Source organism: Dendronephthya gigantea, unplaced genomic scaffold (genome assembly GCF_004324835.1).
Source record: "Dendronephthya gigantea isolate DGI-Jeju-01 unplaced genomic scaffold, DenGig_1.0 000047F, whole genome shotgun sequence".
Taxonomy (NCBI): domain Eukaryota; kingdom Metazoa; phylum Cnidaria; class Anthozoa; order Malacalcyonacea; family Nephtheidae; genus Dendronephthya; species Dendronephthya gigantea.
In genome coordinates, this window is record NW_021163057.1 from 990973 (window position 1) to 1135151 (window position 144179).

Genomic DNA, 144179 nt, shown 5'->3' on the forward strand with positions numbered 1-144179 from the left:
CATAATACCTTATCACGTACGTATCAATTCAAATAAATTATCTTTGCGCTATGCTCTAAAAATTTTTAAAAAACCCTTTTGACATCCGGAATTATTTTCATTTAACAATGATGGTAATCAATGGAAGTTAGAGTATCGGAAGGGAAAAGATTTATTTAACATCCATTTGATCGATTTTTTGGTCTGTTAGTTGTATGCATATTTGGATGGTATAGGGGACATGGTTGTAAATTTACCGTGGAGTGTTTGTATATTTAATATATGAATAATTACTCGGGGCTACCGTCGGTAGACCGAGTTGTAAAATGGGCTCAGTTTTTTCTTTTGCGTCGCGAGTTTACAAAAATCACGCGTGGGCGTGATTACAAGCTCAAACGAGATAACTGTACCCCGTGTGAACGCCTGAGCAGGCGTCTTGTTCCCTATATAATAGGATTCATTTGATAATTTTAACCTATTAGGCATTTGAATGTCAATTGCAACACAGGATGTACGCGATTTGATCTCATATTCCTTTATCGTGTCACAAAGTTCAGTTGCTGAGCTTTGTCCTCGCAGAAAATGAGACGTTCTTGTCTCCTTTTGGCGTATGTTAAACAACGATTTCACATGCACATTTTCATACTGCATTGTGCAGGCACGGGCTGCACATTCCTCTTTGAACATTTTTGTTAGAACATATAAATCTTTATACGTCTCACCCAGTAAGAAACAATAGCATGCATTCCTGTTCTCCAGGGTCAATTAGAGCTCTTGAATTTGATGACCTAAGCGAGGGAGGCTCGAAGCATTGAATTATGCAAGTACCAGCGACCGCGAGCATCAATTTGGGTTAAGATGTCCTGTTGAAAATCGTAGTATCCCAAAGAATTTGGTTGAATTACCGAAAAGAAATTGTTGAAAGCCGGAAAGAAGCGAGCTCTTTATGATCAGCTAAGAGAACACTGTTTTGCTTTTGAAAGCTACGATCTTAACTGGTAATTAAAAGCAGTAAAACTAAAATGTATTTCGCCTCAAATTGCTGATGCATTTGTACCATAATTCTTATAGACCAATGTTCCTCGCTTTTTACTGCTAAACTTCTTATTACTGGTTCAGCTTTGTTAACATAGGTTTTGTATGACTCAAATTTTAAATTCTGTATTATTCTAGAACAAATTTCTGGACGAAAAGCGCAAAACTTCAGCAGAAGTACCGTCAAAACCACGCATGTAAGGTTTGTTCAAGCGAAAAAAATTATAGCGCTCTCTGTGGCCGTGTATACAACTATCAATACTAAGCACATATAGACGTTTCTTTTGTCGTTTAACCGTTTGCAAAATTTTGGCAAACTGGTAATAAGTTTCCGACTTTGTATTACAATAGGTGTAAATTGGGACGAAAGCCCTGTTCATTTCTCTGGTCACGGTATTGTGTACTTGTATATTATGTAGTTGTTTGTTCTGTTTAAAATGTTACGAATTATTAGAAGAAAAATAGTTGAAGTTTGGGCCGCTTATATACACTTGTGACTTGCCGCTTGGCCACACGCTGCGTGCACTTTGGGTCAAGGATTTTTTTTATTAAAATCTTTGCCGGAGTAAGTGGAGTAACTGGAGTTCGCACGGTCTGAATTATGGACGTACTGATGAGCGACGAGACAATTAAAATAATGCAGATATTCGCAATTGGCTCATGCGTCGATTTGCTTCAAAGCCTCGCAAAATAAACGCGTCGGTAAATTGAAAGAAAACGCGCTGACACATGCCACTTGAACACTTAAACAAATCGTAATTCTGCGGTGACAAAAGATTGTATTAACGTCAGAATTAAAATTCGTTGGGAGTATGCCACACGTTGACATAAATACTCCAGAACAACATTTTGTGTCTAAAATGTCCTATAAGGTTGGATGGGAATCATAGGTACATAGTAGTCTCGTTTGTGGAGGATCATCAGGGTGCCATATACCATAGGATAGGTTCGGTCGGGGCATGACTATAAGAATCCCACATCAGTTCTGGGTTTATCTGACATCACAGGACGTACATCGCGCTTGCGATGTACTGTCCCGTCTCAACGTCGCAACTTCAAAATGGCGATTAAGATTGTTGCTGTATTTCGGGGGCCCTTAATAGGATTTCGGAACTCCGGCAACTAGGATTTCGGGACTCGAGCTATTTCGACTTTGGCATTTTCGGCTTTTTCGACTTCGGCTGGAGGGTTTTTCCTCCGGTTGCTCCGGTTTCCTTCCTTAAAAAAACAGTGTCAAGGTTTAGGGCCAAGTTCAGATACCAAGTAAGTCGTTTTTTTGAAGTCGTTAATGTTTTGCGTGCCTCTAGATCAGAGGCGATGTATTCAACTCATGTCCTTAAAGTCGAATGTTGCATTTTTAATTTTAATTAGATATGTAAAAGGTTGCAGGAGGAACGGGGTATTTACTTGAAAAACGCTGCGTCATATGCATGGATGCTGGAATTTAGGTCAAGATAAATCAGTCGCAAACTATAGCTGATAAATATTTTGCAAATAATTCTGAAATCCACAGGCCTCTGGGTTCAACTGCCCTGAACACTGAGTGATTAATCACTCGGGCAAAACCAAGAGTTATACGGACGAAATAACTTACATTTGAGCGAAACAACTTAGTTTAGCATCTAGATCACCGCGGAGACAGCTTTTTTTACCGTCTTCTCCGCGATCGTGTCTAATAATTAGTTTCATTCGATTCAGTTAAAATCTGACAATCGAGCTTGGAATAAACGTGAATGATTGTAAAGGAACGCAACAATTGCCTACCCGGATTGTTCATTGTACAGTACACTTATGGCACGAATTCAACTTCGGTGCAGGAAATTTAATTTCTATATACCAACACAGAACGTACAATAATTGGAGAGTTGATCCTATATGACTATAGCAACGAGGCGGAAAAGGTAAATTCAATTTCTGCCTTTCATCATTTACGCATGCATATCTTCGTCGTGATATAGAATGCAACTTATCAAATTCATGCTAGAAATGTTAGATGCTTCCTTAAATGTCTCTAGTTATTTGAAATAGCGAATCTTATTGCTTCTTTGGTTTTCATCAATGTAAATAATTGTTAACAATATGGGAAATAATAAAAGGACTTTCAGGACTTTTAAAATACTAAAGAGACGAATCCAGGGAAGACACCAACCAAAGGGGGTTGTCACATGGTAAAGACTAAAGTTCACGAAAGAGGCGCGCCAGGCGCTACCAACAGAAACAACAATTTGTTCCTAAAGACGGGGGACTGCTGTATATGCTATACGTTTTAGTCCTAAGTAAGTGTACGTCCACCCTGAAGCTCGCCTGATGTTTTGCTATGGTCTTCTACAAAGCTCCAAAGCAAGAGACTTTTTAATGCTCAAAATGATAGCATGCTTCGAATCTTGGTGACAGGGGTCATGCATGTAAACAGCCTTTTTTAGCGAATAATAAATTAGTGAAGATGTGAAGTTTTCAACAATTTATTTCGTTCTTAAAGAACATATATACATACAGATGATCACAAATTTTTCGATATCAAAATTTCGCTAGCATGATTGACAAAGAAACGTATAATATTAGATTTCCATTCAAATGAAATAACTGCATGGTGCATAATGACTGAACGATCTATTTGCAAAGTTAACTGCATATACATATAGAGCTTATATTCCTGTTGGGTTGGGTAAAATAACCAGTAAAAAGGGCAATGAATTTGAACGGGTCATAATAATATATATATAGTCTGCTGTCTCTATACTGGCATACCATGCACTCACGGTTGGATTGCATAGCTTTCCCTACCGTACAATTTGTAAACCTATTATAAAGTCAAAAATGGGTTAAAATTTATCAGTGGCTGTATATTTCCTACTAACCGTATTAGTACTGAAGTAGGCCTTACATGTATGCATGGCTAAGTGTACTCTAGCTAACTCGTTATGATTGGTTTTTCTCCCTATACAAAATCCCTACGAATCTAAACTTTTTTTTCATATTATCGATAATACCTGGATTTTTTTATTACTGGTATCCTTGTATTAATTAATATCGTCATGTCCAAAAGAGTATGTAAATATAAATGAGTAAAAAAAATCTTCACTAAATCATGCTTCCTCTATAGTTCAAGGAAATTCTCGGTGAAAGGCATTCGAATACTGATGAAACCTTGATTTCCAAAAGTCTACTGAGATTCAAACGGGTGTTCACTTGCTACCATTTCCGTTCTTCGTCGAATTATTATTCTTGTCATTTCTATTTTTCGCGTCGTTTGTCTTCGATGCCCTCGGCTTAATGTTCATGAACTGTCTTCTTGGTGCCTTCTGCCTGGAATGATCGGTGCGAGTCCAGCGTTCGTATCGAGCGACGACCGTCGTATTATGTCTAAGTTTATGGCTCGAGACTCCCTTCGGAATCAGTTTATTCCACGGGCTGTAGAAGAACCAATAGATGCCGTTAATGGGATCTTCTTCGATCCCATCGATTGTCGTGATTTCCGCGCCGATATCTGGATAGGTTCTGTACTTGAACGAGTGCCGTTCGCTATTCTCCTGAGCGATCTGAACGAGGTTGAATACGGTGCACGACTCCGGGATGTTCAATGATAATGCAGATGGTGGAGTACGACCCAAGTCGACACCGTACTCAACGCGAAATGTAACTCCTATGTTCGCCATCAATCTCGTGATATTTTTCAGCAATCCTCTGCAGTTGTTTGTTACTCGACTGGTTGTTCACAAATTCTAAAAACAAGCACAAGATACACAGGTATATAAATGTCGTGCGCTTTTAGTGACGCGTTCTTGGGTTTGAAGTGTTCCAAGCATCGCATATACGTTAATAAAAGATTTAGAAACACAATCTTCCACTTATGTGTCTTTAGACTAAGACTCGATTACTAATAGACTTTATGCATGATGACGTCATGTGTGCTTCCAGAATCTATGAATTGCGAAAAGATTGTATACAATTTGCAAATAATTATACCAGAACCACTCCCACTGAGTATTTTAAAACAAAAAAGTAAATCCAAACAATATTTTCTACGTAATTACGTTACGTATTTAGTCTACGTTTCGACGTGGTTTCGATTAACTTGAAGTCAACATCAGAATAGATTGAATCTATATATCGCTTTCGTGAATTCGAGAATTATAATTCGAGAATTGTATATATGATAGAAGTTACGTTTAAATTATTATATTAGTAATATGATTGTATCATGCAGGACCCCACTGAAAAACACTATAAGGTGATGTGGGTATCCTGGTTAAATATAATAATAATAATAGTCACGGAAATTGTTTGCGTGACGTCTTATTATAATGCGTAAGGAGTTATTTGCTGATAAGCTCACAGGTTTGCATAGATTGCTTTAAAGAAATCGCTAAGCCGTAAACTTAAAATTATGTGATAAGGTAAATAGCAAAATCTAAAATAATCAACATAAAGGACGTTCGATCGAAAGTTGCCGCAATTGAAGGGTGGTAAACGTCTACTATTTTTAGGACAAGTGTAGTAAAAAGTTTGTGCCTTAAAGCGTTTTCTACAGAGCGGTGATTTTTTACACAGTTTTTTTACACAGACAAACGGTGTACCATCATAGTGATATTCACATATGGAAAAAAGCAGTATGAGCGGTATAACTGAAGTCAGCCGAATTATACACACCGTATTTTTCGGCAGAGTTTATAAAAATCGTCATTGAATTATGCGACTCAAACATGCATGTAAAATCCCAGTCCAACGTCAGGTAAATTATGATCAACTTCATTAAAAGACAATGCCGTTGATGTAGAATATGATCTTGAGGCATTCTCAGGGGCGTAACGGCGGTTTTCAGGGTGTCGAGTGACGGGAGGCCCCTGGATTCACTGGGGATTAAATTACGAAAAACAGAAAGATACGCAGCTGCGTTGGCTACTCTTTGCCTAGTGACTTATCAATGTTGTTTTGTAATTATTAACACGTAAAGTTTTCAGCATGTAATTCCTTCGTATTTGTAACGAATTTGATATATCATCAATAAAATACAAACCTTTGTTTCGAGGATCAAAATCTTAACATTGAAACAGAGCTCATTCGGTAACAAAATATGCCTGAAAGATTGCGGGTTGCTGATATTTAATCTACCCTATCATTTTAGGAGCAAATCCCGCAAGCGCATGCATATGTAGCGCAGGATTGCAAAATATAGGCTACCTAGGCTGAAGCCTAGGTAGACAGGCCGTGATTTCTGAAGTTATAATATGTTTTTCGGGCTTGCTATTTTGATGCTAAACAGTTTACGCAAAGAGAAAATGAGAGCTGGTATCTAATCCAAGCCATTGATTCACTTTCATGCTAGTTTCTTTACTCCTTGATATTACATTTCAAATTATTTTAATGACGAGAATTTACATATAGTAGACCTAGACCAAGCCGGAAATTATTTCCAAAACTTTAGAAATAGAAATATATTTAGAACGCTGCATACATAGCGAAAATTTTTAAGAATAATTGCGTTTTTCTTTTGCTTCTATGTGTCTAAAGGCGACAAGTGTTAATTGCAATTAATAAACCCTCAAAATTCTTGACAATGAATCTCGACTTATCTCATTGAGGTATTTCATGAACGAGCTAAAATATCCGGCGTTTTTGCCTATCGAAAGGGAGTGAGAAGATGGGGGTATGCTTATAGCTACATGCATGCATGCAATCGGGCGCTTAAATTATAAAGTTTATAGATGAGATTTTACAATAAGATAGCTTTGTTGATTTAGCTTTATATGTAGTACACCGGGTCGTGAAATATATAAGAACAGCGGTAGAAATTGTCTCACTCTGGTAGACTAAGGTTATGAAAGAACCAATTCACCTAAAGACATTTATTCATATTGGTATTCCGATGGGAATTAATTTTCACCAGCTTGAGATGCAAGTAATATATTCTTATATAAATCTTGATTATTCCCTCCTCTTCAACAACTTCAAACCACATATATATATCCGATCCTGCACATGAAAGACAATATAATTTTTCGCTTACCACTTTAATTGCACCTCTCGATTTGGCTCAATTTCATTCAGAGAATTTGTATACAGTTTAAGGCTGTGCTCACTTGTAGCGAGGATATATAGAAGTCATGCAAACGAGTTAGCACAGATATGTCATTGTCCAGTCCAAATATACGACGTCAAGTAATAGAATTTATGCGGGAAGGAGGTGACATTGAGTACTCGTCATAGTTCAAAATGCCCTACAGCAAAAATTTTTCACTTGAAGTAAATTCCATCCACTTATACATGCTAATTGTTTAGATCCTCAACAGAGAGCTCTTTGTGCCAAGGTTAAAGTGATGTTATATAAATAAATATAAATATATATATATATATATATATATATAATATAATATATATTATATATATATATATATATATTGAAAGATGAATTTGTATGCACTCGTAAAGAAATATCCTTAATCGAAATATTGCGCTGGTTTGTCCTTTATGTGTGGACTTATACTGAATAATTTGAATTCTTGTGGCCGCGCTTTTTATCACTCGGGATGTATTATATAAGACCTTAACATGCAATGTGAGACAAAATATCAGTTTACTGCAAAGATATATATTACATCTTTATATTGTACAAAGGCCCGTTCGCCATATGTTGTACAGTTGTACTTTTGCAGTAGGTGACTTAATACGACGCTACTAATAGTCTGGTATGTTGTTACCTGTCACCCTACACTAAATATAGGTGACTTGTACTATGACGAGATTTAAAAGCCTTCAGTTGGTATACTCGGTATACGTTATTCAGCTTAAGTCGTATCAAATTGTGATTTATATTTTAAAATAAAGCAACCAGTTTCAGAAAACGCTAGTTTATGACAGTCTCGTCTGGTATTCGAAGATGTCTTGAATACAATTATACTCTTATATACATGAGCATGGAACACGGTGCTTTGTTGTTTACAATTGATGCAAAATTGCACGTAAAATATAATTCAATAATACTAATGTAGTTATAATCCAATAATAATCTTCTCGAATGATGTTTTTGTCTTTTTAGCACAGCATTAATACTAATCGGTTCTGTGATATATTAACGCTTCTCGAATGAGAATAAATATACGTGTTTGCATATATATATAACAACAATGACCCAAACAGCGTAACCCAAGATTTCGTGACCGTTCAATGGTGTTCTTGTTAGTGATCCACCATATATCATGCATGATATTACAAAAGGAATAACAAAGATTACATGCACTGAGTGAGTTGTAAGCATAATTTTAAAACGCATGATTCAGATATTTTCTCGGATTTGGCGCACCCGAAATGAGAGAGCTCTCTTGTACATTTCTAAGCCGTCTGCATGCCAGAGATTTCACGGTGGACTTAAGGGAAAGCTTTCTACCGAAATGTACACTTTTGTATCCACGATACACGAAAAAATTTACCCCGGATACTCTTCGAATTCACCCTTAATTCGTATCTCTTACATGTATAACTTATCGGGTCAAGTTAGTTTGCGCATCGTTGATATTTTTATGTTGATGTCTGGTTTTCTTAGTATATATGCTTGTTACTATATACTATACTATTTAAACCCTATTTGAAAGGATCCAAAGAAATTTCTTCATTTGTCTTCATGAAACTCAAAAAGAACCACATAGCTACTTAGCTACTTTCCTATAATGTACGAGAGATGATCTCTTGGTGGAGAATTTGGATTTAGAGACATACCACTGTTCACATGTCTTTACATGTTCCAGCTTCACGCTATCGGGTGCTATGTCGAGGTTTACGTCTACTCTTACGTTTATTTCTAATATATAATAGGTAATGTTTTTATTATGCTTATAGCGCTGTTTTGTGGCTATGTACCATAGTTCGCGGCCAGTAGTTACTGATTTGGATACAGAAAATAAAAAAATAAATTTACATCCGAACTGTTTCACAACGGTGAAAATGACTTGTTTGACAATCATGACCAAATAAAAACAGATTAAATCCTAAAGTGGTTCTCCGTGATCATTCATCAAAGTAAAAAATTCAGCGTGACAAGTTGTGGAGATACAATCATTATACAAGTCACTTGAACGCAGTTCAAGTTATGAAAACTATGCAAAATATCGCTGTGTTGTTTACTTTACTAATGTCCTTGTCATGTGAAAAGAGAGTAAAACACTGGACGACATTCGACTCATTAAGATGCCAACAGCGTCGCTAATTAAACTTTTAGACAATAATGGAATTCAATTGTAAGAATAAACGGGTTGTGCTTTGAAAAGTAAACGAGGGTAAATAAAACACTGCTGGCAAAGTTCACTAAATAGTGAAGGCACGGCACAATCGACCCGACATTTCCTGTAGTGGAACGCAGTAGGAATTTATCGAAACAAACGTCAACATCGCATACTGACGTACTTCACGAACTATACTTGAAGGAACTAGAAAAGCCATGTCATGACTGAACGACTTGCTGTGCGCAATAAGCTTTCAGGTTTAAAAATATAGAAAAATGAAAACACCTGTTAATCGACTTATCGAATTTTCTACATCTGTGTGAATCGTGGCATGAAAACAAAACAAAGCCGGCGTTGTAGCAATGACGAGGGCACATCTGCATGCTAAACTACGCAATGTATACGTTGATTTTCCCTTCTATTAACAACTTCTAGTCGACAATAACGAAGAATCGACAATAAGGTGCATACATGTATAGTAAGTATACATATATAGCTACGACGGGCTCGAAGCCACATATACAAATTGTTGTTTTCGCACTGTGGTTCTTGAGCTTGCTTGTTTTGTTTTCGTTTGTGGGGCATAGACATGTTGAAAGAAGCGATTAATCGTTCTTCATTTGATTATAAAGGGATCCTTCAGGCTACTTCCGATACATAATGATGTGATTTTGACGGTTTATAAACAACGACTATTTTACGGAGAGACAAATCACGGCTGATGCAAGCAAAAACGTATATAGTCTATATATGCAGAAATGTTAAATATTCGAGGGGACGCGTCTGGTTTCGAATTTAACCACACCGCAAATTAAACAGCCGGACAAAAGTGTACAATTTCAGTTAATATAACATGCACATAGATATTGTTTTTGTTCCTATTATACATATGAGGCAATTCGACACTCCGAAAGCTTAACACAAATGTTACAAAAACATGATCGATCGATCGGTCTAGCAGATGTTGGACTAGTCTGATGTCAAATTATTAATTATCTACTGTCTGCCTAACTGAATTGAGGATCAGATATATTTTCTTACTATTTGCCGTCATATTCCTAACATCCTTTTATGTCCTTTTATGTTTTCAGTGGGTTTAACCCTTTAAATCGATCTTTTTTAGACTATATATGCATTATAAATTTATAACATTACCGAATCATCAATCAAGCTATGAAGCATGGGCAATATAATAAAATCAATCTTATTCATGATGATATCATCTGGGCTAAAGCATTTTGAACCTTGTAGGGACGTTTATTTGGGCAATATACGTTATCAATATGTATGTTACACGCCTCCAATGGTAATCAACTTTGGTAATAATTTTAGCAAAAATGATGTTGTTTCACATAGAAAGCTAGTCGTATTTTTGCAGTTGGTTTAATAGTTAAATTCAGGATAGTATAATTCCGAAGCAAGTCGAGAGTCTTTTGTACTTATACAAGCTTTATAATATTGCTTTCCATAATGTAGTCATTTTAACTCGATGGGATGTCATAATACTTCCCTTTCTAAACACGCTGCACGGGCAAAACCCGATTATAAAACTCTACTCTTTGGTCAAATTTACAGCCACAGCAACGTTAAATAAACGGAAATTATTGCTAGCTTCAAAAAAATAACACGAAACGCATCGGTCCAACCGTGTGTCAGCATAACCCTACCCATGTGCAAGGGTGCATACAGCCTGTGAAAGTCTCGTTTCATTCAATCCAGACACTAACCTAAATCCTGAGAATCAAAACACACCGAGAAAATTCGTGATTTTCCTACCTCCAAGACGTTTATGTCATCTATCTTTACTCCACTATATAACCGCAGCCTGTTTAGGTGTTGAGGGATCCGATGTTGCCTGAAAGGTCTGTTTACGAAAAATCCCGAACAGTCCTTGATCGTCGTTAAAATTTCAGCTGTGCGTGTGATTTTCAATTAGTGTTAAATTACTAAGACATACTGGTTTAAATGAAACACACTCACAGCCGCATGACATTGTTGATAGGTACTCAGGTCACAATCCACCCCACAAAGTCGTTTCAATCAAACCGGTTTGTATATCCGGTTACGTTGTTTGCATAAATCAAAGTCCACCTGTTGTGGTTCAACTGAGATAATTGCGCGCATAACTTAGTCTTAGATAACAAATACAAAATATACGTCCTAATATTTTCCCGATTATTCAAACAGTAAATGATAAACCCTAAAGCTTGCTATCGCATCAAAGTTCAAAGTTCATAACTTTTCCACAGTTTCGCGTCACACACGAAGCAGCGTGAAAGACAGCGTCAATGCATGTAGAGAGATTTAGATATAGGTAATCTCTTATTAAATTTCTAGATAAGTTTCATATTCTGTACGTTTTAAAGTACAAATATATCATTTGATGTCATCAAGAATACAACATAGATACGATTGATTTGCGATTGCATGTGCGTATTAACGATTTGAAGAATGTTCTCTATTTTGCTAACGATATTTTGCTAATCAAACCGTCTGAAATAAAAAAAAAACTGAAATAAAAAAAAACCGCGTCTCAACGTTTGGAATTCAAAAGCGAAACGTCGAGCTCATAGTTTAAAAAGTTGAAAAGATTTTTAGATTTTGTTTATTTATCTTGCACTTGCTAAACCCATATATTTCATGAAAAGTAGTTTGAAAAAACTACTGCGATTTTTATCCGGTAATATCTCGGAATACAGGCAGTGACTGCATGAATATAAATAAATGAATAATGAATGCATATGATTTAATAATGGACATGATTTTTGTGAACACGATGAGAAAACGTTTTGAAAAGTTGTATTGTTGCTCTTTACATTTTCATTTATAGGCATCATTTGCGTTCCTGGGGCCAGTGTTTTCAAAGCTCATGCAGTTCTAACAATAGGTCATATATGTAGATTTATACTATACCACAAGGACACTGCCATGTCTACCTGTATTTTCCATAGCGATTTTGTTGAATGTTTTGACAATGAAACCCCCACCAAACCGCGAAATAATTTTTGGTATGATAAATATGTTTTTAATTAAATAAAATCAAGTAGATATTTCAGAGGCTTAGGGCTTTATGCCGCATGTACTGAAAGATGTCAGTAAACGGGGCGGGTCGTGTATATCGTATTTGATTATTTTCAGACATCAGTTTAAGTGTTATCGCGGTCAGTCCGCCCGGCATTGCAGTCGTTGTCAAAACAAAACACTCAGACAGAAAAACCGCCCATACTAGGTTATCCAAGTTAACTCTGTGGCAACTGGCAAAAATGATAATGTCTTGTGTTACAAATATATTTGTAATGGGAATATATCCTATATAGAAATATATTTTAAAAACGTTGTTGGAAATAGTTTGGTATATACTTTTAACACAGCCGAAGTGTAACATGCATCATGCATGCACGCAGCAATTAATGTTGTTTTTGCATAATGACAATACGTCGGTATAAGCACAATTGGTGGACTTCAATATAGGTATTGATGGACGTTTCAGGGCCTCGAATGACTGATATATTTTCATAGGCGTGAGAGGTGTTCAGGTGTACACAATATTAGCGGCCTTAAGCATGTAGGACGGCAACACGACAACGACGTGGTTGGAATACTCCTTTATAGATTAATGTTATGGTAAAGCGTTGTTCTATATCATCAACTGTACCAATTTAATGAGATATAAGACTCTAGTGTCTCTAATGGTCTCTAATGTTAATAAATTGAAACTAATACATACATAGGCAAATATACATAAGCTACACTTTTCTTAATGTTAGTCACTGTTATTACTATTTCATTTAGCTCGCCTCGACTAACTGGAATTCAACCAGAAATCATATCATCATGGTAATGACAATAATTCTCATGTTAATTAATAGCTATGTTGTATACTGTGCCCGCAAATTTTCTTCTAGATATTCCATAGTGAAGAACTATAGCTGCATTGTGCATGTTTTTTCACCGTGACTTGATGCTCGGAAACGTAATAGACCTTTCTTATAATGACGTCAAACGCGAAAAGTCAGATGTTACACGAAATTTAATTGGCTCCACAAAACCATCGAGCCAATCAAACTTCGTGTAACATCATTATGAAAAAGGTCTATTGCATGCATGTTATCACGAGATCCGTGACCTCGGTCTATATTCAAGGGCTTTATAGATTTAGAATATCAGCTTTGTCAAACGTCAGGTGTTTATCAACTGAAATAATTCTATAAATGCAGATTTATAGCTGAATCATTACATTCATTGATTATGCAGATTCCTTTACAAATATAGATTGCCTATAAACTACATTTTATGTGGGGTATATATGCTGTGAATGCCCCCCTCCACCCTATATGTATAGCTGTTAGATCTTTGGTTCAGAACATCAATTAAAAATCACTGCCAGTTACAGTGGATATATCTGTGTATTACTCATTAAAAGAAAGTTTAAGCTGGAAAGGTTATTTAGCGTATATTCATTCCCATAATTTAACCGACATGAGCAATTATTAATCGCAGTATCTTTAAGCTTCCTTCGGAAATCCTATTCTGCTTCCCTAAGTTCCTAAGCTGTTTCCGTCTCGTATGCCAAGTACTAAAATCTGAGTTCTGGAGCCGCCACAGGACATTAACAATGACAAAACTCGAAAGAACGCAAAAATTTTGCCTGCATGAAGCGAAGTATGACTAAAATATAGTTTACTTGTCACGCAACAGACATCATTAGATGGAGCGACGCTTTCGTCAGATTTGATTAATCTGCCAACTTGGTACGTTAGGGTATATATACTACAGTTTTGTGTCTGAGAACTTGGGTTAGTCTTGTTTTGTACAACGTATATAAATGATCGAGTCAAACCTAATGCAATGTTCAAGAAAGAACTTATCAATTATGCGCACGTTCGGTTCATGATAACCACAACGTCTAAGTCAGCCCCTAATTGTGTATGGAAGACATTAATTATAATAGTTTTTTGCTTGAAGGAAATCGCAGGAGGGGACCAAGTTGACTAAAGCTCCGCCCAATAATTGGGTACTGATTAGAGATAAAGAAGTCAATAGAGACCCTACTCTTATAATGTATGTAAAGATAAGGCTAATAGTTTTAATTGATTTTTTTTGTCTCTCAAACTTGCGCAATAGTAATTCAAGTCTTCACACGCAAAAATGCATATGAGCACCTACAAAATACATGTCTCAGCAGGTCCGGGCAGTTAAACATATACATTTATATAGTATATACGCATGTGAGCCTCCATATCAATGCGCTTCAACATCGCATGCAATACAATATAGTATATATTGTTTCTAAGCGAACAATAGACAGGTTAGATAAACTATATATTTTTTGCACACGCTTTTCTTACGGAATTAGCGTGTTCATAAATAAAGTCTTCTTTTATCAACGCGTTAGATTCTCCGTTACATTAACTTAAAATTATAATGTTGGTGGTCTACATTGCCATTCATTGTCACCTGTTTAGGTGCTGAGTGAATATCTTTTATATATCAGTCCTATCAAATAGATACACGAGTGTCATATAGGCGTCAGGATTGATCGATTTGTTCAACGCTGGCTAAATAGAAATTGCTGACCTACACCATTTAAAAGTAATGAAATAAATATTACCTAAAGCTAAATTGTACGATCACAATATTTCGTTCGGGCTGTTACGCATAACGTTCAAATTCACCAATAGTCATTCATAAATAATTAAATCGTCGGCTAAATAAGATCGGCTTCCAACAGGTATTATATATAGTCAAATAATCTTTCGGTTTATATAACAAAGAAATTTGCGTCCAGTAAAGTTGACGTTGAAACGAGACAGTTTAACACGCCATATATATAATTCATTTATACTTAGAGTTTAAAATATAAATAATTTTGCCCTTAGAATTGTAATTCACTGATCCTTATCTTTTTGAGATGAGGAAGCATATATATGAAGAAGTGATGATAAAAAGAAGAGACATGCGGTTATTTGTCGTTATCCGAAAATATGAATATATAAGGTATATATATACCTTAAAACTTAAGATTTGCAAATTATGAAAAATTCTAAACAATCAGTATAGGCCTACATTCGCCCTGAAGGATCAGTACCTAAACGACACGTTTAAATGGTAGAGTTAATTATATATAGAATCACTGAATTGTCTGAATAACCTCAAAAGCTCAATTCAATTAGCAACGATTACGAAGAAAGCTAATTTAAAGCGCACAGACAGCGAGGCTCCCAGCCTTTCCTGCATGCCCGTGTATATAGTTGTATAGAAGACTGCGCGTGCCTAGAGATGGATGGATTAGGGTACTGCGAAGGAATGAATGGTATATATATATAACTAGTAACAAAAAACATATAGCCAGGTATAAAACTCGTTTATTTATGGAAACTCGCTGTGATTTTTTTTAAATGATAACATCTCGAATATATGGGTTGTCGGTGCATGTGAGTAGGGCATATATGCATGTCTTGAAATAGCTGCTTTTAAGATATTAAGGATCTTGCTCGAAACATCAAACAATGAGTTTTCTTTGTAATTCTATGTGAAAGCTTGGAGGCATTCAAAGAATCATTTCGAGTCAGGCAAATTGATCATTGTCTGAGTCAGCATTCCACTTACAATATACTTGGACAAAGGAAACAATAATTGCAGTTGAAGATTTGAACTCGATTAATTAAGTCGTCTGTACTGATGTAGTTTAAAATCAATTGTCAATTACAAGTAAATTGTAGCATTTTCACAAACATGGGCATTTCCAATTCAAACCTCTTATCGAACGAATATATATTATATACGATCTGGAGACCTAGGTTTTCCGTGTTTACTTCTTCGACACTAAAGACAATCGTATAGCTATACATACGTTCTTTATATACATATAACTTGAGTAACCGCAAGTTTGATTTTACTCCAAAATTGCACGACACGAAGTGCAAGTCATTTTGAAATCACACAAAAAAACTAAAAATATTCAAAACGATTTATTGGCTAAAAGAACCGTGAATGGTGTAAAATGTGAGTGAATTTCATGTATTTTTGTTCAGTAATAAAATTTTGCGAGGCATTCAGTGAAAATTTAAAATAATAAAATTTTGTGATATTTTCCCCTGTAATTTGATTGGATGGTTACACTGAAATACTAAATCTAATTTTTAGTGTGGTACAGAGCTTCAATCTTATTTGCTTATAAATGATTTGATTAATGCTCAAAAATAGTGCGATTTCGGAATAAGCTATTTCCCAATCGAGCAGGGTGCTGGGTCTAGTCGCAGACCGCAATGCATCTATGGAATGTTTGGTGGGACAAAATATTTCAGGCTTCTATTTCCTGTCCCTCCAAACAGTCCATATATGCTTTGCGGTTCGCGACTAGAGCCAGTACCCTGCTCGATTGAAATGGCTAATTAATCACACTATTTTTAACCAATCAGATTTCAAGAAACACCATTTATTTCAAAAATGAATATAATAAAACCATAAATCATATCATCATGAATATGACAATAATTTTCAGGTTAATTAATAGCTATGTTGTATACTGTGCCCACAAATTGTATCAAATTTTCTTCTAGATAGCGACGTACGAATTATAGCTGAATCGTGCTTGTTCTTTCACCGTGACTCGATGCTCGGAAACGTAATTGCACGTTACCACGAGATCCTTGACCTCGGTCTACTGCTAAGGGTAGATTTAGAATATCTGCTTCGTCAAACGTCGGGTGTTTATGAGTTTATCAACTGAAACTAACCGGCATGAGCAAATGTTAATCCCCGTATCTTTAAGCTTCCTTCCGAAACCTTATTTTTCTTCCCTAAATTCCTGAGCCTTTTTCCCTCTCGTATGCTAAGTACTAAAATCTGAGTTCTGGAGCCGCCACTGGACATTGACAATGACAAAACTCAGAGAACGCCAAAATTTTGCCTGCATGAAGCGAAGTATGAACTAAACTGTAGTTTACTTGCTGCGCAACCGGCAACATTAGATGGAACGACGCTTTCGTCAGATTTGATTAATCTGCCAACTTGGTATACGATAGGGTATATACAACAGTTTAGTGTCTGAAAACTTGGGTTAGTCTTGATTTGTACACCGTATATAAATGATAGAGTCAAACCTAATGCAATGCTCAACAAAGAAATTATCCTAGGTGTAATTATAGCCGTTCGCTTCATGATAACCACGACGTCTAAGTCGGCCCCTAATTGTGCATGGAAGACAAAAATTATTACAACAGTTTTTTCCTTGAGGGGAATCGCAGGAGGGGGCTAAGCTGGCCGAAGCTCCGCCCAATGATTGAGTACTGATTAGAGATAAAGAAATCAATAGAGACCCTACTCTTATAATGTATGTAAAGATAAGGCTAATAGTTTTAATTGATTTTTTTGTCTCTCAAACTTGCGCAATAGTAATTCAAGTCTTCACATGGAAAAATGCATATGCGCACCTACAAAATACATGTCGCAGCAGGTTCGTGCATTATATATATTATAGTATACGCATGTGAGCCTCTATATCAATACACTTCAACTGTTCAACACTCGCATGCAATGCAATGTAATATATATTGTTTCAAATCAAACAATAGACAGGTTAGAGAGACTATATATTTTTTGCACACGCTTTTCATATGGAATTTGCGTGTTCATAAATAAAGTCTTCCTTCACCAACGCGTTGGATTGTCCGTTACATTAGTTTAATATTATACATTTCACTTATACATGGTGGTCCACATTGGCATTGCCATTATATAGTCGAATAATCCATTGTTTTATATAACAAAGAAATTCGCGTCCAATAAAGTTGACGCCATATATGATTCATTTATACTTAGGGTTTTAAAATATCTTGCCCTTTGAATTTGTGATTTACTGATCATTATCTTTTTGAGATGAGGTCATGAGAAGGCATATATATAAAGGAGTTATGATAAAGAGAAGAGACACGCGGTAAGATTATTTGTCGTTACCTGAAAATGTGAATATACCTTAAAACTTAAGATTTGCAAATTATGAAAATTCTATAAACAATCAGTATACATTCGCCCTATAGGATCAGTACCTAAAAGACACTAATAGATGGTAGATTTAATTATAAATTATATAGAGTCACTGAATTGTCTGAATAACCTCTCAGAAGTTCAATTCAAACAGCATCGATTGTGAAGAAAGACGATTTAATGTGCACAGACAGCGAGGCTCCCATGCATGCCCATGTATATAGTTGTAGCTATTGAAGACTGCGCGTGTAGAGATGGATGGATTAGGGTACTGCGAAGGAATTAATGGTATATACAACTAGTAACAAAAATCATATAGCAAGGTATAAAACTCGTTTATTTATGGAAACTCGCCGATTTTTTTTAAATGATAACATCTCGAATATGTGGGTTGTCGGTGTGAGTAGTGCATACATGTTTTGAATTAGCTGCTTTTAAAATATTAAGGATCTTGCTCGAAACATCAAACAATGAGTTTTCTTTGTAATTCTATGTGAAAGCCTGGAGGCATTCAAAGAATCATTTCGAGTCAGGCAAATTGATCATTGTCTGAGTCAGCATTCCACTTACAATATACTTGGACACAGGAAACAATAATTGCAGTTGAAGATTTGAACTCGATTAAGTCGTCTGTACTGATGTAGTTTAAAATCAATTGTCAATTACAAGTATATTGTAGCATTTTCACAAACATGGGCATTTCCAATTCAAACCTCTTATCGAACCAATATATATTATAGTTATACGATCTGGAGACGTAGGTTTTGCGTGTTTACTTCTTCGGTGCTAATGACACTCGTATAGCTACATACGTTCTTTACACATAAGTGACCCTACCGCCGAATTGAGTTTTCAGTGGAACTTGCATGCATTTTTTGCGAATATTCCCATGATGGTAAAAAAGGTTACCTACAACTATCGAATAACTTAATTGGCGTTGAAAAAATCTTCCTATGAAGGAATAGAGTGCTGAATGTCTTCAATAGGTTCATGAACGATTTTGTTCAGTTATATTAATTTATACTTTTCTATATATGGCTTTCCAAACAATGGAAGTGCATGAAAAAAGCTCAGCAAAAGCTCTGGTACATAATGATACATTGCTGATTTGTATGATCGAGAGTTTAAAACTATTTCAAGCGAATTTTGTTACGATTTGGTTCTTTTAAAATACTGTCATCTGTAAGCCTTTTATGTAAACCCAAATGTAAAAAGCTCAAATAATGTACATCTTTGCGATTGCGCAACAGCTCCAATTCCAATATATATGAATAATCAAACCAAACCCAAGTAGCTTTCCTGCCTATAGCACGAAATTATCTTTCCGCCTTAAGATAATGAGCATTTCTCAAATACTGTCCTTAACCTTAACGGCGGAATATAAAATTCGTTGAGCGGTTGCCGGAACTGAAGATATATAACTATTGAATGTCAGTGTCTGCCGGCATTCTTATGCCAGGTTTGAGATAACGAACAATGAATTAATTCAAAAGCGTGCAATGTTTTAATCAGTTTGTCACACTCATTTGCCGAACTCGTACCTTTCTGGCTTCGTTGCCACAAAATCTCCACTGATTTCAATTAAGTGCGACCGCGGTCAATGATGTTTGGAATGGATGGACCGGTATTCCTGCATGTATTAACCAAAATAATATTATGGTCCAGTTTCTAATTCATCTACAATCACGTTATGTTTTCGCGCAGACGTCGCGCGTAAAATACATATGAATAAGGAAAAACACTCACCCTTTCTCCCCAATGAAAAACCGAAGCCCGAGCGATGTGAAGATGTATATGAAACTGGCTTACTTGCACGATTTTCATATTGAATACCGGCTAATCTGATTGAAATTTACATAATCAATATTATGGAAATCGCTCGTCACATTGTGTTCCCAAGCACTGGTCGTGCATCGCAATACAAAGATTTGTTCAAAACGTGGCAACCGTGACCTAAACTCAACGCCCCCTTGGCGTCTACGGAGCAATTTAAATATAAAAATTGTGTAAGATTTAACAGGTCGGAGTGTATATGGGAAAATATAACAATATTGTGCGTTTAAATATAAGAAACGTGGTGAACTTTAAATGCGGGGTAAACGCTTTGTTACAGACCCCGCAAACTTGCTATAGTGATAAAACAATAAATATGGCAATTAACAAGTTCTAAGCCAGATTGTATCAATTATTTCGGTATGTAAATTCCATCACGCTATTTGGCCTATTACTATATGTACTCTCTTCTAGTATTAATTTATCATCTTAATTGTACTTTGAAAATTGAAAATATATTCGTCTGGTCTTGTTATTACTTGGTCGCCATGGACAGCGATTTTCATTCAATTTTTTGATGTCTCAACTTATGTAGCGCCGAGAACACATGCTCTTCCTATCCAGAAGAAGGCGGTCATCTGGGGCCGGTTGTTCGTACGGCGTTTATCTTAAACGGTAGATAAGCCAAAATTTTCTTGTGAATGAATGAACCTGCATCTTAAGTATTTACATCGAAATATTTCGGCTCAGTTGTTCAATAAATAAATAATTTTGTTTTCCATTTTGAACGTATCCACCGTTTAAGCTAAACGCCTTTCGAGCAAGCCGTTATAGTCGGCTTAAAACTGCTTTGAATTTATGTTAATTAATTAAAGCCAGTTCCTGACGAAAAGGCAATTACGAAGAAAAACTGAGTCAGGAAATGGCAACCACTACTGGTATGTGGTTATAGAGTTCTGAGTAGCGTTGCCAGCCCTATTTAATTAATCAACTGGGGCCAGTTGTCATCAAGCCCGTTTAGCTTAAACGGTGGTTAAGTTCAAAATGGAAAGCAAGTCTATCGTTTTATTCAAGCAGCGAAAAAAGTTTTTAACCTTAATACAGCGATACTGTTTACAACTACAAATTCAGTGCATAATATTCAAGTGGACTCATTCAAGAGAGATGTAAGGGTGCATGTTTTTTAAATTTGACTTATCCACCGTTTAAGCTAAATTAAACATACAACCGGCCCCTGATCTGTTAAAATTTGTCTGCAAACTGATATGTAAAGAAATAATTGCGATTTGCAGGCCGTGATGCAAAATGTCACGCGTCTTGTTGCGGCTGCATGTGGATACTTCATTTATAATATTGAAGAAATATTACTTGGACGCCAACAAAAAAGCGTACTGTAGTCGGTATAGGTGCATGTTTCCTGATTTTTACCTTGCATTTTGTAAATTTTATTGGGGTGAATTGTGATATTCAAAGGCGCAGTTTGCACTCCCTTCCATTGGCCTCAAATTTTTATTAATCACCCCAAATCTTTCGTTTTTTTAAATGAACACGTGTATAGTGGCAATATTGTAAACAAGTCGCGTTAGGCCAAAATACCGTTGGCCTGGCAATTCATCCAAATTTTGGTTATTTATATTTGTTGCCAGCGTGGCAGCTGAGGTCTGGACGATCGCCATGCAGTTAAGATAAAAATTGTTGCCGCTGCATGCACAGTGCATGCACAGATGGAAATTAATGTCTGCATGGTTCCCATTTACTCGCGTGTTTGCATGAACACGTCAAGGTAGCTGATGTGATAGCATATTTCTAGTATACTTGTACAGTCAAGAGTGAACGATTTGAATTACATGATGGCTATTTCTCATCGGTCAAAATGACTTGTTCACGAGAATTACGACTAAATTGAAACCAGACTTTAAACTGAGAGTTTTCATTCATTTGGGAAGGCTGTTTTAGGGAAAGGTCGCTGTGGCGGTCAAAACTGGCAAATACGCATATAACGTGAAAAATAATTTTTGCACCTACCCATCTAGCTATTTCTACTTTTAACTGTAGTTTATGTTTTGCATTTTAATATTCTTTATTTACTATTGTAACTTAATAGGATTTATGTATCTTTACAAGTATGTTGTGACTGACTCCTATTTTTAATGGGAAAATGGAATATATTACTCAGAAAGAAATGCAGTGGAGACAAAATTGACTTTTTTTCCGTCACTTGCAAGTGTTATAACTCTTTTATCCACCAATGACAACAGCTCAAGTGAAAAATTGGAGCAGACCGTTTTGTCGTAAAGATTTTATTTTCGAAAGTGTAGAATGTAAAAATGTCTTGAAATTTAAGAATTATCAGTGTTTCAATCTCACTCATAAATTTCAACGCCATCTTAAAAAAATGTAAACAGCTTGGCGCCATAATGCCACAGGACAATTTTTCACATGTTTAGAAAATCGTACGTCCAATAAAGAGCTGTGTAGATGGCATCTTTTCACACACAAAAAATCATTCAATCAAATTGCATAACGTTAATTATTCAGTATAAAGAACAATTTTTATATATTTCGTCATTTTATTGTGCATATATACATCTTTAAATACATGAACATGCATATAGGTAATAAATATAATTATATCGGCTTTTATGAACTGAATTTTTGCATTCGAAAAACCGGCAGCCAAATACGAATTAGAATGAAGCAAGCAATATATTGTGAAACTGTGGTTAGCGGTTGTTATGCCTTTATGCTACAAAAAATATGAACAGTTAGAGGTAGTCGTCATTTCGACCGTGTTTTTCCCTTGGATTGCCGGAATGTGCTTTGAAGTCACGGTGCCGTTGAGTGCTACGACGGTTCAAGTCAACGGCACTTTCGCATGCTCCTGGAAAACGCAGAAATACTCTTTGAAAACAATCGTCATCGCACTATTCATGCACGTTTTGTAGGAACGCATGGTTGTGATACCCGCGGTCGTTATGGTGGCCGCATACTGTCCGATTATAGTTCACATGAAGAGAGTAAGAAGGAACGATAGAGAGAATATTAGACAAATCACCGAATTGAAATATATTAAACGAGTCACGATGACAGCTTTTTTTGCCTCCAGCGTCATAATTGTGTGCTGGCTACCCGATCAACTATATTACGCATTGTCGCAGGTACAGTTGACGAAGCTCGAAACCACAACGCATTTTGTCGTCAAGGTCTTGGCCTTTCCAGAATTTTCAATGGCTGAGCAGCGTACATCATAAAACTGGTATGATTAAATCAAGATCCGCGAACTATTTACAAAGTGAAGAGGGACACCGATGGGCACTTCTCCGCATGTATATAGTAAACATATTTATCCCCATACTCAATTTACCCCCCCAATAAATGGGGAGGTACCGTGCCCCAATAAGCCCCTCAGGTTCCGCGGCCCTTGGATTAAACAACTCATACAGTAGACTGATGCTACACACAACCACAACACTATAGATAAAAAATTTTAAAGCTTCATATAATAAAACAATTGCTGAATTAAAATGGTGATTATCCATGCAAGATAATCGCGCAAAGTATATTTGTACATGCACTATTGACAGTCTTCCTCCTATGGAAGCTATTCTCATACAATTTCCATACAATGAAATCTCTGAATTTTTCAGTGTGTCAACTAAAGAACTGTTTAGACCATAATAGACTGTACTTAAATTACGGCAAGTAGCAATTTTAATAAGTTTGAAAAAAATTGATATTAAAATCAGTTTAAATTTTTTCAAAAAAGAAGTTTTTCATGAGCCATAAATATGCGCGGGACGGACTTCGCAGTACCAAGAGATGGGCTGGGTTAGACTATTTACATCTTCCAATAAAAACTCGCGGCAAATGGAAGCGCAATTTCAGATCAAGCCGTCTATGTGAGCTGTGTTTATGCCATTGTAGATTTCTTCCTAAAAAATTTGATAGCATTTACTTAACATAATAACACATTGTTTTTGTCGGCTCAATCACTTTCGTACGTAGGTCTTTTTGTCGTAGCTCTATTTCCGTGAAATCGTCATCGCACACTAAGGAGAATTTGAAAGGCTTGGCTGGGTAGCGCGATCGTCAACCAAGAATACTTTCATAGACATGCGTTGGCAATCAGGCAATGGTCATTCTATTTGGCTTCAAATTGTTAATTGTCATAAGCATATTATTAGTAATCATGTATTTATAACATAGCCTAGAATTTAAGATTAAACTGTGAAGTGTATAATATTGCTAAATTGAAGGACGTGGCTCATGGTTTTGGCGCCAGTTGAGTCTTTAGGAGATAGTCAAAAGATCCTATTTGTTCAGACATCCAATATGTTGCTACTTCCCAATTCACCTTAAATTGCAATTTATTGAAGTCTATTCAATTCATTCTGTTTATTGCACTCAAGGGTATAGTAAATCCCGGGTAATAGACACTGGCCACTGGGGGCTGGGGGCACATGCGCCTTGATCTTTTTTGGAAGGATACAAAAATTTCCTCTTGTGTAATGAAAGGTAACGTTTGTGTTATGGAAGCTATAGGATGCTATAAATCATTTGACTTTTCAGTGTTTAAAAACGTATTTAGAAAACCAAAAAGGTAACGTTTATGTATGCAAATATTTTTTGTTATTCGTCTGTCTCAGGCAACATTGTTCCCAAATTGTGCAAAACTTTACATTTCCGGCCGGCCGGTGGTTGAGTGGTAGCTTCCAAGTTCTTTTCATTTCAATTTTTCAATGTCTACACCACACTTAAAGTGGAAGAACCCCATGTTTTAGCCTGCGAACAGGCCTAATTTCCGCTAAACTGCGCTGAAGACTGAAGTTCTCTGAAGGTACAAATTTACTTGTACTCCCCTATATTTGGAGTTTGGACTCACTGTTTCCTTATTTAATATTTTGTGGAATAATGACTATGAAGGTGAGTGAGTGTCTATTAAGACTTAAGAGTTTTTATGACACATGCCTCATAGTACTCAAAGGTAACTAATTGAGTTGAGTGTCAGGCAGGGCCTTTTAGAACATATAGAACTTTGTATCATTAGAACATAGTTGATAGTTGCTAATATGATGGGATTTGCCACTCTTCATATAATTCATATACATTTGCGGACCTCATACCTTTGCGGGGAGCAAATTCTGGCAAATATGTGGCCATTAAGAGGAATATTATGTCATTAGTTGTAACAATTTTGATACACTTTGTTCAATTATTTTTTTCCTGCAGCAAACTTTAGCCAACGTCAATTTATGCTTTAATCAATTTAGATTGGTATCATTGGTGGTACTGGTTTGAACAATCCAAATATTTTTACAGATAAAATAGAAACTGTATATAACACCCCATATGGAAAGGTGATTGAAAGTTGTTTTTCTCAATTTTCCTCAATGTATTGTGTTAAATAATAATCTCCCTACTGCATGTACACAGAATATCTAAAAATATATTTGGAGGATTCTTGAGTAATTGGCAATATTGCAAAAGATAGTTGCATGTACATTAATTTCACAACATTATGCTTAACACTCGATGTTATCATTTATTAATTGCAATTACAGGAACTTGAAATTTTCAACAAATTATAAGTCAAATTATACTTTTGTTACTTTACTTGAATTAGCCATCTGATGTTCTATCATTTGGGAAAATCCATGGTGTAGACTGTGTGTTATTGCCAAGGTAATGTTTTGAGTAGTATATTGGAACGTAATGAGGTTCGAAGGAACATGAACTAATTTAATGCAATAAGTCTATCACATTACATCACAAACATTATAGATCAACCTGAGGTAACAAGGGGGAATTTCATTTTAAACTGATTGCCATATTTGCTCACATTTTTTAGGCAAATCCAATCAGCATGCCTTAATTTTTAAAACTTCATGTAAAATGGTAAATAATGTACCTTTTTACTGGAAGTAGTAAAAATTTATGCATTCTTGTTTGGTCAATGAAAATGTAAACAAACTTGCTGATTGGTCTGAAATGAAATTCCCCCTTGTTGCTCTGTTATTGCCTGTCAACTGACAAAGGGAGCTTGACCGACAGTGATTTATGATAATTTCTATCACCATTCATGCACCATGAAAATTTTGTTAGGCTATATGCATACTCATTGTTTGGCAATTGTCCTTACATTCTTAATTAACATGAATAAATTAACATGAATAAATTGGTGTTGGCCCTCAATTTTCAATATGCCACGTCTGCAATTTTCACTATAGGCATTTATAGGCATGCATATGCATACGTATGTTCTTTAAAGAATTTGCTTTATAGATTTCAAGCAAAATTATTTTCACTCAATTTCTGGATGAAAAAAATACCAAGGTGCACAAAATTTGAGCTTAAAAAAGGGAGACTGGGAATTCCAGGACTGAGAATTTCCTCATTCCTTTTAAATCCATTTAAAAAAACCTCAGTCTGACATTTCAAAGTACAGACCTCACGCTCCGTCAATAATCAGTTAATATATACGCACTTACCCGACCATAGGCATAGAGACGCCATTAATCTCTACGTTTTTAATGATACAGACACGACAGAAAGCACACCATCATGCCAACCAATATCAACTACAGGGCAAATATTTATGCGTTAAAACAGGCCGGATGCACCCATGTTGTATCCACCAGTGCCTGTGGGTCGTTACAAGAAAATTGCCACCCAGGAGATTTTGTATTTATTGATCAATTCATCGACAGAACAACAAAGCGGCCATCAACTTTGTACGATGGCGAAAAAGGACATTTAGAAGGAGTTTGCCATGTACCAATGGATAAACCATTTTGCGAACCCTTAAGACAGGTATTTCAACCTTCGATATCATGTTGTACATTCGTGCACCCATTGTACCAGGCTCGGTATTCAATCGAAAAAAAAGGTTTTTAAACTCTATGATCGATTATTATTATGTATTAATATTATGATCGATTATTAGTACGGAGTACAGTCGGTAATGTATAAAACAAACGCTTTGTTTACATTTTGAATCCATATATTTCCTAAAATATAAAGACCTTTTGACAGGCTTTTAGTTCGCCATACTTTTAAATGAATATGAGGAGAGAGAGTTTTTGTCCAGAGATATGCGAAACATGCTAAGTTTGAGCAATTTTGAAACAAATAGACTGACTACTCATTGTTATGAGCAGAACCGATGCGCAGAAACGACTGTATAACTTACCCGATTTATTTTAAGAAGTGACTCCAGAATTAGGAAAATGATCCAAACCAAATTTGCCAATGTATATCTTTGCATTTTTTTTTCTTGCATACAATGCATCCTGTAATATTGAATCTAAGCAACAAAATGCATGCATAATAACGGTATATCATCCGAAACCTTGATTAGCTTGAATATTGCTCACAGACACCGGCAGTGTCAGTGACATCAACGCAATAGTTTTTTGCCGTTAGATTTTAATCGACACCGCGAAATCTTTGGGATTTTCACATCATACAAAAGGAACGGTAGTAACAGTCGAGGGACCGCGTTTCTCCTCGAAAGCGGAGAGTAAATTATTTCAGAGTTGGGGGTGCGATGTTGTGAACATGACAACGGTCCCAGAGGCTTGCTTAGCTAAAGAGGCTGGCCTTCTATACTCAACAATGTGTCTAGTTACGGATTATGACTGTTGGAAAGATGATGAAGGCAATGTTGTAAGTTAATTATTTTTGTAAAATGTAGTTGATTTATGATCAAAAAAGAAGAATGTAAAATATCTAAAAAGTTACATATTTTAGTTCTAAATTATGCATGCCGGGGATTATGCAATTAAAATACAATATTTTAGAATATTTATCATTGTATTAATGCTATTAATGTGTACTTCACAATATGTTGGTGTAGTGATAATAACACATTTCGACTCACATTAAATAACACTTTTTTTTTCAATTCAGGTCAGTGTGGATTCAGTGTTACAAGCCTTCAAAGAGAATATCGAAAAAGCTATTCAGTTAATTATTGCGGCGGTTCCGAAAATTGCAGAGAAAAAATGGGATGAAGAGATTAAAAAGTTAAATGTATGGTTATATAATTTTTTACATAAGTTTGTATCTCATGCCTATTCATGTGGTGTTCGGAAAGTTAAGCATTAGATTCGGCAGGTGGGTTCGAGTTTGAACGCACCTGCTCTTAGCCAATAGGAACACAGCTTTTACACTAGGTATGGGATAACATTTTAAATTGTTTCTTCGTCATGTGTCACCTGACCTGTGTATACAAAATTACTCTGTTTACAATTGAGAGACAGGTGAGATCATGCCACTAAGTGGGTAGATGCTTTGGGGGAGCTGCGTAAGCCCTTCGTTAAAGACAGTTGAGTGACTGCTTTTATTATTATTATAAGTACAGTACTAGGGTTCCAATAGGGAATATACTTCGTCTTGATTTTACACAGTGTTCCTATTTGCTGATTTTGTTGCGGGTTTTTTTCAGGAGAGTGTAAACAACGCTCAAATGTGAACAACGGGAAATAGCAAAAACATTTTCACGGTTATCCAAGAACATTCGTTGCCAGTGGTAGTGGTTGCTGGTTAGTATTGCAAGGTAGTAACACTTTTATTTAGTTACAGTATTATACATAAAGATATCATTAAACAAAGGTAAAGTTTACGCCAGACGAATTCATGTAATGTGATGTGTTGGCTACGGTGGATGAAATGCTATTTTTATTTTCATGAACACGCTTTTGAAGTTCACTGGGACTATTCAGTTTGCGAACTTTGGTGATCACGTACTTCCTCAGTTTTCCCCTGTGCAAATTTTGGTCTGCTTCCATAGGTTGAAGAGAGGGGGTGCCGATCTAAATTTTTTTGAATGGAGGTTTAAAATACTTTTTTTCACATTTTTCCCGAAAAAAACTTCATTGGGGTCCGCTTCTCGTTCAGACTTATTTATCCCAATAAAGTAGTGAAAGAACGTCTGTCTACTCAGGCTTAGTAGACCTTGGATTGTTGGATTGTGTACATTTTTGACGAAAATTAAAATGGCAATGCCGGTCATGTTCTGTTTGTGCATCAAAGTTATTTATTTTCATTCAACTTTATAGGTCACGTGTAGTCCGTCCGTTTTACGCATTCGTTCTGCTCAAACAACGAGCCCGGCTGACTGAGAATTCCCAATATTTTCGCAAACAGGCTTTTTCAGCTCCCTTAACCAACGTGGAGCCCTGGAAGAATGAATTACAGTTTTGAAAATAGGGGTTTAGATTTCATCCTAAATTGTCAAAACCGTCCTCGAGAAATATTTTTTATCTAGCAGGTTACGGAAACACTCAGAAGATGCGAATTAATTTTTGACATCCCTACATAAAGTAGTTGCATGAGTTACATCCGTTCATTTTTACGGAGGTTTTTATTGGTTGACCGACAAATCCGTTCAACCAATGAATAAGTGTGTTTTATTCAGAAGCCGACCTTCTATTTCGTCAAGGCAGCGTGCTCCCCAGAACATCTGACACAACATCTGACAACTGAGCGATTTTGCTCGAGATTTTTCCTTTATTTTTGTTTTCTTTTGCTTTTCTGTTTTGTCATTTTAACGAAGAATGGATTCGTCGTATAGCGATCGAAAGATGGACTCATCGTATAGCGAGGACAACTCGCAAAACAACAACTTGATCGTAAACTACCTGCCTCCAAGTATGACCGAAGAAGAGATCGCCAAACTGTTTAGTTCTGTGGGAGAGGTATGTGAGTGTAAGTTGATTCGAGACAAATTGAGCAAGCACAGTATGGGCTACGCATTTGTGAATTTCAAGTCGCCTGAAGATGCGAAGAAAGCGATCGGAACTTTGGATAAGTTGAGATTACAAGATAAAACCATTAAGGTGAGCTACGCGAGACCCTCGTCCTCTGATATCAAGAATGCCAACTTGTATGTGAGCGGTTTACCCGAGGCGATGTCCGTGGATGAACTGGAAGAAATGTTCAGCAGCTTTGGTGTTATTATAACCTCGAAAATCCTAACTCATCCGGACGGTAAAAGTCGCGGAGCTGGTTTTATCCGTTTCGATAAACATGCACAAGCTGAAGTTGCCATACGAAACCTGAACGGCACGATCCCCGAGGGCGCTATAAAGCAAATAACAGTTAAATTTGCCAACCCGCCACATGGCAACAAACAGAAGCGAATACCTGAGGCACAAATGATGAGTCCTAATGGAGGCAATACCATGATCAATGGCAGAGGTCGAGGCTATGGTAGTGGCAATGTTGGTCCAGTGTTTCCACAAGGAACAAGCTATAGATATTCTCCTATGAGTCCTGTTGCCAGTTCACCAATGTCAATGAGCATAACATCATCAAATCAGAGTAGCTCCTTCAATGGTACAACATGGTGTATATTTGTATATAACTTGCCGCCCGATTCAGATGAGAAAATTCTATATGAGCTGTTTGCACCATATGGTGCGATTCTCAATACCAAGATTATCCGGGATCCAGAGGGAAAACCAAAGGGATTTGGGTTTGTAAACATGCCTGATTATCAAGCAGCTTTCACAGCTATTGTTGGTTTAAATGGTAAACCAATGGTACATGGAAGGACACTTCAAGTGTCTTTCAAAACACCAAAGAATAAGTAAGTTTTTAACTGTGTGACTGCATTATTATGCAGCTTATGCAAACTGTGTGATATTTTATCTATAGAGATACATATATTGATACATAGATATATATATAAATTAGAACGTTTTTGGCAATTTGGAGGAGGCTAGGAGTATGGAGTTAATTCTTTGTGTTCCAGACCAACATTTATCAACTATAGTTTCAGTGAAATATGGCTGTCTGTTACATAATTGTTAATTCCTATTTCAGAGAAAGCATTCATAGAAAACTACTGACATTTAAATTAATTAATTTGCCTACAAAAATACTGCATGATGGTCAAGTGTGTATCACAATTTGTTTGAGACAATTTCTGTCTAAGATGGAAATTTGTCCTGTTCAATTTAGTGCTCGTTTATGTTATATTGACAAATGAAGGAATGAATGAATATGGTTTCAACTCTAAGGGGTACAAAATGCCACAAAAGGAAGGACTTAGAATAGTTGAATGCTTTTTTATGTTCCTTAGTACAATATTTCACTAGCCAAAAATTAATTTTGCTCTCTGCCACTGTTTGAATCTACTATAATTTTTTATTGGCTGATTATATATAATGTGCCACTAACAAAGCAGCAGAAAATATTAACTTTGGTCTAAAATAGAACTTTTTTCCATTTGGTAATTTTTTCACAATCACTAGGAAGTCCCTCTCCAACTTGGCCTTAATATTTTATAAACATTACAGAAATGTTGTGTGCACAAAAGTGTATGCAAAAGCTGTATTTAAGAAGTATTGAATATTTCAGACAAATTTAATGCTCATATGGCTTGATGTTCAAGAGAGGCACATATGCCCTTTAGGCCTATAAAATTCATTGTGAGTAAATAGTTGTTTCACCAAGGAAACTAGTGTATAGTATCACATGAATTAACACACTGTAAAATTATTGTTACCTCTCAGTTATACTTGTATTATTTGGAGTTTTTTTTGCTTTTGCTTATGTTAACATTTTGAGTTTTGGTTTTAGATTATTCCTTTAATTTCTTTGAGACTATATGTCAGTTGTAAATTTATGATTTGTTATTGTTTACATATTCATGTAGGCATTGATCCTGTTATTACGTTTTTGTTTTGTTTCTTTTGCTCATTTAATTAAATTTACTTCAAACCATTTTGAGTTTTATTTTATTTTATTTTATTTGTAAATGTTTTCTTTTTGGAAATGGCTTTCTTTTATTGTATTTGTTTTTGATTGTTGAAACTATGAAAGGGATAAATATTTATGATAATTTGTTTATGAGAAACTATTGAACTTGTAACGTTTTTCCTGGTGGAAGAGAGATAATATTATGGCAGCCATAAACGTTGATGGATACCATGTATCGTGAATATTTATCGTAAAAATTGAAAAATATATTTATTTTTATGACATCCCATGTGTATTGATTCCAATGAAATATTGTTCAAATATATGATCTCACACGTTATATTACTGACTTAACCCCCCTGTCCCTCTCGATGGCACACCCTATATGTTAGGATAGGCCCCCTGTCGAGCAATCACCTTTGTAATTATTATACAAAAAAGGTTTTATCATTCGTTTCTTTTATTCAGCGATATTTGGCTCGCATTCGGCGAATTGTTAAATGTCAACATATTTTACAGCTAGACATTTAATCATGACAAGTAGGACTCCTTGCATTGTAATAATCTCCGGTTGTCCTGAGTGCACGTTCATTTATTAACGCATTACCCTTCTTTCCGCATTACGCTGTTTTTAAGCGTTTTCACGTATATCCAGTTGAAATCATTATAGTTCTACTCCATTGCAAATAACTGATATGAATGGAGATAGAAACACAAAATCAGTTTTCTGTATCGACGAGTATTAATTGCGGTGTATTCGAACAACGCGCGCGTCTGCACATGCGTCAATCCTGTAATTGACATCGGAAAGAATCCTCGTTCCCATGTTTTTCGCGTACTGGGAAACATTAGGTTTCCATAATTAGGGTTTCCATAATCTACAGAAATTTGCTTAGAAAACAGCTCACGTATGGGTGAGGGGCATTAGTAATGGCATGGATTTGCATTTTTCAAAAAGTGCTTTTTTCACCCATATGAGGAGTGAGGACTACCGAGAAGAAAACGCCAGAAAAACTGATTTACCGTTACGCGCCTTGAAACTGTTATCATCGACGTCGTTTTCGATGTTCAATCACTAGCTAGGCTCAAATGAATTCAATGCTGAGCGGCCGAATTGCCGCTTCAATACCTTTATGGCACATAATTACTATTTCATTACCTAAATGGCCGTAGTAATGAAATCATTTAATATATATGCAAGACTTCACAACTACGCTATTCAAAATGAACAAATCAAATCTTTCGCTTGCGAGTGTCATATAAACAACAAGCTCACCGTATTCATAAATCTTAACCTAGTTCTCCCTAGAATTCTCCACGGATCTGAACACATTTCGTATACCTGAGGCTCAGCGTTGGGACACCGTGTCTGGCGGACAAATATCGTAAACATAGAGTCAAGATAACTATGAATTTTAAAGAAATAAGACGCCCAAGTAACTTCAGAAGTGTGCGAATAAAAGAAGTAACAAACGATGGCTATCAACCGTCTACCGCTTTCGGCGACGGTGTTAGTACGTACGGTGGTTCGGAATTTTTTCAAAATAGCTACAAACTGGAACCTGACCGAAGATTTCCTGTTCAGGAAGTGCAAAAAATCGTGAAGCAGGTGCTCGAAGAGAATCTCAAGAACGAAAAATACGAACGCGAGAAATGCTCGCAGCTGTGTCCCACATTAAGCCAACTTATCCAGGACAAAGTGAAAAGCATCGGTCTACAGCGGTACAAGCTGATAACTGTAGTTTCAATCGGAGAAAATAAGTCGCAGAGTGCACGCGTGGCCAGCCGATGTTTGTGGAATGAGAATTTTGATAATTATTCGTCAGCTAGTTTTTATGGCGAGACAGTGTTTGCTCAAGCCACTGTGTATGGAATATACTTAGAGTAGATGTAGTCATGGTGACTACTTTCGTTGCCATGCGTTGTCAATGTCAACTGATTGCTCTAAGTAGGAATAAATGGCACTCAATAAAGTTCATGTAGTCCTAGAATGCTTTAAATCATATACAGTCCACGTTTCTATTATATCTTTAAAATTTACGTGCCCTTCAAACAAGAAAAGTCAATTTGTCCGCATGGTACGTGGTCAAATTTTATTCAATAAATATTTTCATGATTATGTATCCTTCGCTCTGGTTACTTGTCTTATGTCGTGTTTATAAATGTTTACATATAACTTTTTAGGGTCATTAATTTACCACAGTGGTGCGGTGGAAAAGCGTCAAGCAAAGCCCAGCCTGGCGATTCATACATAAATGTAGTACCCTGATCATGACGGGCCTGAGTGAAATCTGTTCGGAATGCATGAAGACTGATCAATCAGTTGTTTTAATTATGTTTCGATCATATTTTCAATGATGCGTATTGTCCGATCGTTTCAATTTTATGCTTGATAACAAAAGTAATTTCCCAAGAGCCTATATATGACAAGTTGATACTGATTATAGTTAGATACTTGTAATCTTCCGTATATTTTACATCTGCTATATATTTTTGTCCTCGGAGCAATCCTAGATGAACTCTGATCTCTGGCTAACTGTATACTGTAGTACATTCATTTGCCAACTGGCAAAATTGATATTTTTACATTGAAATCGGAAATCGAGTTAAATACCTGGGGCCGGTTGTTCGAAAGGCGTTTAGGTTAAAAGGTGGATAACCCAAAATTTAAAAATAGTCTCATAGATTTTGGGTATGGCTGAACATGCATCTTATGCGTTTAATGTGTACATCGAAATATTTAGCTCGGTTGTTCAATAAATCGATAATTTTGTTTTCTATTTTGAACTTATCCACCGTTTAAGCTAAACGCCTTTCGAACAACCGGCCCCTGAATGAAAGTGGAAGGTAAAAAGATTAATTGAATTCTTTCTCAATTAATTACGAAATGAATTCTATAGGTTTCTGACATTTTACTGTAGTTATACAAGCGCTTGACAAGCTTCTATTGAAATGTAAATGCTGCCTGCTGATTAAATAAAGCTTTCATAAACGCACAGCAAATACAGCGGCACTGGCAAAGAGCGATTTATTGCTGTAGTATGCCAAAGCAATACAGTCGTTTCGTTCGGAATAGAAGGACTGACTCGCAATCGCCGGACCCTTGTCGCGCAGGGCGCCAACATGAACGGACGATATCACCTTGCAATCCAAACACTTCTTTCGTACATTTATTTCGATAATTTCGCTGAGTTTTAGGCACTTCTGGCTGCATTGTTTGTGGTCGTAGCGATGGGTTCCGAGTTCGGACCGTAGCAAATCCACAATCATCTCCTTTATTTTCTGCTTGTTAATATGCAGAGCATCATTTGTTCCCGATGTGTGAGCAAACGCTGTTTGGACGAACACTTCGTTTCCGCAAGAAAAAGCTCTTCCGTGCTTCTTCCCATTACCCATTTCTTCATTGTACTGACTGCAGTTGACTAAGCCATTTTCCCTGGTCGAGTTCGCGGACGTTTTAACATTGGCTATCAATGCTGTTCCTTTCAGAAATCGGTGAAGTGGAATTGTGATGATTTCAGAGACTTTGCTTTCGCTCTTCTGCATACTCTGTGAATTTGTGAATGTAGTATATAAGACTGGAGATTTACGATAAATCCTCAATCGCCTTGCTGTTTGAAAGAATTGACATCCTCACATGATCTGAATAGATGATTAACTAACATAAGATCAATTAAAATAAATGACATCGCAAAACAACACGACATACGTAAGCAAACACAATTAAATTTCAAACTTTAGTAAATTGAAACCCTGACTCGTCCCCAGTCGCTTTGGTGTTACGCAAACAAATAATTATAATTATATAATGGCGCATCAACGCGCGGAGGAACGCGCGGAGGGTAATGGGAAGGCGAAGGGAAAATTATTTTTATTTTACGCGCCTTCCCAAGATGCAACATTAGAGACTTTTCCTAGTCACTGATCTATAGATATCACTACTGCTGATCTATAAATGTCCAACCACTGATCTATAAATATCCAACTAAGCGACTGCGGAGGAGTCAGAATTGAAACCTACAATTATATAAATGTTACCGTTCACAAAGCAAAATTTACTTCCGTGAATTGTAATAGCGAAACATTTGGCAAATCGGATTGATTGCCATATCGATGAGTTCTCATCAAAAACAGATCGGATTAACCTAAAGAACTTAACAGTCAATTTTATAAAGCGTTTGATTATCACAATAAGGTTTGGGCGTTTTACTGCGCCAAGATTTTAGGTTTCGTGTACAGATGAAATTTGGACCATCTATTAGTAAAGGTTAATATAGGTAACTTCGCATCGGAAATTATGCAAGTTGTTGAAGACGCTGCCACGCTGCTCCTTGGTTATATTGGAACGTATCTATACATCTCATTGGCCGGTCTAAATTTCTCCAATCTTTATTTTATCATGCAGTACCAAACCTAACATTGAACATAGTGTAAACGCGGAAAAAATTGGTATGGACGAAATTTGATTATCATTGGCAGCAAATGTATATATATTATATCAATTGAACACATAATCGGGAGGGAGTTGCATGCATATTTATACATATTCGTTATATATACGCATGTATATGTGCACATAAATTAATAAGTATATACACCCCCGCTCATATATCCCAAAAGATCTAAGAACTATATAGGTATATAAACTGTAATGGTCTATTTTTGAAAGAGTGCTTGTACATGCAACAGTTGTTCCAAATCGAAATTTCGTCGGCACAATGTCAACTCAGTGAAGTGTAGTGATGGAAAAATGATAACGTTTTGTGATTTAATGAAATTTTACATGTTTATAAAATTTATTGATTATTCTATTTACTGGCGTATATTAGTCAATTATGGGGTTGTTTACTTTATAGAGACATTTCAGCCTGGTACATACATCTGCGATATGTAATTCTGCATGTCATATTATACATTATTCATAAATCATTATCCAACGGCAGACAGGTTCCAGCTGGTGAAAATGGGCCGGAATTTTCAAGGACACCATCAGGAGCACATATCCATGGATCGTAGGTGACATTTTGCCAATGATGCAATTCGTTTCGCAAACTCTCGAACACATCTTCAAATCCCGCCTTTCCAGCAAGGTTCACGAGTTCCTTAGGATCGTTCTCTAGGTCAAAAAGTTGCCAGCGCGGTCGATAGTAATAATCATGCAACGTCATGAACCAATGTGTGTCAATGTGCCTACGTGTTCGGTTAAGGATATCTTGAAACGTTTGTGAAATAAAAAAATCTTGATCGACTGGAAACGGCATTAAAAAGTTCAAATTGTGAATCAGTTTAAATCTTTGTTTCCGTATGACTCTCATTGGGTAGTAACCTGTGATCTCATGAAGGCTGTGACTTGCATACACAGTATCCCAATCGTCGAAAGGTACCTTATGTTCTTCTAGTAAAGGCAGAAGAGATTTTCCAGTTAGCTTGACCGAATCGGGACCAAATATTTTGTATGTGGGATAGGTAATATTGAACCAGTCTAAAACGGTTGGTGTAATGTCAACTGAGCTAACAAGAGCATCGCTCCGGGTGTTCCAGCCTTCCGGGTGCAGCGGCGTCGAGACAAGCAGTGGCTCACTCATTCCAGGTTCTTGCAAGTTTGTGCGACCTTTGTAAGAAAAAAAATTAAATGCCATGTGTATACGAATATTTTTATTCATATCATTAATTATTATTCCCATAATGGTGGTGGAAGGATGTAACTTCATTCATATATTATAGAAATATTCGGATTCATTATTTTGGACGAAATTTAAAATGGAGTCTAATAATTAGGCGAGCACAAAAGCCAGATACCACTTACCAACTTGAAATGGTATTCCATTATCTGAACTGTACAACACCAGCGTTGAGTCTTCAAAACCAGCGTCTTTCAGTTCATTCAGTATCAAACCAACGCCTTGATCAAGCCTACTAATGGTGGTGTATTGTGCTGCCAGGTCCCGTCTTGCAGCAATGGTATCTTGAATGAAATACGGAACTACAACATCGCCTGGATCATAATGAATTGGTTTCCAATCTTCTATTATTCCCATGCCAGGCTCACCGTTTCCAAATTTTTCGCAGAATTGCCCTTATATAAAAGATACAATATAGCATGATCGCTTCTCGCCTGAGTTCCATTAACGGTTATTGGTCATGTCTTCAATTTTCTAACAAATGGTAGGTTGATTCATATGTTTTTATTTTATTACCACCCACCATCTCGCTCAATTTATTATAGCCTGGTTTCTGTCTGTTTTTTCCTCTGGCTCTACTTTACATACTATCTGTTGGGCATACATTCTACCGCTGACCGTATTCTGGATTGGTGTGTCCACAGCGATGAGGATCGTGAAAGCCAATGTACAGAAAGAATGGTCGGGTATCTTGCTGGGATTCTTTTAAAAACTCCCTAACCAATAATTTCATGTAGGTTATATTTCGACCAACTTGAAGTATGGAATGATGCTGCTCTGTATACTCGAAATCAAACGGGTATACCTTGGATGTTTGAAAAATAAAAAGACTGAAAATGTAATCACTGAGGATGTATATACCTTTGCAAGACTCATCCTATGGTCGTGCTGTTACAAGCAAACATTTTAATTTTTTTTTTATTAATTTTAACGCATCAGGGGCCAGTTGTATAAAACACTAGTTAACTTTTAACTGTAATTAAGGACAGAATTGACAAATCAGAGTTAATTGTGTATTTCCGTGTTAACTAGGATTTAACTATATATGAAAAATGTAGTTGAAGCGTTTTATACAACTGGTCCCAATTCATTATTGATGCAAAGCATTAGATAGATATTGATATTAGGCTCATTCTCTAGCCAATCAGCACTTAGAAGGATGGGCAAGCAAATTTATTTATAGTCGCGGCAATGAAGGCTTTCCGAAAAATATTGCGCAATTAGCCTTTCTCACGATGACGAATTTTGTTCTTACTAACATGAACAAATATTACAAAGAACCAAGTATTTTCCTGCCCTTTGGTCTTTCTGATTATTCAATAAAATGCGCAATAAGAATAGACCTTTCCCCTTTTAGCTTTCAAGCGCACAATGCGTGTCGGTAGTTGATTATCAAGCAACTTTGAGTTGCAATATCGCTCTGCTTAGAAGCGATTTTGTTTGTAAAAAAAACCTTGCTGATTCTTTTTGCTTCTTTGTTAAACTAAATCGCCAGCCTCGTACCCACGCGCTTTAATAGTAAAATATATAACGTTGCATACAGTGATTGTATAACCCCGAATTCAGTGATTGTATAACCCCAAGCACCCCCGCGCGCTCGCCTTTTTTTAGCTGACCTGTATACAATAACTGAACCTTAAAATATTTTACTATATTAAAGCGCGTACGAGGGGTACGAGGCTGCAAAATCGCTCCTGAACATGGCGAAATCACAAAGTTGAAAGCTAAAAGGGAGAGGTCTATTGTTCAAGCAAAAGTAATTAGTGAAAATAGGGTGACATGAAGTAAGGAGTTTTTAAAGTTTTCTAAAATATTCGATGAACTTATGTAAGCCAACTGATAAATGGCAAAGGTTATAACCAGTGGCGTAACTAGAACGATAATTGGGGGGTGAGGGGGGGGGGTGAATATTCATATATTCAGTTCTGCCCTACGGATTTCTATTGTAAGCTATTGCAATTACAAAAGAAATCCGTAGGGCAGAACTGGATATATGAATATTCACCCCCCCCCCAATTATCGTTCTGGTTACGCCACTGGTTATAACGAAACGTTTTTGTATAGAGTGCATGCATTATATTTTAGGAATATGCGCCTTCCTCGCTCCTTCGGTAGCAATAATCGTTACATGTCAAACCCCCCCCCCCACTAACACTCAGACGCCTCTTTTCATCCGATTTTCAAAACAAAAACATCAAAACGCTCATGACCCATTTGCCAACCCACAAACGGTCATAAAAGGTTTATCCATATTTTTTATGAAACTAGTCGAAACTTTCGGATTATCTAACTATAGCTGTTTATAAGAACTATAGCTCTACGGAAAGTATATATTTTATAAAGAACTAGTCACAGTCCTTTCGCGCCATTTCAGTCACCGCCTCATAGTGAAGTGGTGCATATTTCTACGCGTAAACAGCGTAATTTGATACTTTCTAAATATTTTCAATATATTCACATAAAGAGTGGTTAAATAAACTAAATATCTTCGAAGATGCTTTTTTAAAGAAGGCAAAACGTTCGAATTTATAAAGAATAGCGTTCGAGATATTCCAGTTTTCTATGGGCCTCGTGCTGGGCTGAGATTTCAATTTTTCAAATCAAATCAATTAATCAAGAATTTATATAAGTGTTTTATTGGTGCTTGCCAGAACGTGGTCATGATTGTCTTCGTTTGTAAAAGCTGTCACAACATGCAGGGGTAACACAGGAGGGCTTACAAGTTAAGTAAGTATTTAACTGTTGTTTTGGAGAGCTTACTTTTTCAGGTCCAACATGTTTTTTGCCAATAATCCCTGTTCTCACCCCAGAATCTTGCAAAAGTTTGGGCAAACTTTTCACAGCATCAAAGGAATTGAAATGATGAACTTTATGATGCAAGCCATACATTCCATTTTGGTGTTGTGGCAAACCTAAAGCAATAGTAACTTCTTCACATAGTATAACTTCACTACTTGTGGGCTGTGATGTGTCTATGAATAGGTCTGGTGCCTTCTTATAGCAGGGAACAGGAAGTGTACAAAACTTGGCACATATTTGAACCAGCCATGTATTTGATCACGATCGATGATGCACATGAGGTTGATTTTTTTACTCAAAACAACAATATCAATGTAGTCATCAATGGTACAGTAACAACAAATATTAATTTAAAGCTTAATCTGTTAATTGGTGAGTACTATTTATTGAATAACACAATAAATAAGTGGCATTTCTGGCAATCTGATTGGAAAGCATAGCATGATATTCATAATTGCCAAATCTGCTTCTGAAAACCTCCTGAATATTCCAGGAATCACATCTGCACTCCTTAATTTCCAATCTATTTCCATTGAACATTTGGAACTTAATTAAAGAGGACAGACTGGTCAGCACAGGCCCATACCTCACATTATTATTAAAACTTTAACCCCTGGCCCCTTGTTGACCTCATTTGCCTTGGGACCATGTCCCAACATCCTGTAATGCTCTAGCTTCCTCTCCCTACAAACAGCTGGCTGTGCTAATGAATGTTGCAATTTCAAAATTCAACAATGTAGCGTTGTAGGGCATTATCATGAAGTCTAAGAAATGGCTAGATTTTATTTAGCTGCTCATGTTTAAAGTGGATGCTTTTAATAATTCAATTTGGCTACCTACTCTGGCTACCTAATCACAAAACGAAAATTTCGCTGCGCGACTCTGACGACTGACCTGTTAAAATAGCTGAACGGCTTGGGGAACAGCTACTCACGGATGTAAATGCATGATCAAAAACCACACTTCGTTCAGCTAGTGCGTTCAAATTCGGTGTACGACATACGGAGTTATTGTAAGCTTGCATTTCAAATCCGCCATCATCTGCGATAAATATAAGCACATTTCTTCGACCTTTGAAGCTGGGCGGCAAACTATGTACCGTACCAAACATATATAAATGTGTGAAACATCCAAGTAGCAATGTAAGACAAAGAGTACTATCCATGACTGGTATCGTCACAATATTTGCAGCATTACCCATAGGTATTAGTGTACGGCCAGTCTGGCCTATTGTGCGCATTTTAAGAATGCCAGTTGCCAGGCCTGGCCACTCAGTCCTGGCCACAGTTTCAAATTTGTCTGAAAAAATAGGTGCGCTGACGTACAATCATAACAATACTCACCATAGCATAACCCTCTGGTCATAAGTCATAACCAATGACAAGGCCACAATCTGGAAACCCAAAAAACTTTAGAGCGTTTATAATGAGCTAAAATTTTACATTAATAAAGACGGTTTCACCACACAAAAAGAGTTGATCATTCATTGTCGACATTGGCATATGATGTCACAAGCTTACATGGACAAAAGATTAAAGATAGAACAGAACTAAAACCGGAACATGTCGCAGCTCTTGGAAGCTTTTATCCAATTAGATGATGCTTTTCTATGCTTTCTAAAGAATGAAGCTATGCTATTGGTTGAAACAGAAATGTATTGTAAAATTTAGCCAATAAAAATCATTCTTGCGAGAAGTTGCGACACTACCCCGGCTAAAACCGAGTTTTAGGCAAGGACAGATTTTCAGATTTCGCTTAGGACGCTTAGGAATTCATGTTCGACAATGTCAACTTTGTACGACATTTTTCTTTGGTAAAAAAGTTCTAGTATTGCAAGAATTCTGGTATAGCGACTTTTTCTATTTTCGGCAACTTTGAAGCAATTTTTTTTTTGAGAGCAACTATCGAGGGTTTTTCATGTTTTACGATTTTTGGTTTTACGAGAATGCCAAAGTCTGTGTGTACGTGCGTAAACAAACTCATCAGCGTTTAATTAAGCTTGAATACATGCTGGGCAATCGGTTGTTTTCTTTGTTATCTAGATGTAAAACCCTATCAATGTATAAATCGCAAATTCCTAGTCAGCCACAAACACCACAGACGCAGAGAACCTCGGCAGCGTGCCATTATATAATCTAAAAAGCATAACTTTTCAACACCTTTCTTTTCTATTCAGCCCCATATATTCATTAAATATCGGATAAACGGTCATAAACCAAGGGAAATAGCGAGAGTCGAGACTTCTGCTTTCCGGTATATGCTTTGTGACTTGTCTTGGCCTGTCGCACAAACTTCATTCGCGGCTTATAAAATATTAAAGCAGACTAATTAGTAATATGCAGTGCGGTTATAAAGATTAATAAATGCCCGCCACGTCAAATGCAGGCGAACTAAAACATTTTCAATAATGAAATCGCATTCTCTATCGCTTGGTTCAACTAACGGGCTATTTGGAAAGCCAGGGAAGGGGAATTTGGTGCCATTTCGAGATGATAACGGAGAAAAATTTAATTTCAAAAACGCTGCCTTATTCAAACGGAAATAATGAACCAATCAACTATGGCGTTCTATGTTATCTTTTGAATAATCAGCCAATAACGTCAATCCACATAAATAAATCATTTTCACACTTTATGCTAATACATGATTCTTGGTATTAATTATCAACATGGACTCCGTATCGTGTTTGATGGCGCTGTTTGATTTGGTCGCTTTATTCGCTGTGATAGGACTTCTATTTATGTATTTCGTTCATGTCGTAGCTATTGTCTACGGGTAAGATTTCTTGTGCACTTTTATGTATTTTATACTGTGTAATTCACTGTAGTGAAATTTGTCCTTTGTTGCTTTATTCGATGCACGAGACTTTGTTTATAACGTGAGGTCATTCACTCGTAGAAACATCCGTCTATTTTTTGTAGCAAAGTTAAGCTCCACAGATTCAATTTGACATCAAGTCATGTTTCTCAGGGTCCTAATAATTTCTGTCCTGGTGTCAGTATGTTAAAGGTTTGTGTATAGAGAGATCCGTAACATAATTGTGTAATTTTGATCATATAAATATAAGGTATAAATTTTGTGTAAATCGATAAAATTAAGCAGTCTCGTATTTCAAGAGTGGAAATTGTTTTTCATAAAGTATGAAATCCACCTGATCTGGGTGATACTTGACGATGTATATCTTACATAGCTGATCTTTATACTTAGATACGAATTACACATAATTATACACATAAAAAATTCTGTTGAACCTTGGAAAGTTATTTATATATGCTGGAAAGTGGCCCATCCAGTATGCAATTTGGTTCAGTGTACAAACTCAATAGTATGCATGTGCTATATTCAGAATGGCTTTCAGTGATGTAATTTTTAGAAAGAAATTTTGAAGATACTTGAACTATTGTTTCATTTATCTTAAAATATTTCTCTCAGCAGCTAAGTTGGGCCGGGTGTGAATAACGTACATTATCTTTTCAGTCTATAGTCCTTTCAGTGTATAAAGAGTCTATTTGAAGGTAGAATTTTATATTCTATATGAGGCACTGCCTCATGGTGACCTAATGAATACAAATTGCATATAGCTGTTTTGAATGCAAACATTCTCACCACTAATTTATATAGCAAATGATGCCCTCTCTCTAACATTAATTTAATTTTCCTGGGGCCAGTTGCATAAAAGGGTAATTAACTTTTAACTGTAGTTAGTGACAGAATTTTCCAATCAGAGTTACGTGTTTCAGAGTTAACTAGGACTTAACTATGTAAAATGTAGTTCAGAATTTTATTTAAACAACTGGCCCCTGGACAGTATATATGTATTTAATTTCCCTTTGAAAACATTCATTTTCTTCCCACCTTTTAACTATTGTTAGGTAAATCTGCTCTTCTATTATTTTATTGTCATCATTGTATCATGAATTGTCATCATTGTATGATTATCAAACAACACAACATATACCTCATATAATAACAAGGGGCATGCATGAGGCAAAACGTTTTCAAGGGTCAAAGTGGACCTCCTGCTCTTTTTTTTCCTGAAAATGCCTGCATTTTTGCAATAATTGTGAGGGCTATGTTTTTGTTTGCAACATAAAAATAATTCTATTTTTCCTGCATATGCCAGAGCTAATTTGGTGGCGGTGCCCCCTTTTTGGTGGCGGTGCAACCTTGCACTCCCCACTACCTCACATGTTATGGAAATAACCCTGTTCTTGGTTTCTATCCAAATGAAAACCTGGTCTTCTCTAAGAACCTCTGAAATGCGAATTAGTATATAAGCCATAATCATAAAGTATCCCTTTCTTGGCATGTGGAAGCTAAGCAACTTCAAATGTAAAATGGACAATAGGGTGTAACTAATAAAGTTTGTAAAAGTGTACATAATTGTAATTTTTTTTGGAATTGTAATCATATTATTGTATATAATAATTACATACGTACATATTGTAATGGTACTAGTACCACATAACTTATTTTGTAAATAATAAAGTAAAGTATTTGCTTTTAAAGGTCAGTTACAGTCGGTAATGTAGACGAACGCTTTGTTTACATTTTGAATCGCTATATCTTAAAATATCCTGTCAGTGTCATATCGGTATATTTATCACTATTTCGGTTCACTATATTTCTAAATGAATACGAGATAGAGTTTATGTAATTATGTTCAAAGAAAACATGCGAAATTTGGGAAATTTCTAAATCATGGGTCCCCCAATGTTATGACCACAGAGACAGAGCTCAACCGCTGCGCGAAAGCCGTTGTTAACGTATTATAAACTGCTTAAGTAACGGTATTATGACCGTCATCACTGTCCGAAAGTAGCTATATCCCTGTAAAAGCTAGTAAAATCTAAAACCTCTTTCAAAGTCATCAAAGAGTCGCAATATTAGAAGTGATATTGATCTCCGGTTTAAAACGGTAAATGGACGGTATAAACATATTTCCTTTGTGGTTTTTCAATCAAAATTTTGCATCAATTACCGGCGTCTGTGAGGGGGGGGGGGGGGTTACAAATGAAGATGATTTAATATTGTTATATAGCCAAAACATAGGTGCTGTGTATTTTAAATGTGTATACTGTAATTAATTCGTAGTCACATGACTTTAAATAATGCAAGTAAAAAATTGTTGCTCGCATATTGTCGTAACAAAGTAGTGTGTTTAATTTGTAACGTGTATGTTTTTGTTCTTATGTAACAAAGCACTTAATGTACACCACCTCGGGAATTAGTGAGTTTTGTTTTCCCTCGAGTCTCAATGTTTGTCAGACTCTTGGGGAAACAAAACTCATTATTTCCCTTAATATTATACATTAAGTGTACAATATATGCTGAAATCATAGCTTGTCATCCAAATCAGGCTTGTCATCCAAATAATATATTGAGCTCGTGCTAGTTGTGGCTAATGAAACGTGGCTAGAAATCTCAATTTAGCAATAATGTTGTTATATTTTGATCAGAATTTGTTTTTATTGCATTATTGTTATATTCATTAAACACCACCTCGACAATGGTGATTAAACATAAAGCTAGATTTGCTAGTAATTGTCGTGAATAAGTCATTTTCAATGATGAGAAATAGTCCGGATCAGTGTAAATTTGTCTTTAAATAAATACTTTATCTCTGTATTCTTATCAGTCATTGTTCACTGCACACACTCTATCGCATCAGCCACCTTGACATGTTCACACCACTCAAGAATAACAGAAACTAGACATTAACAGTTATATTGTAATTCGAGTCAAGTGGAATATTTACTTTCGCACTTTACGTTCTGTTAGCCTCTCGTCGGCGAAGATGAAAACCTGTACATGAACTTGAAAAGTTGTTTTGACCTTAACTATGAAAAGGTATGGTATTGTATCATGCATATTTGAGTCTAATCCTACTTCATCGTCAGAATTGAATCTACAATTCAGGTCTATATAATATATATAGACGATAGTTCATATATCAAGTTCGCTTCCCAAATAAGTAAATCATAAATTGTAAATACCTAATTAATTTTGTTATAAGCCTATAAAATGGCAAATTTGAGATCTAAAAAATAATAGTCAGAAATAGTAAGAAATAATAGTCTGTATTTTTTCGTAACGAACAATGATATATACATAATTATTATTTCGCTATATATATCGTATATACCTAACTAGCAAAGCCAGTGATTTTTTTTTGAATTGAGATAAATTTTAACCAGCGAGTTACAATATGCATGTAAGTTATTATTTTAGAGTTATCTTTCATCAATCTCAATTTCGATGTTTCCATTTGACCAAAATTTGTTCATTATATATACATTCTAGCTGCAAATTCTGTTTTGTGTTCAAGACGAAAACGATCCCGCCACTCGAACAGTTAAGAAACTCATGGATGACTATCCCAATGCAGATGTTCAACTGCTAACATGTATGTTAATTTAATATCACTCTAATTTCTATTTTTTTTTATTCTCATGTGTGATTCCATATGTATCTCACACCTTTATTATAAAAATCTTTTGAAATAATTCCACTTTGCACGATCACTTGCTGTCATGAATATATTTATATATAGTGCATCCGGTTAGATTTTCAGATTTTGTGGCTTGTACTGTAGGTGCAACGACTGGAGGAGTAAATCCAAAAATAAACAATATGTTGCAAGGCTACAAAGTTGCAAAGTACGATTTGATATGGATAAATGATAGTGCATTATTTGGTAAGTTAGCACTCACGTGGAACTCTCATTCTTGGGTAGCAATCGAATAAGGTTGAAATTTGAACATAGAACTTCACATACATGCTCAACACCTTCACTCCATATTCCAAACTAAAGTATCTGTTCATGACAATAACTCAGTTTTTAAAATAATATATAATTTATTCTAACTAAAATAATTTGCAGATATGCATATTAATTACAATATATAGATTAAATTTTAACGATTGCCATTTCCATTACGGAAAAGTAGATTCGAAAATCTTCTCAGCCAATCACAGGGCTCCATTTTACCGGAAGTGGCTCTTGTCATATAGTAAATTTGCAACATACAGCAAATACTTATATGATTAACGAAATAGAAAGGTCAAGCCATTCATAACCATACTTCTTATGGTTGGATGTGATAATTGTTGACGGTTCATAAATTTTAACAATAATTTAAAGATATTTCCTCGTTGATTCCAGTTCATCCTAATACACTGTCGCAAATGGTTTCTGATATGGCCGATGATGTTGGAATAACTCATCAGGTATATTAATATTTGAATATGGTTTGGTTTTCACAAGCAGTGAACATTCATTTAATATTATTACAATTATACATACAGTCTTTTATTTTCTAAGATACCTTTGACATAATATGGTATTTATTCATATTTCCGCCATTTCAATTTTTTCTCTTTATGTTATGTTTAACGAAATGGTAACACATATTATACAAAAGTATAGTAAACCGCCATAAAATATATTTTCATTTCACTGATCGGTATACAGGTACCGTTTCTGATGAATAAGTCGTCTTTTGCTGGAGTACTTCAAAAGGTCAGTTATCCCAATGAGACTAATTGAAAAAATGAAACCTAATTGGAAATGCATGTACTATAAAAATTTTACAGTAATAGCAAAAAGACAAATTTTATAGTAAAGCAAAGAGATGAATGAAACATTATCGGGATGGAGAGAGGGTGTTGACTAGCTGGAATTTTTCTACGAATGTTTTGAAAAATTATTATAGGTTCTGCATGTGCTCCTTTAGTACCTATTGACTATTATTTTATTCTCCAATTTATGCCCTGCCAATGAATATATTTTGATGCAAATGAAAAACAGTGCAATATATAGAACAAACCATGCAGATGTGTAGGACTATTACAGTATGGGTTAACAATAATAATACTTTATAATAGGTTTATTTTGGCACCCAACATGCCCGTGTGTATCTCTTTGCAAATGCTCTTGGTTTTACATGTACAAATGGAATGTCCATGTTGTTGAGGAAGCATGTGCTAGATAAAGTAGGTACGCAGCGATGTAGTTTATTGTTTCGGTATATATATATGTATATATATAATAGAGATTTGCGAGTTTGGCAATCTATAGGACAAGAATTAGCTACAATATTTATATTGCCTTTTTCGTGGTGTTCCACTTAGAACTAAAACACTCGTAAAAAGCATGCGCTATACACTACTACATCTGGGATACGGTGTGCAGATATTGTGTTTTGGGTGTCATGACAAAAAATGGCGTGAAATTGATGTCTATATATACCAATAAATAACATGCACAGTATAGTTTTAAAATAATTTTTTCGTCGTTGCTGTATTTTAATACCCGCCTAATAATACGACAGAGATTATAACAGTTCCAAAATAAACAAGGAAACGACAGTTACAAAATAAACAAGGAAAAAGTAAATCAACGCAGTTTGTTCTCTTGAAAAGCAGAAGAAACTTTGTAGAGTCAACCAAGATGGCGTCGAATGACCGATTATGGCGTCATTTGCAAACCAAGAATTGTGCGTAAATTACTCATTTATAAACAAGTGCATGCATGTATTTTTTTGATATTATGATAGATCAGACTTTTCTCTGCTGATCTACATATATTTTTATACCAATTAAATGGAGAAAAAATAAGCAAATACGAGCTCGATTGAAAGTTGGGATGAAAATCGGATATTTCCACCTCTGCGGAATTTTAAAAAAAATGTTGAAATTCAACATTATTATTTGTGCGTTTGCGTAGTTAATTGTTCTAAGCATCGTTTAACAAAAGGCGGCCTCAAAATGCTCATGATTAATTGATTTTTCTTTTGTTAAGCGTAGAGGTGAAAAAAAGTGATATTCACTACGATTTTCAACGAAACCGTATATAACCAGCTCATTTTTCTTCATATGGTTCGCGTAACATATATCATTCAACAGCAAAAAGCCTGATCTAACTTAATATTACAAAATTACTCTCACTATATCAAGTAATTTATGCACAATAGCGCGCTGAAGTTAGGTTACCGTTTTTTTATACACCCTGTGTATAGAGAGAGACACACAAAGGCAGTATTAATTTCCTTCGATCAAATGCTTAAAAATTTTAATTACTACGCAAAACAAAATATAGCTAATATTATAGGCGAGATCGTAAATCATATTCGCATTTTTTTGTTGGGAGAAAATTGTTTCTTAGACTTTTTTACTAAATGAAATTACAACTACGCCATGTATATTCTTTTAATTGTTATGATCTGTTTCTGCGCATGTTCCAATATTGTCGAGTTAAGTTGCTACTCTTCGGACGAATAATCGTAATTGTTTATATTGTAGTTTCATGTACGCATTAGTTTCCTGGCCCGGTGCATGCACGAGAACGGTGCATGCATGAAAATGTTTTAACTACATTTTAACTACATTATACATTTAACTACATTATACATTTAACTACATTATACATTTAACTACATTATACATAACTATATTATACATTTATTTTTCAGGCGGAATTCAGGCATTTTCTTCCTACATTGCCGAGGATTTCTTTATAAGTAAATCTTTTGCCGATAGGTAAATTTACTTGAAATGTTTCTCTTTTTGGTTTTACCTAAAATTTATTAATACTGCTAATGCCAGTGATTAATTTTATCAATTTCATATATTTATCGCATTTCGCGCTTTGGATCTGATTCCTCTGAAGTTGAATAACCCCTCTGAAAGTACTAATAAAATACAGGGTGTCCCAAAGAAACGGAACCCGCGTTATTAATTATGTATTCGTTGGAACTATTATTTACTGCAATCAGATTGTTATTTTCACTAGTTTAATAAACTTGACATTTCTGCATGTGCCTCTGCATGGGATGTCATATAAAATTATTTTGTACTGAAACAGTGTAAGTGAAAGCAATACAAACCAAAGGTATATAAGACGTTTTTCTAATTACTATATATGTTGTGACACCCTGCATGTATATGTTCAGTGCAACAATATAACTGCACATTTGAATATAAACATTCTTAAGGTAACATTCTTAAACATTCTTAAATACACCACCTAATCAATCTGCATTATATTGTATAGTTTGTAAAATTTCTCGATATTGTGGAATTTTGAAATGAAATTGATTTAATATAGTGAAAACGCCACTGAAAATCTTATAGGTTATAATACTATAGCACCATTGTTATAGTTTAAATGAGTGAATGAATGAATTTAATTTTATTTTGCTTCCCAGAGGTTGGAAAATCGTGTTGAGTAGTTTGCCGGCGATGCAAAATCCATCAAAAATCGATTTGTCGTCTTTTTTTACAAGAATGGTAAGGTATGTACGGGTGTTAAATTTTTTTTCATTATTATATTAATTATTAACATGTATTTGCACTTGAAACAAACAAGAAATGCATGAATTCATATTAGTAGCCTGGTACGCATTTGATAAAAACAAAAACAAAATATGGAATTATTTAGTTTACCTAAACGATCTGGAGACTTAATTATATCAATTAAATTTTCTCTTGAGCATTTATTTGTGCCTTTTTCATTCAGAATTCCTCTGTTTTTCATCTCTTAATGGATCGCCGGTAACGCCGGTCCATTACGGGAAAGTCCCGGTCCATTACGGGAAAGTAATGGACCGCTAAAAGTTCTTCTCAGCCAATCATTGAGCTCCATTTCACCGGAAGTGACGCTTGCCATATAATAAATAACGTTAAATTTTGGACGGTTGAACAAATTAAGAAATGCAGTGTTTTGGAGTTGTTTAGAAACTATAAAAAAATTTCAAGTCACAATTAAAACTTTTGAGATTTCTTGTTATTAATGTTGTTGTTATTGTCCCTGCAAGCATTTTAGTGTATTTTGTCATTGGAAATTTGCCTGTGGATACGCGGTCTGATAATATATATAACACCTGCGTAGCGTATGCGATACATGTGTATATGCTTGTGCCTGTAAATTTGCGCACTCGCGACGCTTTTTTAACTATGGTATTAATATTTTTATATGTACAGTTATAGCATTTTACAAAGCCAGTATAGTTAAGCACTTTAAGGCAGTTTTCACAAGGGGGGTTTAAAAGGCGGTTCAGTAAACGAATGAACTATTCCTATTAAAGGTGGACGAGGCTACGTATCACAATGATGCCGGTAATTGGAGTCCTTGAACCATTGACCGAGTGTATTACAATTGGATTATTGGGATGTTTTGGGGCATATTATTTATGGGGACTTAGTATATGGAAGCTTTTACTTTCCCATTGTTTATTGTGGTTTGTTGCCGATCAACTGTTGTTACATATTATGCAAGGGGTGAGTAAGTTTGTTATACACCTTTTTATATTACGATTATATGATATGTTAATGTTTGGACTGATCTTAAACTGGATAGAACAACGTTCAAATTTGCATATTTTCAATTGCTTCCCACAAATAGTATATTTAGATGTTAAATTACTTTCACTTATGCATGCATGCATGCATATTGGCAAAGCAATCATCGAGTTTTTTTCTGTGGAAAAAAGAGAGAATATACAGAATTGATTGATAATAGATTTGTTTCTCGGTATGGAAAACATTTACCCCAATCATCTATACAGGGTGTATCAAAAAAAATGTCCCAAATGTAAAATTTCCGTTTTTCAGGATATTTTGCAGAATTTGGCAAATTTTTGTGTTCCTAGAGATAGATAAGACTTATCTGGTATACCTAGGCCAAGTTTGGTTTTTCATTAACAAAATTATGTTACCGGGGGGGGGTGTTCCTTTCCACTGATATTGAGAGGACTTGCGCGCGAAAATGTGAAGCTGAAATTGAGATATTATTTAGCTGTCTAAAAGTAGGAAAGCTTTTTAATAAACTGTCAAAGTTTCAGGAAAAATAATGCAAACTGGGAGCAACGCGCGACCCCTAAATGTGACAAATATTTCATTGCGCGCAGTGGATTAAATGCATGGTTGATTTTAGCGTGACCGATCTCATGTAAGGCTGGGCAAATGAATAAATTAAAGCGAGAAACTGAACACAAAAACAAAGCGATTTATTCGTGATGTTAATCCTCAGCATTTCCACCATTTCATTCTAAGCAAACTGCTGCTTGTCTGAGCATACTAAACACTGAACACCGAACCATTTGTCTGTCCCTTCGCCTAGATTTGCCGGTGGTAGCGTAGGCGATTTGCAAGAAAGAATTTCGAACGAAATGGATAGTTTGAGGCAGGACAGACAAATGTGGTTCGCCGTTCAGTGTTTACCATGCTCAGACGAGCCGCAGTTTGCTTAGAAAGAAATGGTGGAAATGTTGAGGATTAACATCAAGAATAAGAATCTTATTATTAAATCGCTTCGTCTTCTTGTTCAGTTTCTCGCTTTAATTTATTCATTTGCCCAGCTTTGCATGAGATCGGTCACGCTAAAATCAACCATGCATTTAATCCACTGCGCGCAATGAAATATTTGTCACTTTTAGGGGTCGCGCGTTGCTCCCAGTTTGCATTATTTTTCCTGAAACTTTGACAGTTTATTAAAAAGCTTTCCTACTTTTAGACAGCTAAATAATGTCTCAATTTTAGCTTCACATTTTCGCGCGCAAGCCCTCTCAATATCAGTGGAAAGGAACCACCCCCCCGGTAACATAATTTTGTTAATGAAAAACCAAACTTGGCCTAGGTATACCAGATAAGTCTTAATTATCTCTAGGAACACAAAAATTTGCCAAATTCTACAAAATATCCTGCAAAACGGAAATTTTACATTTAGGACATTTTTTTTTATACACCCTGTATATATAGTAATATAATATCATGCGATTTACTCTTCTAGCTCGTGTCCTATAGTTTTCCTATAGTGATTCTAGCTATACGTGCATGTGAGTAATCCATTTCACTTGAACTTTTTACCAGCCTGTTCCAATGGCACCATTCTACGAGTTAACGCTAGCGTGGCTACTACGGGAGACGTGGACGTACTTCATATTCCTTCGGGGGCTGTGCGGAAGGGAGATCACATGGAAAAATGGCGCGTTCAGAATACAGACTGGCGGGAAAGCATATCGTATACAGGGCATGAAAGTTGAAGATGATGAGCATTGCTTGTGAAATAGATATATAGTGACACATAGTATATATTTATAATTTATACCATACCTGCAAAGCTCCATATGTACAAATCTCGCGTTTCTTCGCGTTTTTAACTACTTTAAAATGTTATGAATGTTGCCATTGTTATGATTAAAAATGTTGCCATTTTATCATCACTTCGAAATATTGTAAAACCTTTTAAATGAGATCGTTTTGCAAAATTGATACTGGCATATATTCGCCTTGTGTCGACTTCTTTTGAGAGTGATTATTTTAACGGTATGCATGCATGAGCATTCAAACAAACACCGCAGAAATTGGTGTTTATGAAGTTTAGACTCGAAAAATCTTCTAATCATTGGGTGCATATAGAGTGATATAGTGTAATTTAAAGTCGGCTACTTAACAACCTACAGTAGTCCCCCGCTAACGCGAGCTTGCTTAACTCGAACTCCTCACTCGAACTAAATCCAATTCCCCTTTTCTTTGGTGATGTTATTTATAGTAATTTACTTCGCTTAGCTCGAACCCCTCGCTAATTCGAATAAATTTTGTTCTCTCTTGGTCGAATATATCCGGTTAACTCGAACTTTGGTTGCGAATTATAGACAAGCAGACTTTAAAATGTGAGAAAATAGCATTTTGACAACTGGAAACTATCCGTCTAAATAACAACAATTAAGTTAATCGGAAATGATTATAAATTTTCAAAGATTATCTGTATAGTGCCACGATCGTTATTGTCTAGCCTTTTTAGTTCTTTTTTTAGCTGACATCTCTTCATATTAACTTCAGTTAACTTTAATATCCAGTTAATTTTTATGGTGTCGCTGATTAATAAACTTCGTTTATATTAATTAAGTTTTGAATTTGGCAAGTTCGTAACGAATCTGTGGACTTCAAAATTAACTTTGAAGTATTTTGGCAAAAGTTATGTGAAATCGACTGCAAAAATATTTAAAGCCTGATAGAAATTGTACCCCCAATTATAGGATACAGGGTTACTAAGGCCTGGTTTACCCTGTAAAATTAAGTTACGGTGTTCACAGTTAAAAATTTGCATTGATAAATGCCAAGTTTTGAATATAGTTCCCTTGAATATTGCAACCAAATACTTTGAAAATTCCATCTGTGATCAAAGGGAATTTCACAGTGTAAACCGGTCTATGGGCGGTTTTCTTTAGGCGACCAAAATGGTGAAACAGTCGAGAATATAACATTTTCAGGGGCGCCGTGGGTGTGCTAATGTAGGGGTGGCCAAAGGCAACATTATTCCGACAAGCACGTTTTTTTTCCGACATCTTTATAATAAAAAAGTAACGAATATTGACAAAACTGACAGGGGGTTTTGGGTAAGGACGCGCAGGCATTTGCTATGACAAAGATCACGAGCTACGTCTACTAATTTAAATTGACGCTTCATGCACAATGAATATGACCGATAAATATTCACGTTTTACATACGCTTTTCAATTGAGTAGTTGAATAATTTTTGATACAGTTAACTGTTTGTGGGAAAACTGTATTACAGAGATTCTAATCCACATGCATTAACAAATAACGCAATACGTTATTTCACGATACTCTATTATAGCTTTGTAATCTTAGTGGATGAGCATACAGCGTATTCTATACGCAACATTTGTTTATAACCAAAATATAAACATATTCGCAAATGCTTCCATCCTCTCATCAGTTTACTTCTTCCGCTGTACTATCGTGGTACCTTATCTTTTATAAACTTCAGGAACCGTTTGACTAAAAGTACTATAAACTTGAAAAGGATTTGCTGTAGCTCCAGCATTCTGATACGGGACATGCTGGTGTTTCTTTGGACGGTCACCATATCAAGGGGGGGTCACCATGGCCCCCCCTGGCCCCCCCGGCCACGGCGCCCCTGAACATTTTCCATGCTGGGGAGATGTAAAATTAACGCGTATAGTGCTAATTTAATGCGCTTTTATTTAATGCGATTTTACTCATTTTAAAATGCTTTCCAGCTCTATATTTTAGTACTTTGAATTTTCCACTTGTTTCTCTGGAAGTTCATTTTTTGACATCGTTTTTCATGAGTATCTATATCCAGTTAGATTATCAGTTCAGTGAGCTTATGTCTCATTTGAATATTTGAATTCCGGCTTAAACCGGCTCACTTGCATACATACATGCATATACATATATAGCAGGGTTAAATCATCAGACATGCTACGTGGGTGATACTCCGACCCCATGCAAAATAATCTTCGAGCAAACAAGTGTCTGAAAAATATTCATACAATAATTTTGTACAAATATTTGCAAATCTTGGCTTTTGCATGCATGGACGTGTATACATAATGATCGCTTAAGCTGACTGTCTAGAATATCGTGGACTTATATAATCACTTTGAGCTCGAACGTACATATTGAAGCTTCGTTTACACGCTACCGGATCCGCTTGTCACGACATCTTCGTTAGCCGTTATGAAGCAACGATTATTAGCAAATGCGTATTATTTTGATAGATTTGGTATATTTATTCAGGTCTCTGAAATTTAAAATGCCCCCTTACTTATTAACCCCAATAATTGACCTGTTCTTGACCGTGTAAACAAGATCCGAGATTCTGAATTGATTGGTTTAAGCCCGTAGCAGTCATTGGCGCACTCCAGCATGCATCATCAACCTTTCGAGGTCGTAATAAAAGAAATATCGCAGAAATATTACTTTTGGCACGCGCACGGCCAATTTCAACCCTCGCGTATAGCATTTTGAGCCCGCGTTTTAACAGCATTGAACAATGTCGTGCTGCATATATACATAGGTTGTGCCCGTATACATTGCTGCCAAATTTGTCATCATCACTTTTTGTGAACGCTATGGGATTGCAGCATGAAATTATTATTCATAAAAAAATTATACTGATTGGTGTTTACCATGCATGCTTAGACTTGTCTAACCATAGGACATTTTGGCTTAAAAATTTCAAGAACCACTGAATATATGTTGTACTAAAATACACAAAAATAGTATCTCCGAGCATAAACATTTCTATGTAGTGGCATTTTATTTTGTTTTGCATCACACTCTATATAATCGCATAGCATTTGATAACATTTCAAAAGCTGGAAATAAACCTCATTAAAATTGTTTATATATTCGGAGTAACTCGGTATTGTGGTGTATTTTACATTTAGGCTTCCTGCTGGCTTCTTTTCTTTCACAACTATTACCACATCATCTGAGGGCGATGATGTACATGATGTGATGACGATTTTAAAACAGATGAATTAAGGAAATTTTTCTCGGACGCTAGTTTTAAAATCACCTGTACACCTGTAGATGTGTCCACATCTGAACAAGCTTGAACAGGGTATAGAAAACTGAATTACATCTACAAATATGCCTTTGTTAATTTGACTAAGTTTGCGGTTGCGATGCAACAACAATGTTATTGCGGAATAGTATTGCGAAAATATTTTTATTGAAATTTTTATTAGAAAGCATGTTTAGGCTTGTCTTACCATGAGATTATGTATGGCTTCCTGCTGATTTTCCTTCTCAAATAATTATTACCACAAGCAAGAGAAAGCGATGCCGTGATGATTTTAAAATCGAGGATTTTCAAGAAATTTACCTTCAACTCTATGTTTTATAGTTTCGTTAATTCATCGTTTGCGTCCCCTCTGATCAATGTACAGGGTTTAGGAGCAGCTGTTTGGCTATTAATTATTCACAGACATGCAGATATTCAAATTCGCATTATCCTTCGTGACCTATGTTTAACCGGACCCCTGCTATTTTCATAATTTATATAACTATAAACATGCAAGCAAAAGATCACGAAATTGCTGAGTCTAAAGGCTGATCAACAGAATATGGTTTTGCAAGTTATATAACACAAGAATTTCGGCACAATTTTATTGTTTCGTTAATTCGATGTGGCGACGTCCAGTTTAAACAGACAACTCAGCCTAAGAAGCATATAAATAATGGTCCATATTTATTGCTCACTATTGTTTTTCTATAGGTTTGGCAGGTATGTATAAAGAAGTCGTGTTCTGACATGTCTTCAACTTTAGTAAACTTTCTGATACATGATCATCCGAGAACCAGATGACACAAGTTAAACAGACGGCAACATCGTTTGGTAGCAAGCATTATTAGCGTGAAGCCAGACAATTCTAATGCTAAAAATTCGGCACAAAAAATGACTGGCGCTCTCACAGAGAACGATGCTATGGCATTTTCGTCGCGTGTCAAAATTGAAGTACAACAAAAGAGGTTAGTTTCAGGAAATAAATTTTTGTCGTAATTTTTTCGCGATACTGAAACATAGGGATTTTCTTTCCAATTATGCTAGTAATAAATATGGGGTTGTAGAACGCGACAAAATGATACAGGTGGACAATAATTTATAATCCACATAACAATGCACACACTTCGGGAGGTTTCTTGTCAATTCATATAAATAATAGTAAGAACATGCGTTTCTACCATTCAATTATAAAGTGGGAATATATATAAATATATAGTTTATGAAACGTGTCATAAATTGAAAGGCGAGAGTAACTTCCTTTTTCATCAACCTAGGCTCGCATGTAATTTACGCGCCGTGGTATGACAAAAGAGAAAATTTTAAACGGCATGATAGAAATTTTAAGCGGCTGACTGCGCTTTGCTTAACTTGTAATCGTACAAAATCAAGTCGCTAAATTGAAAAATCGTATAAAATCGTATATACAGACAAATCACTTAAAAATGCCTCCTGTACGTCTAACGATTTTCTTCGTTGTTCTAGAGAATATATATGTAGATAACCTCAATATTTGGTGCGTGCCAACCATAAATGATTTAAATATCTTGGACCCAGACCTATACTCTTTAGATCAATCGTATTGCGTAAATCTGAACTGGGACATGCGCAGTATATCATTATACCAAATATCTCTTCTGAGCTATATTGCAGCTATATTTTACTTAAAATGGCGTCAATGGTTTGCGAATATTGTCGAATTCTCCAAATTGTGTCAGCAATGAACAATATTGCGTGTTATTTCTGTTTGAAAGAAGAAGTGAGTAGGAAATTCTCATATAGTTTTCAGAAAATACATAATCTTTCGTGGCCAAATATGTGAATTAATGGTTTAATATGACGATTTCTAAATTTTAGTTGCTTAGATGGCTGGAGGAAAAGATGAAAAAGTAAGCAGATTTACTTGTATTCATGCATGTGATTTTAATCTTGTCGCAAGCTGACCTACACGCGGTTATCCAGAATATGTATATCAAGTATAGAATACTTTTTAGCTAATAATAAGTAGGTAGGAGCCATCTCTATTAACACAAAAAGTCGTCATTACAACGTAGGTATGCATGCATGTTTACGTTGAAGTTTTACGTTGGATTTGATTTCTGTGTTCACGGCGGAGAGGGTCCCTGAATCTTACTATTCTCTGACGAGAATCTTACTATTCTCTCGTCTCTCTGCAATTTCTTTTATTAAAAATTCTTACAATTATAAGGCAGGTCAGCATGCATTCCTACAGTTTCACAGTGAATTCCTTCATAATTTTTGTTTTAAATAATAGTTCAAACTTAAAGATTTGTGTAATCTCTAGGATCACTTTCAATGTTTATATGTATTATATATTTGCAGTGATTGGGATGGCCCCTTATTTCACAGTTTTAATGCGTTGCCTCGAAGTAATATTTCCAACACATGTAGGGGCACCATTATATTAGGATATATTGATCATTTGATCAACATGTAATATTGAATGTTGGAGTAAAGTTTCTTGGTGTATAACATTTCAGTTAGAAAACCAAAATAATCCGAATATTCTTTAACATATATGGTGATGTTTCAACGAACGCTGAATTACAAACCATCTTTAACACATCTCTAATTGCAACTCTGTATCATGACAACCTTGATTTCTGCAATGTGTGTAGAAATAATAATTTCAAAAACCGATTAATAACCCATGGGCACTGCACTAGATATATGAATTCTGAGACCATTCTAAAGAAATTGACCGTGGGGTATTTTTGAGAATCTTTGACTTGATTTCATGAATTCATCAATGCATTCCATATATACAGGGCAATATTTATGGAAAGAATCTAATTTTTCTCTTTGTGATGTGCATGGTCATCTCCCCAAGATTTTATCAGTAAAGAAACCTAGGTGGGAGGCAGTAATTCGTGGTGGTGGGGGTATGATTGTGCATGGTGGGGGGGTGGGTATGTGGATGGGGGCATACGTAGTTGCCCTCTAACTTATCTGTTAGAAAAGGCCAGCTAAATTCAATATGCATATATAACAAATGTTTTCTAAACATAAAATATCTAGATCAATTGGATTACGTTTGTTGGGTGTTAATATTTGAATTAAGGTTGAATAAATCCTAGCTTATTTGCAACATCAATTCATGTGCGAAGCGATGTAATCTTTTGTAGGTAGATATTTTTTAACTGTAATGTAATACCATTTAAAGCTTACGAGTTATTTTCGATGACATTCGAATAACACAGCTTTCCAACTGCCTCAATATGTTCATCACCATTGTATAACCACATAATCACAAGACACAATATGTTCAACGAATTAGATTAGGATATTTTTACAATCGCCTTTTGTCACAGTGCTTATACATTATTCTATTACTTCTATTTGTAGTTATCATATGAATAGTTCCAATAATTGTAGGCTCTTTTCTGCTGCAACATGTGTATTGTTGGAGTAAATCTCAAGTTGAATTCCTGAGAAAATCAAGAATATACTGACTTCTATAGAACATAGAACTAAGCCATCTTTAGTTTGAAGTTTTCTTCTCAATATTCTATTTTTTTCAGTAATCCTGCGAAAATTCATGATGAACTGTGATGGTTGTATATATAACAAGTCCATTAAAGACTCGTTGATGGTAAGTGTGGCAGTTTCAATGTGTACTTTATTGAGAGTTTAGGCCATCTAAGTTAAAAGTGATCGAAATATGCGCGAAGATTAGGTTTCTCGTATTAAGGCCCTCTTATATTATTCGTATATAAGGGAGCTTTTTCCAGTAGCGTCGCTGGCCTGACGATTTGTCTCGCCATGCGCACATTTTGGTGTTCCTTGACAGTGAAAACATTAAATTTCTAAAGACATGAATAATTATAGTAACTTGAAATTTACAAATGGGATTCCTTTACAAATTTATGCCTGTAGATATATGCAAGTTGGCGGCGTATCAGAACTATGTATGAGGGGTTGGTGCAAACTCTATAGCTTTGTTTTTTTTCTCATTTTAGGGAATCAAAGAAATTTTGAGAAGTAAATATTAAGAAAAATGTTCGTTGTTCGAAGGATTTTGGTGGGTTTTTTGGGGGTGTAATATATTATTTGATAACTAGCTATATACGTATAAGATAATACGATCTTAACGACCTCCCTATGCTAATGGTCGTATACTGCAACGGTTGCTTGAGCATACGACTCCTCAAAATGATGATTTTACTCAAGATTTGAAGCTGAAAAAAAACAAATCTTCTGAATTAATAACATTGTGCAAAATGTCTATTTCTCAGCTAGCTGTCAGATGCGTATGGTGAGATGCCAAAAGATAAGTTGCATAATGCGTATTCAAATATATGCAGAAGAAATTTTTTTAAAGACCAAGTTTCTGCGGTGTTTCGGAGGGGGATCGTTAAGACCATACTGATTCTACTTAAAACTGAAGAAAATGACATACAGTTCTAATATTACTATGTTCAAGAAAAGCGCATGAGCTAAAACAGATGAAAGACGATCGACGCAAAGCAAAAAATTGAATTTTAACCAATTTAATTTAAACCAATTTCATATATGAATGCAATGTAGCTCTTAAAATACGTACTTTATGGGCAGTTAAATCGTAGTTTGCTTAAGAAAAAAAGATTCTGTTCCGTGAATTTTGTCGTTTTTATGTAACTGGCGCAGATACGCATGTCTGTGTGATATCTAAAACCGCATGGTAGACAGTGGCGTATAGCCAGCCTGACGATTTTGTCCGTTTGTAAATTTCAAGTTATGTTTCAGAAATTTATCGTTTTCACAGTCAATAAACACCAAAATATTAGCATAGCGGGACAAATCGTCAGGCTGGCTACGCTACTGATGGTAGCCGAACAGCATTAGTATATATCTCTATATATATGTAAAGTTCAATTTACTTCGATTGTATAAAAAAACTTCCAAGTCGTCGTTTTCAACGAAGTCGCTGTATCGCTTTTAACGTATCCTCCTGTGCACATGCACAATCTCAACCCCGAGAACCGCGAATATTCCGGTAAATCCCCTATGTGGGAAGTATAAGTGCAACAAGTTTATATTGTTGATTACTTAAAAATGTGTTTGGCTTTGGTCGCCGTTTCAACGATCAATCTTGTTCTATCTTCTTCCATCTATGCACAGGATTTTTGAAGTGTGTAAGGATTTGTAATAAGGGTGTAAAAGTGGCATGTCTGATTTTGCTTCATGAACATACACAGTAGCTATAATCGCTAAGAAGCATATTTTCGTAGCAAAAGCTAGTCAGCAGAAAGAGTCGTCGTTGTCTCTTAACCATTTTACAAAAAATATTCCTTTCTGGGATCGAAACTGGGTTAAGTACCTTTAAACCCGGTTCTCATATGTCATGCATCAACAGTCGTCGGCAAAGGCGACGAATGAAACGTTTTGTTACTTTGTATAAATTGTTTTCGTCACCTGTCATGCATCGACAGTCGTCGCGATGTATTGTAATAAATTGATTAACAAGTCAAATTTTTCGCACTAAGTTCAAAGTCTGTATATAGTAACCATCAGCGGCCACTGAAATAGTGACGGACGAACTGACCTCACGACAGTCTTAGCTAAAAAGCTAAATCCTATTAAGGTCCTAAAAGCTAAATCGCTAAATCAAGGAGCGGGGCTATAAGGCCTTCTTAGCCCACCGGTCACCGTTAAGGCTTAGCTCTCTTGTCAGAAGAGTCGTTTTTTGGTTACGTAACAACTAATGAACTTTAACTGGAACTCCCATTTGGAGCTTTTACATTTCAATCTCATTCAAATTTAGGGGACTTTCCGGTGAAAGAAATTTTGAACGTTGAATATAAAAGTCGAATTTTCCCCCCAACTGAAAATTTTAAGCTTCCTAGTGCCAGATTATTTAATTTCTGTGAAATTCTTTGGTGTTGAATTAATATCGCCCATGAGTCTATATTGCGGGATATTTTTGACACTGAAGAACACTGAAGAACATAAGGCACTAGCGTTCGACTTTAGGTAGTGTTTACACCAAACCCCCCGCACATGCACATTGTTATGAGCAAAACCGATGCGCTAAACTGCCATTCTATTTGGATTGTTCGCAATCGCACTACGGCAGCCAATCATATACTAGTAGAGAATAAAGGTGAAACATTTAGTACTTAGAGCAAAATCAGAGAAATATGCTGTATCAATGTATGACCCACAATTCGATATTCGAGAATACTTCAGTGCACAACAAGCTAATCAAACGCTATACTGTAGTCTACCCGTCAACAAATACTTAAATTTGCACGTAGCAGGTGAGCGTGTTTTGCAGTCACAGTACAGTATGAGATTTTATTATATGGCAAGCGTCACTTCCGGTGAAATGGAGCTCAGTGATTGGCTGAGAAGAAATTTCAGCGGTCCATTAATTTCCCGTAATGGACCGGCACTTCTCCATAATGGAGCGGCGATCTATCAAGAGGTAAAAACAGAGAAATTCTGAATGAAAAAGGCACAAATAAATGCACAAGAGAAAATTTAATTGCTTTTGAAATTAATAAGACGTCTCCAGACAGTTTAGGTAAACTATAAATAACTCAATATTTTGTTTTTGTTTTTATCAAATGGGTACCAGGCTGCTAATAGGAATTCATGCATTTCTTGTTTGTTTCAAGTGCAAATACACCCTTATGCCATATAATAAACTTTTTATTAACCTCGCTTGCTCGTTCTTTACCAATCGAGAAATATCGGACCTCGATATTTTTGTGCAAACCTCACTCTTTGAGCTCGGTCTGTTCAAAAAGATCTCGGTCCGATATTTCTCGGCAAAGATTTTGCGCTCGGTTAATAAGAAGTTAATATACATAGCCCAGTAGGCAGTAAGATTTATGTACATATATACCGGGTGTCCTAAAAAAAATTCCCTTCTATTGAAATCATATCAAGCCTTTGTTAGAATCTGATTGCCTTAATATTATGATAAACCTAATTGAAAGCAAGACGATTTATTTGAATGCCTCTACCTAATAACTATGCTATATTTACACACTACTGCGTTGATCATCATTCATGCATTCAAATTCTAACAAAAGTTTCATTTCAAAAGGGGGGACGTTTTTTGAGGACACCCGGTACAACGACAACGCGTATTCCAACATTTTTTATTAGGTTTCAAATAGTCCTAGAGTCGTGCATGGAGCAGCGACGCTAGTATATTTTTTAGTTTTGGGTTTTTTTAGTTTTCATTTATAATTTAGGTACTGTATTATATCGTTGCTAAATCCAATTTATTTTCAGGCCAGTGAGTTATTCTCATTTGAATATATGATGAATTTATTTATATTCAACATTTTATAACAAACTTAGTAGACATAGCATAGATATAAGACCATGCAAGCCTATAGAATTAGCGCTGAAAAGCAACCTTTGAAAGTTAGTAGCCTGTTCAATTTTTATCGATTAATTTTATGATAAATTTGTGTCAAACAAGTTTTGTGTTTGTCGTTTCGATCTGCTCATTTTGAGTTTATTCTTCATAAATTTTAATTGGCTAATTGTGTGATATATATCTTATAGTTATCTTTCTGCTGTTGCGCAGATTAAATACTCGAGCTCGCGTCAAAATCTAGCTCATATTCGTCTAATTTAGGCTGAAATCACTGCGCTAAGAACCAATAATATTGCGGGAAACACCAGTGATCTCAAAATGAATATAGTAAAATTGTCATTAACCCCGCTCCCATTAACGATTAATTTGATCCGATTCTGGTTCATTCTATATCAGTGGCGTCACTAGCATCGATAAGTGGTTGGCCAATATTGTGTTTTGCTGAATGATATTTTTATTTATATGAAAATGCTGAAGGGTGTTTAGCAAGCATGTTTGAACTTGTCCAAGTGGGAAATATGACTTTCTACCTGTTTTCCTTCTTATTACAACCAGCATGAGAAGGCGATGTGATGATGTTTTAAGACACATGCCGGATTTTCAATAAAATTTTGCCTCCGATGCTACATCTCATACTCCGTTGCGTGTGGTTGTGGCCACTTCTGCTCGATTGACAAGATCATTTAGAAGCAGTTTGCCTATATTGAATATTTAAAAACACGTTTTTAGTCTAAATTGGATGTCATTGACCTTAGTGACCGACGTTCGACAAGATAAAACATGTTCAAAGCCACCCACCGTTTTCCTAATATTCAACTATACACAAGCAAAATATGACAGGGAGGCTGGATCTAGCAAGTTGCTCAGTTTAGAAATGAAATTAGTAAAGAAAAAATTTATGCGCAATTCCATGCAACGTGTTCGGACGTGTCTTAGACAATTTTCTTCCTGACCAATCAAGAACGTTAACGAAATTAAGAATATAGGATAAGACGGGCAAATGACAAGTTTGATTCGGAGAACCACTTGCATGCCAACACTGGTCGCGTGAATTTCATCATTCTTATGCTGAAAATTCGTAAAAACGACAACACAAAGCTGGCTCTCTCACAAAGATCGACGCGATGGCGCACTTTTTATGTGTACACATTTTCTTGCAACAAAGAAGGTACGTTTCTCACATTTTTCACGATAGAGTAGTTAATTTTCTTGACAATCATGCGAGCGAAGGGTTGTTAAAAAATAGCTTAAAGTGACCAAGAAAATGGCTCCTAAGGACATGGAAAGGTGCAGTTAATCCCGTTTCAGCACACTCAATTTTCTGGTACGTTAAGATTAAAATTGGTACCCGTATCCAATTTTATCCGTGCTAAGGCTGCCAATTCAAAGGTCGAGCTATGATAAAATTGGTACGGATACCTATTCTATACCCGTGCCGTGACAATTGTTTGAGTGCAGTGAAAACGGAAGTTTAATTATTTAAATATTCATCATTACACTTTTAATTGCGCATGCATGCACATACGTTCTTTAAGGTTTCTGGCATTTTATTTGGTTTTCTTATATTTATATCAACTATATTAAATTTTGTACTCGTGCCAGTGGTATCAAAGTGGCGAAGAGAGCAAGTTTAATAAACGTGTGATGGATGTATTCTAGCCGGTACGCTGATTGATGCGCCGCGGTATTTAAAAGAGTATTTGATTAAAGTTGGCCGAGTAACGTCACTACGGGTGCGTCTTGATTTGATAATTGCACAACACCAAATAAATTGAATGTTTTGCGATAAAAACTGGTTACAACCGAGTTCAGAAAAATCACTTGAAAATTTTTGTTGGCTGAGCGAATAAAATCAAGCCTAATTTGGGAGCGTGCCTCCATATATAGAACTTATGTTTACTACATTAGCTTGCTTACACTTAGGTTTGCTACATTAGACCCAGACCTCGCTCGTATTCTGGGGTCTGCCAAGTCTTTCTACTTCCTCTTTAAATTTAAATTAAAATTTAAATTAAGAATATGTGTGAATTGTGCGACTTTTTTGAAATGTTATCTGGAATAAATGATATAATATCGCAGTTTTACCAACGGAATGAAGTAAGGAGGAAAAATTGCAATGAAGTTTTGCAAAAATGCAAAATGCATTTGTACATTACATAATAAATTTATTTAATGATTTCTATATCTTTAGTTCATCAGATGGCTATGGCACCTTGAGGACAGCCTGAAAGAGTAAGTTGAGCGCCGCTATGTATAATATGTACGCGTTGTGAATTTTCAGTTGTTTCAGTTGTTTAAAGCTGTTGTTCAACATATTAGGAAACGTTCGAAATTTCTTTAAACATGAATACTTGGGACATGTACTTCCTTCTTCAAATGATGCTTGTGCTGGTTAGCTTTAATATTGCATACTTGCATTTATCCGTGAAATTATATTTAAACGTGCTAGACTAGAATCAAACTGAGTATGGAACAATTGTGCAGACATATAAACCTAGACGTGGTATTAATAACCTTATATCACCAATTTGGTGGCATTTTCTTACAACGTATACAAATATCTTACAAATTCCTGCATGCATTTTTCATTTAAAGGTAGTGAATGCATGGAAATACATGTGTATACTTTATAGGTTACTTGTAACCTTTGCAGTGAACAGATATGCCTATCTACGGAATAACATTTTCAATCATAAAAACAAAACGTTTGCTGTGTTACGTTAAACAGCAAGTTGTGTGACCACAACTTTGCACTTGTTCTACGGAGTAACATGTAGTGTGTTCGGGAACAAAAGGATATAAAAGAGGATTTAAAAAAGGATAAAATGTGATGCAATTTTCCTTGCATTGTGGAAGCCCTACCTTGTACCTCGCTGGAACGTCTCTAATACAGACAAGGGAAATTCATTTATTATTTTTATAGCTTTTGTCCAAAAATTCCTGATGAACTCTGATGCATTGTAACAACTTCTCAAGACTTGGTGATAGGTAAGTGTGGAATAAATGTACGATGGATAGGTTAGGCATTCTGTAAACCACAAAACTCTACTTAAAAATTTAGGCAGTTGATTGTATATAGCGAAAATATTTTTCATCATGTTGCTAGACACATAGCTATATAATTTGGAATAAAATATATGTTGTGGAAACTCAACCATACACCTTCAATGATGGAAATTGTGTAAAATTTGTTATCATGCAGTTTATTTAAAATGAGTTTGTTACTTTGTTACGAGTGCAAAGTTTAGAACATTACAGTTGAAAGACCGAATCAGTGCTAAAAAATGCAACTTAGTGCCTTCGACCGAACACATGCCTTTGTAATTTCTGTGCATTGCTCTCAAGCCTCCTTGTGTATCATATTTCATACGTCTTGCAGCGTCCTGATATTTTCCAGCAGGTTAAGTTTCTATTTACACAAAAATAGCGGGAAATTCATGCCGAAAAAAAACAGATCTCCGAACTCTCTAAAATTTTGTTTCGCTTGTTTTCTCATTTAGAAAATCATGTTATGCAAACGAAAAAAGAAGTAAAAAAAGCAAATAAAACAATTTAGTGTTGTATAATATCTTATATGTTTTAGTATACTTAGTCAACCTGCACCGCAAGTACGAGCGAGTGGCCCTTTTAACTGAACGAGAGTACGGTTCACATTCGTTCAATTAGAAGGTTTCCATTTGATAATTATCATATTTTTTTGTTTCCTCTAAACGATGCGTGAATTTTAGCAATGCAAATGAGATTTTGTGATATCCTGTACACATACATGACATGTAAATATAAAAGTAATTAAAGTAACTAGAGCACATCCTCAACATAAGCTTGTGGCACAATACAGAAATATTTTCTTGATGAGGGCATTGATTTATTAATTACCCTGATGAGGCATAGGAACTTTACCCGTATACCACCCGTTAAAAATTGTTTGGTAAGTCATGGAAGAAAGCATAATGATGAGGATGATGGTGTTGGTGCAATAATAGGTCTGTTTGCTTAGCTAAGAAAACAAACCTATTTTAGGGCCCTCATTGACACCAGTGATATTTCAATGATGAGGTCACCCTACGCAAATGAATAAATAAATGTGATGTGATTTTCTTCTTTTCAGTGCGCTTGTTCTCGTTTTGCAATAATTTAAAATAATTTCGACGCAAATTTTAAATTTATACGAGTATATATGTGATTAGTCCATAAACTGTATACGAGTTTGAGGAACTGCAATTATGCACACAGAATAAAATCAAAATCAGCAAGTCTTCCTGGTCTAAAAGCTTCACGGAATAGTTTAGCTGGACTTACGATAGCAGCAACCTTTTCGAGAAGACGATTGGAGATTTGATCTTCGAAATTTCTTGCACTAATTTCTCCAAAACATATTACAACTACATGGATCTTTCCAAGAAGTTATTCATTTGTCTGGCTACCTCCACCTTACCTTTAAAGGCTCTTTTCAGAAATCATATATTTGCAGCAACACCGTTAGATCATTTCACCGTACACTTTTCTTTAACAAATTTCAAACAACATTCTGGTCAATACAACATGCGGCAACTTTAAAGTGTATATGAAATGTCACAACGGTCTCCAATGTCTTTATGGATTGTTGTATTTCATGATTTGATTTATTTTTAAATATTTCTAATACGAAATTTTGAGAAGAAAACAAAAAAATTGCCCTCAAAAGTATCCTCGTTGAGGTGATTTTGTCAGTTATGCGCATGTGACGTCACAGTATGGATCAAATTACTCTTGTGTTGTTATATAAGCGTTTAAGCATAAAACAGACGAAGTTAGACAAAGTTTTCGTCAAAGTAATCCGTTTATTCATAATGTCTGAGTCGAACACTAGTTCCATAACATCCACTGATGTTAGCGATTAAGCTGCAGATAGTTCAAACGATAGGGAAGTAGATATTGGTTCAATAGAACCTTAATACCAATCATAGCAGCGCCAGCGAGTCTGAAAATCTGTGAGAATGACCACCATGACAACATCCCAAGAAAGGACAATATCTGTACAAGATTGGCAAGTTTAATATTTTTAATGCCACATCAACAAGACCACTATTTCATTTTAATATTTACAACGTTCCCTCATGTTAAAGAGATTTTTAAATAGGGTTGTGTTAAACGTAAAATCTAAACGTACCCATTTTTTCGCAAAAATATCTCAGGCATTTCAATATTCAGTGAAGATTGATGCGTGATAGTATGCCCAATACTGAACCTTTGAAAAATATGAAATAATGGATGGGAGACAGAGCTTCCTAATGCCCCTATCACGCATAAATCTTCACTAATATTGAAATACCTCAGAAATTTTTGCTAAAAAATAGCTGTGTTTAGATTTTACGTTTAACAGAACCCTATTAAAATAATCTCTTTAACAAGAGGGAACATTGTGAATATTAAAATGCCACAGTGGTCCAATCTTGTTGGTGTGGTATTAAAAATATTAAACTTATATTAAACTTAAAAGCTCTATCGAACCAATATCTACTACTCCATCACTTGAACTATCTTCCACTGAATCGTTAACATCAGTGGATGTTATGGAACTAGTGTCCAACTCAGACATTATAAATTAACGGATTACTTTGACGAAAACTTTTTCTCACTTCATCTCTTTACATAAATGCTTATATATAAAAAACAACACAACTAAAACAACACGACTAAAACAACACAAAAATATTAAAAAATTATCAATATTCCATAAAAACATTGGAGACCGTTGTGACATTTCATATACAATTTACTGTATTTATTAATATGCAGCGTTTTATTGCAGCGTTTTATTTTACTTTACCAGAAAATAGAAAGTAATTAGTTTGCAAATGAAGCAATGCTTCCAATTTATATTGTTTATATTAAATAAAGCTTTATCAATTCCACATACCTTCTGCAATTGCAATGCAAATATTTTTCTCCTGAATACCTTTTAATATAAAAAGCGAAAATGAATATGTCAATTTGGTTTCATTTTGCGTCCGAGAACTTATAGATCGGACTTAGTCATGCATGATCACTAAACGACCTTTTATCATTTCAGCAAAGAAAACATATTACTCAGAATCATTACTTGACGATTATTAGCGTGTGAGGCCTTTTTGAGTAGTAGAGATTTGTTGTCAAGGTGTTTGTTTATTCAACGCTGTGCATTGTTTTGACTGCTTTGCTTAGCAAAACAGAGTCAGTGTTTTCTGAGAAGAGTTTCTTTAGATTACCGTGTGTAGACATCTTAACCAGAAATTCAGGACATTAATTACCATGAAAGTTCATATATAATGCCAGGATTCCGCAGTCGAAGATGGCTGCCTTGTTATAATAGAATGATATAAGGCACGAGACAAAATTTTAAATTAAAGCAATATTACTTGTAATATAGTGGTTAGTTGATGAAATTACATTACTGGGGAACCTGTTAAAGGTAATAAAAAAAATTTCATAAAAGTACTGAGTTTCTGCCCGTCTTAAATCCGTCCGCAACTGCAATATATAAGATAGAAGTTTCTTTAATTTCAAATTTAGTCTGGTGTTTTATATAACTCTATAATAACAAGGCAGCCATCTTTGATTGCGAAATCCTGGCATCATGATAATCAATGTCCTGAATTTCTGGCAATATTAGGGTTCGCTTTGAGGAGAAGTCCAAAAAATCTGCCAGGTCCACAAAAGTCCAAAAAATTTGACTTTATTGCCTGAGCTTATTTAAATCTGCAGATATATTAAGGCTGAGTAACCATAAAATAATATTATTAGAAGGTGTTGACCAATCCTGTATAATTTTGCATTCAAATATCTTTATTGTGCTTATATACTCAGTCAAGATAAAAAAGGACTAGTCAAATGATTATGGAAAATGATTTACTTTATCTTTATAAAATAGCTGTATGCATGTTCTCGGCAGTATGACTGAAATTATTTTAAATTTAAAATATTTTTCTTAACTTATATCGTGCCATGAATTGGATTTGTGTGGAGGACTCAAGAGAATGGCTTTTCTGTGTTGTTAGCCTAGATCCACAGCTGCGGAAACGGAGAAACCTTTGTTCAGCATTTCTTTTTGGACAAACGTTAAAGTGGTCTTTGAAAAGACAGGAACTGCTTTTACAAGTCCCTCTTCAATTTTCCGTGCAAGTTTGCAATTGAATCATAATAAATCTAGCAGAGCCAGACCAACATGATGTACCACCACTACCTTCTCCTTGTCTGGTCAAGTTCTTAAATGTTGTGTAATAATACATTTTGTCAATCTGTCGGTCAAATTATTTCTAAAATTGGTCGTTGTTTTGTATATAACCTTAAAACCAGGGGCGCCGGAATATCGATAATAACGGGGGCAGATATTCATATATTCGTGTTCTGCATTATTAACTCCTTTTGAAATCGATTGTTTTTACGATCTGCGAACACGAATATATGAATATCTGCCCCCGTTATTATCGATATTCCGGCGCCCCTGCTTAAAACCTTGATTAAACTTCAATATTCCTATACTGTGGGTTCTCTTTAATAATTGTTTGCTAAATTCCATAGTTTTGCTGCTTTTTAAGCATTGAAAAACTCACTACTCCGTGGATAGAACTATCCAGCTTGCAGAGGAAGACATCGTGACGGTTGCCTGCCCGCTCGATCAGACATTGCAGAATTCCTGTAGCATCCGACCACGGCCATTCTAAGAATGCAATACTTAGATTAGCATCTTTTGGCTGTTTAAGTTTAAGTCTTAATATTTTTGGGTTTTTTCCCTACAAAGAGATCCATGAGTTGCTTTGTTCCACTTCCAAGAGTTCTTCATGCCAACTTTACAATGGGAAGCATCCAATGACCAGGGTGGAGTATTTGACTTTAAAATATTTTACTGTAGGTTTATGGGCTGTGTTAAAATTGAATTTTCTCGTAGTTTATCAGAATGGGATTAATCGGATTTTTACCCATTGATAAAGTGTTGTTTTTTCAATTCTTTACGTGTGAATATTTAAATTGCTAAGGATTAAATCCTGTAATTTGAATTAAAAGTACGTCACCTTGGCTAACGTGCAAAGCATCGTTTTTCGGGTTGAGACGTTAACTTCCTTATCCTTAAAAGGCTTTATGCACGAAAACACTCTTTATAGATGCAGAATATTTTTGGCTTTGCTCTGACACTGTTTCTTATTTTATCAAGATCTGTCGAAGTTTATCGAATAGTGTGATTTTATTCGATTCATCGCAAAGTGCACAAGATTCATAGAAGTCCTGTCCATTTAGATGCAAGCCGTTTCATTAAAACTCTTTAATCAGGATTTAAAGTAAAGACTGGCTAATTATTAAATCGCTCATGCCTTAAAAACAAATCTTACCGGAAGAGCTTGACTTTTTTACAGTTGAATCCACTTCCGCTGGAAACCCGATGAGAAATAAATTCTCCTAAGTGGCGTCGATACTTGATTGGGTAATTCTTCGTACGGCTAAATTCTGATTGGTTGCCCTCACAGGCGTCCTTTGGTCTTGTTCATGCTCGGAAATTTCGACATAACATCTGTAAAGGCGCTTTCTGGGCAATATCGATTAAAACTCAACAATTTCAAGACGTTTGTGGATTGGTTTTCGATAAACACGCGTTTGAAAGAAAAGAAGTAGGTTTGTAATTCTTTTTAAATGTTTAACTCCGTTGAAAACTCGTTCGTTTAAGGAATTCGGGAACATATTTTATCGGCGCCATGTTTAACTTGTCACAGCAACATTTGAATAAATTTTAACAAACAAAACGCCTTTTACCTGTGGTGAGCGCAAAGCCGTCTCAAGTGGACGGAATAGTTATTGCGAAGATTTCATAAATTTTCTGTCGCGTATTGCTGTTACTTTAAGAGTTTAGGTTTACTTTTTGCTCACAGTGAAATTTATTTGTGAATACTATTGGTAATATTGTGCCTTTTAGTTGTTGTATAGTCCGTATTCATTTGTGGCTGCTGTATTTTTTATCGCCAAATGTTGTGTGGACTGTGAGATATATTTCCAATTTAAAACTTTGAATTGCCAGTTTGGCGAATTTCAATATCTCTAATCTCCTTGTACCCGCATTATTTAAAAACATTTCGCTATACGTCGGCGAGAGCAATTATACAAAATCTGTTTCTTTCAATTTTTTGGAGCGTATGTAAATACATGCACATATGCACATGTGCAATGCTTGAAAAGGTTTTGTTGGACGTCGTGGCCGTTGCTATAGTATTGATTGCTTTGTTTTTGCCGTGTAAAGTATTTTGCTTTATTTTCAACTTCATTTTTCGGTTGGTTGATCATATCTCAAGTAAACGATTCGGCTAATCCGTTCATACTGTCATATATTGTGTTGCTAACCCATATCATGGCAATGCTATCGTGCGAAATGGTTTCTCTGTTTACTTTCCCGTTGCCCTACGTGCGTTGTGCTTTAAGATCAAAAGACTACGACCCTGTGTGTTTAATAATAATATTAATGCTTTTTTACAACCGTTCTCGTTGACCGCCAAGCAAGGGAGCGATTAGAACGATGATATATCTAACAGTAACACTTATTTATTTATTGTCATCGGCATCGCCATTGCGCAAGACTTTCAAGTTATATATTCTTTCTATCAACTCCTTTATCGATAAAATCAGACACAATAAACGCTATATCGTATTCGTTCAAAGCGGAAGTACGCAGCAGCTACGGAAAGCAGCTTGTTTTGATTAGTACTTACTCTATTCGACCGTAGCTTATTGGTCCTCAGGTGTAAGTGACAATAACTTAATAATTTAAAGCGACACAAATACAGCCGCGATAATTATTTCAAACTGAATCAGGAGTATCAAATGCACTCAAATCCCCAAAGACCAAATACGGTGATGGTTTATGTATGAAACCAAGCCAGGTTTGGCTGGTAATTCGTCACTGTGCCTGTGGATTCGAGGCTTGAGTATGAAATAAATGTAACCAAAAGTCAGGAGTATCCGCTTTAGGTGCTACATTCCAAAATCGCCGACTTTTAATGGCGGGCGCGGGCGCGGGCTATCGACGACGTCTCAAGTCCTGTGGGATTTTAATCGTCCATTTCCTTTGCTATCATGAATCACATTGTATTATCAGCCGTCGTCAACTACGTTCCCGTTCTAAATGTTCGGCTTGCTAAGAATATTATTATATATGCTTACGTACGACACGTCCGAATGGCTTAGCCTTAGAAATATTATTACTTCCGTTTGCTGTAACTTTGTTCCCTACTGCCGTCCCCACACCTTCGCAAATATTGACGCTGTTTGCACGATTTCCTCTTTCATCGGCAGATTCCATTCAACCATTTCCCCTAAACGAATTATCTAGCAAAAACAATTATAGTTTTACCCTTATGACCTCTTGTGTGAAACTTTTTTAATATTAGATATATTATCGACCATTTTCAATTTCGACATTGAGTATGCTGTTTTGGCACTTTGCTTTATATTATTGCGGTAATTTCTATTATTTCGGAGCAAATAAATGCAGACACTCTACGGCAAATGAAGAGCGCGGTGAGAACTAATTTGTATGACAGTAAACATGGCGGTTAGATTGGACATGGCAGCTGAACCGAACAAAATACCATGTGACCTAGGCACTGCATGGGTCCTGAGCAACATAAACGGAGAATAATTGTTGTAGTATGCCTCTTGCCCATTAGAAAGTAATAGTATAATTAGAAAGGACAATATATGCAAATCCCCTTCCGCTCAAGTCTAGCCACAAATCGTGTGTATATACATAGGTTTGTTGCTCTCTTTAAATCCACGTAAATATTGTGCTTAAAAGAACAAAAACTCGGCGAAAACGTCAAACCACAATTTCCCTGAAACCAGCTAATAAAAATATTTTACTTCACTGAAAAACAAAACGGTAACTTATTTCGATGTAAACATTCCAGGCATATTTTTTTGTTTGATTTTGGGTTTGTATGGTGGTTTTCGTTTGCTCCGAAAAATCCATATTCTGAATCCTATGTAATTAAAGTTAAACTCGATTTATCTATTTTCATCATTTTTGTTTATTTACAAAACGGTGAAGCTTTATTAATTAATTGAGCATTAATGCCTTCATTCGCCATTTGAACGCCATTAATATATATTTCCTGAGGTTATTTTCAGTAACCCTAGCCAGGCCGGCGGCAATTTAGTCTAGTCAAGTTAATATTATCGTTGTAACGATGTAACCGAATATTTTTGTTTTTGTTCAGAAAAATTAGAATACTCGTTTAATTTTAACTTGTCTACATCCCAGCGAGATAAATAGGGATGGATCCACAGCAGTCACAGCAGGGCAGGGTTTTTTTGGAGGAGGGGGGGGGTGCGGAACAGTGTCGGGCATGGGTTTGTATGTTTCGAATACACCTATATGCTTATAATTGGTACTGATTTTCGTACATCATAATCCTCTAAATTTGAAATGATAGCTAAATGGGAAACCTCTACTCTCCCTGCACCTCCCAGTAAATCCATTCTGAATAGAAATTTCTAAGCACTAATAATTGCTCAATAATAATGAAGTTTAGATGTCGCACTTAACGAGTACACTCATGCACACACTGCTAATTCAAACTGAAATTTCAATTATGCATTATACATTATTCATACACTTTACTAACGAAAAGACGCGTAGCCTGTCGTCCTTTGGTCCTGCTGTGATAATATTTTGCTATTCATTGATTGTAAAAACACCCAAATTTTGAATTGATGAATGCATAATAAAAGCACTAAAATTTGCATGGCAGGACTAAATCGCCAGGCTGGCTACGTCCTGTTGACCAAAGGTGTCATGTAATAGTCAGACTTTGTAAATTCGCAAATCAACCTTACGAACTGCGACGTACGCCTAAACTAGAAAATAAAAATGGTAGTTGATGCTTACGCAATGCTTAAATGAAAATGAAGAAAAGCTTTAGGCAATCAATGAGCTTTCCAGTTACCGTATCAGTTTTATTTAAGCTTAAACTCGCCCATATCTATAATTTTAAGAAGCCACCCAACGGCTATGAAAATTTTGATCGACAGACTTGCTCCGCTTCGTCTCGGATATTTGGTTGTGTCCGTCGGCGTTAATTTTCCAGTGTTAAAGGTCGACACAGACCGGGCGCGAATTGGCAACGCGGCGCGAATTTACAACGTTTTTAATTTTTCAAAATCAAATAAATTTTAAACTATCATAATATTCTTGTAGATTACATAACAATAAAACATTTTGACTGCTGTAGCGTCCATAGTTTCCAAATTTTACTTCCAGAATTTAATTTATATGCTTCTGAAAACTCAAAATTCGCGTCGCGTTGCCGCATCGCGTCCGGTCTGTGTCGGCCTTAATAGACCTTCCCCTTTTATCTGTGAAGCGCGCAATGCGTGACTGTAGTTTATTATCGAGATCAATTTAGTCGTGATTTCGCCATGTTCAGGAGCGATTTAGTTAATAAAGAAGCAAAAGGAATTGACAAGGTTTTCTTACAAACAAAATCGCTTCTATAGCCCGTTTTCCACTTAGCGAATTTATTCGCGAGACGCGGAAGCGAAATCTGAAATCTAGCTTCGCTTGCGAAAAAATTTGCCGCGAAAAAGTAGAATCGCTTCCTATTTTTTATCTGTTCGCGCGAGCAAATTCGCCTAGTGGAGAACGGGCTTTAGCAGAGCGATGTCGCAAATGAAAGTTGCTTGATGATCAACTACCATCATGCATTGCACGCTTGAAAGGTAAAAGGAGAAAGGTCTATTGCGCGCAGTAGCGAGCATTTGTCTGACAAATTTAATTACAAACTATACTTCTTCAAACCCCAGAACTGATTAGCAAATCATTGGTAATGTTGAATTCAACTACATTCCGGTTGCCGGATCAGTGGCTTTTTTGTACATGTAAATCAGCAACTGGGGAGATATTGTCATTGGCATTGTCCTTGCTCGTTATCGCTGATCTTATGATACACTGGATAGCGAAGCACGCAGATTTCATGAATTTTAGAGCCCAAATATATACACAATCAGTGATATATGATGTTTATTTAATTATTCAAACATTTTTTAAATGAAAATCGATAAAATAAGAATATAGGCAGTTCAGTGTAAATTTGTGTTAATGCCCATTTGCAAGATACAATTAGTCGCATTCCATTCTTACCATGACTTATTTGATGGAATAAATTCGCGTGCAAACACTGTGGTTTTTGTTTCGCCAGCTGCGTGCAAACGAAAATGTGGCATTAGCACTCAATATCATTTCGTCAGAGTGACAACCGTATACAACTGATCGTATCGTGTAAATGGGCTTTGCGGGTACTCGAGTAAGTACAAATACGATTTGAAAGTATATTAATTATAGAAGAAATAAGGCTGTGTTGTTTATGTATAGACATCTCTGACGCGAGTGTGTATGTGTCGAAATGTTGTGTACAACATTTAATTGATACGTTTTAGCTATTGCGGTCATTTTTGATGTTATATTTTTTGTATAGCGATGATATAGCCTGGTTCTCTTTAATCACCAACAGTCAGTGATGTATTTTGGGTGGCCGGTGAGGAAGAAAATTTATTTAAAATAACAAATCACTTTATACTCCAGTGATCACCGGCGGGCAATATCATCACAGACGGTCGGTGACCAATGAGAACCAGGCTTTAGGTGCGAGAAAGTGGCATTGCTGTTTTGAATTGTATATTAAGACAATTCAGTTGTAAATATTGACTAGACAATCGTGTTTATATACATTATAGTTGCTAAGGTATATGAACCAGCAAACCATGATAAAGTAATGCATTCTGTTTTGATGCCATTTTAATAAAAATACCATACATTAACCTATAAAGCAACCTCCACGCAGTATACGAATTGTCAGAAGTGTAACTTGCTAGACTGATGGCTTCCTGTGAATTGTTTAGTATTTCTGCCATTTTTTGGTAATATTTTGTAATTTTGGCTTTTAGTGGATATAAATTAATAAATTTATTTTTAAATGAATTTTTATCTCTGCGGATGCCAAAACAGTGAAATAGGTCACACGGCAGAGAATAAAAGCAATGACGTAATGACAAATGTAAAATATCACGAAATAAACACTTGCCAGCAAGATGGCTGCCTAAGCCTGCCTTGGGACATTTTTATTGCTAAGATGGACATTTTTATCTACGCCTCAACTCTAGTGGATATGATATTCTAAATTTTTAGGCTAGTAAAATAGGTTTTTATTTTATTTCGTGATCATGTGGTAAAATTTAGCTACTTTCCTCAACACAAATGGGAATGAGAAGGGAGGACAATTCTGATGCCCAGTAAGTCTTGGATAAATTTTCTATCAAAAGTTCATTGCACTAGTTAGTACTAATTTGCCGGGGAAAATTAGTCGAAAACTACTTGAGCTGTCCTCTATGCTGAATAGTGGTACATTTTCGATATGCCAGCAAACTAAGAAAACGGACAGGAAAAGAAATCAATAAATATTGTATCGACGGATATAAAAAAGTTGTTGTATAACATTATTTGAACTACCTTTATACCAGTTGAGAAACTAATGTTGTAATTTTTCCTGTGTATGAAATCAATACTGCTGATTCTTTAGAAATGGTACCATATCCAGTTCCGGCTCTGTGACTGCTTTTTCATTATATTACTTTTTGATGCTAAAAGGATCTCAATTATAACAGTAAATATTTTTTATCTTATGAAAAATGATATTCTCAGAATTCCACATTTTGCCAATAGTTCTTTTATTCATGCAAAATATGCGAAAAGCAATTTGAATTATGCTGGACTAATACATTTGTGTATTTGGTTAATATTTTTAATGTACAGAAACTGCAATATACCACATGCAGCTGTATTTTAATTAAGTATATGATTGGCAACGAGTTATAATAATGCTAAAATTTAGTAATGCTAAAAGTATATTAGATGTTAACAACAAATACAGTTTTTATCTTCTTATAATTATGCAAAGCAAACAACGATGTAATTGTTATTTTGCACCTGCAAACTGATAATTATACCGCTGTGTTTTGCTAGACTCAATAGTGTAATAACTGAGATAGTCTGCCCTGGTTATAACAAGTGATTAAAATTAGATACATATCAATTGAGAATTTTTAGTTTTATTTTCCAAAAGATAACGCTTTATTAGAAAGCTTTTCTGCAGTAAAGCGCTTCAGTTCACATGCAAACACATTTTTTTTAATTAGGAAAGAATTTACCGTGCTTTATATAGAAACATAAAAACTCCATATAACATAATAAAAGGAGTGGTTTTCCTTTCAAATTTAGAAGTTTTAAAATCAATCGAAACCTTCAACAAAAAATGTCGTTGGACTTGGTTGTTAATGACATTTTAAGGCAAGCACTTATTCTGGCAGACACACCCTCTCAGCCTTCTATCCCCCCTCAAGCAGACCTATGCTACTGTAAAACAACCTATTGGCGAGCTTCTTAATTTAATTCCATCTGTCACCACTGTGTGGAGCGCTTAAGTGTTTTAGTTTCTTTTGGTAGTTCAGTTGGTAATTTTTATGTTGTGACTAGTTTCATTAACAATTTCTGTTTATAGAAGCCTCAAATTTCTCCAATCGTATTAACTTGTTGTGTCAAAACTTTAAAAACATCCAATAATCACGACATCGAGGTCGACATCTCGTGTCTGAAGACGTCATCCTTGAAAAAAGTATGTTTACCCCCATTCCTTACTTCACCAAACACTTTCCTGTGGCAAAAACGTCATAATTAATTCGTTAACAATTTCCGATCTTCAAAACTGATCTCAACTAACGCTGTCACGATTCTAAAATCAAATAAATGATGCGGGTAAAAACATCGAATAATTAAAAATTATTGCATGAGGTTGAGTGTGATATCGAGAATTATCAAGCCGAAGTTTGCGTTACTTTACGAGCGGTCCGTGAAACCCATATCCGGACCGTGGTCCGTATATTCCGTATCGGGACCTCACTTGTTTGGTGTGTTTTGTGAAGTATCAGACCGATATTTTTTGCATGAATCTCGTTTCTCGTCGCTTGATCCATAGCAAAAACCTCGGGGTGATATTTCACAGCGAGGTCAATATTCAGTTAATATATACGACACAAGGAACTAGCTCTTTATCGTTTACTGGATTGTCCATGTGGCACGTATACAACGAATTATATTTTATATAGCCTGAGCATAGTTTTACAAAGAAGCGTTAATTTCAGCTCAACTTTTCTGGCTTATTTTCTTGTAATGTATTAAATATTGATGTTTGCTTTTTAGAGAAAGATAATGGAGTTGTCAAAACTTAGCATCAACTTGTTAGCGAAAGAAAAAATACGTCGTAGATTTTTCGATAACTGTTCAGCAAAGAGCAAAGCAAGCGATGAGTTGGATAGTTCCGACAACAAATTGCATAAAGATTCAGAGACCAGCAAGGAAGAAGAGGCGTACAAAGTAGAGCAAGAAATAGATGTAATTGACGTCCCTCGATTTGATGAAGAAGCGTATCCTAATGAAGACAATAGTTTGCCTTTGATAACTTCGGTTTTTTCATTGGCATCTAACAGTGGAAAAGAGGATGAAGGGTGTGGTTCTGGTGATAAAGTGTTTCTACACGGTGATCAGATGGAAAACGTTGAAGGAACTTCACCAAGGCTACCTTGTATTTCTTCATCACAGGATGTTCTTCGATGTAACCAGGATAATTTGCCATTTGTTGTTAAATGCAGCCCAAGTGGTGTGATAACGGTTTGTTCCTCACCTAACCTAATTTCCAATTCTAACTTTAATGTGGATAAGGATTCATCTTCGTTAGCACCAAGTGTTAAAAGCTCCTTTAGCAGAACAGAATCGCAGGGCATAGCGTCATCAAGGGCAGATCAGCAGTTGCTTGACGGTGTTACCGCTGGCTCTCTGTCTCTGTCGGGCACCTTTTCAAATCCAAATGTGGTCACATTTATTGATGCTACACGACAAATTGTTACCCCTGCAGAGCAGCCTTGTATACCAACGGGCAAGAGTGAAAGAACATCGGAAGGTTCAACACGAAATCCTACGTCTGGTCCACGTACTGACGTACTTTCAAACATACAACGGACAGAGGAAGTGACAGACGATTCGGGAACTTTAAGCATACTTGAGTCTAATGAAACAGAAGAAGACCAAGACAATGGTGCTCGTCCAAGTTCTTCACTGAGTGATACATTGAGTGATAAAGCAGCGATTAAGGAATCCAGCGCTGATGAGGTATATATTGGTCAGCAAGTTCCAACAAAGCAAGAGGAAAGAATTCGTCAACTTAAAGATTTACTTCGTCAAAAGGAGGTAGAATTAGAAAAGTTTCGTTTCAAAGGTAAAGCTGGACAAGTTTCAGCGGCTGCTAAATTGCGTGCAAATTTTCTTAAAAAGAATCCATCTTTGTGTCGGCGAAGTCTTAGGCTAAGTACAAAGGAAGGAAGTGAATCGGGTGGTACGTTTTCAAGAGAGGCGGTGGGCGATAATGAAATTGGATTAGATAGAAATGATCTCTCAAGCGCGGAATCGATTACTTGTCAGTCTGAGACAAAACTGACCGACGAGAAAATGTCGGAAAAATCTGATTGTAATGATTCAAACACTTCGAAAAAAAGTTGTGATAAATTTAATGACCAAGACAAATATAAACTCGTAAATGTCACCGTTTTACAAGGCCACATAAGAACATTGGCCGTGCCGTTACATGAAAAAGCTGTATCTCAAAAAACGGATACACAGAACAGTCTTTCTCTCTTCAGTAAAGAAAACATTACAACGACAAGAAAGAGAAAACAGCAGATGCCTAGAAAGGTTGGACCCCGTCGTTCAAAACGGAAGTCTAACAGCGAGGAGGTCAGATTCGACCAGGCTAGATCAAGCCTGAATAGAAAAGAAGGAAATCAATCGCCTAAGTCTATCCTAAAAAGAAAATCCTGTAATAACATAGGGACTCAAGATGGGCCAAGTGCACCAAAAAGAGAACAAAGGAAAACATTTCCTGCGCTAAAACAGGGAACAAGTGTTTCGTCATCCGGTACGCCTGTTAGCTCTTTGGCACTGCCAACAACACGTGCAGAAAGTCAAACACAAATTGGTTCGTTGCTCACGCCGACTGCTATGCCGGCATTATCGAATCTGAATGGAAGTGTCTCTTCCAAAAACGCACCCGAGATTAAAAATGTAAAGTCAACAACACATGTAAGGATAACTCCAGTATACAGCCCCACGACTATAACACAAGATCCCATAACCCCTACTAAACAGCAGACAAGAACTAGTACAACTAGAAAAAATGTTGCCTGTGTTCTTGATATGAATGGGTCAGGGCAAAGCAGCCAGGAAGGAAATAGTTTAGTTTCCCTCGCTACTGATCTGTTGAAGCGTGTGGCAGAAAATATTTCAAATGGCAAGCTGCCAGAGGACAAAACAGGATGTGAAGGGGATTTCAAGGTTAATAATTTTTCTGGTGCTAGTCACGTTACATTGACCAAAACCCAAAGTAACCTTGAACCAGTGACCACCCAAAATACGGGTAAACCGACAGTCATTCCTCCAAAGGTTGCAAGCAAAATAACTGTTTGTCCTACAAATACGAAACACCTTCCAGATGCTTCAGGTAAAGGCCAGGCATCCACGATAAGTATTCCTCTTGTTAATTTGGAACACAGTAAGATCCCAAATGAACTTGCTAAACTTGGTCTTACTTGTGGAAATAATGTAACTAGTCAATCAAAATCTCCTCTTCCTCACGTCAGCAATGTGGACATTGAAATAGCAAATAAGGATACCACAGGTAAACCAATCCAACTAGTATCTACCTTCGTCCAAAGCAAACAAGTTGATCTGGTTATGTCTAATGACACTGCTATCATTAATCGTCAATCGTCTCTGCCTTTCGTGGATACCACAACGGAGCAGCTAAAAACCGTCACCCAGAGCACTTGCGTATCAAACTCTGATATTCTTTGCAAGACTGCTCCACGTAGCTTAACTATGCCTGTAAACGAGTTTATAACAAATAGTCAAGCAGCTACTAGTGTCACGAGTTCCGTAGTTGCTACAACACTAAACTGTCAAGTAAAAACTACACTAAAACAGGCGCTTACCACTCATAGTTTTCGACCACAAGCAAGTGTTGCTGCCAAAAATCAGATCTCAACTGGTGTCACTGCATTAAACGTCCCAGCAGATAGCACCAGCGGTGTTGCCAATTCAATGAACAGCCTTTCACCAACTATTGAAAGCAAAGAAGCTGCTCTGAAAACAGAATACCCAGTCCCTAACTCCTTGTACACCCTGAACACGTTGACTGTTCCCGTTGCAAGAGCTGCTGGTGAATCTAAAGCAAAAAATGTTTACGTTGCACCAATTAAAGACAATGGCAACGTTGTATCTAGACCCCTTGCTCCAAAACCAACACCACCCCAATTTATTTCTCATAGACCTATCGCTCCTAAACCCACCCCCATTCATCACTCACCACCTGCAACAGTAATGTTCAAACCCACAGCACATTTGAACAACATCACAGTACCCTTATTGTCTAAAACTGTTTCATCAGTAAGTGCATCATCTGAGCATCATACTTCAGCAAAGTCTAAATCACCTCAAAGCATTTCGACCAAACCTAATACGGCCAAATCTACACCGTCCCAAGGCACCGCAACTAATTCCACATCATCAGAACAAAAAATAAACATTTTACCTAAACCTATTATGTCCGTTCCAACTTCATCCTCACCGGCATTTTCTGAAAATATTAAGAACGGGAAAATACTTGTATACGACGTAGTCAAATCTAACATAGCTCAAAGCGGAGGAAACCCTCCAATCGTTAGTCAGGATGGAGCAAAATTAGTGGTGTACGTGTCAAATACAGGAGAGAAACGAAATTTAGGCATTATTAAGGATCAGAAAATTTACCTCAATTCAAACCAGGTTGCAGCTGTGGCGAATCGACCGAAGGTTCAATCTCCCGTGACGACGTCTCCTGCCGAGTTCATTCCGAACGCAAATGATGCTGAGTTTAACGTACTTTTAGGATTGGAGCATGTTGTAAAGCTACTTTTGTAAGGGTTGGCGGTGTTTTTGAACTATTGAGGCTACATATTATATAACCTCAATAATTTCATTACCATATATATAGCAAATGTTTTTCGTCATAAGCTTCTTAAGTTCCGACAATTAAGTTTCAAATGGTGGTTTTTTGGCTAAGGTTGTTTAGACAATAACCTCCTAGTTCAGAAATGGGGCTTCTTATGAACCATATAGGTAACATAATTATTACAATACAAGATGATTAAGACATTATGACCATTTCAGGTGCCGAAACAATTCATTTTGAAGTGTTGATGTTTCTTTTGGATTCTATAACGAGTTATGTCTTGTTACTAGTTTTAGCAGCAATTAAGTTTGACTATGTGATTGAAATCAGCGTCGCATTTTAGTAAGCCGTTACCCCCGAACGTACACGGGTTTAGTTCGGTGGCGTTTGGACTAAACGTTTGCAATAACGGTGTATATATATATATATTCAATGTATAATGTATTGTAATATTTGTAAATACGTCTGCATGGGTCATAATCACGCTTGAATTCAAACTGAGTGCTGCTTCCTGTTCAATTGCTACCAAGGCGATTGCATTTTATATATTAATGTAAAATATTTTGTAGGTGTTTATCGCCTGTATTCAGAAAGCTTTAAAAAAAGAAAGATTTAGGGTAAAGCACTGAAAATATATAAAGTTATATTCGAGTGGAAATGCAGTCATGAAATCGCTTATGAGTGGATTCCACTCGATGAGTTTGAATGTGACTACAGGCGTGCGTCGCACTTGTTCAATTAAGTCGTAGTGCGAATATACCTGCTGGCTAAAATACAGTAAAAGGAGTATACAGTAGATAAACTCTATTGCGTAGGAACATTTTGAATTCCCCCCCACATACACATTAGTGACATTACGCATCATTGTAGGCTAATATTCGGGCCGGTCGAAGAGTTGTCTGCTTTCACTCTGAGAAGTCAAAGCAGAGGGTTTACTGTATATTCCTTGTATATTGTGAAAAAAGCCTGGGTGGTTATACACAAAAGAGAATTAATGATATTATATTTATACAGAACTATATTGTTATACACATATTTTCCGTTTAAAGGATTATATGACTGTTATATATCTGTTGCATAGATCGCACATGATCTTGCGTGATGAATTTAATATAAAGATATATGTTTGAAAAGATATGGGGAATTGTTATATGTTTTATTTATGAAATAAAAACGTAAATCTAATGAGCGTGTCCTTAATCGTGTCTACAAATTTTGAACAGATTGCAGTTGTGTGTATGTTATCACATGAGGAGAGTTGTTCCACACTTTTTCAAAAAACTTGACAGATAAACACACACCTTGCCTATTAGAGTTTTATTCCCCTTTCCTAATGCAATATGGGTGAAAACCTCTAAGAGCATTTTCATGATGCTGGGAAGAGAACGTATAAGCTATGTATGTATGTGCACACCTGTTTCAGAAGTACACACCATTTTCGTGTTTCCGTTTAGCGAGCTGGAAAACTCTTTGAAATGTCCACAACGATGTAGTTCCTTTTAAATGGCAATACTTTACTTTAGTTATATTATGGACATATATAATATGATCTATTTACATTTTTCAAGAAATATATGTATACGTATATATTATATAATGTTAGTCTATTTTGTTTTCTTTGCATCAACATGCATCCTTTATAAAAGCTGAAAATTTTACGCTGTCAATGGGGCCACTCTCTTTTCTGTTTGTGGTAGTTGTTGTTTCTCTCTTACTTGAAGTACCATTGCAGGGGGCATATTAGGCCAGTTGGTGTCATCAGGCTACAATGTAGGACGAGTTATATACTTTAGTATAAAATTATTGTAATCATAACGAGTACTAATAATCCCTAATTGTACGAGCAACATCGCATGATTTAGTATCGCGCGATCTATTAGGAAATAATCGTCAATACACTGTCCTGGGAGACTTTCATGTACTTCTGCCACTATTTTCGTTTAACTTTCTGGCCTTTATTAGTTCTTCTTAATCTTAGTTTATTTTGTTTTAATTGTATTAAATTAATAATTGTACTGCAGTAAAATTAACGAAATAACTGTATACTCATCGCGATTAATCTGCATCTAGTGATTTTATTAGCTAAATCGACATATTATATAGTCAATAAAACCAAAGAATCAGGAAGGAAGAACTAAATCGTCGGGCTGGCTAAACGTCTATCGGAGTAGCTATACCAAAATATATCCATCTTGGGGAAAAAATCTCGGAATATTTGGAAGCAACTAGTTGACATAGTTATACAAAGTTAATATGCTTTTCATTTATTACAATAAATATCCAAATAAGTATGTTTTATATACCAGCAACTGGCCAGCGAATTCTCCTAAATCGTCAACCTCAGCAGTTTTACATTCATGCGATTTGCCACATCCAAACGTCGCCGTGGTGATCTCTGCAATAAAAAGTATAGTGGAAATTATTCCTTGCTTTCTCTACTTATAATTTTATAGAAATTGACTTTTGCTATGTAGACTTTTACCTATGGTGCAATAAATATTTGAGGTAACCAATTTTAAATGAGACACAACAATGTTTCCTATAATAATGCCACATGACATACAAACCAAGAACAAAAATTATGATAGACTGACTAGTCACTACTCGCTGTCCATCGACGAATACTATTACTAGTATTATAAATAGGTAAAGGCTATAGCCATTAAACTTCTTACATAGGATTCTATATGATAATACCTGTATAAATACCTAAAGAGGAAACTAAAGGCCCGTTTACACTATTTGTCGCATACGATTTGTACCCTGGCGTATATGAACGTACGATGAACACACGTACAAATGTGACACTTTAAATTCTAATCTGAACAAAATTGAATGAAGATTGTGGCATTACTGGTATAGGCACTCTTGCATTCTTCAAAATGATAATTGCATAAAACTTATCGTGAAGTTTAAATAGGCCTTCATAAGTATACTGATCATAAGTGAGAGATCTTTCTATAAGTGTAACAAGCAAAGCTGTATAATACTATAATTATATATAATAGCATGGTTTCGAGTGCAATTTGGATACAACATGCACGAGTGAGTTTTTCAAATACCGAAGCACGAATGCTATTTGAGGTCTTTGAAAAAATTACGAGTGCATGTTATGTCCAAATTTCACGAGAAACCATGCTATTACTTATACTAATAATATATATAATAATTTGATTGGTTCACAGTGATTACAGCTTTTTGCACTGTGATTCAGTGGCGAGACTAGAACGATAATTGGGGGGGGTGTGTGAATATTCATATATCTAGTTCTGCCCTACGAATTTCTTTTGTAAGTGCAATGCCTTAAGTAAGAATCCGCCAGGCAGAACTGAATATATGAATGCTCACACCCCCCCCCCCCCCCTTCCAACTATCGCTCTAGTTACGCCCCTGCTGTGATTACTGATTTTTGCACTGTTGTTTAGGATTAGCTGCGCTGAAATCAACCAATCACAGTCAATTAATACTTTTATATATATTATTATCGAGTAATATAGCCTTTGCATGTTTTATGAATATGAGCTACGTAATGTCTGTCTCAACAGCCTATCCCGAATAGCCAGTTTTAGCAGCGAACAACGGTAGTGTAGTCATAAGTATAATGTATTGATAAATTAATTCATAAAATTTGGAAAATATTATGACCAGGTTTGCACCTTTACATTACAAATCGTTAGCTGATTCGTGGCCAGATATTCGATAAAGTTAGCGGTTTTGATTTTATTATGCAGGCGCCGCGAGAATGACGTAATCCTACGAATTCAATATTACTGCAAAATTTGGGTTAAGAAAAATGTAACTTGCGAAGATATCACTCATATCAAATCACAAGAATAACAAGAAATACAATGTTAACCTTTATACTTGCTAAGCCTAGCGGTGTAGCCAGCCGGATGATCTAATTTTGACAATTAATGCAAATTGGAAGTTATCATATAATTATTCATTTCTTTAGAAATTGATTGTTTTGCAGTGAAAGTACACCAAAGTATTAGCATAACCAGAAATAGGTCTTCTGACTGACTGCGAGAAAAATACGTTTCTCTAATTGAATTTGGAACCAGTTTAAATTACAGATCATGTGTTCTGAAACGGTTGTAATATGACGATATTATATAAGGACCTAAACTTGTCATGCAGCTGGCAAAATGTTAATACATATGGCAGATATCAGTGTTTGTTGGTTTGTTGTCGCGTCCAGTTTCAATAACATTTAGAATCGGTTTGTCTATTCAAAATACGCCTTATTTCACCACCTTGTTATTGTATGACGACTGTTCTGTAAAATGAAACTTGTAAAAAGCGTACAAATCGAATTTGATGAGAGAATATCAAAGACGGATCCCGGATATAGCCAGGTAAGTCAGTGAAATATTTTCAGGTTTAAGTTACCTAATTTAGTTTAACATTCAGGTTGTTGTTCTACATGTAAATGTACAATACCGCATAAAAATTATTATGACCGTCACAGCTGGTCAGGTATTTCGCTTGATATTGGCAATCAAAATGCCCGTTCGGCATTTTTGTGATCAGTGATTTACAGTTGATTTCAGAAAACTTTTGACCCTCCAGTTGCGAACTATGTCTGGAAGCTGTCAAGTGGGCGGGGAAGTTGTCACTTCCGCTTTGTAATTCGCAACGAAGTTCAAATCGAGCTTCGGAATTTCAAATCGAACTTTGCGGGCAATTTGGCTAAATCACTATAAAAAGGCCACTATAAAATACAAGGGCAGAGCAATTACAATAATATTTCTTTGCCGCATTGAAGTTTCTTCGAAATTAGCCATTCGGAATGTTCATAACATTCTGGTTCACAAAATCTCGAAATTTCAGTACCTAGCTATATTATATATGGCACTATATATACAACTTTTATGTGCAGTACAAGTCGTGTTCTACATTGTATTATATAGCATAAACCTTTTCAATCCAATGAAATAAGTTATCTTTCAAAAATACTAGTTATCAATCATTACCTTTAGCCTGACTGACATTGCATACTTGGGAGTAAAGAGTAGACAAACCATAATACGGTAAATGAACTTGAATACAGCAACGGTATGTTTTCAAATCTTGGTTTCTAGAATCTTTGAGAACCTTTAAAGAAATAGAAAATGTTCAGCATTTTATCAAATGAAAATTATAAGGGGTATAGCAATAGATCTGAACAAAGTTAATTAGGCATTTTAAATTTGCATATGACTTTGGCAAAATGTAACTTATATTACGTAATTTTTAAATAATTTAGAATAGGCTATTAATTTAGCTTAAATAAAAATTGGGTCTTGGTTTATCATTTTATCTTACTTGGTTCTATAGTGGTATTATAACTGAGAAAACAAATTAACTTGTCTTTGGTACATTTGGTTGTTAGCCATTTTTTGGTAAATTCTTATCGTTATGACGACGTTATTACTCATCCAAATTATCGAGTAACTAATTAACAATTAGTCGCCGAAGGCGAGGTGATTACAAGCCTATATTCACTGAGCCGAAGGCGAAGTGAATATAAGCTTGTAATCACCGAGCCTGAGGCGACTAATTGTTTTAGTATAATTTCAGTATTGAAAAAGTTTTATTTATAAATACAACTGATTTATGTTCTCAATTTCTGCTTCCGAAATTTTTCCAAAACGATTTTGAGTATTTTCAGCCATGTTTTTATGGGGAAAAGCAATAGTTACTGCTCAGACTGTTCTGAGCAGTAACTATTGCCTCATAGTTACTGCTAAGGGAGCCAATCAGAATGCTCAAAGGTCATTTTTCAATACTGAAATTATACTAAATGTTGTTAAAAATCGCTGACTATATGAACATAATAACTTTAATTCACGTTCTTCATAATCCAAACTGAACTCATAACCAAGATATTACAAATGGGTAACAGGTCTTTGACATGATTCTATGCGTTCTTTAAAATGACAACAATGATTTTAAAATCGAGTGATATGATTACCTCGAGCACCTGCCTCTCCCTAGCCATAGGAAGTTGTTTGCATTTCAGTATGTATAAAAGTTGCACATATCTGTCCGATTTCGTCCATTCGATGAGTAGCTCATTCACTTTACTGTACACATTGAAAGTGGGTACTGGGTTTGGGATGATATCTGAATATTTTTGTAGAGAAAAGTAAAATCAGCAAATTTTTAAATGCAGATTGGGCTGCTTAGCCTAACCAATTTTTACTGTGGCTAGGCTAACACAGTGTATTCATCAGAACCCTCCTCTGTGGCCAGTCCAGTAGCAGATCTGGCTTAAGTCAAAAAATCTTACTGCAGCAAAGTTTTAAAATCAAAGTGCCTAAATTCAGAACATCGCAATAAAATGTGGAAATACTGACCGCTTGTAGAGAGCAAAAATATTATTCTCGTCTTACCGCAGGGGTATATATTATATATATATATATATTATATATATATATATATATAATTATATATTATATTTTTATATATATATTATATGTATATATATATATATATATATATTATATATATATATATATATATATATATATATATATATATATATATATATATATATATATATATATATATATATATATATATATATATATACACCCATTTGCAAAAACGTTGGCCGCAGATAGATAGATAGATAGATACTCGAAGTCTAATTAGAATTGCATATGATTAAATTGGCATGGGATTTCTATAATATTACACAACATATGCAATTCTAATTAGATCTCGAGTATCTATCTATATATCTATCTGCGGCCAACGTTTTTGCAAATGGGTGTATATATATATATATATATATATTATATATATATACGCAATATATATATTATATATATATATATATATATATATATATATATATACGCAATAGCTTACAGTAGAAATCTGTCGAGAAGAACTGAGTATATGAGTATATGAATATTCATACCCCCGCCCAATTATCCTTCCAGTTACGACATGTTCAATATTACACGATACACAAATACGGCAAAATTTGTACCCTTCCTTTAGCAGGGTAGTTTATCATTGTAATTTCAAATAGTTATATTTGTTCTATAATTAGATGCGAACTAAGGAGTTGCTATGCAGATGGTAGATTTTGAAAATTTTCTCAAAAGTACTCAAATTACGTAAGCCATGAATTGTCATTATTAAATTATATTTTTAGTTTTTAATTTTCTCAGTTTGCACAGGGTTCAGCAAAACACAGACCATGTCTCTTCGTCAAACAATTGTACCACATGTATATGATGGCAACAATTTATCCTTTATTTCAAAAAATTAGCCAAAATACTTGTGTAGTAAATAATGTAAATATAAACCGCAGTGCGTATTATGAGTCTATATGACGTGGATGCTTCGACGCCGACGTAAATCGATACAAAGCAATATACTGGTAATCAATACTGCACACCGCCAAAATTATTTCATTACTACACCAAATGGACCAAATATATATATAGATTATACATAAACAACACAGCGTCCTTTCATCCTATAAGTAATGAATATATATACTGTCCAAATAATCTTTGTGTTAATTGAATGCTCGTAAATACATAACACTGAACCACTCTTACCATAACACTATTAATGATCATGGAGTTGCGAATACATACTTTTTAGGCTTGGCGTAATTTTGAAATTTTCCCCGATTAGTTCACACCCACGTATTTCAGCACTTAGATGTACCGTATATTCATAGTATTCGAACACTTTCATGTCACATTGACGGCGTATGTTTGCGTCGACGGAGCCGCCTGCGTAGGAACATGAGGTCATCGCTTGAAAATGGGGACAGGTATCTCGAGAACCAAAATTAGGGTGAGAACGTATTTTAGTGTAGCATATGTATGCTGTATAATTGTATCCACTGGTGTCGTTTTCCTGCCAAGTCACCACCAACCGTCTGCTTAACATGTACTTCAATTCAGGCTTAGGAACTATACAGATATAAATTTACAAATAAGTATAGATGCCCATTATCTCAAAGAGGGGACGAATTTAGGTTGGATATGTTCGTACTTCGTATGGTTTAAATGCATTTAGTTTTCAAAGGGTTGAAAGAGTTGTTTATATTGTTCACCAGGGATAAAAACAGATGGGTTTTTTAAATAGCGGCGGAAACAGTCAAGACTGCCGCGGCTTAGCAACAAGACAGAATTATTTTTTTTAATTGGAGAGCTTTAGAGTCTTTGTCTTTAAATAAATCTTTCAAGTCTTTAAAATTGCTTTTTCACAGTCTTATCTCCTCTTCGCATCTACCGATCTTTGCTTTCAAATCTTCGAATACCGAACTTAACTTTTTACATAATTATATAGCTAATTGAGTAATACAATTTATATATAATCTGTTATATAAACAAGAGTGTTGTAAATAATATATTCTATACTATGCAAAATACTTGGGCACGCGGTTAGGCGTGAAATATTTCACTTTTAGGATATTTTTCATGTTCCCAAATAGTAGGTCGATATTGATTTTCTTAACTGCTTTGACTTATCGTACTCCCAATATAATATGCTAGCTTGGTGCACGCATAATGCAAGGTTGAAGTTTTCAGTTTAATGTTTACAATGGAAGTCAGGCTTTATTGAATTCCCTGTATGTGCCTATATAATTATATTATATCGCTATATATATGAAAAAAAATAAAAATAAACCTACCACCCATGTATGATTGCATGCCACCAACATAATCCTCTCAACCACTTTTACGATTTTATTATTAATATAATGCTATTGCAAACTTTAATCGGGTTCCATTGGTATCTGTATAGATCCCCCGTGGGAATTTGCCAATAATAAATAAAAAATCTAAATTGGATCGTGTTCGCATACTTGCTTTGTGTTCGCATAATCGCGGGTCCAAACACGCCAAAAACTGTTTATAGTCCATAGAAATTCCGTTACATGTTGTGTATTTATACTAAAATGGTTATATAGTAAATGTTATGAATTATTACAGCGGCTTCCGCGCATCGGTTCTGCTTTGGAGGACTCCCGCACGATATAGAAATTTGCCCAAATTTCGTAAGTTTATGTTTAAATCTCTTATAAATTTAGAAATACAGTTCACTAAAACGGTAATAAATATTCTGACAGCACAGGATATTTTAAGAGATAAAGCGATGCAATATCTAATATGTAAACACAGCGTTATTTTACTGTAGTCTACCTTTAAAAAAAGGTAGAACAATTGAAATAAGCGAACGAATTGTAGCTGTTATTATGAAGATCAACTCGATTCACATGTGCACAATTCAATTGCATAAACAAAGTTGACGCATGTTCAATAATTATACGTACGCACGTCATCGCTGTTTATACTAATGAGTTTGTATAATCACTTATTTACATCAATACGTCAATATTTTTTTAAATAGACTAGATGAAATTCACAAATTTGAAATATTTTAGCTACGTTCAAAGTCATGCTTTTCTGTTGGAAAATCGCATGAAAATAGAAAATTATGTAATTGTTCGTAACGCTTTAACACGAGTCTAGGTTGAAGTGTTGTTTGCTGGGGACTTGCGGTTAAGACAAGGAGATTTAATTTAATTCAAGCCCTACGACGTCCTGTGCGGTAAGTCACATCTAGCATTTAGCATAATCCAGTTATCAGAATACTCTATTTGTCACGCGAATCCAATTATTCACCCTTGAAAAAATATTTCTCGAGTACCTTAGGATGTACTAGACGGGGCTGTTGAGATTTACGTTTACCAATGAAAATCGCATTTCCGATATGGTCCCCGGTCTGAGTAATCTGGCTTTATTTTTAGCCGTCGTTAACCGTATATATACTAATATAGTTATCGGACCGTGATGTTAGATTGCCTTACACACGTACTATTCTATATGAACCGGTATAAACATGAAAATGATGAAATTGAAAAATGTATAATAGCCGGAATGGAATTTTATTCCATGCATACTCTACTGTCAACATAACCAGTAGTCCGTAATTAAATTAATAGTTTAATAATATTGAAAAATCTCATTTTGCGGCTTAACGAAAGCACCCGTCCAGTGTTTATAACTAAATCAAGCTTTGTTCCTCGACGCCTTGTTTCATGCACCGGTTTGATGAACGGATTCAAACGTTTATTACCCTATAAATACAGCTAATTCCATAAAGATTGTTCCTTCAAAACTATAAACCTTGAAAGGGATGACCCTATTCAAGTAAAAAAATGATACCTTCAAAGCAACTGATATATTTGATAATTTGAATGTTCTGTAAATAGAAAACTGCAATTGTATTGCGTTTTCACTTTATTATCGAAAAGTATTGTAGTCGCTTTTTTACTGAAGAGAATCACCGCACTTTAACTTGGATGTTTGATATGTAAACAGGGCTGGCCTGAGAGAATTACGATATATACTTTTGATCAGGCCACTCGAAAGAGGTGTTTTGAATGAAGGGAAACCTAATGCGTTTTATTTTATTCCAATTTAAAATGTCCCACGCATTAAATCGTATAAGTGGATAAAATTAACCACTTCCGCGGTTTAGTCAACAAACGACCCTCAAAGACGAATATAACTGTTCAATGGCTGTAGAGTAATTGCATTCCCTGTGATAATTTAATACCATTTAATCTTTTCTGTAAACAGCTTGCTTACGTATTACTACGTCAATATGGAAAGCCGATTACAGTATAGTTACTCACATTTACCTTTTAAACCAGTGCAGTTTTCTTCGGATGATAAGCAGGAGACTTTAGCATGGTAAGTGGCTGCCACAATTAGGATTTCCATCAAAAGATACACAACTCGGTGCATGATTCTGAATTGATCAATCAACCTGTTCAATAAAACGGCATAAGTCTCATTATATATATAAAAGAGATGAAATAACAATTTACATTACATAAACATGCAGTTACAAAATTTAGCAGTATATCTGGAATGGATTCAACCGACTAGTAACTATATAAGCATATTAAGTCTAGCTTGCACTAAATTTTTGGCATTCCAGCCGTTATCAAAGATACGCGGTACAATTAGTGAGTTACGTTCGTAAACACAACTGACAAACAGTATATTTGACTCGTTGTTAGTACAAGTCGGATACAGTTTACGAAAAGAATCGGAAAGGAATAATTGATAATATCACGGCAATTAGACTTATAGGAGATGCCGTGTATGGATGTTTACTTCGAGGTTTACTTTGCATCATTTCGTAATTTCCGTTTCGGACTGTTGTGAATGCATGGCACACTAAACATATTTGCTAACTTTATCTAACAAGAAATAAAATATACATATAGCGCGTCTATATATACATTTGTTTTTTCGAAGCTTGGCAATCAACGAAACGTGAAACCATTCGCAGAATTATAAAGTCAGGCGATTGTAAAGGTCAAAGTTGATGCATTTTTCAAGTTGCAATATATTTAAATCAAATTCATTTAGCTGCGTTAAATAGACCTCACAATAAACACGGTGCAACCTCATGCAGTTTTTGATCGAATTTTCAGTAAAACGTGATAACAAAAACACACTAAAGAATGCAATTTCTTAATAATACGAAGTATGTTTATGAAATTCTAAGTATGTCTAAAAATGGCTTTTCTGAAATTCGACATTTTGTCGCAAAAGTGAATTTAAAAATCGTGTAGGCCCGTGTACGCGCATTCCAGCGGGAACGTCAACACACAGCAGCTATAATCAAATTTTTCGATGTATTGTATAGAATTGTTATATCTTACTATGTATGAATGGTTAATAACAGATAACTTACTTCACTGAATATTGGATGCAATCCTTGACAAAGTACAATTCAATGTTTGAATTTTGTTGATGTTTCAGAAGACGTACAGCAGAATTCTTTTTTCTAATTTCTATTTTATTCTGTATTCGGGGCCTCTGTTATCACAAGGTTCACCAATGCCAACTGAACGCGACTGAGAAAATTGTTGTGTAGACGGGTTTTAAATAGTTTCCAGTATAACGTATACGTAAACAAAAACAATCACAACGGGGGGCATGCATGTATTCTGGGAACAGTTGATATATCCCCTCCTAATCAAGTTCGTCCAATCGCGCAGCGTCTTTAAAAAATTCTAAGACAAGCAGCCAGTCATAGACGGCCCACAATGGGATAAAGGATCTTTGAGAGATCGGGTTTCTTGATTAATAATGCTTCGTCTCTATCGCAAAAATAACAGATATTCAGCGAAAAAAAAACAAAAAAGGACAAGCAGTTAGGCTATTTAGTCAATTAGAGTATAAAAGCGCTTTGAAACTCTGCGACTTCCTTATTAAGGTTTATATGTATAAGATCCAATTATTTTGTTAAGATGAAAATAACTCGAATCAAAGACGTACTGAGTGACCACGATTACGCATGAAAAATTTCTAGCTGGCCGTTGTTTGTTTTTAAACGCTTCAAACAATTTTATGTCATTTTAGTGAAATAAGGAGAAACTCGATACAAATGCCCGCGAGCTGCTTGTTGTCTCGCAATACGTGGGAGGCATTTCCGTCGATGTAAATCGAAGAATTATATTTGCGCAAGAGGAAACGCATGCAGTGTGTCGTTTCATTGTGGTTTCCGTGTTATGAATGAATAACAAGGTCAACAGAATTCCGAATTGGACGCCAAAAATCTCGGTTTTGCCAAAAATCCCCGTTCATTAATTTCAGCTTTGTTTTGAACTGGGAAAATATACGGTCCAGCTTTAATTTGAGTGAGAAAAGAATTCTCTTATATTTATCTGTGGAGGATAAAATCATTAATGGGAAATTAAATGCTAAATACATCCTATATATAAGTATAAGCCGACGAGCACTAAACTAGCTTTAACCACTACTCAGACGCCCACATGTAAACATGATACAATTTCATTTTTTGTGTATACGATAATCAACTGGCTGCTTGAAAAGTTTTTCATAAACAAGCTCACTATCATAAGGCCAGGCTATAGAGTATGAATTTTTTGTGAATTTCTGCATGAATAAAGATATTTAGCCATTGCCAACTTATTGTGACATATATCATTACTGGCTACTTGAAAACAGATGTAGACCGTTCCAACACCGCAATTATATCAGCCCCATCACCATCGTGTAGTGATTAATGATTACTATCGGGCATCTGGAGGAAGAGGAGAAAGTTTTAAAGGAATAAGAAAGTTTTATCATGTACGTGCTATCAAGTTTAAATCAAATTTTTCTCATACGTAGAGTTCTGCTGTGGTTTGAATAAACAATAATGTACTAGAATTATACAACAATAATAGACTATTTATTGATGTAACATACAGGCTGTCCAAAATAAACACTGAACAATAGCGGAGAACAATTCGTTGTTAGAATTCCAATGCCCCGATCTGATCTAAATGACGAACTGCGCAAAAAAATAACCCAATTATTGCATTTTTATCTCAAGGTTTGATTCCACGCATGCATCGTATTTACGCAACCGCGTGGGATTTCTTCTGATGCACTTGTAGGCTTAGCAGTGTGTTGAGACATCCAAATGCTAACAATACGGAAATACTCGTTATTTTTGATACACCCAACAAGAATGCCAAATATCAGCTAGGGGAGTTTCGATATTATTTATTATATGCCCATATATTTCCTAGTGTAGAGATCAATTAGCAGAAGCGCAAAGAGAGTGTAATGTTTACCAAAACAATTTATACAAAGAATGCGGTCATACACAACTAATACCTCTCAAGGTCGCTGACTGATCACGATGGCAAGCTTGTTTGCGTTGTTCTAAAATTTAACTTATGTAGTTCAACACGCATATATATTGGGGTTCCTACAAGCTACACTGTATTGAAACGAGGCTAACGATTGTACCAAAAGGAAGTTTCGAACTTAACGTTTTGAGCCTGTCATGATATTCGCCATCTGCGAGTGTACTAAGATATATATAACATAGTTTTCTGAAACATATACCTTCGTGTTTTTTCCGCATTCTAATTAGTTAAAACGTATTCTCAATATTGATTCCAAATCAAATCCTATAGCTGCCAGATATTATAGGAAATTTTGGCCATAACCCAAATTACATACTTTAGTGATAAGAGATATCAAACATGCAGCTAATTCGATTCTAATTTCGATACTATACAATTTTTATCACAGTGATATAATTTGAAAAATTGCTGTTGCGCATCCTCGCGCCAATGAGACCTTAAAACAACGTGAGCCTGAAAATGATATACATGAAAACACCTCATACTTGCAATTAACCCTTAATCCTCAATAGTCAATACATGCAGTCATATCAATCCACGCCAGTAATTAAATATCACAGAAATACTTCCTTGCGAAGTATATTATGCAGTTCGGTAAATAAATAAACTATATAGGTAGTACAGTTACTATAGGAGTATAGAATTATGATTTTTTTTGCCACACACTCATCAGTAGCTCGCTTTGTGGACGGAAGGACTAGGTAGAAAAGGTACTATAACACTTCAACTAGGGAAAAATATCAAGCGGCAAGATTTTTAATCACCCACCATTTAGGCGATTGGGGCAGGGGAGTGAGTATACTCACAAAGCGCCCCTGAATTTTTTTGTTGAAACGGCTTTTCGTTAAGAACCTTACGCTTGAGATCATCGTCCCACCCTGACGGCGCTACTGCATCGCTTTCAAAATGATGTCAGTTGAAATTTTCGCAAAAGCTATAGACAAGCCGCGGAAAAAGGATACGTGGTGGGATATAGGATTAACTTTTTTAAGGCTTTCTCGGTAAGGCCTTTCGCCAGAGCCGCATGAATCAATTTTTCTTTCACCAGCGCAAAAACCCCGACGTCAAAAAATCAATCATGCGTCTCTTTAGAAATTTCTAGTTTCGGGCATGCAAGCATCAACCTCTCTACTTGCTGATCTATATAAAATACCTATAACAGGCGTGAAAAACCACCGTCAACAGCATAATTTCATGGTCAATACACATCGATGTACTGACTGCATGACGCAATTTTTTCTCACTTCGATATTTGTGCGAAAACCATTCGGCATCAACGGCTCACTTAATCACTGCAGCACAAAATTTACAGTGTTGTTAACATGATTGTTCTCAGCTACAGATTAGATCCTTGTACCCGTGGACTAGGTAAAAAATGAACGAAAATTGGATGAAAACTGCATGTAATAAAGATATTGATAGTGGGATTTCATCGTTCTGTCATTACCGTCTACATTCATTTGTCTGCCAGTGAAGAAGATCTTTAATTAGTTATTTTTTTAAAATGAGTTTGGCTGATAATCGGGGTTCTAGAATTAGAATTAGGGGTCACGAAAACCTCTCGTGAACGAAATTTTTAAGATAATATTTCATTTCAAGATAATATTTGTAGTTTTCTAGGTTTGACAAACGGTATGCCGGGAATATATACTCAAAATCATATACTCGAGCCATTTTTCTATACTGTTTTATTTAGTCTGAGATAATTACACTTGTATTTTAGAAAGTTCACTCGCACTCAAACTTATTTAGTGAGAGATCTCAAAGTTCTCTACGTTTCTTCAATGTTTCCACGACGATATTTCCTCTGAAAATAATAGCTTGATTTTCAGCGTGTCACCTTAAATATTTCCAGTGATTAAAAAATAACTTTCTAATTGACTCAACAAAATATCTATGTCACACTTATGCAATGAGTATGAGTGAGCTTGTTGTACTGGCGCTAATATGAATTAAATTGCAAATATATAGCTGGTTAAATTTCGAAATAATTTACAGTTGAAGTGAGAATGAATCCACGAGTCTCTGGGTCCAGTCCTTATTTTTGAACAATGCTAAATTGTTATTAGAATTATGAAATTTTTTAATTTCCGTTTTACACTTATCAGATTCAGATCATTGTACGGGAAATTTGGCAAGAAAATAGTCTCGGATTTTTGCCATAGGCACATGTTTTATTTCATTATTTATTTTAACGAAGCTTTTACTACTAGAATATGATTTTCTTAGGGACCATGTTAGAACTACCGATCCCTGCCAATTGACAAAGATACCGATGCTTTACATGCTGTATCATCAGCGGGGTTTCACGTATTTAATGGTTTGGTGGTGGAAACAGGCCAGTTTTAATTAAACAGTGAAGTGGATAATGCTGATGTGAAAAGCAATATTATAAAAAAAACACGAGAACAGTGACATAAACAGCTGTTTAAAATCAAGCCGATGTTGCATGGCTTGCCGGAATTAATATATCTCTATAACAAAACGTCCGTATACTACTACAATTGGCTACCTGAGACGGATTCTGACATGTTGATCTATAGTTGCAGACCATGCTTTTTAAATTATGATTATTTATAAATCATGGACCCCCCAGAAAGGGTTTGTTTTTCTGCATGGGTATCCCTGAATTCATTGGCCTGCATTTTGGTTCGAATCCATATCAGCAGAAAGAGGTTTGAGAGATCATCATTTTCTTTTAAACATGATCATTTTGCTAATATTAGAACACTCAAAGGGACTTTCAAAGGAATGGGCAAAAGCCGTCTCTGGGGCCAGAAGCAGGGTCTGCCCTCCAAGTTATACAGTTAAAAAGGTCCTGCTGCCGACACCATAGTATCGATACTATCGAGGTTTGGAGACAAATATCTATACTTACTTACATTAAGCAAATTCAAACACGCCTTTTACAAGATAAAAAATCATTTACAAAATTAATAGCAGCTAATACGATACTTATGGCTCGCATTGCCGGTAATAACAATATTAATTTTAATCAAGAAACTTACGTTCCTGCAAATTCTGGTTATTCCTTTGGGCAATACTTTGTAAAATGTGTTATTAAATTACTAGAAATACATGCATGCAGTAACCCCTCCTAATTTAATCCAAAGAACGAATTTCCTGAGATAGCGAAATCTAAGCTTATATTATGACATTTATATTCAAATATAGTCATAAAGCTGCAGTTAACATCACGCGTTTTTTTGCTGCTTCGAGCTTGAAATTTATTACTCTATGCTCCAGGCTCCCAGTTACAATTTTTGGACTGTTACAGCTTAGTAATGGTTAAAAATCCAACCTTCAAAACGTCAAAACAGTACAAAATCTTCTGGGACTAATCGTCAAATATTATTCTTTGAATATACTGCGAATATTTGCAGTCGACTTTAAAAGCTTTGAATTAACATTTTTTTTATCAAAATTCAATTTAAAAACCCTTTTCAAGGTAAAGCAATGGTGTGATAGCATTTCGTTGCTGGTTTTATCTTTGCAAAACAACATATCAAGCTCAATGTATAGCCCACAAATAAACTGTGTCTTTTTCAATACAGCAAATACGGAGTGACAAAATAGACACCCGCCTGTTTAAAAGACTTGGACTTGGTAGCTTATATATAGATTATGTATAATTCTCCTTTAATCGCTTAGTCTTAAATTTTATCCCCTTTTTAAAAAAGATCGATAAGTTTGCTCATAGACAAAAAATGTGCTCATTTTACGTTGTGACTGAATATTTTTACAAATAATTTCTAAATAATTTGCTGACGTTCTCGATTAAATACAAATATTCTGCCTTAGCCAATCAGTAGGTTACTGATTATCAATCTTCAACAAAACCACCATGCAATGTCGACCGTGTATGACATAGAATTTGAGCAACTTTGGATTCCGATATGCTCTGTCACAATACCCGGGTGTAATAAATCTCCCAGCGGAATTAGTATACTCTCGCACGGCGCTCAGCGTATAATCATCACTGTATACAATCTTCAAAATCCAGCTTTTCGAGAATTTTAAAACCTCGTGCCATTTGAGTTAGAAAATAGACCAGAGAAAATAGGGTTTGAAAGGAAATAATAGAGAAAATAGGGTTTGAAACTAAATACAAGAAATAATGTATTTCAATATATAAATACAGCCAGAGGCATTGTATTTCAACATTCAACAAACACTTGTAGACTACATCAGAACTCGCAAATAGAACAGATATTCAGTTCATATAGTTGTTAGATATTTGCGTGAGCTCAAGGGCAAATGTGGTTTTAAAAAACGCCAAATCGTACCAAAAAAGGCCAAACTAATTTTCCAAGTATTTGTTATACATTCTAATCTCATACCAAATAACTTTTTTTCGAAGTTGAAGGTCAAAACGTCGAAGACATTATAGTACTGAGAGGGAAGGTATAGACTTAAAAAAAAAGAGCCGACGCATCGCGAATTGACGTCTGCCAAGTCATCATTAGTAAAATATGATTAGTTTAGTCAGCTTCACAGTTACGAGCAGGTTTATTCTCCCAGAATGTAAAAGGTCAAAAAGACCTAGACTGAAAAAATATATTGCCCTTTATTTCAAAGATAAAAAGATCCTTTGAATATTTTTTGGAAAAGGCCATAAAAACGCCAAATAGGTATTCAAACAACTTTTTAGGGCCTGACCAAAATATTTTTGGCCGAAAAAAAAGCCAACGTTCTCTTAACAACACTGGACCCCTAAAAGCAAACGCGTAAGATTTGGCTGCCCAGAAATAACAACAATATAAAGGTCAATGCATTTCATTCTAAGTCCAGTATAATGTGTATCTATAATTAAAGCTATAAGGGTGGATTTCTAATTACAGAAAAATAGTTCGCTAGCGAAATATTTGCATATTCTCTTTTGAATTGTCATGTTGAAAAGTCATGTAGAACACGCCATTTGGCAATGCGCGATTTTTCCAAGCTTTTTAATTTTCCAAAAGCAAATCAATATTAACCTATATATAATATAAATTACGTAACGATTACGTAATACATTTTGACTGTTCTGGCGTCTATAGGTTCCAAATTTTGCTTCAAGACTGTAATTTATATGAATTGAATTCTGGAAGCAAATTTTGAATTATATGGACACCAAAGCAGTCAAAAGTACTGTCCAGAAATCACCTAATACTGCGGTTACGGTTGCGGTTGCGGTCGACCGATAAAAACCGCAGACAACCGCAATGGAAAAAAATACCTTCGCAATGGCCGTTCGCTTCCGAACGAAATGTTATGAACAGCTGAGAACGATAACACAATAACCAAATCGAAAAAATCTTAAGAAATGTTTGTCAGATCGAGTAAGGCCAAGGTTTCACCTCCATTTCACCTTGGTTCAACCGCGATCAGACAGAAATTTGAGTCATTTGACCTAGGTTAACCGTGGTTTTTGTTAGGTTATTTCTGCACCGTACCGTATTCTACGAGAATATTATGATAGGTTAAAATTTATTTGCTTTTGGAAAATAAAAATCTTTAAAAATTCGCGCCGCGTTGCCAAATCGCGTATCGTCTGTGTGAGCCTTCAAAGATCCTTAATTTCTCGTCCCCCTTATCCCTAACACGACTGTGCCTACAGTAGTACGGTGACACAATAAATATCTCAACTCTGAATTTTGTGAATGGCGTGTGTGTGCACGTATATGAAAAAATTGACTAAAGTACTTTTAGTGCATGGCGTAGCCAGCTGACGATTTTTCCCGCAATTTAGGGTTATTATGATTATTCATGTCATGAGATTCATGAACACCGAAATATTAACATAACGGGACAAATCGTCTGGCTGGCTACGCTACTGAGTGCGCTTATTATAATGATGCTATAAATATAAGGAAATAAATTATGCATATTGATTTTTATATATATTCATTGTTTCCTAAATTTGATGTACCTGTGGTCTTGGGCTGCTAGAAATTTTGCTAGCAATCAATAGTAACAATTTCTTGTCTTGCTACAAGGATATTTTTACGCTTCTCATAAACTGGTATACTCGCTTTTACCGCCTTTGTGGGATCTTTACAGGTCATTCTAAGTTTACCGGTCGTCATATCCCTTCGCATTGCTTTTGATTTATCTGTCTGGATTCTCATTTCTTTGCAACTCAAAGCGACCTTCCTGGTCACTTTCACATAATACTCGACAATCTTTTCTTCGGGTTTCCAACCGTCCCTGCACTGAACAACTTCGTGAATGGCGCCGCTTGGGAACGTGTTGTTTAACACGACGGAGCGGAGTATGCTATTGTTATCACTTCTTTTCGCCTTTCGAAAGGTATCACTAAAGCCATTACCATTGATTTCACGTTTTTGCTGGAAACATTCTATCATTCTTAAAGCAGCCACAAGTACCAACAACTATACAAAAAGTAAAATTCTTCGTATGATTTCGAAACGTCCTGCATGATCGAGGCATTTTTAGAAGCCGCCCATTACAAAGACAATCTGAGTAGCTACTTGCAATTAAACATTCTAGATATCTTCCCGTTTCCCAACGATATATAATTATTTGATCGTGCAGAAAAGGAAGTAGAAAAAAGTGACTTTATTCGCCAATTAACAATTATTTGCCGAAGGCGAGAAAATCGAGACGAAGTCAAGGTTTTTATTCAGCGATAATCACCAAGTCTTAGGTGAATAATTTCTTTAATATAGTTGCCAAGGTGATTTTTTGAAAAAAAGAAATCTGTTGAATACATGTTTTACAAACCTAAACAAATACCTCCACAGTTTTACGGCGATTCAAGTAAACAATGTTTTCGCAAGATAAAGTTGAAAAGCATTTTACAAAGTTGTTTTTAGCTTGAAAATAATTTTATTTCTAATTATTTCACTTCCTATTTGCTTTCAGGTAGTATTTTTCTCAAAATAACGCATGTGTCACTTTGACAAAAACAACTTGCCGCCATTTTGAAAAATGCGCTTAGGTGATAATCCGAGGTCGCTCGACCAATCAAAGGCCAGATAGAATTTTCAATAATATCCTTCAGTGTGATTATACTAATATTCGGTAATACTCGCACGAAGCGATACTTTACTTTCGCAACTGAACCATCTGGAACAAATTGTTCAAATAAATATAGCCTCTGGGCTCATTAAAATGCAAAACTATCAATGGATGTACTTATAGATTTTTCGGATAAAACAAAAAATTAAAGCAAAATTATGTATCGCCTTTCTCTAAAAAACATCCGTAGATGCATGTTCCTAGCTTGAAAATAACACGCGAGTTAACTGATGCACAACCACGTGATGCCATGACGCCATGACGCCATCACACGTGCATTTAGATTTCTCGTGACATTCCGGGAGCCGTTGGGGTAATTTCCCTCATTTTCAAGATTAATAACTGGCTATATTGTCTCTACCGGCATAGAATTTTACTTCAAAACTTCATCATCATAGCTTGAATTGTACTACGGACTCTACTGTACATCTAGTATTTTCCCATCATCTAATTACCATTAATTCCATGTGAATTACTAAAATAGGATAAGGTTACAATATTTGATTTGTTTATTTAGATATAATTTAAATATAATTATACATTACATTAAACGTAATAGTAATACTCACTTTTATCATAATTCTATAAGCATTTGAAAAAAATATTGAATTCATCATTTCCTATCACTGATCTTGCTTTACTACAATGAATGTTCTTGTACTTAACCTCTGTGCAATCGTAACTCCGAAATGATACTTCTCAAGATTGAAATACGATTTATATCATACCTGCCTGGTGTTAATTTCGAAATCAATAATCATTTCTCGAGTTTTTGTAGAGGGCGCGTACAAATATTTGCATCATATTTCGGCGCAAAGTTCGCTAACACGGTGTATGGAAGACGGAATATCGGAAATATATAGTTCAACTTCCTTATTATTAATTCGAAAGCCTCTAATGGCACTCTCAGGATGCTCAAGAGTTCTTTAGTGAATGCATATTATAGTTTACACTTTTTGACCGGTTTGACGTTTTTTCAGCATTCGCCGAGTTTGTAAAATATATATGTTTGTATGATTTTATTATCGATACATGCGCTATAATGGCGATATATAATAAGAAGTCAACATATTTGATAAATACTAACTTCCTTTTCCGCGCGGAAATGGAAGTCTTCAGTTAGAGTTCATGAAAGTAAAAGGCTAAATAATATTCGTCGTGTCATTATTAAATTGACTATTTTTCCGGTTGATTTCTGTACAAATGTAATTTATTTTGTATTGAATTTTTTCACATAGCTACTATTGCCAACGTTATAAGTAATAATTAATTAATTATTCAACGAATTACTAAAATTTACGTCATTTTAAACTTACAAATATTTATAATTTTGTCACCACAATGTGAAAATGCAAGAATAGCACAGTTGACCTTAACATTGTTCAAGAATAATATAAAGACGAGACGCCTGTTCTGGCGTTAACTCCGGCGTGCCGCGCACGTGCCAGTCTTCAATACAAAGCTTCTGAACATAAAAAATACAGATCATGCTCATTTAGATACCTTGATTATCGAACCTAAATGTTTTTCGATCGCGAAGTTCAGTTGTTCAAAAATGTAAATAAACTGCATGATACGTTCACTTTGTCTTACACTTTGGAATTCGCGCTTATATTAAATCTTCAATCCTGTGCAAACTGCAACGTGTCAACGCGCCCATACAAAGATTTGGAGCTGTGCCCCACAACTCTTGGCAGACAAAACTGTGACGTAGATAAATACGGTCACATACACTTTTTAAATACTAGTATATTTCGCGCCAAAACACACTTGCGACGACGAAAAACAATTAAAAAAAACTTAGGCAAGTTTTACACTCCGTCGCTGACGCAGTAATTACGGGAATACAAGACTTCGCTTATGAAGTGTTGATTAAAAAGCTTTTGGCAAAAAATAGATATTCAAGATATCGATAAAAAAAGGCCTTGTGCAAAATTTGAGAGAATTTACTATTTTAACTAGTTTACCTAAAAGGAAGTTAATGAAAAACTTTTATATAAGCCCACCATGTTCTTTCCTGGCTAGTTGGGCTGTAGCTAGAAGGCTTAATTAGGAGGAAGGGTGTATATCCATATATTCAAGTTTATATACCGTGGGAACAATAACGTTTAAAACGTTCACATGATTATATGAACATGTGTCCCCCCCTTCTTTAATCATCGAACTTCCTATGCCACTGCATAAGAGTTGCATGACCATACCACGTGCTAAACCAAACATGTGACGTTAAGCCATATTCTATATTTAAATTGACAAAAAGAATGCTGACTGGAGAAGTTTTAAATAATAATATTATAGTTTCTGTTACACGTAACTTGGTTTAATAGAAGTTATAATTAATCAAAATACATATAAAAAGATCTTTCAGTACTACAAATATGACATACTTCCTCCTTATATCGTTTGGGTGATAATTAAGGGTCCACTACCTTGAATCATTATACTATCAATATTGTGCAATTCAAGGCCAAATCTGTACATATTCAATACTTTCAGCCATGACGGCTTTCAAAATGTATTTTCTAGTACTTACATACTCATAATAATCAATTGAATACTTAATTCAAGTTGAATAGTGAACAATTTTAGAATTTAGATAAAATATTAATTTAAGATTATTTTATACTATAATTCTATTACACTATACTTTTTTATACTAACGTATTGTAATAAATGACGAAGGCATGAATTTAGCTAATGATGCTGCGCTTATGATAGCATATGATTTGAGCAAGGTCATCGCGTATATTTTACTTATTGTCGAGTTACGCTGTACCTTGTAGCACGCGTGTGATAGACCTTCAGACCCTAACCCATTCACACTTACCTAAAACCTATAAACATATGAACGAAAAATCTTTAATATTTAAGCGATGTACTATAATATATGATGTAAATGATTAAAATATTACATCAGACAATAGTTGTTACATATGGACCATATATTGAATAGCTATAGCTCGATGACATTATATCATGGACATACTCAAGTCTCAAGCACCTACTTCAATTCATGCACGCGAAATTGTCATGAAATTGATCAAGCAACAAATTCTCCCTTTTTCTGTCGAAAGGCAAGATTCGAATATGAAAGCCACTCAGCAAGCATGCTTATCTGAGAGAAAACGTATCAATATCGCAAGAAATTTGTGAGATAATTAATATCAAATGCGATTTGAGTGGTATGCAATTTTTCGCGATATATACGTGGGCGAAACTATTAAAGGGGGTCAAAGTCTAATATTTTTCAGCCCCGTAAGAACAATGTAAAGAATATTAATATATTAATGTTTATAAATTAGCCTGATTCACAATCTACCCTCGTGACCATGAAGGAGAATATTTTCACAATCAAAAGCTTTCATGCGGCCGTAGTTTAGCCTGATATGTTATGTTTCCCTCTATTGCTACAACTAATTGTAACCAGTGGCGTAACTAGAACGCTAATTGGGGGGGGGGGGGTTAATATTCATATATCCAGTTCTGCCCTACGGATTTCTTTTGTAATTGCAATAGCTTACTGAATATATGAATATTCAATCCCCCCCCAATTATCCTTCTAGTTACGCCTTTGATTGTAACATTAGCATTACGAATAAAAGCAAGGTGACCGTTGGGGTAATTTCCCTCATTTTCAAGATTAATAACTGGCTATATTGTCTCTACCGGCATAGAATTTTACTTCAAAACTTCATCATCATAGCTTGAATTGTACTACGGACTCTACTGTACATCTAGTATTTTCCCATCATCTAATTACCATTAATTCCATGTGAATTACTAAAATAGGATAAGGTTACAATATTTGATTTGTTTATTTAGATATAATTTAAATATAATTATACATTACATTAAACGTAATAGTAATACTCACTTTTATCATAATTCTATAAGCATTTGAAAAAAATATTGAATTCATCATTTCCTATCACTGATCTTGCTTTACTACAATGAATGTTCTTGTACTTAACCTCTGTGCAATCGTAACTCCGAAATGATACTTCTCAAGATTGAAATACGATTTATATCATACCTGCCTGGTGTTAATTTCGAAATCAATAATCATTTCTCGAGTTTTTGTAGAGGGCGCGTACAAATATTTGCATCATATTTCGGCGCCAAGTTCGCTAACACGGTGTATGGAAGACGGAATATCGGAAATATATAGTTCAACTTCCTTATTATTAATTCGAAAGCCTCTAATGGCACTCTCAGGATGCTCAAGAGTTCTTTAGTGAATGCATATTATAGTTTACACTTTTTGACCGGTTTGACGTTTTTTCAGCATTCGCCGAGTTTGTAAAATATATGTTTGTATGATTTTATTATCGATACATGCGCTATAATGGCGATATATAATAAGAAGTCAACATATTTGATAAATACTAACTTCCTTTTCCGCGCGGAAAAGGAAGTCTTCAGTTAGAGTTCATGAAAGTAAAAGGCTAAATAATATTCGTCGTGTCATTATTAAATTGACTATTTTTCCGGTTGATTTCTGTACAAATGTAATTTATTTTGTATTGAATTTTTTCACATAGCTACTATTGCCAACGTTATAAGTAATAATTAATTAATTATTCAACGAATTACTAAAATTTACGTCATTTTAAACTTACAAATATTTATAATTTTGTCACCACAATGTGAAAATGCAAGAATAGCACAGTTGACCTTAACATTGTTCAAGAATAATATAAAGACGAGACGCCTGTTCTGGCGTTAACTCCGGCGTGCCGCGCACGTGCCAGTCTTCAATACAAAGCTTCTGAACATAAAAAATACAGATCATGCTCATTTAGATACCTTGATTATCGAACCTAAATGTTTTTCGATCGCGAAGTTCAGTTGTTCAAAAATGTAAATAAACTGCATGATACGTTCACTTTGTCTTACACTTTGGAATTCGCGCTTATATTAAATCTTCAATCCTGTGCAAACTGCGACGTGTCAACGCGCCCATACAAAGATTTGGAGCTGAGCACCACAACTCCTGGCAGACAAAACTGTGACGTAGATAAATACGGTCACATACACTTTTTAAATACTAGTATATTTCGCGATAAAACACACTTGCGACGACGAAAAACAATTAAAAAAAACTTAGGCGAATTTTTAACTCCGTCGCTGACACGCAGTAATTAGGGGAATACAAGACTTCGCTTATGAAGTGTTCAAAAAGCTTTTGGCAAAAAATAGATATTCAAGATATCGATAAAAAAGGCCTTGTGTAAAATTTGAGAGAATTTACTATTTTAACTAGTTTACCTAAAAGGAAGTTAATGAAAAACTTTTATATAAGCCCACCATGTTCTTTCCTGGCTAGTTGGGCTGTAGCTAGAAGGCTTAATTAGGAGCCGAAGGGTGTATATCCATATATTCATGTTTATATACCGTGGGAACAATAACGTTTAAAACGTTCACATGATTATATGAACATGTGTCCCCCCCTTCTTTAATCATCGAACTTCCTATGCCACTGCTGATAAGAGTTGCATGACCATACCACGTGCTAAACCAAACATGTGACGTTAAGCCATATTCTATATTTAAGTTGACAAAAAGAATGCTGACTGGAGAAGTTTTAAATAATAATATTATAGTTTCTGTTACACGTAACTTGGTTTAATAGAAGTTATAATTAATCAAAATACATATAAAAAGATCTTTCAGTACTACAAATATGACATACTTCCTCCTTATATCGTTTGGGTGATAATTAAGGGTCCACTACCTTGAATCATTATACTATCAATATTGTGCAATTCAAGGCCAAATCTGTACACATTCAATACTTTCAGCCATGACGGCTTTCAAAATGTATTTTCTAGTACTTACATACTCATAATAATCAATTGAATACTTAATTCAAGTTGAATAGTGAACAATTTTAGAATTTAGATAAAATATTAATTTAAGATTTTTTTATACTATAATTCTATTACACTATACTTTTTTATACTAACGTATTGTAATAAATGACGAAGGCATGAATTTAGCTAATGATGCTGCGCTTATGATAGCATATGATTTGAGCAAGGTCATCGCGTATATTTTTACTTATTGTCGTTACGCTGTACCTTGTAGCACGCGTGTGATAGACCTTCAGACCCTAACCCATTCACACTTACCTAAAACCTATAAACATATGAACGAAAAATCTTTAATATTTAAGCGATGTACTATAATATATGATGTAAATGATTAAAATATTACATCAGACAATAGTTGTTACATATGGACCATATATTGAATAGCTATAGCTCGATGAACATTATATCATGGACATACTCAAGTCTCAAGCACCTACTTCAATTCATGCACGCGAAATTGTCATGAAATTGATCAAGCAACAAATTCTCTTTTTCTGTCGAAAGGCAAGATTCGAATATGAAAGCCACTCAGCAAGCATGCTTATCTGAGAGAAAACCTATCAATATCGCAAGAAATTTGTGAGATAATTAATATCAAATGCGATTTGAGTGGTATGCAATTTTTCGCGATATATACGTGGGCGAAACTATTAAAGGGGGTCAAAGTCTAATATTTTTCAGCCCCGTAAGAACAATGTAAAGAATATTAATATATTAATGTTTATAAATTAGCCTGATTCACAATCTACCCTCGTGACCATGAAGGAGAATATTTTCACAATCAAAAGCTTTCATGCGGCCGTAGTTTAGCCTGATATGTTATGTTTCCCTCTATTGCTACAACTAATTGTAACCAGTGGCGTAACTAGAACGCTAATTGGGGGGGGGGGGGTTAAATATTCATATATCCAGTTCTGCCCTACGGATTTCTTTTGTAATTGCAATAGCTTACTGAATATATGAATATTCAATCCCCCCCCAATTATCCTTCTAGTTACGCCTTTGATTGTAACATTAGCATTACGAATAAAAGCAAGGTGATCTGATATGGCGGGAAAGAACTAGGACTAGTTGTCATATAAAAATCCATTTCTCGGTTGAAACAACTTAATATCTGGTGAAGTATACTTTATTTCGGTTTCAAATTTATATCACAGCTATAGTTCTTATAACTAAACATAATCGCAAAATTTTGAATGGTTCCATCAAGAATGATAAACTGAGATATAATCGATTAAACACTGCAGAATGAATTTCTATTTCCACAAACTTTCTGAGCGCTGATTGGCTGAAATATGAGCGCGAGATCACCTGGAGTCCAAGGTTCATTCGCTAATTGCTTAAAGCAAGATACTATCGAAACAAGCACGTTCCCTCTCAAGTGGCTGCTGTCACTTGCCTTCCAAGTTCCTATACTGTATATCAACACGAAGGTAAAATGAAAACACAATAATTTAATAGAGTACATTATTTTGCATGCTGTTCCGCGAGGTTTTTGGGAACAAGTTAATCCCCGAGCCGGCGCGAAACTCCTTCAAATGTACTCATTTCACCTAGAGATTTTGAATTGCACCCGGTTATTGTGATGAAAAAAAGGTGAAACTTTTTTAAGTATAACTTCTATATTATGGACGTTGGTTTGTTGATTTTGATACGGTTATTTGCTTGCGCGAAATCTGAACGAGTAAAGACTGGGAATCAGCAATTTGTAACTTCCTGATTGGCAATCTCGTTCCCCGAGCCCGCGATTCCTCTGGCGAGAAAACGTAGGCTCTGGGATAATCCAAACCAGAAATGATTCTGATTGGTTGTTCACGCCGTTTTAATTTTGAAATACAAAAAACCGTTACAAATCGCAAGCCAGGATTTCTGGCTTCCGGTTTGGATTATCCCAGAGCCTTCGTTTTCTCGCCAGAGGAATCGCGGGCTCGGGGAACGAGATTGCCTGATTGGCCAAGCAAAAGTTTGTATAATTGTGTTTCAATCAGCAATTTCACTGTCATATAAATTGAAAATAACCAGGGGGGAACGGTTCAAGACTGAGCGGTAAAACAGAAATCTATAATCTATAGGCTTCAAAATGTTTCAAACATTTATAGGCGTCCTTCTCGCCTATTATTCCATATTAGCCGCAGGATGCAGTTTATTGTATACGAGCTTGGCATGTAATTTTATTCTGTGAGACAATGGAAACAAACTCTAGCTAATATTTTTATCAGTTTTATTTATCTTCTAATACACTCTTTTGTAATTTAAAATTGAATTACAATGTGTTTACAAAGATAGAAAATTAATAAGAAGAACTATATTTACATTTTAAAAACTTAAAAAGAAACTGAAGAAAATTTTTTTTCGAGAACATTTAATAATTATTGTTGTATTGTTAGATACTCTATATATACTCTATAATATATTAATTTCTTCTAATTATTCATTATGTGTGCCTTCTTCGACTTGAACTAAATTCCAATAATAAATATGGCGTAAATAATATTTTACAAATATAAAATGAAATGCACAATTCAGTGTTTCTCCTTTTGCGCAAGATTATATTAAAATACATGCAGATAAACATTAAGAGCGTCTCGCATATAACAATTTCTTTTACTGTAAAATAATAAGGCAAGCACAACTCTTAGGTATTATGACGTAAGTTTAACCTTGGTCTATTAGCACGTTTTTCTGCATATCGCCGCCTAACCTATATTTTGCCATTTGCGATTTTGTTATCATATGCCTCGCATTTAAAATCACTGACAATGTTTTCCTCTCGTCGTTCTTCATCGCCAGATTCGACAAATTTCACTTTTGACTTTAATTCTTTCACCACGCAACCAGGTAGGCATTGTTTGTATTCCAAATATTTATCTTTTGAACTAGCAGCACGATGATATTCACTGAGTTTATATCGTATTTGCGGCTTGCACAAATCAATTTGACCCCACAGATTCTTTGGATTATTATCGTAGCGTTTTTTAAAGTATTCTTTCGACACTAATGAGAATAAAGTGTTTTTCATCCAGTCAACGAGGAACAACTACCATTAAAATATAAGTTTTCTAATACGCGCGGGTTGATTGATCCGAGTTGTCTATGAGCGAATAGTCAACGAAGGCGAAGCCTGAGTTGAGTATTCGCTCGAGCTCATAGACAACGAAGGCGAGTTGTCTAATTGTTTTAGTATACACCCTGTACCTAGATATATTAATTTCGAGAAAATAATCGATACACCGCAATTACACCGAAAAATAATTTAATTGATTCAATTTTATACGGTTGCTTAAGTGAATTTTTCCCAAACGTTCACCATCACGAATAGACAATGGTTGAGTAGCCAATCAGAATGTAGGATTTGTAATAGACAATAGTCGGGTGTCTACTAAAACTGTATAGAAACCATGCATTCAGTGAACTCTAATAAATAGCTGGAATGATACCTCCTCATTGTTTTTGTGAAGCCAAAGTTATTTATTAGAACCCAGTTACTAGTTTATTAGAGTTCACTGCTCGAAACATAGAAATTTACCTCGGAATTTTACCTACAAAACAGGAATTTAGCGAGAATTTGTAACTGATCGAATTAAAAAAATGTAGACAATCTTTTTATTAAGTTAACTTATAAAAGAAATAGGAAACATTTTTTCGGTGTTTGTATACAGTGATAGAAGCACTTGTGGGAGTTTGGAAGAACTCGAAATGACGTGAAAAAATTCGCCCTATAGCTCGTCTCCCCAATTATAATTTTTCGTTCCCCAAAACTCCCACAACACGGATTTACATACTTGCACGCAGTTAACGTGTATTTATTGAATGTCCTTTACCTGTTACTAAATGTTTAATCAAAGCGGAGCACAGCTAGTATTTTAAATTCAGGTAACTGAGTATATGTTTGAGAGAGATAGCAGAGAAATGTTAAAGAAACATTGTCGCACGAACATAACTATGCATGCAAGTATCATCGCGCGAACATTAAAGCGATTCTCCATTACCCCCGCGGGGGAAGCGGCCTTTGAAATTCTGTCCATGCGACCGTGACGGGTCTGAAAAACAAAGCGACTGCAATGGAAAATTGCCTTTACATGGATACAAAGTACTATTGCGCGAACATTACCATGCATTCAAATTGTTATCGCGAACATTACCATATATACATGCAAAGTATCATCGCGCGAACATTGCCATACAATTTACATGTTATAAGCCGGTTTTCCACTAGCGATAATTTTCGCACAAAGTGACATTTTACTTTTGTTTCACAGCTCTCAAGTGCAACCATCTGGAACGAATTGCTCAAATACAAAGGAATAAATTCGCTTCGCGCGAAAAATATCGCTAGTGCATGGAAAACCGGCTATACTCACCTCTGTTGTTCGCTGGCGTATTAGAAAAATTTCTTCCCGCGTAATCTCCATATTTGCAAGACGTGTGATTATATACTATATATTTATAAAATTTATTCCTGCTAGGATCCCGTTTGTCGTTGGTAAGATCCGGAACCACAATCTCGATTTCGGACAAAGTATTATTGACTGGATATTTGTCATTCGCGCGATTAGAGGTAGGATTAAATTCAGCCTCTACGCAGCGGAAAACTTCAATGAAATACGGAAATCTAGACTTCGGAGTCGTAAATTTGTCATTGTAGATTGACACGACCTCCTTTCGTGGCTCTGAACGAGAAAATAATTATATCATTATATGCTATATATATATATTGAGGAAATAAATAATGTAATGAGGAAATAATGAAGAAATTTTTAATCCAATTACATGCATGCCTCCATATGCGTTAAAGGCTTTTTAGTTTTGCATGAATTCAGTTTAGTTTGATTTTAAAGCTTCAAAGCCGTTCTTAGAAGGTTTTTAAGGTGATGTAAAATCTTTTCATGCACTCGCTATACAGAACTTCTAGCGACTAAATTATGACACGAACCTAATCAATTGACACCGCAGAAATTGATGTTTATGAAATTTTGACTCGAAAAACTCACTGGTGCATACTTGTGTATTTTTGCCAGAGATGGCGATAATCGTTATTAATTGATTTTGTTAAACTATTAACTAATACCGAGTAAATACACATGCAGTAAGCGACGCGGCACTTTCCTGATTTTTTAAGAAAAGGTCAAAAAGCCATCATTGAGTCGTATAGAAATCGTTACAGCGACCTGGCAATAAATCTCTGTTATGTACGTTTAACTCTGCTGTGTTTCAGTAAATATTGATTTAGCGCGATATTCATTTAAAATTCATATTTACCCATTATCTGAATTATTATGTTGCTGGTATATAGATCATCAATTTGTAGAAAGAGCACGTGTATTTCTTATTTCTTAAATGCATATAACAATTATTTTATTTCAAGTCCGCGAGTGTGTCCCCTTACAGGGCCTATTTTAAGGAACTTCGAGCGGGCGGGGGGCTGGGGGGTCATTGGCAAAAAAAGGCCTCCCCACTGGGCCACTGGCGGAAAGAAGTAGGAATGTCGATTGTGTCCAAAAAGAAATTTTTGGAATTAGTGGTCAAGAAACCCCATTTCCTATATTCTGAGCCTTCAAATTAATTCTTAAGATTTTTTGTATTTCTGTATATAACTGTTTTTGTATTTCACATAAAATAAGGAAAACGCACAAAAATACAAAGTTTGTTTACTAAAAGTAATATCAAAACGGGTGCAACATGTGCGTGAATATCTGACCTGAAAGTAACTAATGTCTATTAAGGTGGTCTAGTACATTAAAAAATTTTTCTTTAATTTTGAAAAATGGAAAAATCTTTTTATGACATATTGCAAGTCAAGTTGCTGTGAGTGAAAAAAGACTTGTAGGAATCTTCAATCACGGTTATTCTCTTTATACTATACACTCTATATACTATTCTGTCATTCGCGATTAAAACTGATTGTTTTCAAGATTGCATTTCTGCCAATTGAATTACCTGGTGCAAGATGTATAGGAGCAGATTTTCCACTTAACAATGCCATATATATAGAGCATACAAAGAGCCAGAACCCAGCGTAGTTTAATTGTAGTACTTTATCACCTAAAAAAAGCACATAATCCTCAGAAATTATTATTTTCTCTCAACCTCCCGACGCGGTTGCACACGAAAGCCCTCCAAGGACTTGAAGGGTAATCGCCTGCTAAGTTTGGTGCCATCGATCAATTTTTGTTGCACCAGAAAATCTGTTTCGTATACAGTTAAAGTTCATCGCAATTATCGCAACTCTGATTTAAAATGCAATAACCACACAAAGATTGCATTCATGGCCAAACGTTTCGACACTCGGGTCTAGTGTCTTCATCGGTGGTAATCTGATGTTGAAACCGGCTGATCCTTATATATTGTCAACATGACGACATCCGTCAATAAGATGTAAATGACAGCATCTGCCAATTATATGATTTCGTCATGTTGGGATTAAAAAAGTAGTGATTACTCTCATTATTTGACACCAGAGTAGCGATAATTCCGATATATACCTGGTTGCCGTGCGCGCTACCTCAGAAGAGAAATCGAAATAGTAAACGAGACAACTTTCAATATCAACTCGCAACGCCACGATAAGCAAAAATCTAAACATATATATATATAATATATAATATATAATATATATATAAATATAATAATATATAATAAATAGATATATATATATATATATATATAATATAAATGTTGTGATATATATATAATGATAAATGTTGTGATAGAAACTATCGTGATGACAGAAACTAACGCATACAAAATCGTCCGAACAGAGTGCTCAATGCTTGCGCAGAGCGATATAACACAGGATGAGAAACACGAGTTACTTCATCGAATTTTATTTACTACGGAGCTGTTTCGTATGACAAGCGTTAAGCTTGCCACACTCATCAGGTAAATAATATGTAATTACAACAGCACAACGGCTATATACAAGAGATGCATAATTAATTAGGTCGTATTACATGTAGTTGGTTACTAGGTGTTACTTAGCAAAAACTTTTTTCGATGCCGGCATGTGGAAACAAGTTCGTTACACTTGTTCGTTACACTCAAAGAGCTTAATTCAGGATGACATATGATGATAAATTTCTCAGATAGGCATAAATTACAGCGTTTAGTTTTATTACAATACGGTTGTGATTTTTTATGATTTTCCAACTGATAGTGTGTGGTGTATTAGAGTCCTTTAATTTCCAAATGTGTTTGCTTAGCTCGGTGGCGTTTTTCTTTGATTTGTTGCGGAAAGAGCAGGTATGGTTGAGGTAGCGTGTCTTAAATGTGTTCTCAGTAAGGCCAACGTAGGTTTGGGATTCTTTCGTGCTTTCATTCTTCACGGTCGCTTGGTAGACGATAGCTTTTGTTAGGCATTCACCTTGCAGGGGGCAGGATTCTTTCGCGGGACAGTTGCAATTCCTTTCTTTGTCGGTAATGTTGTTGGCTTCATTGCGTAGGATGGATTTGTTGTGTGACGAAATGATGTTCTGGACGCTTGGCATACAACTGTAACTTAGCTTCAATGTGTTTCGGTTGAAAATTTTGTGCAGTGGGTGGTCACGGGGAAAGGAATCGTCTACGGCTTTCAGAAATTTATGGCCAATGTTGGTTTTTACATTTGAGCTGCATGTACGGGGGATTATACCAAATGATATAACGGGATCTGTGGCGGTTGTGTTGAGTGGGTTGAGGATCATAGTGTAAGTTATAGTTGTAGCCGCTCTCTTTCAATGCTTCTTGGTATGGCTGTTTACTTGAATCGAATGCTTGCTTGTCTGAGGAGATTTTTGAAAGGCGTTGGTTGATGGTTTCAGGGATTCTGCGTAGGATAGATGGGGGGGTGATTACTCTGGACGTGGAACGTCCCGCAGTACGTGCACTTGTACTTTTTGCCAGTATTATTACAAACATACGATTATGCTTTAACGTTCGGTGTTCGTTTCAAAAATATGAATTATATTCTACAATAATACGCATAGCGGAAGTGCCCTGACTTGCTGCGCATGACTGAATTAATTAATTATTATTTTTATGTAATCAGCACATATACCACTCGAGCTCGTGGTATAATTGTTAAATATATCATATTTGACGCGTAAACCTTTTTCAAAACATTGTTGCGTTGCGAATTGATGTTAAAAAATTGTTTCTTGTAACATTACCTTAAAGTTCAATGTAGAGTTCAAGATTTAACCATCTTATCAAACTTCGAAAGTAAACTGGTAAAGCCGTTATATCGATGTTATAGAACCGTATGTGAAATCATAGTTTTCCAGTTTCTTATTTAATCAGGCACAAAATTTTGTGTTTAATGCTCAATTGAATAATTTATTTTTGAATTAGTACGTGTGTTAAGAATTCACACTTAGTACTTACCCATATATTGCAGGGACCTTATAACAGCTTCTCCTTCAAGATTATAGTTTTTGTTCGCTATTCCTTGATTTAGTCCCTTTTTACGACTAAGCCAACCATGTAGTGCGATTGATTCTCCATCCAGCCAGGCCATTTTATAGCATGCGTTTGGAGTATATTTGAAAGTTTCTCTTTGATATTGGTATATGACGTACAGAATTCGCACAATATATTTTTACCCTATATAGGTATACATCACACATTACATCATATTCTCAACTCAAACGGGGGAGGAAAGAATCCCTTTACAGTATAGAATCCCTTTATAGGATAGAAAAAGTCCGATAAACAAACACATATCTTGTTGACTCAAGATAATAATTATACGCATGGCTACCTGAATACAGTATTTCATCGTTGACCGGCGCAAAAAAAGGCATTGTTAAAAGTAATTTCTGAAATAACAGATAGCTACAATTTGAAAGTTTATGTCATGGGGTGGTTTCCGGAAAAAACACTTTTCCTAATATCTATCATTCGAAAATTAAAAAGGCATGGAAACCGAACGATTGAGGGGTCTGATAACTTTAAGATGATGCAAGAGTAAAAAAAAAAATATTTAGTCCTCACTATGTAAATTGTTCCAATTGAGATTTATAACTTCGCCGGTTAGAATGACGATGCGGAAATACAAACTTACACAAGTTGTTATGCAATTTGATTGTATATATCAGCTCGTACACGGTGAATGGTGAAAAAAGCCAGTAATAAAGTGACAATTTGTCATGAGAATTTAATAAAAGTTTTGCAAATTTTATTAATATAAAAGTGAAATATTATAAAATGTATGTGTATAAAATGTATTATAAAATGTATTATAAAATGTATTATAAAACAATTATACCATTCTTCACCCTCGTCATATATGGCTCAGCTTCGTCTCTGCATACATAAACACTATCCATGTACGAGTTGTATGATGGTATAACTACCTTAGTGTTAAAGTGCTGCTTGCATATCTATCTTCTATGATATCAACAATAGATGATAGTAACAATTCTGAGGCCCGCGCTGCGATGTTAGCGACAAAGATCAAAGAACAAATAACCTGCCGATTATTATATTAAGGTCGGCTTGGCTTGTTTTAGGTCCTGTTTACACTATACCCGATTCGTAAGGTCATGACATCATATATAGCAATGTCAAATCGAGTTTTTGGTCCAAAATTATGATATATAAGGATAGCATGATTGCTTTAACATAATCTTCGAAAGTTCTGGGAACAGAGATACGGTAAAATAATTAAATTGATGTCGTAGCCATATGAATCCGGTACAGGGGAAAAGGGGGTCTTAGACCTGTTTTATTTTCCTCTTTTATCACACTTAGTTCCGAAAGGCATCGCAATAAAATGATGACATCAGTTTTAAAACGTTCACACAACTAGTCTCACACTTGCCAATGAGTAGGCTGTGGCATGACGGTGAAACCATCAGCAGGCGTGCGTTTATTTGTTCTAGACCTGTTTTGATTTTCTCTTCTATCACGCAATTAGGAGAATTCATTAAAGGCCAAGTAAAAATCTTAATTTAGAACATTAACGTTCGATCCGACTTGAGAATCCTGGATTGAAAATTCCGAGTATAGGTTTTAAAAAAGCGAATTTTTTCATGAAGTTTGAGACCCCGTTCACGCGACACCGGCAAAGTTTGAAAACGGAGCGAACTTCTTAACGTTTATAGGCTCCGTTCCCACGATGCCGGTATAAAAAACCCGTAGGAGTTTGAAAACAGTATCGTGTGAACGCAATAGCCAAGCGGAGTAATATTCCTCCGCTATCGTGTAAGCAGCTGAAACCGTCAATAATTTTCTGCCGGTGAAATTCCATACCGGTATCGTCATCATGTGAACGGGGTCTAATTTTGCATGAACTTTCATTGCGATAGTCCTCGGTGTTAATCCATGCATTCGATTCCGATAAATTGTATTTGAGTTTGCAAACGTTAACGAACATGGGACTAAAATACTGCAATGCGATTAGTATGGCTATACTTATTTATTATTCCTAATTATTTAATTTTATTATATAAAGTGTAGTGCTTTATAGAGATTTCGAGCACTGATAAAACTCATAATTTCTCATGTGAGATTATTCATGATAATTCTACGTGTGAAGATTATTGCTTTTCAACGAATCACGTAGCTTGCGGTGGATAGTGGGAAAAATCTTATTAGTATGCAAGAAATCGCAAGGAATGGAAGCATGTATTTTGACAATTTTGACTATTTTCGAGTTTGTATTTTTGTTTTTCATCTCCTGTAAACTGGCTTTTCTTTTCGATGTACCAAATTCGCCATTTTACTTAAGTGTAAACCATTAATTGTCTAATCTACGAATATACGATTGATGTAAATAAACGATTTTTTGAATAAAAACCGTTCTCACGACAATACGCAGACAGTAATATCCGATTCACCTCAACTTCCAGCAATGACTGCGGAAACTGTCAAGTACCGCATAAATTGACGAAATATGGTAAAATATAATATGACCTCGAATATTGGAATTTTGGAAAGAAATTATAACTTCTTAGAATAAATTATTTTTTATTATCAACCTCAAGGGAAACTCGTGTGAATATTTAACTACGAGCGTGTGTGTGTGTCAGTCTGCTTCACATGCTGGCATCTAGAATGGTATATTAAAATGTTCTCAAAATGGGTTACCGAAGTCTGATGCTATTAGAATTGTTTTCGGAAAAGGTTATCAGTTTGGATAGGTTTTTATTGATAGATATTATTGTAAGATCATAATATATTTCAATTTTAGTACTCCTTCAAGTAAATAGGATAATATTAATAAACAAAAACCTTTTTATTTACAAAACTTTGTTGAGAACTCCTTGAGACTGATACCAAACGTTTATCACGAAAACATTGTGAAGCCACAATGTTTCATGGTTTTCCAACCTGTTTGATTATTGAAAAGGACCATACTGTGAATGGCCCGATTTACACTAGCGACAGATCATCGGTCTAGACGAACTTGGGTAAGCGAAAATAGTTCATCTTCTAGTTCGTTTATGTTTCTAAACACGGGAAAAAACACGGAACATCAGTGCACACGAGTTAATCCGTCTCTAGTATAATTTATTACCGTGTGGAATGAAATGACATCAATATCACGTCCGCTTGTAATAAAATTGATAAAATCTCGCTTGCGAACTCAATATGTCTTTATTTTTTCTAGATATTTCTTAGGGCCTGTTTACATGGAGCGAGTTGTCAGGGCTGGGAATATATGATGAAAACTGCATATAATGAAAGACTGATCAGGTTAAGTTTTTGATCTGGTGCGCTTTTCACCTCGTCTAGCCGGGATAACTCGCTCCAAACAGGTCCTTAGCCGGTTGGTTAGCCAATTCAATCCAGCATCGATAAGTTGAAACATCATATTCATATTTTTATGTTTATTTCAGAGCCTGATTAACCTTTCGCGGGGCCCTTGGCATTTTTTCAGCGCAAAGTATATATATACCACTTATTAACCGAATTTGAGGTCCGTACTAGAAAAATATCAGACCGAGGTCTTAACAGTTCGATGTTTTTCCAGTACGGACCTAACGTATTCGGTTAATAAGGGATTTATTATATGGCAGACAGTATTTAGTTTATTTATTTATACAATGAGCTGCAGCATTCTTGCCGGCTCTTTCGCCAGCCAGTCGCCAAGCAAGCACTGAAGTGGCTTCCAAAGCTTGTTTTTTACTCGTTAAAAAAGAATGATACAGTAATATAAACCAAAATCAAGGAAGAATAAATGTAATATTCACATGAGCCAAATAATGCTCTTCTTCGTCCATTCTCCGTCGATATTTTTCGTGTAAAAAATAAAAGTACAAGCCTGTTTTTGTTCAGAAATATGAGAGTTGGACCGTTACTACGGCGACGGTCTAATACTGGGAGATTCCAGACCGGCAAAGAACCAATCAGCACACGCCATTTTAGTCACGAGACCGCGCGCCATATAATAAAATATAACATGTTTTCTATCAAAATATTGATGACATTACTTTGTTGAAAAAAATATCAAAATTTATTATTTTATATATCCTGTACAACTCCTATTTTATAAAGCCTAATAATACCATGCATTTATAAATAGTTATAAATATATTAATTATATAATTTTATTAGCTTTCGATAATTTATGTCTAATTATTATAATTTTAGAAGACACGTAGCTGTATATTATAAATTACAATAATGGCAGTAAACATGATTAAATAAATATATTATTATTTACAATCTTAGAGCTATGTTCCTATTTGTATTGAGTTAAATTTGCCTGCATGTAAAGTGCTAATTAACTGTTTCAACTTTATAGTACATTTCTATACAGGAATTAATTACACGACATGCAATTACAAAGTGAGGCATAATTTCTCCACAAATCCGTGTCTACAATAATTTATAAAAGAGTTATATAATTGTCCACCAGTAAATCAAGTCCAAGTTGCAATGCCTTTAAACAATCTCTAGCGTTTACTATCGTATCTCTGGCAGTTTATATCATCTCTCACCTTCACTACCTCTATTTCATCGGTCCCAAATTTTGTGGTAATCTTACTATCTGTACTGTTTTTCACCACGCAACCAGGCAGGCATTGCTTGTACGGCAAATATTTAAATTCTGAATTGGCAAGTTGATGTCTCTCATGAAGTTTATACCGTATTCGCGGCTCCTGACAGAAATCGCTTTGACCCCATAAATTTTCTGGATTTCTCTTGTATTGGTTTTGGAAGTAACTTTCGTTAACTGCAAAAAAATAGAATGATTTAACTATAAGGCCTAACCAAAACTTTTGTTTAGAAGCAGTCGACGCCTGGGGTCATGTTAATTATAGAATGTCTTCATCATTCACTAGCACTCGCTCTTATATGGCCCTGTTACACGGTGTAATTTTTCATGCAACTTGTTTCGCAATACAATGTCGAGACACGTTGCATGAGTCTTCGCACCGATATTTAACACGCCAAGCAATCTGTTGCAACCGTTTGACATGCCTGGTATCGTTGCGATACAAGTTGCATCAAGGTTGAGCAACGTGAAACTGACTGAAACTATTTTGTGCAACGCTTCATGCAACTTTGTCTTGTTGCGCAACGGGATTGTGGGTCAATGATTATGCAATGCATGAAAAATTTCGCCATCTAACAGAGATCATAATAGAAATGGGGGAGGATCAGTAGGTTTGCAACATCAAAGAGACTGCGCAACATGCACGAGTACAACTGGGGAAACCATGCTTCTCCGAATTTTGGTATTGATTTATTTTATACTTACCACTGTTGTTAGCTGGCGTATTAGAAAAATTTCTTCCCGCGTAAACCCCATATTTGCAAGACGTGTGATTAAATACTATATATTTATAAAACTTATTCCTGCTAGAGTTTCGTTCGTTGGTAAGATCCGGAACCACAATCTCGATTTCGGACCAGGTATGATTCACGGGATATTGTTCATTCGCGCTATTATAAGAACTAGGAAATTCAGCCTTTACGCAGCGGTAAATTTCGATGAAATACGGGTATCTAGATTTCGGCGTCGTAAAGTCGTCATTATAGATTGACACAATCTCCTTTTCTGGCGCTAAAATGACATTAATAAATTGACATTAGAGAGACGTTCTATCAGGCAGTTAAAACACGAGTAGCTATATTTTGTTTTATCAAACATAATACATGAAACACTCTAGCTGCTGTTTTACGAAGTTGTGTGAGTTAATGAGATCAAAAACCTAACAAGCTTCATTGTTTTACTGACAACGAGGGACGCAGTGTGTATAGGAATGGGGCTTCATTGTGTCGAAAAGAAATAACTTCATTAATTGTGTTGTAAATTGAAAGCCATATTTGAAGTGCATGCATAAATAAACTCGTGCATTCTAAAACTATAGGAAGAAAAACGGCTAGAGTTGCATGTTACACGAACTTTAACTAAATGCTTCATTTGAAACAATTCATTAAAAATATAAAAGTCAACCCCGCCAAAAAATGGGGACACGAATTACTTTATATACCTGGTGCATTAGGTTTATTAATTGTTTTCCCAGTTACCACCAATGTCATAAAGAGTATTAAAACCGTCAATCCAGCACAGTTTATCTTTTGTACTATACCACCTAAGAATGAATTATACACATATGAAAATATAGGACTGACATTATTGAAAACATAACTCTCAAATTTCATGACTTTCTCGGCTAGAACATTTAACTTCTACTAAAGAAAATTACCACGCTAAAGAAATTTTAATGCATAAAATATGGACTTTTGTTACAGTGCTCGCTGTATCATTGTATGATTGTTAAAGTGTGTGATTGTTAAACTGATCACTATATATATTCCATATAAAACAAACCAATTACTTCATAGTTGACCCGTCTGTACGATTTGCGATGCTTTACAACTCGTGCATAAAAATTGAACGCACTCGCAAATTATTATACAGGTAATCCTTGTGAGCAATGTATGACCTTAATGTTCACCTTCAAATGAGCCCCGTCTAGGTACGGCTCGGCACGGCTCAGCTAAAATTGGTACCGTGCCCATTGTAATTGTGCCCGGCTTTTGTATTGTAAGCCTGGGCACTGGTAAAATTGGACACGGGTACACATTTAAGCCGTGATGTGTCAATAAATTGACTGTAAACCGGGCTTAAATTATCTCCATGGGATATTCTGCTCTCTAAATTGTAATCGCATGTACTTTTTAGTTGGCTATACGCATTAACATAGAGTGTCTCGTGCAGTTCAATATATTACCCAGTTTTAGTATAATCATTAAAACTCACTTGTAATATTATCTTTTTTCGACCAAGCTATATTGTCGTAATAAGCAAAGATTGTGACGACAATAATTATCGTCCGATTCACCTAAACTTACAGCAATGACAGTGCATGGAAACTCTGAAGTACGAAATGTAGTAAAGTACAACGAGACCTCGAATACGATTTTTTAAATAAAAATAGAATTTCTTAGAATGAACTTTTTATCGGCTATGACTTTGGATTGGTCAAGTTTATTTTATGAGTGGTATTTCCTACGATATATTAATCTTAATATCTCATTAACACATTATAAATATTTTATTTCATTAATAAAACATCCGGTTTAAAACATTTACCACTAAATATATATTCTCGATATAACTGATAACTAATATAATCAAGATTATGCCAGATTGTAATATAATTAATTACAGATATTATGAACAATGTCGTCCGCTAGTACTTTAAACTCGTTCTTGCTTAAGCGGTTGTAAGTTGATATGTTTCATACATCTCGTTTGCGAATATATAGAATGTTTTATTTATCTTATTTTTAGATATATTTCTTACCCAGTTAGTTAAAACAAATTTTTAGCCGTTAATGTATACAAGCATCGATATAATTACCAGGACTGGGTATTTAGTTTAGTTAACTGCGATTTAACTACCCGAAAATGGAGTTGACTGTTTCATGCAACGTCCCGAAAATGGAGGTCACTGTAACAAGATATACATGTAGCTACCAGATTAAGGTAAAACACTGCTGACAATTTTGGGGATTTTACTGGTGATTATAGCGTTTCTACTTACCCATATTGCAGCGACCTGCAGAGATTTAACTTTAAGAATAATTTTTGATTTCTTTATAATTTAGTTCTTTTCGAGCGACTGAGCCAACAGTAGATGCAGTTCAATTTGATTCCCCATCATTGTGCGCAGGATTTTATAACGTAGTCAGTTTGGGATAGAAACGAGACCGACTTGCGGTTTATATTCCCCCGCGATATATTTTTACCCCCTATAAGTTTCTTTTTTGTTGGAAATTTCGAGAAAATAGAGGGTGGATGCGAAAACCCTCAGTCCAAAGCCCTATACTATAGGTATTTCAACGACATATGTATGCATGGGTATAGAGAACAACGAGCTCTTTAACCGCAAGAAAGAATCATTTTGGACGTAGCGTTATCATTACAAATCTATATATATATATATATATATATATATATATATATATATATATATATATATATATATATATATATATATATATTATATATATAACAACAGTCACTAGTTATTATAGCGGTCTATAATTTTTCCAATTGAGATTCATAACGTCGCCGGTTAGAATGACGGTGCGGAAATACAAACTTACACAAGTTGTTACGGATTCGTAAGCTCATGACATCATAATTGTAGTTATGTCAAAGCGAGTTTTTCCTCAAAAAGTATGATTTAATGATAGCATGATTGCTTTAACATAATCTTCGAACCAATTGATGTCGTGACCTTAGGATTCCGGTATAGTGTAAACGGGATCTTAGACCTGTTTTATTTTTCTCTTTTATCGCACTTAGTTCCGAAGGGCATATCGCAATTAAATGATGACATCAGTTTTAAAACGTTGACACAATTAGTTTCCGATTGGTATTGGCCACTTACGATTGAACTTGACACCTACAAGTGAGTGGCATCTGTGTGTCACATGCATGCAAAATTCCGGTTTCTAGTTTGAAGTGGCTCCCTACCCAATGAGCGTTATAGTGAAATGTATTTTACCACAGTCGAGGTTGTACAACGTTTTTGTGCAATGATTGACAAATAAGACGAATCTCTCTTATAACGTTTAATCCTATAACCAAATACTATGCGTGAAAATTGAGCTCCAGATTGAGTTCATTCAGAATTTAAAGGTCTGAGCGAAAATCGAAATAATCACCTAATATATAATCACCTAATATATATATATATATATATATATAACACCAGTCACTAGTTATTATAGCGGTCTATAATTTTTTAACTACTTTAACTCAAGACCGCCGCTTAATATTGTATTTAGTTTCATAGTCACGATGCAAGACGACAATCACTTTTATGTAAATAATTTTGTCAGTATACTTATACGATTCAAAATTTCAAGGGGTTCTGATTTGCGATGAAACCGTGGAAAGTAATGCCGGAAATTCGTAACGAAAGTCGCGAAACTTCCAGCAATACCATGCATAATAGTAATTAGTTTCCTTTCTTCTGTAGTCCATGTAGATAGATATTCATATTTACTTTATATTTCGACATCACCATGTAAATGATTCCAATTGAGATTCATAATTTCGCCGGTTAGAATGACGTTGCGGAAATACAAACTTACACAAGTTGTTATGCAATTTGATTTATCAGCTCGTAAACGGTAAATAGTGAAAAAAGCCAGTAATAAAGTGACAATTTGTGATGAGAATTTATTAAAAGTTTGCAAATATTTATGAATATAAAATTGAAGTATTATAAAATGTATGTATTATAAAATTATTATGAAATGTATTATATAAAACAATTATACCATTCGCCCTCGTCATATATATTGCTAGGCTTCGCCTCTTTGCATATTATTATAATCACGTATACGAATATCCACGTACGAGTTGTATGATGATATAACTATATCTCAGTATTAAAGTGCTGCTTGCATATCTATCTTCTATGATATCAACAATAGATGACAGCAAAGAATCTGAGGCCCGTGCTGCGATGTTAGCAACAAAGATCGTATACAATTAAAAGAACAAAAAATCTGCTTGTGATTATATTAAGGTCGGCTTCGCTTGCTTTAGGTCCTGTTTACACTATAACGGATTCGTAAGGTCATGACATCATAATTAGCTATGTCAAATCGAGTTTTTCGTCCAAAACTATGATATGTATGATTGCTTTAACATAATGTTCGAAAGTTCTGGGGACAGAGATACAGTAAAACAATTAAATTGATGTCGTGGCCATATTGTTCCGGTACTGAGTGTAAACGGGGTTTTAGACCTGATTTATTTTCCTGTTTCATCACACTTAGTTCCGGAGGGCATCGCAACAAAATGATGAAATCAGTTTTAAAACGTTCACACAACTAGTCCCACACCTACGAGTAGGCTGTGGCATGACGGTGCATGAAAGCATCAGCAGGCGTGCGTTTCTATCACGCAATTAGGAGAATTCATTAAAGGCGAAGTAAAAATCTTAATTTAGAACATAAACGTTCGACCCGACTTGAGAATGCGTATTTACTTTGATTACTGTGTCTGAGACGAATGATTGTTATTACATATAGTTTAATTATTTTAAGTAGTATTTAAAACACGAGAAGGAGCGTTTTATCATATTTAAAACGCGAGGCTCAGCCGAGGTGACTACTTAGACTTGATTTCATAGGCTAAAATGCTTATGAATTATTTAAAATGCGTTTTTGAATTCTATTCGTTTCTGTTGAATGATCGACTTCGCAGTCGTATAAGTAAAATCCTATATCAAGTAAAATTAGGTCGATTCTCGAGCTATCAAACTCAACTATAATGACAATTGCATGTTCTACGAATAGTTTTAAATACTACAAATTTTCGCGAAATTTCAAATTCTTTTTTTCAAATCCGAGATTCACCAAAGTAATTGATGAATTGAATAATTCAAAGAGCCAAGAGGTGTCATACACATGTGCATGGTAAATCCACATATCAAACTTACAAAATACGTGCATGCTTTAAAATACAAAATCTGCATTTCTATACCTGAGTTTTGAGTTGAAAACGAATGTGAAAACTCTCGAAAACGTTACCGTATGTGCACATAGCCTTACAGAAATGACCGCCGAAATTGCCAATTAGTGCATAAATTGACGAAATGTGGTAAATCTGCGAATATACGATTGATGGAAATAAACGATTTTTTGATTAAAAACCGTTCTGACGACAATACGCAGACAGTAATATCCGATTCACAGAAATGACTGCGGAAACTGTCAAGTACCGCATAAATTGACGAAATATGGTAAAATATAATATGACCTCGAATATACGATTTTTGGAAAAAAATTATAACTTCTTAGACTGAGTTCTTTTTTATTATCAACCTCAAGGGAAACTCGTGTGAATATTTAACTACAAGCGTGTGTATATGCATGTGTCGGTCTGCTTCACATGCTGGCATCTAGAATGGTATATTAAAATGTTTGAGGCCCTTGGCATTTTTTCAGCGCGGGCCCCTCAATCGCGTAAAGCATCAAAGCCTTTACTCAGTGCCGCCCAGATAATTTTGTGGGCTCGGGGTAAAATTCTCGTCAGGGGACTAAAATCCGCAAAAAAATCGCTATAATTAATAAGTTCATGTGAATTTGTACTACTCTAGCGGGATAATGCATGACCATGCAGAACATTGAGAGCTAGGTGTAAGAAAGGTAAATTTGAGGGGCTATAGCAGTGTTAGGGGGGTTTGGGGGCATCTTCCCCCAAGGGGAGGATTTAGAATTATTACATTACCACAAATTTTCAGTTTTAGATTGCAGCAAATGCCATTTCCCGCATTTTGAGGGTGATATTTCTGCAACATTGAATAAATATTGCATTACCTATAACTGACTATAAATTACCTAAAGCATTTTTTTAAAGAGGACTATATCTTTCCAACAACAATTTAATTTTATTCTTGTAGGTTTTTGGGGGCACTTGCACTTTGCTTTTTTGAGTGACCTTATAATATTTTGTGGCCATGTGGCTTTGGGGTCCTTTTCCGTTCCCCACGCGTCAACCAGAATTGGCCAACAAGAATTGCGTATTTTTTTTAGTAAACTGAAAATTTCTCTTTATCGGCAACAGATTACATTTCCTCAAGGTATTATTTAACAATTAGTTGCCGAAGGCAAAGTAAATATAGGCTTGTATATTCACCGAGCCTCATGAGGAGAATATATATGTTTTAGTATAAATTTTGAGGTGTTCAAGGTACAACTAATAGTCAACATAACTTCATAAAATAATTATAATTACTACATGAAAAACAACAACAAAAAGCTATATAGTCAACGGCCAGTGACTATATCAATTCAGAGACAGTGAGTCTTGACCAATCAGAATGCTGGAAAATCAATAGTCACCACTAATTCCTATTAACCAGTTAATATATTTTTCCTGTGGTGAAACCAGCTATTGCGAAATGCAGTTCAGTTTTTGCATTATAGTGTATCGCAATGTGATACCTCTCTGGCTTTGTATCTTTTCACCCATGTGTCTTTGAAAAAGCCACCAAAGGCTAAGTTTTGGTTTTTGTCGTAGCTGTTATAAGTAGAAATGTAATTGCAATTAGTACAGTGTATCGGAAATTTAAAAACAAAATAATTTAATATTAGAATAAAGAGTCTATAAAGCTATATTTTTCGTATTCTGTTGTATTTATGCAGAGTAGCTGCTAAGTACTTTATACTTGGTGCGAGCATGAAGTATTATTTTTATTACACTTTTATTAGTTTTATTCTAAAAATAACCGCCAAATACAGCCGTTTAACCCAGTTGAAAAAATTGAAATTTTTGCATACCTTGTATTTCTTAAAACTTGAGTAAGTCGGACTCGCGTCCAATATTCCAAAAACACCAACGGCAAAGTGGAATATAATAGGGACCTTAAGCACGTAGGACGCGAACGTGACGACGACGGCTATCAATACAATGGGTCATTGAAAAGAAATGAATAATTAAAGACCCATGATGGTTTTAGACGTCGTCTTCGTTTTGTTTACAACGGCAAAACGTCGTTTTTTACGTCTTGCCTAGAACGGTTGCATTTCACGACCCAGCGAGCCCTACCTCGAATTAGGCTCTATAGAATTGTCCTTAAACATAAAAACTATGTTTTTAACGCCTTATATCTCACTAAATCGGCACAGTTAGTAATATACAACAACCACTTTGCCATAGCATTTATTTAAAGGAGAATTTCAGCCGCGTCGTCGTCGTGTTGCCGTCCTAAATGCTTAAGGTCCCTAATATCAAGTTAACTGCCGTATATGTCGTACGAATAACCACAATAACAAAGCCAATTCAAGTCCGACATTTTGCCCACCTGAAACGAAGCGTTGTTTAGGTGCGATGATAATGACGCTGACCAGTAACGAAGGCTCGTTTGTGCAACTCGCGCATACGTTTTATAGTCTGTGGGATTTATTATTCCATACAAGAAAAAGGTCCAGTGGCAGACCTAAAATCACGGGGAAATAATATGCTCCCAGCCATATATGTTATCCATCAAAATATTGTAAACTTTGATTACATTACTTTGTTGAAAAAAATATGAAAATTTATTATTTTATATATCCTGTACAACTCCTATTCTATACAGCCTAATAATACCATGCATTTATAAATAGTTATAAATATATTAATTATATATCGGCTTTCGATATTTCATGTCTAATTATTATAATTTTAGAAAACACGTATGCTAGCTGTACATTATAAATTACAATAATGGCAGGAAAAATGATTGAATAAATATATTATTATTTACGATCTTAGAGCTATGTCCCTTGTATTTAAGTTAAATTTGCCTGCATGTAAAGTGCTAATTAACTGTCTCAACTTTATAGTGCATTTCTATACAGGAATTAATTAAACGATATGCAATTACGAAGTCATGCATGCATTTTGCTACAAATCCGTATCTACAATTATAAAAGAGTTAAATAACTGTCCTCCAGTAAATCAAGTCCAAGTTCCAATGCCTTCAAGCTAGCTCTAGCGTTTACTATCGTATCTCTGGCAATTTAGATCATTTACCACGACATCTTCTTCTTTTCCGCCGCTTCCAAATTTTGTCGTAATCTTAATAGTTTTTCTTTTTTTCACCACGCAGCCAGGCAGGCATTGTCTGTACAACACATATTTAAGTTTTGAAATGGCATTTTGATGATACTTATTAAGTCTATACCGTATTTGTGGCTCCTGACAGAAATCGCTTTGACCCCATAAATTTTCTGGATTTATCTTGTATTGGTTTTGGAAGTAACTTTCGTTAACTGCAAAAAAATAGAATGGTTTAACTATCTAAAGCCTAACCAAAATTTTTATTTAGAAGTGTTAATTATAGAATGTCTTCACCATTCATCCAATGTTCCTTAATGAAGGTGGAGCACAGCTGATATTTTCAAACTAGTACTCGCTCTTATACGGCCCTGTTATACGGTGTAAATTTTCATGCAACTTTTTTCGCAACAACTGTTATACGGTGTGACTTTGCACCGTTGTTTAACACGCCACGCAATTCGTCGCAACCGTTTAACATGCCCGATATCGTTGCGATACAAGTTGCATCAAGGTTGCGCGAGGTAAAACTGACTTCTATTTTGTGCAACGCTTCATGCAACTTTGTCTTGTTGCGCAACGGGATTGTGGGACAATATGCAATGCATGAAAAATTGCGCCGTCTAACAGAGATCATAGTAGGAATGGGGAGAATCATTAGGTTTGCAACATCAAAGAAACTGCGCAACATGCATGAAAGTACAACCGGAGAAACCAAGCTTGCCTGAATTTTGGTATTGGTTTATTATACTCACCACGGTTGTTTGCTGGCGTATTAGAAAAATTTCTTCCTGCGTAATCCCCATATTTGCAAGACGTGTGATTAAATACTATATATTTATAAAACTTATTGCTGCTAGAGTTCCGTTCGTCGTTGGTAAGATCCGGAACCACAATCTCGATTTCGGACCAGGTATTATTCACGGGATATTTTATATCATGATGAAGAAAAACAGCATTATTAGCCTTTACGCAGCGGTAAATTTCGATGAAATACGGGTATCTAGATTTCGGGGTCGTAAAGTCGTCATTATAGATTGACACAACCTCCTTTTGTGGCGCTAAAATGACATTAATAAATTGACATTAGAGAGACGTTCTATCAGGCAGTAAAGTCAACCCCGCCAAAAAAATGGGGACACGAATTACATTATATACCTGGTACATTATTAATTGATTTCCCAGTTACCACCAATGCCAAAATGAGTATCAAAATCAGTCAATTCAGCACAGTTTATCCTTTGTACTATACCAGCTAAAAAAGTGTATTATAGAGATATGAAAATATAGGACTGATATTATTGAAAACATAGTTCTCAAATTTCATGACTTTCTCGGCTAGAATATCCAACCTCTACTAAACAAAATTACCATGAAAAAGAAATATATTAATGCATAAAATATCGACTTTTGTTACAGTACTCATTGTATCTTTATAGTTAAAAAGTGTGTGATTGTTAAACTAATCTCTATACATCGAGTGGAATATACACTTCAAACTCAAGCCAGGAACAGTTGAAGGAAAAATGAGTCAACGTACTAGTACTATCGCGGTCCTCCAGCAAGAGGACAGCAGTTGACTCAATTTTCCATCAACTGTTCCTGGCTTGAATTTGAAGTGTGTATAATTTCACTCGAAATTAAGACCCTTTCAACCTCTAGAATTTACCTACACCGAGTGAAGTGCCAAAAATCATAATTGATTTGATCTCTATATATATTCCATATATAAAACAAACCATGCAATTACTTCATAGTTGACACGTCTGCACGAATATACGATTTTTTGAATAAAAATAAAATTATGAGTTTGGATTGGTAAAGTTTATTGATTAAAGTGGTATTCCGTACGATATATTAGCTTTGACATCTCATTAAAAGATGATGAATATTTCATTTTCGTACTGTTAAGGATCCCTATAGAGACCGGCTTGAAACGTTTACCACTAAATTTATACTCTCAATATAACTGATATTAAGCCGGATAACTAGATTATGCTAGCTTGATTAATTCCTCATATTATCAAAATTGTTGCCCGCAAGTACTTTAAATTCGTTCTTGTTTAACCCGCAGTAGGTTGAGATGGTTCAAATATCTCGTTTGGGAATAGAATGTTTTATTTTTTATTTTTAGATATATTTCTTACCCAGTTGGTTAAAACAAATTTTTAGCCGTTAATCTATCCAGCATCGATATAAATACCAGGATTGGGTATTTAGTTTAGTTAACTGCGATTTGACTGTTTTATGCATGCAACGTCCCGGATTTGTACGCAGCTACCAGATTAAGGTAAAACACTGCTGAAAATTTTTGGAATTTTACTGGTGATTAGCGTTTGTACTTACCCATATTGCAGCGACCTGAAGAGATTTAACTTTAAGAATAATTTTTGATTTCTTTCTTATTTAGTTCTTTTCGAGAGACTGAGCCAACAGTAGATGCAGTTCCATCATTGTGCGCAGGATTTTATAGCGTAGTCAGTTTGAGGTGCAAACGAAACTTGTGGTTAATATTCGCCCGCGATATATTTTTACCCCCTATAAGTATCATTTTTGTGGGAAATTATGGGAAAATCGAGGGTGGATCCGAAAACCCTCAGTCTATAGCCCGATTATAGGTATTTCAACGACATATGTATATGCATGGGTATAGAGAACAACAAGCTCTTTAACGGCTAGAAATAATCATTTTGGACATAGCATTAATTACAAATCTAACAGATACACTTGCCATTTTAGGGGTCTATAATTTTTTTAACTACCTTAACTCAAGACCGGCGTTTAATATTGTATTTAGTTTCATATCACGATGCAAGACGACAATCATTTTTATGTAAATATTTTTGTCAGTATACATACCATTCAAAATTTCAAGTGGTTCTGATTTGTGATGAAACCGTGGAAAGCAATGCCGGAAAATCGTAACGAAAGTCACGAAGCTTTCAACAATACCATGCATGGTAGTAATTAGTTTCCTTTCTTCTGTATATAGTTCATGTAGATAGATATTCATATTTACTTTATATTTAGTCCTCACTATGTAAATGGTTCCATTGAGATTCATAACGTCGCCGGTTAGAATGACGATGCGGAAATACAAACTTACACAAGTTGTTACGCAATTTGATTGTATATATCAGCTCGTACACGGTGAATTGTGAAAAAAGACAGTAATAAAATTAGAATTTGTGATGAAAATTTAATAAAAGTTTTGCAAAGTTTTATGAATATAAAATTGAAGTATTATAAAATGTATGTGTATAAAATGTATTATAAAATGTATTATAAAACAAATATACCATTCGCCCTCGTCCTATATAGCTCGGCTTCGCCTCTTTGCATATATAAACACTATCCATGTACGGTATAACTATCTCAGTGTTAATGTGCTAATATAATAACTTAGTATGGTATAACTATCTCAGTGTTAAAAATGCGCTGCTTGTATATCTATCTTCTATGATATGAACAATAGATGACAGTAAAGATTCTGAAACCTGCGCTGCGATTTTAGTGACAAAGATAATAAGATATACAATTAAAAGGTCAAATAATCTGCCGATGATTATAATAAGGTCGGCTTCGCTTGTTTTAGGCGCTGTTTACATTATAACGGTTCGTAAGGTCATGACGTCATAATTAGCTATGTCAAAGCGAGTTTTTCCTCCAAAAGTATGATTTAATAATAGCATGATTGCTTTAAAATAACGTTCGAAGGTTCTGGGGATAGAGGTACGGTAAAACAACTTGATGTCGTGACCTTAAGATTCCGGTATAGTGTAAACCGGGTCTTAGACCTATTTTATTTTCCTCTTTTATCGCACTTAGTTCCAGAGGGCATATCCCAACCAAATGGTGACATCAGTTTTAAAACGTTGACACAATTAGTTTCCGATTGGTATTGGCCACTTACGATTGAACTAGACACCTACAAGTGAGTGGCATCTGTGTTGTGTCGTATGCACGCAAAATTCCAATTTCTAGTTTAAAGTGGCTCCCTACCCAATGAGCGTTAAAGTGAGATGTATTTTACCGCAGTCTTGCAAGGTTGTACAACGTTTTTGTACAATGATTGACAAATAATAAGAATAAATACAAATAAGTAGAATCTCTCTTGTAACGTTTAAGCCTATAACCAAATACCATGCGTGAAAATGTAGCTCCAGGTTGAGTTCATTCGGAAGTTAAAAGTTAAAACATTTCAGGCGAGTTTGAGCGACTCCGGAAGAGTTGAAAGTCTGAGCGAAAATCGAAATAATTACCTAATAATTATCAATAGTATATATAATCATCAAGTTATGTCATAAGTTTACACATGCAACGTTTTATGCCATAAGTTTACACAAGGTTAGTTACGTTACTGTTAAGTATAAATGTCATACCGCCCACGTTCGATATAGATCTAGAACATAAATGTGAGTAGGCAGTATAATCACTCGCACGAACGATTTCTGTTTCGATTTCCTCTCTTCAAGTCGTGTATAATGCCTGAAGTGTTTGAAGTGCGTTAATTATAGAGTGAGCAATGCAATTATTTTTAAATATAGGGTTAGACAACTATATCAATGTTGTTTAGGCAAGCAGCAGACATTTACATTAAAACAAATAAAATCTTGGCCCTTTTCTAAGAATATAAGCCCTAAAATAAAATTCGTTTTTCATCTTAGAGGGTTGACTGCTTCTAATTTAGGGACATTTATTTTAAACGTTGATTTTGAATATAAGAAATATTATATTATTTTATATAAGTAAATTTATTAGTTCAGATAGTATATGGTCTTAGCTAAATAGTTGCATGTAAACATTATCAATATTAGTGCTTGGTCTTAGCTAGATAGCTGAATAGTTGTGTAGTTGAAGAGTATACTGAAAAAGCCTCTACCGTGAATGTATGCGTGTTAATCAAATTCTAATTTACCTGAATTCTAATGCGTATGCAAAAACCTCTAACTACAATTAGGGCGCCTTCCATTATGCGAAGTATGCGTCCAAAATAGTGAAACCTGTCATATTTTGCATTGAAATAGAGTATTTCGTTAAAAATATAGCAGTGGAACTGACTGCATTTTCCGTCCTGGGCATTTTGTGAGTAACGATATACTCAAAAATACCATGCACGCAGTAATATGTCGTACTGAAATACAACAATTATTAAGTTACGGTATAAAGTAAAGCGCCCTTAGTTTCCCTTTTTAAAATACGTCCAGTTTGAGTTCAGATAAATATTTTATTTGTTTTCACCTGAGAATCTCTATGTCAATACGATAGAGAGAACGCCGTTTCAATCCCATTATCTTTCAAAGTTAAACGATTTTTTTTAAGTACATGCATACTATTGATGTGCGACTTGACGACGATTAATAATTAAATATATGGCCACCTATTTGTTATGCACGATGTTTATTGATATGTACGGATTTGCCGGGAGGAGGGATGCGTACGTATATGGAATATACGCCCACCGATTTCTTCATTTCTCGCAGAGTATATTGATATGCACGGATATGACGTCAAGAAGGATGTGTACGTATGGAATATATGCCCACCGATTTTATTCCTCAAAGTGTATATTTGTTGCCCATGCAAAACCACGGGGGCACGTTTTAGGCGATAAAAGCAGCCGATCGATTTTGGTTGAGATCGTGTGACTGCGATGTAAGCAAAATAATAAAGTAATAATATCTTATCATCTATTTAGCAAAATTAATTTTTCTAAACCATAAGCATTTTCACAATACATGCATTCAGAAATTATTAATTACTGCATGTATTGTGAAAAAACAATCTAACATGCGTACTGCGTGCATGGTACCGGAATTAAGAACCTAATCCCTAAAACTACGATCGCGCGGTTTCAGTTTCGCGCCGTTTCTGCATGAACGGGATGATAGGCGCTGCATGAATAGCAACGATGGTTAATGTTTTCTAAACGCTTGAACTGCATGCTATATAAAAACTGGTTGCAGCGTTTTAGAGAATCAGTTGAACTTGCCAAAAAAAGTGAGTAGAGGGCCGGCTCCGAAAACGGGGCTTCCCAAAAGTGCGGGGCCAGAGGGCGGATGCCCCTTCGGCCATATGGATTATGGTAAATCCGGCCCTGCATGGTTTATTTATCCGCGTAACAACGGCGGGCTGGTTGGGAAGAATCTAGTTTATTTTCAAGCATAGTTTGTTATAAGAATTGGTCAACCAGAATTGCGTATTTTGTTTAGTAAACTGAAAATTACTCTTTATCGGCAACAGATTATATTTCCGCATTTATTCAAGGTATTATTTAACAATTAGTTAACGAAGGCGAAGTAAATATAGGCTGGTATAATCACCGAGCCTCATGAGGTGACTATAATTGTTTTAGTATAAATTTCGAGATGTTAAAGTAGAAGTAGAATAATAGACGTCAAACGTCGCCCGACGTCAAAGTAGAATATAATACAAAGTTAGGTGACGTATATGTTGTACGAAGAACAAAGCCAATTTAAAGTCCGACATTATGCTGACCAGAACAAAGCGTGGTTTAGGTGCAACCAAAATGACGCTGACCAGTAACAAAGGCTCGTTTGTGCAACTCGCGCATGCGTTATATAGTCTGTCGGACTTATATAACCTATATAACTCCATACAAGAAAAAGGTCCGGTGTTGGACCTATATAACCTCGGGGAAACAATATGCTCCCAGCCATATGTTATCCATCAAAATATTGATTACATTACTTTGTTGAAAAAAATATGAAAATTTATTATCTTATATATCCTGTACAACTCCTATTCTATACAGCCTAATAATACCATGCATTTATAAATAGTTATAAATATATTAATCATATATATCGGCTTTCGATATTTTATGTCTAATTTTAGAAGACACATATGCTGTACATTATAAATTACAATAATGGCAGGAAAAATGATTAAATAAATATATTATTTTTACAATCTTAGAGCTATGTTCCTATTTGTATTTAAGTTAAATTTGCCTGCATGTAAAGTGCTAATTAAGTGTTTCAACTTTATAGCGCATTTCTATACAGGAATTAATTACACGACATGCAATTACAAAGTCATGCATGCATTTTTTCACAAATCCGTATCTACAATTATAAAAGAGTTAAATAATTGTCCACCAGTAAATCAAGTCGAATTTTCAATGCCTTTAAACCATCTTTAGGGTTTACTATCGTATCTCTGGCAATTTCGATCATTTTTCACCTCCTCTACTATATGTCCGCCGCTTCCTAATTCTGTTTGAGTCTTATTATGTGTACTGTTTTTCACCACGCAGCTGGGCAGGCATTGCATGTACGGCAAATATTTAAATTTTGAAGTAACTGCTTTATGAGTCTTATGAAGTTTATACCGTTTTTGCGGCTTCTGACAGAAATCGCTTTGACCCCATAAATTCTCTGGATTTCTCATGTATCTGTTTTCGAAGTAACTTTTCAAAACTGCAAAAAATACAATGATTAAAATTTAGCTATGTAAGGCCTATTCAAAACTTTTGTTTAGAAGAAGTCGACGCCTGGGGACATGTTAATTAAAGAATGTCCTCACCATTTATTCAATGTCCTCAATCAAGGTGGAACTCATGCAGTTGATATTTTCAAACTAGTACTCGCTCTTACATAGCCCTGTTACACGGTGTAATTTTTCACGTAACATGTTTTGCAACACAATGTCGAGGCACGATGCACGAGTCTTTGCACCGTTGTTTAACACGTAGGCCACGCAATCCGTTGCAAAAGTTTAACATGCCTGGTATCCTTGGGATACAAGTTGCATCAAGGTTGCGCAACGTAAAACTGACTTCTATTTTGTGCAAGGCTATACATGCAACTTTGCTTGTTCCGCAACGTTATTGTGGGACAATATGCAATGCATGAAAAATTGCGCCGTCTAACAGGGTTCGGAACTGGAATGGGAGAAGGATCAGTAGGTTTGCAACATCAAAGGAACTGCGAAACATGCACGAGTACCACTGGGGAAACCAAGCTTGCATGAATTTTGGTATTGGTTTATCACACTCACCTCTGTTGTTTGCTGGCGTATTAGAAAAATTTCTTCCTGCGTAATCCCCATATTCGCAAGACGTGTGATTAAATACTATATATTTATAAAACTTATTCCTGCTAGAGTTTCGTTCGTTGGTAAGATCCGGAACCACAATCTCGATTTCGGACCAGGTATGATTCACGGGATATTTGTCATCTTGAAGATTATAAGCAAAATTTTGTTCAGCCTTTACGCAGCGGTAAATTTCGATGAAGTACGGGTATCTAGATGTTGGCGTCGTAAAGTCGTCATTATAGATTGACACAACCTCTTTTTCTGGCGCTAAAATGACATTAATAAATTGACATTAGAGAGACGTTCTATCAGCGAGTTAAAACACGGTTATGTATATTTTGTTTTATCCAACATAATACATGAAACACTTCAGCTGATGTTTTACGAAGTTGTGTGACTTAATAAGATCATAAAACCTAAGAAGCTTCATTGTTTCACTGACAACGAGGGACGCAGTGTGTATAGGAATGGGGCTGCATTGTGTCGAAAAGAAATGACTGTGTTCTAAATTGAAAGCCATATTTGAAGGGCGTGCATAAATAAACTCGTGCATTCTAAAACTATAGGAAGTAAAACGTCTAGAGTTGCATGTCACAAGAACTTTATCTAAATTACATAAGTAAAGTATCTTCATTCATTAAAAAATTAATATTCTAAGGTAAACTCCGCCGAAAAGAATGGGGACACGAATTACTTTGTATACCTGGTGCATTAGGTTTATTAATTGTTTTCCCACTAGTTACCACCAATGCCATAAAGAGTATCAAAACCGTCAATCCAGCATAGTTTATCTTTTGCAATATACCACCTAAGAATGAATTATACACATATGAAAATATAGTATAATAGTACATGCGATTACAGTTTGAAGAGTTGAATATATATATATATATATACAATAAATATAATAATACAGTAAATTTATTGGCACGCAGGACTTAAATGGGTACCCGTGCCCAATTTTACCAGTTCTCAGGCTAAAAATACAAAAGCCGGGCACGCTTATAATGGGCACGGTACCCAATTTAGCTGAGCTGTGCCGATAAATTCAGTGTAGACTGGCCTCAATTGAAGGTGAACATTAAAGTCATACACTGTTCACATGCAGAGATTACCTAATGGTTTGCGAGTGAGTTTGATTTTAAGCACGAGTTGTAAATTGTAATAGATCCCAAATCGTACAGACGAGTCAACTATAAAGTAATTGGTTTGTTTTTGATACAGAATATATATAGAGATCAGTCACACACTTTTTAAATACAAAGATACAGCGAGTACTGTAACAAAAGTCGATATTTTATGCATTATTATATTTCTTTTGCATGCATGGTAATTTTGTTTAGTAGAAGTCAGATGTTCTGGTCGAGAAAGTCATGAAATTTGAGAAATATGTTTTCAATAATGTCAGTCCTATTTAAATTTTAGTTGCCCTGTATGCATAAACATAGAGTGTCTCATGCAGTTGAATATATTATCTAGTTTTATTTCAAACAGACTTGTAATATTATCCAGTTTGACCAAGCTATATTGTCGTAATAAGCAAAGTGCTATTGTGATGACAATATCGCAGACAATATCATCCGATTCACCTAAACTTATAGCAATGACTGTGGAAACTGACTGCGAGGTACCGCATAAATCCACGAAATGTAGTAAAGTATAACGAAACCACGAATATACGATTTTTTGAATTAAAATAAAATTTCTTAGAATGAATTTTTTTTCGAATATGAATTGGTCAAGTGTATTGGTAAAAGTGGTATTCCGTACGACATATTAGTTTTGACATCTCGTGATCACTAAAAGATTATAAATATTTAAATTTCGTACTGTTAAGCATCCCCAGAGACCGGTTTGAAACGTTTAACACTAAATACATCCTCTCGATATACAGGGTGTCCCAAAAAAACCGAAAACTATTGAAATCACTCATTGTTAAAATTTGAATGCCGTGTGCACGAATTTTAGCCCGTGGGGATTTAATGCAACTCAGTAAAATGCTAAATGCTTTGTGTTTCTACAGAAAGGGGACATGTCGAAGGTCATGGTGATTGAGATGCACATTTAAATATTGTTAATAAAAATCATTTTCGCGTACGAGCAAATTTTACTGCATCATATGCATGCATAAAAATACTTATGGCAAACATTTACACATTTGTGGGTCCCAACAGAGTGCTTAGGCATTCAAACTCTAACAATTACATTGTTATGGGTGATTTCAATAGTTTTCGTTTCTTTTGGGACACCCTGTATAACTGATAACTGATGTTATCTAGATTATACGCCGGCTTAATTAGTAATTTAAACTCGTTAATTCTTGTTTAACCCGTTGTAGGTTGAGATGGTTCATATACTTGTTTCGGAATAGGGTGTTTTATTCTTCTTATTTTTAGATATATTTCTTACCCAGTTGGTTAAAACAAATTTTTAGGCGTTAATCTATCCAGCATCGATATAAATACCAGGACTGAGTATTTAGTTTAGTTAACTGCGATTTGACTACCCGAAAATGGAGTTGACTGTTTTATGCGTGCAACGTCCCGGATTTGTATGCAGCTACCAGATTAAGGTAAAACACTGCTGACAATTTTTGGGATTTTACTGGTGATTAACGTTTATACTTACCCATATTGCAGCGACCTGAAGAGATTTAACTTCAAGAATAATGTATGATTTGTTTCCAATTTAGTTCTTTTCGAGAGACTGAGCCAAGAGTAGATGCAGTTCCATCATTGTGCGCAAGGATTTTATAGCGTAATCAGTTTAGGGTGCAAACGAAACTTGTGGTTAATATTCGCCCGCGATATATTTTTATCCCGTATGAATATCATTTTTGTGGGAAATTACGGGAAAATCGAGGGTGGATGCGAAAACCCATGGGTATATAGAACAACCAGCTCTTTAACCACGAGAAAGAATCATTTTGGACATATCGTTAATTACACTGAAATATATCTATATAACAACATGCAGTAGTCATGATTATAGGGGTCTAAAATTTTGTTAACTACCTAAACTCAAGACTGCCGCTAAATAATTGTATTTAGTTTCATATCACGATGCATGACGACAATCACATTTATGTAAATAATGTGAGTATACTTATACGATTCAAGATTTCAAGGGGTTCTAATTTGTGATGAAACCGTGAAAAGTAATGCCGGAAATTCGTAACAAAAGTCACGAAGCTTCCGACAATACCATGCATGGTATTAATTAGTTTCCTTTCTTCTGTAGTTCATGTAGATAGATATTCTTATTCACTTTATATTTAGTCCACTATGTAAATGGTTCCATGCAATTGAGATTCATAACGTCGCCGGTTAGAATGACGGTGCGGAAATACAACCTTATACACAAGTTGTTATATGCAATTCAATTTTGATTGTATATATCAGCTCGTACACGATGAATTGTGAAAAAAGCCAGTAATAAAGTGAGAATTTGTGATGAAAATTTAATAAAAGTTTGCAAAATTTTATGAATATAAAATTGAAGTATTATAAAATGTATGTGTATAAAATGTATTATAAAATGTATTATAAAACAATTATACCATTCACCCTCGT

At 35.4% G+C, this 144179-nt stretch overlaps 9 protein-coding genes and 2 long non-coding RNA genes across 12 annotated transcripts; 7 read left to right on the forward strand and 4 right to left on the reverse strand.

Moving 5' to 3' along the window:
• Nucleotides 1-3494: 3494 nt before the first annotated feature.
• LOC114527873 lies at nt 3495-11241 on the reverse strand. Of its 2 annotated transcripts, none has more exons than XM_028549580.1 (2): nt 11007-11241; nt 3495-4736 (listed from the first exon to the last, which is right to left on the reverse strand). In XM_028549580.1, the coding sequence occupies exon 2, from the start codon at nt 4668-4670 to the stop codon at nt 4200-4202; it is 471 nt and encodes a 156-aa protein (XP_028405381.1). In that variant the 5' UTR covers nt 4671-4736; nt 11007-11241; the 3' UTR covers nt 3495-4199. The 2 variants fall into 2 exon arrangements, with proteins under 2 accessions (XP_028405381.1, XP_028405382.1); XM_028549581.1 differs by lacking the exon at nt 11007-11241 and adding an exon at nt 7022-7198.
• Nucleotides 11242-24813: 13572 nt separating this feature from the next.
• On the forward strand, nt 24814-29209 carry LOC114527819 (S-methyl-5'-thioadenosine phosphorylase-like). The gene is made up of 7 exons (XM_028549514.1): nt 24814-24914; nt 25262-25348; nt 25615-25673; nt 26531-26801; nt 27414-27656; nt 27900-28022; nt 28438-29209. The coding sequence occupies exons 1-7, from the start codon at nt 24903-24905 to the stop codon at nt 28462-28464; spliced, it is 822 nt and encodes a 273-aa protein (XP_028405315.1). The 5' UTR covers nt 24814-24902; the 3' UTR covers nt 28465-29209.
• Nucleotides 29210-29360: 151 nt separating this feature from the next.
• LOC114527818 (ELAV-like protein 1) lies at nt 29361-31744 on the forward strand. Its single transcript, XM_028549513.1, has one exon. It carries the CDS (start codon nt 29549-29551, stop codon nt 30584-30586), a length of 1038 nt encoding a protein of 345 aa, XP_028405314.1. The 5' UTR covers nt 29361-29548; the 3' UTR covers nt 30587-31744.
• Nucleotides 31745-32577: 833 nt separating this feature from the next.
• LOC114527898 (tctex1 domain-containing protein 1-like) lies at nt 32578-33820 on the forward strand. The gene has a single exon (XM_028549610.1). It carries the CDS (start codon nt 33106-33108, stop codon nt 33583-33585), a length of 480 nt encoding a protein of 159 aa, XP_028405411.1. The 5' UTR covers nt 32578-33105; the 3' UTR covers nt 33586-33820.
• Nucleotides 33821-33859: 39 nt separating this feature from the next.
• Nucleotides 33860-35338, reverse strand: LOC114527897 (tctex1 domain-containing protein 1-like). Its single transcript, XM_028549609.1, has one exon. It carries the CDS (start codon nt 35241-35243, stop codon nt 34683-34685), a length of 561 nt encoding a protein of 186 aa, XP_028405410.1. The 5' UTR covers nt 35244-35338; the 3' UTR covers nt 33860-34682.
• Nucleotides 35339-36273: 935 nt separating this feature from the next.
• LOC114527829 (N-sulphoglucosamine sulphohydrolase-like) lies at nt 36274-41381 on the reverse strand. Its single transcript, XM_028549529.1, has 5 exons — nt 41072-41381; nt 40139-40290; nt 37997-38183; nt 37504-37773; nt 36274-37308 (listed from the first exon to the last, which is right to left on the reverse strand). Exons 1-5 carry the CDS (start codon nt 41376-41378, stop codon nt 36617-36619), a joined length of 1608 nt encoding a protein of 535 aa, XP_028405330.1. The 5' UTR covers nt 41379-41381; the 3' UTR covers nt 36274-36616.
• Nucleotides 41382-42433: 1052 nt separating this feature from the next.
• On the forward strand, nt 42434-53400 carry LOC114527830 (ceramide glucosyltransferase-like). Its single transcript, XM_028549530.1, has 12 exons — nt 42434-42952; nt 43099-43186; nt 45959-46027; nt 46481-46583; nt 46773-46874; nt 47343-47407; nt 47652-47699; nt 48065-48176; nt 49651-49717; nt 50386-50472; nt 51265-51457; nt 53048-53400. The coding sequence occupies exons 1-12, from the start codon at nt 42846-42848 to the stop codon at nt 53240-53242; spliced, it is 1236 nt and encodes a 411-aa protein (XP_028405331.1). The 5' UTR covers nt 42434-42845; the 3' UTR covers nt 53243-53400.
• A 3641-nt stretch (nt 53401-57041) lies between these two features.
• Nucleotides 57042-61176, forward strand: LOC114527879. Its single transcript, XR_003687447.1, has 4 exons — nt 57042-57487; nt 58377-58408; nt 60062-60132; nt 60500-61176. It is a non-coding gene; the product is annotated as an uncharacterized LOC114527879 (long non-coding RNA).
• Nucleotides 61177-64777: 3601 nt separating this feature from the next.
• LOC114527896 lies at nt 64778-67950 on the forward strand. The gene is made up of 4 exons (XR_003687449.1): nt 64778-65023; nt 66047-66087; nt 66779-66843; nt 67356-67950. It is a non-coding gene; the product is annotated as an uncharacterized LOC114527896 (long non-coding RNA).
• Nucleotides 67951-72365: 4415 nt separating this feature from the next.
• On the forward strand, nt 72366-85078 carry LOC114527823 (flocculation protein FLO11-like). Its single transcript, XM_028549521.1, has 3 exons — nt 72366-72476; nt 79407-79520; nt 80105-85078. Exon 3 carries the CDS (start codon nt 80114-80116, stop codon nt 83909-83911), a length of 3798 nt encoding a protein of 1265 aa, XP_028405322.1. The 5' UTR covers nt 72366-72476; nt 79407-79520; nt 80105-80113; the 3' UTR covers nt 83912-85078.
• Nucleotides 84959-95823, reverse strand: LOC114527824. Its single transcript, XM_028549522.1, has 7 exons — nt 95676-95823; nt 94609-94736; nt 91544-91867; nt 89899-90050; nt 88919-89039; nt 86246-86337; nt 84959-85705 (listed from the first exon to the last, which is right to left on the reverse strand). The coding sequence occupies exons 2-7, from the start codon at nt 94712-94714 to the stop codon at nt 85598-85600; spliced, it is 903 nt and encodes a 300-aa protein (XP_028405323.1). The 5' UTR covers nt 94715-94736; nt 95676-95823; the 3' UTR covers nt 84959-85597.
• Nucleotides 95824-144179: the final 48356 nt, after the last annotated feature.

What these genes read in the sequence shown, in the direction of transcription:
- LOC114527830 (XM_028549530.1), top strand. Translation starts at nt 42,846, where the DNA reads ATGGACTCCGTATCGTGTTTGATGGCGCTGTTTGATTTGGTCGCTTTA. An exon ending in AGATGTTCAACTGCTAACAT is followed by an intron (nt 46,584 to 46,772) that starts GTATGTTAATTT and finishes CTTGTACTGTAG; the next exon opens with GTGCAACGACTGGAGGAGTA. An exon ending in TTTTTTACAAGAATGGTAAG is followed by an intron (nt 50,473 to 51,264) that starts GTATGTACGGGT and finishes TTCCTATTAAAG; the next exon opens with GTGGACGAGGCTACGTATCA.
- LOC114527873 (XM_028549580.1), bottom strand. Translation starts at nt 4,670, where the DNA reads ATGGCGAACATAGGAGTTACATTTCGCGTTGAGTACGGTGTCGACTTG.
- LOC114527819 (XM_028549514.1), top strand. An exon ending in TTTGCGAACCCTTAAGACAG is followed by an intron (nt 26,802 to 27,413) that starts GTATTTCAACCT and finishes TTTTGCCGTTAG; the next exon opens with ATTTTAATCGACACCGCGAA. An exon ending in AAGATGATGAAGGCAATGTT is followed by an intron (nt 27,657 to 27,899) that starts GTAAGTTAATTA and finishes TTTTCAATTCAG; the next exon opens with GTCAGTGTGGATTCAGTGTT.
- LOC114527829 (XM_028549529.1), bottom strand. Translation starts at nt 41,378, where the DNA reads ATGGGTAATGCTGCAAATATTGTGACGATACCAGTCATGGATAGTACT. An exon ending in ACACACCAATCCAGAATACG is followed by an intron (nt 37,774 to 37,996) that starts GTCAGCGGTAGA and finishes CTTTTATATAAG; the next exon opens with GGCAATTCTGCGAAAAATTT. An exon ending in TGGAATACCATTTCAAGTTG is followed by an intron (nt 37,309 to 37,503) that starts GTAAGTGGTATC and finishes TTTCTTACAAAG; the next exon opens with GTCGCACAAACTTGCAAGAA.
- LOC114527824 (XM_028549522.1), bottom strand. Translation starts at nt 94,714, where the DNA reads ATGCACCGAGTTGTGTATCTTTTGATGGAAATCCTAATTGTGGCAGCC. An exon ending in AAACTGCACTGGTTTAAAAG is followed by an intron (nt 91,868 to 94,608) that starts GTAAATGTGAGT and finishes ATATCTGTATAG; the next exon opens with TTCCTAAGCCTGAATTGAAG. An exon ending in GGGAGAGGCAGGTGCTCGAG is followed by an intron (nt 89,040 to 89,898) that starts GTAATCATATCA and finishes ATTTCTTTAAAG; the next exon opens with GTTCTCAAAGATTCTAGAAA.
- LOC114527823 (XM_028549521.1), top strand. Translation starts at nt 80,114, where the DNA reads ATGGAGTTGTCAAAACTTAGCATCAACTTGTTAGCGAAAGAAAAAATA.
- LOC114527818 (XM_028549513.1), top strand. Translation starts at nt 29,549, where the DNA reads ATGGATTCGTCGTATAGCGATCGAAAGATGGACTCATCGTATAGCGAG.
- LOC114527898 (XM_028549610.1), top strand. Translation starts at nt 33,106, where the DNA reads ATGAATTTTAAAGAAATAAGACGCCCAAGTAACTTCAGAAGTGTGCGA.
- LOC114527897 (XM_028549609.1), bottom strand. Translation starts at nt 35,243, where the DNA reads ATGCAGAAGAGCGAAAGCAAAGTCTCTGAAATCATCACAATTCCACTT.